The sequence below is a fragment of the Aquila chrysaetos genome, chromosome Z, assembly GCF_900496995.4.
Source record: "Aquila chrysaetos chrysaetos chromosome Z, bAquChr1.4, whole genome shotgun sequence".
In the NCBI taxonomy this organism is placed as follows: domain Eukaryota; kingdom Metazoa; phylum Chordata; class Aves; order Accipitriformes; family Accipitridae; genus Aquila; species Aquila chrysaetos.
The window spans coordinates 87,493,919-87,596,728 of NC_044030.1; the positions used below are offsets into that span (position 1 = coordinate 87,493,919).

Below are 102,810 nucleotides of genomic sequence, written 5' to 3' on the forward strand. Positions count from 1 at the left end.
GGCACATTCCTCTATGAACACAGCTCGTGTAACTAGCGCCAGATGCAGATTATAATGGAATAGGGACAAATCAGGGCAGGGAGAGAGGCAGCTTCATTATCCCGCAGATGATCTCTCAAGTGGAGCGTTTTGCAAACCTCCTCTCCCAGGTTTCCTCTCGCACAGACTTTCCAGTGCATTAACCTTTACTCCTCCTGCTTATCATGCGCGGTATGATGCATACACATTGACTTCACTGCCACTGCTCAGCGGTCTTTGCAAGGCCGGGACCTGGAGCTCTGGCGTGTGAGTATTTAAGGTCTTTTGTAAAGAAAAATCCTTTAATTATGCAGCCTGACTGAAAATGAAACAGAGCACTGCATTCGCATCTGATAACGCCGTAGCTTCTGGGCAGAGGGCGATGATACAGCTTTGCTCTAGAGGCTGAGAGCACGAGAAGAAAATGGGATGAGCGCTGCTGCCTGCTGAGCATCCTTCTTCCCCCGAAAGGGTCGTGGCCCCCCCGGGGCAGGGGGTGACAGCACCAGCAGCGCTTCGGAGGTGAGGCGACGGGAACATGGCCCATCGTTCCTCTGCTCTGCCGGTACCCGGGTGCGGGACCCACACGTTCCCACCGTTCTCCCCAGGCGTTTTAATCTCAGCACTGGTTTGGGGGGGGGGGGGGGCACTGGGTTTGGGTCTCACAGGTGGGACAAGCAGGTACGACTGCATTTATAAGCAGAGCTTCGTTACTTGTGTGCAAAATCCGGCCTCAGCCTGGCCAGGACACGTCAGGTCCTGTTCAAAGAGGGTGACTCCTCCGAGGAACCGCCCGTCCTTCGGCAGCAGTCACTGACATCGCTCCCGCAGGGCTCGGGCCCCCACCCAGGGCAAACCAGCCGAGGGAGGGACCAGCAAAGACACAGGTCATCAGCCTCAGCTTCTTTGTCCTTTTCCTTTTCCAGTGGCCTCTGGTTTTCCCAAGAAAATTCCAAAAATTGGTTCAGTTGGTGGTAGCTCGCTGCCTACGTTACAGCAGTGAAGACGTTTGTTAAAGGAGAAATCACTTTATATTTATGTAAATCATGGAATTACATGATACAATGTAATTACCATAAAATTAAGTAAATTACCACACTTTCATTCCCTGAAGCAGCACTACTGGAGGAGGCAGGAGGTTCCTCGAGCCGAAATTTCGTGGCAAGGAAAACGTAGCAGGTTTGCAGTCATTCATTCATTTTACTCCAGCTAGGGGCAAGGTTTTCTGTTTTTTCTCCTTGAGTAATCTCATCATAAGTAGATAAAACACGAAACTAAATGAACAAGGAAAAGCACTTTCCTACGTTTACCTCTTAAAAAAAAAAATCCCATAAAAACGGCCCTTTCCTTCCTTAACCTTTTGGCAGCGGTGGAAGATTCACTCCGGGTGCCATTCCTCTCTCTGCCCACCCCACGCCAGCGGCAGGGTCGGCCGCCTCGGCGCAGCCCTGGGGAGGGCACGGGCGGGCGGGCGGCTGTGGGAGGGACGCTGCAGCCCCCCCAGGAACCACCGTGTCCCGTCCCCGGGCGAGCACCGCGGACTGTGCACGGGCGGGCTGCAGCACCATCACCGGTAAAAAGGGCACTGTGGGTTTTATTATCTTGAATCTAACCTTAGCACCGATTTTTAACCTTGGGGTTAATAAAATCACAGAAGAATTTGTTTTCATGCTCATTCTGTTCATACCCCTCTCTCGACACTGAGCCAGATTCTGCCATTAATTAAATTTACGCTGCTTCATTTAACTTTGCTGAGTGGCTACCAGTGCAAATAAAAGCAGATCTGCCTCTTCAGCATTTTGTGTCAAAGCGCCCAGAACGCTGCTGTTCAAGTCTCCTTTCCACCTTCACCCTCTGGCTGGGGTGCGGTGGGGACCCCCGAGGAGGGGGAGGGAACCGAGCCCCCCCCCCGAGCCCCGTGCTCCCAGCAGCTCACGCGCTCCCTCCGGCCAGGCACGGGGCTGAGCATCTCTCCGAGCGCCCTGCTCCTGCCCCACGCTCCCCTCGCACAGCTACGACTGACCAGCTGCTCCGCGTACGGGGGCAATGGAAACGACAAGGCAGCCTCTCCCCAAAACCGCTGCCCCCGCGCACCGGGGATAGGAGCCCACCCGCGCAGACTGGGCTTTGACCCAAACCAGATCCCGGTGCTCGGGCTCTGCGGGGAGAGCAAGAAGGCACAAGCTGGGTCAGGGGTGTTTTCCCGAGCCCTCTCTCCATGCAGAGCTCCGGGCTCCTGCCGTGGGCAGCAAACCGCCCCAGCAGAGGGGTCCGCTCCGGGAGAAGGCAGCGGTGAAGACCACAGGAGCAAGTGCCTCCGGGATGGCTGCTGCTCACAGGGAAGGGCCGGGAGGGTAGCTGACCACTGGAAGGGTAAAAACACTTTTAACAGAAAAAAATAGAAGCGATGACACTGAGACTAATGCAGCCCGTGGTAGGTCATTTCCATTTCACTTGCGGGATCATTCCCCTGGGAATGCATTTTCTAGGCACTTAGCAATGGGCACATCTGGAAGAAGGATACGGGACCATTTCATTAAGCTGACGAAAAGCTGAAGGATGACCTGAGCATGTGGCAGGATTTTAGCCGGGCTGTATCTGTTCGGCTCCAGCTACAAATGCTTTAACTGCTGAAAATTCCTCAGGTAAAGGGACGCCTTCGGCTCTGCCAGTGCCCAGCTGCGCTGATGCTGAAGCCGCTGGCCTCGGTGGGCGCCCGGCAGACTTGCCGGAGCATCCTCAGCACAGCCCACGCGCAGCCGTGGCCAGGCCCCCTGCGCGCACGGCCACTCGCGCTTCCAGGGGACGGAGGAGCGGCCGCGCTTAGCCGAGGAACCCCACGAGGATTCAGTGCTCCAGGTCCTCCCGTTATCCTGGTGGAAGCTCCTGGCTGCGCACGGCAGCCGCAGCAGGGCACCCGTGGCACTGGCTGTGTCCTGCGTGGCACCGGGCGACCCACACCACCTACGTGAGGCTCTTCTTCGCCCACCTCGGTTTATTGGCTTACGTTTGAGACAAATGTGGGCCTGCAAAACACATCGGTATGAGCCCAGAAGGGCCTTCAACAGCCACAGCGTTTCTTCGCACACCCTCTGCTGACTCTTCCCTACAACCCGAGGGCAGGCAGCGCAGGAGCTGCGGCGGCCGGAGTGGTGTCCCCAGAGCAGAGCTGCTTCCCTCTCCCGACTACAGCCCCCCATTCCCCTCCGCCGGCTGGCAGCAGCTGGAAGCCTCCCGAGACAAGAATTGCTGCTCTCTCCTTTTGCGGCTTTTCCCAGCGCCAGGTCGTGACATCTGCGCTCAAGTCCAGGGCAGACTTGGCACCCCGTGGCAAGGGGATCGGCTTCCCTCTCCCTGTTGGAGCAGCTCACCCCTGTGAATTCCCCTCGACTCGCTGTTTCTTAACCCTGCTGGGGCTCGCACAATTATTCCAGGTTAAAACGCTTTAAAAAAAACCACCCCACCAAAACCCAGCACTTACATCGTGGGGATGCAATGGCACGCTGGGGCAGCCAGGCTGGCTGGTGTCCCTGCTCCCCGGCTGGGCTCCCCGGCACGTGGTGGGGGGTCCGGGCTGCTCCCCTGAACACTCACTCCCGCTTGCAGGTAGGGCAGAGCAGCCCGGCCTGAGGGAGCGGGCATCACGCTCCCCTCCTCCTCCTCCTCCTCCTCCTCCTCCTCTTGGGGGAAGCCGGCACGCAGCAGCACCGGGGACGGCAGTGCATCCGTCAGGCTGAACTTGACAGTAACGATCTGCCGTGTCGGACCCCGCGGTGGTCATGGCACGGGTCCCTCTTGACTGCAGATGAAGTGCTGGCAACGGGGTTTTTAACTTACCGTATTGCCATGGTTTTTGATCCAAACGCTCAGCCCCGGTTTGAAGCCTTGTAGGGAACCCCAGGGGAAAAGCCTGGAAGCCAGCATGCAGGGAAAGGCACACCATGTTACAGAGTGTCGTTGTAAGGCAACTGCCTTTCTTTTGGGGGAAAACAGCAGAAGCCTTTGCAATGCCGCTGATATGTATTTTTAGCACATGTGGCACAGAAGTGCTTAAGCAAAACAACCAGGAGGAAAAAACACTTGTGATACATAGCACGGCAGGGCACCGCAGCGGGATTGTCGATGTTCAGGTGGAAACAACCAGCATCAATGTGCACACACACACACACAGAGGAGAAAAACCTAAGATTAGTTCTGCCTACCATAAGATGTACCCATTGGAAAAATGCCTTTCAGCGTCTGCACATATAAAACGTCTGCGAGTGACTCCAGGGTCCATCTCAGAAAGGCATAATGGCAGGAAGCCATAATATATTAAAACAGTAGATTAAAACAAACAAGAACACTTTGGATCGTATTACACATCACTTTCCTCACGCCTGACAACAGAAGAAATCAAAGGCAGTAAAAGACAATCGTAGACCATAATGGCCTAATAACTCTGTGATAAAAGCGCTTGTGGGAGTTGGCTGCGAGGAGCCCAGCGCAGCCGCAGGATGCAGAGCCAGCCCTGGAACCCGCAGCGCTGCACTCAGGAGCATTACAGCTTAAGTGCTCGTTTAAGACTTCCTTGAAAATGCAACGTGCTCACTTGAGAAACGTAATTAGGCCTCGATTGCGGGTGATGTTCACACATTATGGATCATCCTTAAAAATGACAGGAAAAGAATGACCGAGGGCTCTGGGTTCTGCATGACAGCTCCCTCTCCGTCATCCCGGGAGAAAACCTTGGGCCGCACGGAGGGTCGGTCCCGTCCAGGGCTCCTGGGCGGCCGCGCTGGAGGGGCCGGGGCCGGTTCACGCAGCACGGGTCGCTCCGAAGGGCTTTGCTCCCTGGCGCTTTCAGGAGCGCGGACTGTGGGCGCACACTCTCTGACTCGCCGTGCACACAGGCAGCCAGGCGAAGCTGAAGTTTGTCCCTGGGCACCTTCGCACGTTCGCAGACCTTTGAAAAAGATTTAAAGTGCCAGTGGCCGCTAAGGTACTTCTTGCACCCTCCAGCACCTCATGCACACACAGCGACTTACACCAAAGCCAGAGGCCAAACCTCTAAGTCATCCTGTGGCAGCTGGCTGTTTTCTTGGTGCAGAATTCAAGGAGAAAGTCCTTTCTCCAGGGTCCTTCCTGCTGTTTCTCACTCTCTAGCACTGGGACGTTTGGGGTCTGTGCTGGGGCGTTGGGCAGAAGCCGCAGCTCTCCCACAGCGCTGCCAGGTGCCGTTTGAAGGAGCACAGATGTTTTGCACTGACTTGGCTGAGAAGCTGCAATCCCCCTTTGAAGCCATTTTGGGCTACTGGGTCCCCGATGAGCAGTAAATTATCCCCAGACTGTTCCGCTAACCAAAGGACAAACCGTCCTCGCCGTGAGAGCAGACGGTCGTAGCAACTTAACTATGAAATCACAAATCCTGCAATACTGACTCGGCTGATCGGTTGGATTTGGGGTGGTTTGCGACGGCTGCTAAGGCCATTCTGGTGCCCACCGCTCCTGTACGAGCTCCCAAAGCCTCCCCAGGGACCCTCTCATTCAGCTGTGCATACAGAAGTCTTCAACCCTCAGACCCAAATCTGCTTTGTCTTCTCAGCTCCACAGCACACGGTACATCCTGGAGCTGAACTGGGCTGACTGCAGCATTGCTCTCATGTCAGGTGGCATCCTGGATTTCTATTAAGCACTGAAGGTCTTTCCAGAGGGTACAGTTCACATCACCTTCCTGCCGTCTGCTCCTGGTTCCCACCGTTGGTGCCCATTTGTCTCTGGGCAGGGGCGATGCTCTCACCACGCCATCAGCAAAGCATCTCCCAGGCGAGACGCGGTGGATTAATGCCGACTTCATCCATCAGAGAAGATCTCCGTACCGCTAAGCAGGCTCACATCAAGATCCCCCTCAGTTTCCAATAATCTGCTGGCAGACCTCGATGTTCTGCAGACAAGCTTTTCATCTTCCACCAGTTACCAGGCAGGGAGGCACCCGTGCTGGGCGCACTGGGAAGGAGCTAGCCTGGAGCAGGGCATCTGCACAACACACTGCCTCTGTGCCGAATGTGGGGCATTTTCCTGAAGAAACATGGAATATGGAAAGCGTTCCTGTGCACAGCTGCCTTGGGCATCTTTTGAAGGGACCTGAACAGAACATGGATCCTGATGAAGTCAACAGAGCTGGCCAGAGAAGATGGATAAAAGCCTGGGGACATGCTGTCAGGCAGCAGCATCCTCCTTTTTTTCCTTTTTGTGAAAGCAGCATTTGTCTTCCATGTGAGCACCCATGTGAGAGGGAGGGTATACAAATACACTGACTCTAAACAATGACTGCTTGAAACTACAGAGCTTGTGGTTTATTAACTGCAATCCTGACTCCACGCTGACCATAAAGCCAAGGGAAGGAAAGAGCTCAACACCTGCAGCACCCCTTTGCCATCATCCGAAACTGTGTTCCTCGTCACCCCAGGGTCTGGCCATAGCCCACTGGCTTGGGAAGACCCCACTGGTTCAGCACACATCAACCTGGGTCTTAATTAAATTCCTGGTAGCTGCAATTAGCAAACACATTTGCAGGGGACATCAGGACATTATTTACTGCCCATTTAAGTCCCATCTGTCCCCACTGCATATGCTGAGCCCACCTTACGTAGCATGGGAGCATTTCCAGTGATTTTACAGAAACACACTTTTTGCCATATTTTCCCAAGTTTGAGCGCTTTATGCCCATCGTAGCAGTTGCAGTTCAGACCAATGCAACAAGGCAGTGCTGCACTGCTGGGAAACAGTACGTTGTTCGGCAGGATAATGTGAGATACCATTAGTCTAAATCATACACATAGGCTCAATAATCCCAACTCTCACTTAATATCTTCAGTTTAGCTTTGCTATGGAAGCAGAGTGCTGCAGTTTAATTTAACAGGCTGTCTTCTGATCGAAGTTATGCTGGCATAATTATTCAAGTAGGTGTGTTGACGTCAAGTTATTTACCCCAGCCAAAATTAACAGCAGCAAACTATCTCAAACCCCAATGTAAATTCTGAACACCTTGAGCAGAATCCTGTGCTCACGTGAAGCTCTGACATTACACCGACTCAGGCAGGCTCCCCTTTGCCAGAGGTGTATTTGCATGCTTGCGGTGCAAGTCCGGCGGTCCCCAGCCGGCTGCAGCAGCCCCAGCTGCAGCAGCCCCAGCCCCTGCTGCTTGGAGAACGATGTTTCAACCACCCCTGTGCCTCTCAGCTGCATCCATCAGCTCTGCGGTTTGAGATCTTTCAAAGCCTTTCAGGCACCGCATTATGTGCCCCAGCACCTTGGCCTGGGAGCACTGTTTGGGGAGAGGTTGCTATTTATAATGGCTTTTTCCAGGCGCTGCAGTGTAGGTGCAGCAGTTACGCTTTCAGCTCTGCCAGAGTATTTCTGCTCTCCGCCGCTGTGTCAGGTTTTCCTCGCCACTAGGGAGTGTAAATGTGTCTTCACATGCATTTCTGAGAGACCCTGGAAACCTCGCCATAAATCAGCAGGAGGTAATGTCGCTCTTTAGTACTTTGTGGATAACGTATTTTGACATCAAGGTAATGAGACAGAGGTTTGACTTCAAACTCCGCATCCTTCGCGCTGGGTCTGGTCCTGGGAGGGATGAGCCCTCGCAGCCGTCACCGCCAGGCATCAGCTCCGCCGTGCATTACAGAATGCAGCGGGGCGTCCCCGTCCCCATCCCCGTGACATTTGGCCCTTTCTCCTGCCCCGTGAGTGATGTGATCGCGGGCACGGTCCCCTCCTCCGAGGACAACAGCAGCGACACCTTTAGCGCTTTCTCCCCACGTTATGGCCTCGTGATCTCTTGGCCTTTGGAGTTCAGATGTCAGCGGGCAGCCGCTCCCGACGCAACCTCTGAGCCCGGGGGGATAAAAGGCCACGCATCTCAGAGGTGATCCATCTCCGGGCGGTCACGTAAAGGATGCCATTCAGCCAGGCCAACGGATGCAAATTAAATAACCTTTTCCTGGCACTTACTGACAAACGCAAATTTGGCAGGAAAACAAAAGGCAGATTTTAGACCCTCTGTGCTCCGTTGCAAGAGCAGAACTTGCCTGTGAGGGCTTCAAAGTTATGAATTATAAATAAATCACTTGCCCAGCGCACCACGGGTGGTATCAAAAGAAGAGTGCATTTCACAGAGGATGAAATACACAGCGCAGCCTATACGTGCTCTGATGGCAGCCTGACCCAGCTGGGAGGTACAAATTGGTTTGAGCCTTTGACCAGCCCGTGCTGAGCAGAAAGGTGAGAGTTGCCGCTTGGCAGCCACAGTTTCAGGGTCTGCCCTCCACAAGGAAAGTGGCGAAGCAGGAAAGCAGTTGGACACATTACATTTGCAGTTACCAACAAATATATGGGCCGTTTCCTTGGTCTCTGAAAACACACTTGCAGCGGGCATGCTGGTTTTGTTTCTAAGGGGTTGCTGTAGGGTAGCAGGGAGTTCAGCTTACCTGCTGTTAACAGGACATGAATATTCATCCTCCTGCAACCTAAAGCCCCATCTATCCAATATGAAGTCACCTTGTTGCCAAGACAATTCCGTAACTTGCCAGGATTAGTTTAGGGAAAACATGTGTCATGCAGCCACTGCGGGCCTGAGCTGCCTCTGCCTGCAGCATCACCGGTCGCTTGGTGACATCCCACGGACACCCTCGCCGCCGGTCCCAGCGGGGCACCGAGGGTGTGCACGGCTGCAGAGGGACGAGCGGCTTCCCCCCGAGGTCACGATTCCCACACAAACCTCCGCAGAAACCAGCAACAAGCTGATTTACCACAGGGTGAGAAGTTGCTGTAATCAGCTTCTCTGCTATGACAGCAGCAGAGGGACTGTCGCTCCTGCTGAATTCGGAGGAGCTTCTCTTCGCTACCGCATTTGGGAAATGAGAAGATAAAAGCCAGCAGGGAGGCGATCGCCACTAACTGACGCTTGGCACTTCTTTACCCTACTACAACTTTCTAAAGGGAGAGTGAGCCAATGCTTCCACAATGTTAAAGAGATTCTTTTGGATTCAAATAAATGTGACATTGCTTAAGTTCTGCCATGTTTACTCAGCCAAACCAAATCTCCATTCAAATGCAAAATGGCAAAGCTACTGACTGAAATACCAGAGGAAAAAAAAAGTAAAATCACCACTCTCCTTCACTCTTCCCATCTTTCATCCATTCAGCTCTCTCCCATCACAATCTAGTAATGAGAGCTCACTAATGGATCAGCTTAAGTATACAACAACTCTCATCACTGTTCTAGAAAATAATCAATCAAGCACTTAATTTTTAACATAAGAAATAAGCTGCCTAGAGACTGTTAATAGATAACTGAATAAATTAACAATCACAGGTGGAATTCAAAACTACTGCAAATCTTTTATTCACCATCTTCTTGAGCCTGTTTTTACAGAGAGCATGCAAACCCCGTTTTCACAGAAAGCAGACTGACACTCAATTCCACACCTCCTCCAAGCATGTAGCTGGGCCTCGGCATGAGGAAACCACACTGAGCGCATCTGTGTGTTTTATATCCCCTTCCACATCCCGAAGCGTCACTCGGCAGAGTCCCAGACAGTTAGCGAGACCGTGGCAAACAGAGCCGAAGAGGCAGGGCGAGGTGTAACTCACTCCAGCCTGACCATGCTCATCTACGCGGGAACAGACTGTGCCCTCAAAACAAAGGCTCAGGCTGAATTTGACCCCTTTTACAGGAAACTACAAACAAAGGCACTGCTCTCTGAGCCAGAGGTGGGCAGGTTCCTGTGGAAAGCCTCGCTGTGCGATTGTCACCTCCGCCAAGGGACCAGTTTAACTGATACTGGGGTTTGTTAACCCAGCTGGGAAGTCACGGAGGTGAGGGCTGCATGAAATTATCACATCCAACATTGTACTAACCGCTGAAAGGTTATCTATACAGACACTTCTGCGTGAGCAGAATAAGCAGCTTTGACTACTGGGGACATCCATTTTCAAAACCACACATAAATACCCAGATAAAGGCTGCTGGTCACAGAACTTCATTAGCGAGCTCTGCCCTCGCGTGTGCCCAACTTGACCCTGACTGCGAGCCCGGAGGGCTCAAGTGCCGTTATTTCCCTTGAAAACCTAAGGGATGGACCCACCATGGCTTGGCTGCTTCAGCAAGTAATTTGGCACATCGGGACCAGACCAGTGTATCTCAGTGGGTGCTGAGGGCCTACTCCAGGTAACATTAGTCTGGTTCCTTGCACCGAGCATTCAGACAGGATTTGGCCAAGACCCCCGCGCAGTGGGAGTGTTTGGTGCACATCTGGAGTGCTTCCTTCCAGAGGCACCCAGAGTTTGAACCCCTCGTGCACAAAGTGAATCAACTCTCTGTCGGGGGGAACCATGGCTTCGCAGTTCACTACAGATCCGAACTGAAATGCTGCCCAGGACACGCCCAAATGCTTTTGCTTTCTGGTGCAGAGAAAAGGGAAGGAACAGAGAGGACATCAAATACCATCATAAAGGGCTCTTACTAAAGACACACAGCTCAGTTATTTCTTCCAAAAAATTTAATTGAAATTCCATCTTTATGGCAAATGATACACAGGAAGATTACACAATTTTTTTGTGTTACATTAAATGGAAGTCCTTGTTCAATCTGAAATACGTATGTTGGACTAAAAGCAAGTATTTCAACACATCTGGCATTAAAAAAAAAAATGAAAGGAACTTCTCTCTCTCTTGCATCTTACACTTCATACTGATTTCCAACTCTCTCAGTGTGGTAGAAAGGGAAAATAAAGTGAGCTTTTAGATATTCCTAGGAAAATCCCAGCCCCACTGAACTCAACTGTAACATCCTCTTCTCCAGGGGGAGCAGGAGTTTAGCTCACAGACACTATCCACACACCTTTCAATATTACAGCACCACTTTTGGAAGCTATCACATTTTCTAAAATGCAGCCAGTAATAAGGGAGATTTTATAAACTCCAAAAGAGAAAAACTTCAACTAAACAAAAAAAGAAAAAAGCAAAGTTGCAGGGAGTTAATTCAGGAGCACAGCCTAATCATGAGCAAATTCTTCAAAACATTCCATTTGCAAACACCTTTACTTCCCACTTCTTTCCTTAGGACACCAAGGGCTCTGTTTCTGAACTCCTCTATTTTTCCATCAACAACCCCGAGCCAGAGCTCCACAGTGCTGTGGGAGCACTGCTCTGAAGATTCCACTCCCCAGCTCTCATTCCTACTTTCAGGTGCAGTCTCAGTTGTGCAGCTGTTTGTCAGCCTGCGCTGCAAACAGCACCGCCAGCATTAGCAGGAGTATGACCGAGCAGCTTGGGCACGGGGACAGCAACACCGTACTGTCCCTGAAGCCCCGCCACTGCTCAAGTCCAGCCTGAGGACTCGGCTCTTACTGACGAAATCTTGGGATACAACGCTGCCTCAACACATCACTTAAGCTCACTTCCAACTGGTTGCTTTTTGTCAGGGCATATGTAAATGATAAACACTTGCAAATGAAATAAAGTACTGAAAAAGAAGTGTAACTGATAACGAAAAAAATCAAACTGGATTATTGTCTGAGGACTAGAGTCTCCCAGATGCTGACACTTCCGTATGCTCAAACCAATCCAATCAGAGCAGAAAGTGCTCAGGATCTGACGAGGCTGGGTCCTGAGTTAGTAGCACCAAATGTTTAAAATCTGCCAGAGGGGCAAACTGAATGCATAATTGTAGGATTAAGACTGCAATCTCCCAAGTGCAGCAGCTACACACCACTGGCAGAGTGCTGAAGAAGAAGGCACATAAATGGATGGGATTTATCTCTCCTCACATTAGACACGTGCAATGTAGCTAACTACCTCTGAGTTAGTGCACCATGCTCCCTTCATGGTCAGAGGCAGCAACGGAGTGAAACTCATCCAACCTGCTGTGGACATCTGCTTTGAGAGATGAATAATTTCTCAGAAATGCATATTAAAACAATCTTTTGACTATAAATAGTACCTAGGACACCAGCTCAGATGTCAACATGTAGATCAGAAGCATCTAAAGTAAGGTCAAATTAATTCCATTGTTAGTTAGCATAGTTAGAAATGCTCCCAAACAGAAAGCCCAGGATTAGATTTCAATGGCAGCAGAATTGCCACTGTTAGTAGTCTCACTGTTATCTAGATTTCTATTAAAAATATTAAGCAGAGCTGCTAGCTAACTTGCTCAGGTAGTTTTTCAACAGGCTTTTGACGCTGCTCTAGGACAAAATAATGTGTGTTAAATAGCAGAACGGAGTAATATTACATGATCTGTTCAGCAAAATGAAGAACCCCACCAACACTATGAGACGAGATCTATCTGCTAAAAGCTAGAAAAATTAAGTGATTTCTACATTATGGTCTAATAGCAGCAATGGGCTTAGTAATTATCTCACTTGTGGTTAGCATACTAAAAAGTGAATTTTAAATACCTTTTATTACTGGGGACAAACATAATGCCTCATAATTAGTGCCAGCTAATATTTTCAGTACTCTCTCCAGTATGGAAATAAAAAGCCAATCTATATTTATAGTATTGCAATGTTCATAAGAAGTTAACCTTCACTTTCCAGCTTCAGCCACACTTCTAAATGCGCTGGTCACAACCTGGATTTGAAGGTCAATATACCCTTCAGCTGGTAGGAAAGAGGTGTAAGTAGGAAGATTTTACAAAACAGGTTGTTTTCCACTGACCCGTAAGTGTCAAGCAGAGAAATGGGAACAGAGAAAGTTCTTTGTCCAACAAGAGACGTAAGGCTAGTGTTCCCTTCCCAGACATATTGCAGACATTTTTATTCTTTTGACGTTGATTCAAAGCTTTGCCATGAAAATTTCGTCCTTCCACACACATGCGATAGTCCTACCTACTCCACCTGAGCAAGGGCAGGAATCAGCTTTGCACTCCTTTTTCCTGCCAAGGCAGCGAGCAGAGACCAAGAACGGAGCAAAAAGGGAGAACAGAAGCCCTGGCTTCTAGTTCCCTGCCACTGAAACAGGCACAGGTATGAAGGGTCAAGGAAGACTTCTTTCTGCTAAAGCAACGAGGGACAGCAGTAATGTAGGAGGTTCTGGCACTGAAGGAATTCAAGTCTGTCTCACCATAATCACACACGGAAGCTGCAGTATGGCAGTGGAGACATCAATCAACTCTCAAGACATATTAGGCCACAGGCCCTAGCGAGGCTGTACAGTAGGATTTACATTGCTCCGTGGCAGTACTTGGCCCACTGGCTGATTGACACAGCATCCATTCATTTCTTTAGTATCCCGTGTTTAATTCTTTCAACATAAAATAGAACAAGATAAACCCCTGTTATATCAACAGAGGCCTATTTTCTTTTTAAACTACCCTATCCTTGAAAGATCAGAGGTTCAAACTGTTCATGCCTCATAATTACATACGCAAATAAAACTGTCTGAGCAGCACGGCATCTGCTTCTCAAACATCATGATTAGCTGAATCATCCATTTACAGAAAACAACCTGTGTTGCCAAAGTACTGGCATTTCAGTGCTAATTACGTTAAAGTAAACATTTATACCCATGAAGCTGACAGCTAGACTAATACACATATGGCTCAGTCCCACCAAACACTGTCACAGCTTTGCTCCTCCTTTGTCCCTCCCAGGAGGAGAGGTCCCTGTGCGAGAGGACCACTGACTGAGGTGCTGCGGTACTTCTGCCCTGAACTACTTCAAGTGCCGAGCTCAGGCATGCTTTGGGGTGACCAGCCTTTCAGAAAAGCCCCCTCCCAAGACTAACCTGGACACCGGTCCCAGTGCCGACAGTGAGGGAATACTGCCCTAAAAAGGTTTTTCACTCTACAAAACCACTGCTGCTTAGGAGTGGATTCAGCAGTCCTGATGCACCCCAACGCCTGCCAAGACAAGCAAGAAGTTTAGCTGGGTTATGAGTGCATACTCCTGGCCCACCATCAGTGCCGGAAATCTAACAGACAAAATTCGGCTTTTGTCAAAAAGTATGCATAAGCACCCAGCTGTTAAGCTGCGGCGCTGCCTGCTCTTGGGCATCTGCAATGTAAATTATTCCTGACTTATCATCTCAGTTTTAAATAACAACATCAATTAAGCTAGATCAATTGTACCCGTGGAACTCCATAGGTATCCCACAAAAACCACAGCACTGTGGCACAGTAGATAGCACAGAGCAGATCTATAAACCTTCTGGAGAGCAACCCTGACTTCCTAAATTTATGTAGCCAAACAAGGAAAGCCCTTTTTAATAGTAATTTTAAAAAGCCATTTTGCTTCAAAGATAAACCAACATGTTTCCATACATGCTGCTGATAGCTGCTGGATTTGAAACATACAGTTTGTTTCAATTGAGCATGTTCTTCAGCATCACCCAGGCAGGCTTATTCCTTTCATTTTATGCTCTTCAAATGCTGAGGCTTTCCTGCAGATAACGAGAGTGTTTTTTCTAGAAAATGTAAACAAATCTTGTGCGTTCTACTATCCCAGCTAAGCTTTCACCAGAAGTTTCTGGCAGGAGAAAAAAAACAAACCAAAACAAAGCCTTATCTTTATGCTCTAAAAAAAAAAAAAAATACACATTTAAAAAGCATTAGAAGTCACTTGATCTTCAAACCCATCTGAAAAATATCACACTCAGAAGAGACAATTGTTGACTATGCTGGTTATACTGTACCTTAAGCATAATCAAAACAAGTAATTGTATGCTTGACTTGGAAAGCTTAAATTAATGCACTCATGACAAAACTGCATACAAATAAATCCCTGCATAGGAAATAGAAACTAATTTGTAGAAAAGTTTTTTAAGTTTTTCAGTGCATACTTATGGGCTCATGCTAAGTCCAATCAGAATCAGATGAAACGAGATCTTTTCACATCTCACAGGATAAACGCCCTTATTTCCCTGCTTTCTACAAACTCTTCTCAAACAAAGAAAAAATAAAACAAACAAAAAAAGTCAAGTTCTCCTCACTGTTACATGAGGTTAACACCACTGAGACTACCAGCCTGCAAGTATGTAACGGAGGAGAGTTTGGTCAAGTGGTTTCTTTCCTTTGCTCTGCTTCACCAGGGCAATTTTCCTGCATAATCCAGTGGTGCTCTCCTAGACACCCATCACAGCTGTTGATTAGTGAAGAAGGCTTTTGTCTCCCTGCAGATGGGATTTACACAGAGCGGACAGCAGAGAGTTAACTGCCTAGAGCAGACTTCATTCGACTGGATATGCGAACAGACCAAGTCTGCCAGAGCCTGAAAGACAGTTAATTAAAAATCAGAAGTGAGCAAACCTAGCTGCATAAAATAAAAAAATGCTTTAACATGTCACACTGACTAGTGAAATTGCCAAATTGTGTATCCATCAGACTACACTTTTTAAGCACCAGCCCCCTTTACTTCAGCAGAAAATCCTACTTTAAAACTGCATTGGCATAATATCTTAAGAAAAATATTTCATTAAAAGACTACTACAAATGAATACAAAACTGTTTTTCTTTTTTGTCAAACCAAACTTCTGAAATTCTTTAAAAAAATAAATTAAAAAAAAAAAGAGAGAACCCACAAACTGTGGTAAAAGAAAACACTTTGTGGTATACAGATTAAGTACAGGGGTTTCCATTTTCACTCTTAAATTCAGAATACTTTAAAACTACAAGAAGACATCCATAATCTAGTGGGAAACACACAACTGCAAACTTTTACAACTATTGCAACAAAGAAGATACCTTGGAGAACAGTGGATTTCCATTAAGAGACTCTGCTCTTCTGATATTTTCAACTCCACACTGAATCAAAAATAAGGAGAAAAGAAGTTAAGTCTGCTAGATCCTTCACTAGTTAAGCCTTCAAAATCTTCTTTTCTACTTCATTCAGAAGTTGCCCCAAAATGACAGAATTAAATGCAATACCATATTTTTCAATACAACAAAAATAACTATGATACAAAATTTCACTTTGCTGCCATAAATCAATGATCCTTTTTTAGTAAGGATATTAGTGGCTTAAAAAGTTAAATCTAGAAAGACAAATTCCCACCTGTTTTGTGTTGCTAAAAATTCATTTGAGTTATGCCAGTTCAGATTAATTTTCAATTTACAGAAAAATTAAATTTGCCCCAGATCATATTGCAAAAAGCAACTAAAAAGCAAATTTCAAAACAGGAAAAGTAATTTTGGGGCACCACTATCCAAACAGTTATAAGAACTATAAAACATTTACCTCATTCGCTAAAACTTGGGCATACTCAATATCCAGTTCATAAAGTGTTTCAATGTGGTCACTTGTAAATGCTATTGGGACCAACAACATGTTCTTCTTTCCTCTTTGGCACAGTCCTTTAATGGTCTCATCTGTCTGTGGACCAAGCCAAGGCATTGGTCCAACCTGTAAGAAAAGGGGGAGGGAAATAAAAAAAAAAAAAAAAGAAAAAGAAAAAAATCCCTCATTAAATCATGCTTACAAAGAACACCCATGTTTTCTTAAGCAGGACAACACAGACCAGATTATGTTTAAGATGGAGCCAGTTATTTCTATTTCCCTTTTGATATATTTCTATTTCCCTGCTTTTGATAGTACCTCTCACTTTCTCCATTAAATTTTTTATGAAGACATACTGTCCAACCATTTAAATCATAAAGAAACAGAACCTGGGCTGGCCTAAATGAGACTCTCATTAAAATAAATGAAAATTTAAATAAAGATCTACTGTTTTCTATTCACTAAAACCCTAACCACTACTGCACAGGGTTTATCTGCCTCTTAAAGTTAGCACTCTGTGGCAAATTGTCCTTACCTCTCTACTATCCATGAAGTATTTGGTGCTGATGTACCATAATATGCAACTTTAAGAACAAGACAACAATGGCAATAGGTATAATGCCCCTGAGACATAAGGTTACTTGTACTACGTAATTCTGATAAAACTTATGTTCCTTGCTATTTGCAGTAGTAATAATAAGTACAAAGTAATGCAAGCAGTCTTCGTCAAGAATAATTAAGCCTGTTTGGATTAGGCTCGTATCATTATTAAGAATGCCTGTATCACAGTGATGACTTTGGAAAAATTGCTCAGAGATCCTCAAAAGGCAACACCTTAAAAATCCAGAGAGTGCTCAATTCTTCCTTCTGACAGAGAATGATAAATGCCAAACTAGATGTTTTGAGATCATAGGTTTTCTAACAGACACATCAAAAATCTACGTTAAAAAGATGCAATACACAAAAAAAGGCAAGAAACTGTGGATAAAGAGTATCTGGAAAGACTGAATTTGAGTAATAGATGGGAATTCTGTTCAAGCAGAAATACTTGCTGAAAACAGGAAAAAGGCACTGAGGTGATGATCTTCTTAAGCTGGAAGATCATAAACTCCATCACCTGAAAAGCTTTACAGTGGCAGGTGGCTTTACAGCTTCCCTGAGCACATACCTTGGACTGCCACACAAGCCTGTAAGGGTTGGAGTAGTTCAGCTTCTCCATGACTCTCTGGACAGTAGCTCCCACTTCTTGAGGATATGGATCACCACGGTTCACCACCTTCAACACAGAAACACCAGACCTTTTTCTTCCAGTGAACATGTTTGGGCAAAGACCACCTAAATACTGGGGAAGGTGAGCATGCTGCCTGTGATGTGGCTGTGCCCAGGACGGTCTGTATCAAGTGCCTGGCTCATCCAAAACAGGGAAGAAAAACTGCATTCTTGCCCAGCAAAACCCATGATGAAGCTGCTTTACCAGAATATCTACTCCTCCTCCTTGCCATGATAAAAGATAAATTCTTCTATCATCACATGTAGATAAAGTTACATTTCAGTAACAGCACTGCATTTTTGAAAAATTATTTGAGAGCCATTTCACTGCAGTTGCTGGTTGCTGACAGAGGATCAAGTAATTTATTGCAACGTTGCAAAGATTTTACTTTCACTCCTTCAAGGGAAGTATTATTACTGCTTTCTAGAGGTGAGAAAATAACCAAATTTTCCCCCTCATTACCATCCAGGTTTGAGCTGGCACATTTGTGAGGCCATGAAAGCAGCCATACTGAGTCTGACCTAACCCAGCGCCCCATCTTCAAGGGTGGCCAACTGCACAGATCTGAGTAAGCATGCAGGAGAGTAACCACAGCTCATGTGCCTCACCTTCAGCCCCGCTTCAGGCTTCCACCTGCAACTCACTAACTCACCTTCCTATTTCTCTTTTATATTTGCCTGGCACTTCCACAACTGTGGCCCTACCGCACAGGTGTGTGAGCCCCATACCCTTCCATTCAGCCCAACCAGTGTGACTCTGGTCTAACAATGACAGAAACGATCTGACATAACTCACAGACATGGGCAGCGAGTGAGCCGAGAAGAGGATAACAACATCTTTCCTTTTGTCGGGTGGAAACAGGTTCAATTCCTTCTGTATGTGATCGGTGAAGCACTGTTCAGAAAAAAGCAAAGACCTGAATCAGAAACACTAAGAGGCATTATGTGATTTCACATGACCCAAGATGGGCAGCTTCAGTGTTCCAGGTTGCCTTAAGAACTTCAAAATTCCCCTTTCGGTATGCGTCGAGCAATAGTGAAAGGCAGCACATATTACATACTGTCAAGTATACAGCACCACACAGTGCCTGGTCCCAACACACCAATGGCCCCTGTGAACTTTTGATCATCCCAATAGTTTTAAGATACTGGTAACAACTCTCCTCTACCACCTCTAAAGAGTGGTTCCCGGGCTGGGGAGGGCACACGTGTGCAGCTGCTTGTGCAGGGGGAGAGAGAAACGGTGAATGGGCAGAGCACAACCATCCTCTCTTAGCAGCCCCATTACACTTAGACTGACTCAGTAGATACGGATGGCATCAGAGACGAGCCTGCTCTGAGAAAGGTGTCCCCTAATGGGCTGTTGAAGCAAGTTTGAGATAATTGTATTCGGAGACCTCCATCTTGAGTGCAGCTGACAGGAGAGAACATGGGAGAGACGGACACCTCTGTCCAACACCCAAAACGTTCTTAGTACTACACAAAAAATCAGGGAAACACCTCTGACCCTTCATTCCCACCATCGGCGTTTGAACTGAGAGCCGTAACACTGCATACCCACAGCTAGGCTGAGGGAGCGTACAGAGAGAAAAGCAGCTGCCATCACTGCCAGCATATGGTGCTGCAGGAGCATGAAACAATTCTGTCTGCCTGGTCTTCTCGCTTTGCTGTTTTTCACTGTAAAATATCTCAGAAATGTTAAAAAAATTCAGTCTCCATTTCAACTTTATAATCAGGGGCTGAGCCAGACCTTTCAATTACAGCCTCCCTGGACTTAAAGAAATGCACATTGGTGAGCTTATTTAAAAAAAAAAAAAAAAATGCACAAAAAACCCCCACGTTGCATGTACTCTGTCTAATGGAAACCATTTTGCAGCTTCCCTGAAGATATGAAAGGTTCCTAAATTCTGCTGAGGTGTTTCATTGAAGGCAAGGAGAATACATACTGAAGGCATGGAGAGTGCATAACAACGTCACATCCCAGGACAGCACCACACTCAGGCAACTTGTCAGGGGAACATCACACAGTGCAGGCAGTTCCACCTTGCCTTCCTTCAGTCATTTTTATCATCTGTTCAGCACACCACAAAAATTGCAAAACCCAAACTAGAAGAGAAGCTCCCCAACAAAGACAAAAATGCCATTTTCTCTGAAAAGGAAGGAGCAAGGTTTCCCTTTATTGCTCCTGCCACAGCCAGTGCTGTACCAAGAATTACCTCTTTGCTGCCAGATAAGAATCTGATGAACTGACATGATATGTACATGTGTCAACCATAGATCTGCTCTGAGCAGGAATTTGGACTAATGACCTCTAGAGGTTCCTTCCAGCCAACACTATTACAATAATATGACTATGCTTTTAAAACAAGACATGCATGATGGTCACTTTCACACATTATCATGCCAAAACATCTGGCATGAAATAATCATCCTTTTCCTGTAATTTCATACATAGTAGACATGACACATTTCATTACAGTAACTAAAATGTACCCTCAAATTGAAGCATTTCTGTCACTCTTCTCAAATATTTTTTCTTTTTTTTTAACAAAAATATATAAACACAGCCTAAATCAGCAAATAGGTTCATCTTCTTTCAGTACATTCTATAGCTAAAAATCTTGTAAGTTTTGTTAGAAGCTAAGACTTGATCAAAGTGAAGTGTTTCCTCAGAATGTTTCTGTTGCTTAATATTATGCTTTGTTTTTACTGGTAGTAAATATTTCTAAAAAGGAAACTCAATAAACATCTGTATTTACCTAGTTCCTTGTTGGTTTAAGGTCAGCTGGCAATGCAAAGATACCAAGTTTCTCCTACGTCAACCAATCTAAGAAAACCCCAGGGAATGCCAATTTGATAACATATCAGACCTGCTCAGTTCACGTCTCATTCTGACTGCTAACTTCAAAGGCTCTCATACAAATCCATACCTGAATAAGAAGGGGATGTGTGGGCCATCGGTCAATTATACTCCACTTCATCTTTGGCTTCTCCCCTTTTTTATTGTAGTAGCGATAAATGGCATTTAAACTGCTTCCTGAAATACAGAGAATTAAGAACATAAGTTCAGCCAAGGCATTAGCAACCTGTCAGATTAAAACAGTTTTGTAGCAAGGTATTATAATATTTAAAAATGCTACGTATTTAAAATGCAACAGTCAGTCAGAACTGAGAGCCTCAAATGGGAACAATCATATCAAAGTTCATACAATGTACAAGCCAGTAACAATTTGCTAAACCATTCTTTAACTAAGAACAATTATTGTTCTATTTTCCATGAAGAAAGCTTACTCAGTCGTGTTCCTGAGCCTTCAGTTTATGTTATCTCACAGTAACAATGGTAACATAAAGCTGCCCCGAGTTAAGAAGTTTCTACCCAAAACTCGGAATTCTAGTAAATACAGAAGACCTTGAGCTGGCAATGAAGCTAACAGGAAGGGGCACTTTGAGGAAGACAGGACAGCTTGCACTGACACTCTGCAGGCTCCCTCAGGCTCGCAGACACACACCCCCGTTCACCTCTGTCCATGCTCTGCTCCTGCACAGACGCTCACCTGTGGTAGAACAACTGTACTGTGGGTACTGGGTGAAAGCGATAGCCCTTTCAATGCCATCTTTCTCCATCTCTTCAATTGCTTCTTCTGTCAGAGGATGGACATACCGGAAGCCAATGTAGTATTTGTGAGGTGCTGCCAGCCAGAGCATGGGAAAAGGAATTGCAGGGAAAAAAAAAACCAAGAACTCTGAATAACACATCATTAATAAGTACAAAGTACAGAACTAGACAGACTGGAACTGTTGAAATAAACTTGTTGATAATTTTCTGGCTACTTTTCTAAACCACTGTCATACAAACACATCTTTCTTTGGCCAAGTATTTTTTCTGGTAACTGACTTTGCTGTTATTAGAATTTAAAAGTGAGTTACACTATTGTTTGCTTCTGCAGGAAGCATCACTCTTCTGCTTTTACTTAGTTAATCAGAGGTGTGGTTTCCAGACTGTACAGAGCTCTGACATTTTACTGGGCAAGTTCTGATTTAAAGGATGCATTGGTAAAAAAGTGTCACTCTGAGATGCTAAATGAACACTACTATGCCCTAACCCAGATCACAATTACAGACATGCTACAGGCTTCCTAACAGCACAGCTCAACTCGCGTACTGAAATCAGAAGTCGGATGTTTTAAATACACCAATGTAATTAAAATGCCAAAACCTTAGGAAAGACAAGGCTTTCTTCATTCTGCCATACAAAAGGAAACACATTGCTTAAGCAGTTTGCACATTTCAGGAAATCTGATTTACCTAAACTTTCAAACATAATTGGGCTGCAATTTTGTGTTGCCAGCACTGAGATATTCTGCTCTACAGGGATCAGTTTCAAACAGGAAAAGGCCCTGCACCTTATAGACATTAGCTGCTTATAAGGTGTTTCAAGAAAACCAGGTAATTTTATCCCTTTCATGCTCCAGGTGCTAATAGAGAAGTCCTCAAAACAGGATGCCTTCAGTTCACAAAGGATTCATTTGCCTGTGCTGGATCAGGCCCTCAGTCCCAGCACTGCAGGGGCATTCAGGCAGAATTCCCAGGTACCAACCGTTTGCTCCACATGCCCTCCCTTCCTTGCCCTCTAACTCCTTTTTCAGCTTCAGCAAACACCTGGCTCCCCTGCCTTTACCTCACCTACTCTCTTTTCCTTCATCATATTATGCAGATGTAATTCTATTTCACTTCTTTCCACTGCCTTGCCTCCAGTTAACCACATTAAAAAACAAAGCTAAAAACAAGACAAGGTGGAATCATTGTTTGATGCAACTTCTCTGGTCACCATCCTCGGGAGAGAAGATGCCTTCCCTCACCCTGGTAAGTCTGCTCCATTTGCATATAAACCCCCAAGGACTGGGACTGTTGTCTGGGGCAGGAGATCAGTGATACTGAATAAGGGATGCATGTTCTTTCATTCTGGTTTCTGGGTGTTTTTCACAGAAATCTTCATGACTTTAAACACTTTATTTTGGAGGCAATATCATTCTCTCCAAGGACAACATTTTAGGTTTTTCCATTTTCCACTTCTCATCTTTTGGGTGTCCGCTTCGAGGTTAGGGGAGTATGGTTTGATTAGGGGGAGGGAGGAAAGGGAGGTTTGCTGTTTTATTTTGGTTTTTTCAAGTAGAGGACAGAGGTTCTTAGAACAAAAGCAAAGTTTCTTCTTCAGGGTTTCCGGGTCACTAGCTCTGAAATAACATTTAAAAGGTTTCTGAAGGAAGCAGATGTCCCATGCTTGGTCTCCACTCCATACATTTATGCAGGATTCAGAAAACAGGTTTAGTCAGCCCCAGTTCTCTGCAGGAAGCAAGACAGCTCCCAGCTGGGAGCAGCAGCAAATAATGACTCAATGTCAGGAGCCCCGAGAGCCAGTAACCTCATTAACATTTTTAAATGGCATTAAAAACAAAAGTCTGACTAACCAGAGCAAAGACAGTAGGAGTTTAACCTGGGAAAGGACATACTGGGAAAAACATGGCCAACCTGGAAACTTCTTGCAATACTCTCACAGTATGACATTTTGTCCTGGGTCACAAGCAAAGGAGAGATTTTCATGTTCATTTTGTTGTTACAGTTATTCACAAGTACTGGGAAAAGAGTGCCATCTCCTTCCACGAAGAGCTGCCAATTTAAAGAAACAACATGGCCCCCTCATACCGTGACCTTGCATTCTGCTGACAAGGGAATCTCAGCTAAAATACAACTTGTAAGAAATAGTAAGAACTGTTATAATTAAAAACAGTAAAAAAAGATGTGCTTTCTTAAAATATAATTACCATTGCAAGACATTAGCCTATTTGATGCCAGCCCTAAAAAAAACAAACCCCAACAATAGAAATGGATTTTCCTATCACCATGTTTGTGTGATTTATTCTTACAGACTACCAAGCCTACCCAACCCCACTCATTCAGAAAGGAAGAGCTCTTGTTCATTTTCAGACAGCTGCCTGTAACAATAAAGCTTCATTTTAAAATTATATTGTTCCCAGACGACATGGGTGAGGCTGTTCATATACTACTTTACATTAGTCCCATTACCAAAGTGTAACATGCCAAATGTATAGTCCAAGTCAGTAAATCAGTAGATTGATTAATTTACACAGGAGGGAATTTTACAGGTGGTTATTGATACTGCCTAATATGAGCTCTTCACCAACTGCAAATACACAGCAACTATAAACTCCATGCCCCAAAAGTCCAGATCAAGGTAAAATGAGTATGCAAAGTATTTCTTCTTCGCCATGTGTTTCAAGTCTTATCACCACAACCCAAAAGTTACTCATTAACAGGGCTCAGCACTCCCAAAGAGCTACCTGTGAGCACACGATATTCCGAAATGCGTAGCTCAGTCTGGAAGCACATCCAACTGTTTCAAGCTATTCTGAAGCAACACAGTACTTGATAACGCTGCAAGTTACTTGAAATGCTTAAGGAAATGGTTAGCACTTAATTCAATTGTTAGCAATGGTTAGCACACTCAATTTTTAAGACTGCAGCTAGTGTTAGGTAAAAAAGGAGGTCTCTAAATGACTTATCAGCTGTAAGAACTGCACAGAGGTGGGTGTGACTTCACAGAAAGTGGTCACCAAACAAAAGCAAGTGGGAGTGGTACACTGAGAAAAGCAGATAAACTTTCTAAGCTTTATCTGCAGAACCTGTTGCAAACCTGACCCTTCAGGGGCTACTGCTGCTAAAAACACTACTGCCTTGGATGCCACAGCAGGGTGCGGTTTTGGCTTCACGCTTTGACTATACTTGCAGGGACCACAGCTGGAATTAAGCTAGAGAGTAGCACCTGTGGAAAAAAGGATCAAACATCACCCAAATGAAGGTATCAGTGATGCGTTACATGCTGAACAAATGAAATAAATTTGGTCCTAGCCTTTCAAGAGCATTACTTTTCACCTTCCAGACCCTTTTACCACTCTTCTACCTCTAGCCCTTTTCTACTGAAGCCTGAAGCAGGCGCCACAAAGAACTACAAAATAGCTACGAATCAAATAATATGTATTGTCAAACATGGAGGGGGATTCCCTGACACACCAGCACCACATCAGCAAAGGTCACAGAAACTGAAGGGAGAAGAAGGCTTGCAGCACCACGCATTGTAAAGCTGCTGAGCTGAAGAGAACTTTGAGCACTCCTCTTTGGCTGCTTCTACTCCAGCAATTCTTCTGTTAAAAATGTTTAGTGTTCCTATTGGAGTGGCAGGATGAGAAGTATTGTCTATAGCCAACACATCAGTGAAGAATTCAGAGGGGAGCTTAGTGATGTTGTTAATTCCTTCTACTCACAAAGGTAGTCTGCTGCTTCAAGAACAAAAAGCATAATGCAGAGAAATATCTTACTGGAACAAAGGTGATCCCAGACAGGTCATTTCAGACAGACCAACCATCACATTACTGTTTCTCCTGGCTTTTGTCAAAACAGTGGTGATTGACTGTCTTTTTCTGCCTGTCCCATGGGAGGCAAGACACAGAAGATGGCCATCACCCTTGAGCTGCTACGTGACTGTGGAAGTTTAATTTCTAGTGCTGCCACTCACATTTATTAACGCCATGGTTTTAATGTCACATAGCAAGAAACTGTAGCATAAAAGGTACCCTAAGCAAATGACCTATCACCTTCAGCGACCAGCAGAAGAGGAACAGGCTTCTAGTTCATCATAGCTGCTAACTGAGCAACAGTACAAGCTGAAGTCAAATTCAGCTAACAACCAATTTGAAAGCAGTAGCTAAACTGGCGCAAATTCCACCATGAATGCACTTAACCTGGGTGAAAAATGACTCATGTATCAATTTGGTTGGAGGTTTTAGGAGAGAGATCGAACATGGCTGAATCACAGCAAATCAACACTATGCACACAACCGCAGTTGTCTTGTGTTTGCATACCTAGCCCACTGCAACTGCACAGTAAAACTTGTTAGCTGAAGCCCTTAGTAAAAGGACATTCACAGAAGCGTCTGCATCCATTTCCCATTACACTAGTGCTACCAGGTAGCTTGGCACAGGGTAATCCATACAAGTCACAGCTCCTTGCTGTGAAGAAGCAAGGTTCAGAGAGATTCTGTGATCTGAGAGAGGGGAGGGAGGCTGTATTCACCTTTCAAGTTCTCTTGCCACCAAGGAAGAAATGGCAAAAACAGCGTCTACTTCCACCCAAGCCAAACCGTTAGGCCTTATCTCCTGCTCATGTCCTCGGGTGGGGCTCACTGCTGTCACTCAACCAAGGCCTGCCATGTTCATCTATGAAACCTTGTCTTTTCTTCCAACAAACCTCCTCTTCAGTCCTGAAATCAGGCCTAATTAGTGTGTGTTCTTTCATCCATTATTAAGAGTTAGATTCAGACAAAGCTTCAAAAGCTCTGGATACATCCAAGCAATAATTGCAGAGGGGCATTTCGGAGGAACGAAAGACACCTGCGACTTTGGAGAACAGTCAGACTCCTGACACCCTCCCATGCAGTCACCTATTCTTTAGGCTCAGGCTGGCAAAACAAAGGCAAATACAAAACACTTTATAGCGTTAAGTTCTGGCCTCAAAGCTGTTCTGCATCAGACAGTCCCTGCACAGCATTGTGGCCGAGCTGGTGCTGAACAGGGAAGGGCACTTGCAGGCAGGAGCAGGGAACGCTGCACTGTCCTCTCTCTGAGCCCTAACTGCTGGCTGCTATGAGTGTGCAGCAGCCATGAGAAGCTGGCCGTGCATTTTACAGCAGGAGATCCTACCCCCCTGTGAAACTCAATAGCACCAGTGTGCAGAACATGAACGACCAGGAAACCCTAGGTCGACAGGCGTTTCTTACTCTGTGTGTGCATGCACATGCGCAGCCTAAGAGGATCGTCATTCTCCCACTCTACCTCTTCATAAGAGAATTACATGAGATTATACTGCCACTGCCAATGGTCACAAATCTCCACCTCATTTACGCTAGCAAGAATGCCACTCTGAACACCCTTCTCCCATGCCTGCCTTATTTTTTCACAGGAAATACATTCCCCTTTCTTATCATCTAAGGCTTAACCACTTGTCTTCAGTGTAGACTTCTTCAAGCTCAAGCAGGGTTTACGGGGCAACGTATGACACCTTGCAGTCATACACACCAGCGGAGACTCCCATCACCTAGCTTCAGCCATCTGAAAATAAGATATTTGTCTCACAGTCATCTAGATTTCTTCCCATAATCAAGGAGAGAGGTAAGCGTACCTTTAGAGGGTAAGCCCGCCCTTTGATAATGACTAAGATGAATTGAATCACTTCCTCTCCAAGCCCTACTCTCTCTTGATGAAAGATGGAGCAGAGACCACCAGCTTAGGCCAGGTGCCCAACTTCCTGATGGCCGAAGTTACGTAAGATGAAACACACCAAAAGCATCCAAGGGTGGACTTACCCTGGGCAGCTTTTCAGCTAGTTACCTTGGGCACAGAGGCAGCAGCTGGACCACAGCACATACTGGATCCAGCCTGAGAAGGTGGGTAAATGTTTGGTTGTTGGCTTTTGGTGCTACACTGTGTTACTGCAGGTTGAATGAGTACGGACAGTACTCTCCAAAATCAAAGCCATTTTGCAATGCAGACCACAGCACAAAAATGTATTTGCATGTGTGGGAACCCCATGCTTTTGCATATGCTGAGGTTTTAATGAATAAGAACTTCTGCAATATCTTTGTCGTAATTTCCTAGCAGGACTGAAAACACTGTTTGCACTCACAATAGAAATCAAGAAGCAAAAGCTGCTTTACAAGCATATACTTTCAACACATGAAGCAAAAGAAACTTCTAACAAGCACAGTAAAGAAGTACCGGTGCGAGGAGACATGCTGTCCAGCAGTTTCACCATGCCTTCTCCCTGCACCGCCGTCCACTTCTTGATTGGCGATCCACCTCCAATCCTGCTGTACTGCTCCTGGATTTTTGGTGTGCGGCGTTTGGCAATTAATGGTGCTAATTTACTAAAGCATTCAAAAGGTACACATATTAATACCATAACCCAAATCACCACCCCTTTCCCCAAATCTCTCCACTGTAGTGGGTTTTCTGTGGCAATCTCCCCAAATTATAGCAAGCCAGCACTGCATGGTTTAATGTTATATTCCATCACCCTTCCCAAACTTACTAGATGACAGGAAACCACAACTTGCAATTAGAAGAGAATGATTTTGGCATGCCTATTTCCAGAGAATTATAACATCGTTTCTTGCACCGACTGGTCCCAAGATGAGACAGTCTTAAGAAATGCTGATATACACAGAAGTTACATGTTCAAGCCTACAGCTAAGACAGCAACACCCAACACTGACTGTAACACAGGAGTTCAGTGTTTCTCACTTTTGAGCTGGAAGCGTCATTAGATCTCTGTCCAGGAAAAGACGAAGTAAGAAATCATGCACATCATCCAGCCGTTCTGGACCTCCCATGTTTAACATCAAGATTCCTGTTTTAGGTTTCCTATGGAAGCAAGAGATATTTCAAATCCTAGTGACCTACTGCTTTTTTTTATTATTGTTACAAAACAATCAGCTTACCCTTCTGCATTTGTCTTTTGCAAAAGCAGCATCCTATTTAGAAGCATGAGCTGCTTATGTAAAAATATGAACTACAAGCATGAATAAGCCAGAGAACAAGTATTTACATGATCTTTACTTTTTTTAAAAAAGTAATCACTTTACAACACAGAGTTTAACTGGAAATATACTGAGAAAATTATCTTGCAGCTGAAGGCTATAAAGAAGGTTATAAAACAGGGTCCAAGGACTATCTCAGCTGAATGCCAGCTGTAGATGCCAACCAAACGAAGGAGCAGCTTCCACAGAAAACAGAAGAGCTACCCACACAGGTCTTTGTCTTCATTGCTTTGGAGACACATCTCATCTCCCAAAGCAGTGAAAGCAGCAAAGAGCCATTCTACACATAAAATAAGTGCAGGGTTGGTTCTGTTTGGGTGGTTTGTCCTCCCCCCCCCCCCCCCGCAATGGGTTTTCTATCCAGGTGCAGGCCCGGCACACTGTTCTATGGATAACGTCCCTCCCAGCACAGCAGAGTGGAGCAGATGGCGGTATCAGCTTTTACAGAAACGGCTGCTGATCACAGCTCCCACCCAAGGGGTGGATTTCCCCATCGAATCGTTTCCCCTGCCCGAGGGAGCCCAGTGGCCAGGATCTCTTTCCTCCCGAGTGGACAGAGCTGAGGCTGCACAGGGAGCTTTGCCCTCCTCTTGTTCAAGCCAAAGTCTTACAAAGGGGCACTGAGAGGAGCCTAGGCCTGCCCCGATGCGTCAGGACCTCAGTTTCCATTCCCTTCCTCCTGGAGTGTCTATCAGGAGGTTGCTAAATAAAACCCAGGAAGCAGGAACCAGAACCTCAAATAATAATATCCTACTGTTTGTTCTTCTATTGCTTCTGCACTGCCTCAGGCCTTACTGTGGGCCACTGCCTCACTGCACTCTGCAGAGAACAAGGCAGGCCATCCTTGCCCCACAGAACTGTGAAAACAAGAGGCTCGGTGGATGCAGCCAGCCAGATAAAAGCAATCACACACACACACAAAAAAACTAGATCAAGCCCTGTGACTGCCAAGTTTTACCACACAACCAGCTTTGCTATGCAAGTAAAGCAGCATACCATATCTGAGAGGGACAGAGGGCAACAAGAGCGCAACACACCCACCCAGACCTCACTGCAAACTTACCGCACTTCTGGCTGAATTTGAGGTTTTGTGCTTTCTGTCACTGCGGCTGCGGTTGCCTGACCTCTCCATCGTACCGGGACCCTCAGCTGACTGCTGCTTTTTACAACTGGAAGAAAGATAACAGCACATCGATAACCTTGCACCAGGCTGAGGGGCCTCTTCACCAGATAGGCACTAATCCCTCAACAGCTACATAAACACACTTGGCAGTATTGTGCTGCTTGGCATTTTCTCCCTTAAGCTCCAGGTCCTGGAATCAAAGAAAGTCAGGAAATTGCAAGCTTCTGCCTTTCTTTAAACGCTCTGTATACCAACAGCTTTTCAGATACCAGGCAGTAACCTAAAACCAAACAAAAGCCTCACTGATCTTTAAGCTCCAGTTGTAAGTCCAAAATAACAGGTGACAACACAAGAGAAACCACGCAGGGCTGACACACTAAGGAAGCAAGTATGTAAAGCTAGGTAACTCCTCATGGTACAGACACACCTGGGCTAACTCTAGACAAGCAAAGTATTTCTATACCACCTCTACCATGTAGGTTAGACATTTGCTAATTTAGGGTCCCCAGCAAACTTCAGCAATGTAGGTCAGTACCTGTTAGCCATGAGCACACAGCTCCTTAGTTTGACCATGTGTCATGTACACTGAGCAGCAATTTCAGAATCCATTTACCTGAGGACACAGGCAGCCTTCTTTCTCACTACCCAGCTAGGCGACTTCTATTATTTCTGGATTTCAGCATCAGCCAAAACCCAGTATATTTTACTTCCCACATGCTGGTTACAGTCTGCTTTTTCAAAAGCACGCTTTGTTTTCCCTAGGAGTTCATAGTCATTACATGATATTTTTTAGTGCAACAATAGTGTGAATTGCCCAAGATGAAAAAAATTGTTAAATTCTGCATCCCTGGCTCTCCAGCAATCGTTTGGTGCGACACTTCCCTTGTCAGACTGCAGGAGTTCAGCAGCAATTGAGCCCCAACAGCACAGACCTCCTCAACAGCCGATCCACCCGCTGAGAAGAGCATCTTATACTTCACAGGTCCCTAATAACATCCTGAACAGATGCTGAACGCCCTCAAAACCTGCTGAAATCAATGACAGTGAAAAGCATCTTGCAAATCCAGCTTCTTACTTGGGATTAAGAGTGTGTAGCTGTGCACGCCTGTGTCTGCAGTGATATAAAAGGCTGCAAACTAAAGAACTTCAATTCAAGCATTGATGATGCCTGACAGACTCTTGTCAAATATTTATATTCTTCTTCCAGTTCTTCAATTATTACTGTTTGAAGCACTGACACTATATGTTAATTACATAGGACAATAAAAAGAGAAGTTTCAATGGCTGTATCGATCCTTCTGCGCTGTAAATAAATACTGGAGAGCATTTGTTTTACTTAAGGCGAGGTCTGGGCACATTAATATCTGCACCATAAAGCACATGACACAGAACGCACAGGACGTGCGACGATGATAGTTCCAGCCTGATGGAACGTTGATAAAAGTGGTTTTTTGTAAGTTTTAGAAATGGCATTATCGTATTAGCCTCTGGAGCCAAGGCCCAATAAAACTGGTCCCTGGTGCATGCCCACACTTCCACTCGTCTCCGGGTCAGCACACCAGTGCCTCTCGGTAGGTACGTGAGGTTACTCTGCCATTACAGTGGTAACTGGGTAATGCGTTGCATCTACAAAGGTTAAGGAGAAGAGCTCCTGCTGAAGGAGCACACAAACCCGACTGCATGTTGTAAAAACTGCAATACACACGTGTATGTAGACGGTATCTGTAACGCACATTTGTAGCATTAGGATAGCTGTGAAACTGACTTGCAGCTGTATTTCTTATTCACACCTCCTCACCGCACCTGGCCTTATTTTGAAAACGCAACCTGTGAATGGTTAAACAAGGATGATTTTTCACACAAACGCTTTATAAAAAGGAAAGGGTCTCGTCTAAAATTAAACTCTTGGGAAGGAGAAAAAACCTAACCAAAACAAAACACCCAAACAACGAAAAACCGAGCCCGACACCAGCAAACGACAGATTTTTCCGAGACGAAAAAATCCCAAGCCTCACAGCGCTCCGCTCGTTTACAGGAAAGAAAAAAATCATCATTAGCCTGTCCAGCACTTCCCACACTTGAGCCAGACTCACGGCAAGGTCTCCGCACCCCACTCACCACAGCGCGGCGACGCGACCCCCCCCCGACCCGGCCAGGGGCAGCCCCCCACCGCCGCCGGAGCCCCCCGCACCGCTGCCCGGCCCCGCTGCCCGCAGATTCCAGCCCCGGGTCACGGCGCGGGGATGGGAGGCCGCCGCTCCGCCGGCAGCGTTACGCAAAGGCACCTCACGGGCGTTGTGTAACGCGGTCCCGCTGCCCTCACGGCCCCCGCGGCGAGGCCGGCATCCCCCAGCAGAGCCCCCTCCCCGCCTTCAGACACCCACACACACACACACACCCCCCCACCCCCTCCCCGTTCCCGCCGGCTGCGCACGGCGCCCACAGACTCACGATAACCCGCCGCCCGTCCGGTGGCGGCGGCGGCCATTTTGGCGGCGGCCGCCTGCATTCCCTCAGACGGCCCCGCCGCCTCCGCCGCCGTCCCCCCCGGCACCGCCCCCGCTGTAGCGGGGGCGGTGCCGGGGGGACGGCGGCGGAGGCGGCGGGGCCGGAGCGGGAGGCCCTCGGGTTGCTCTGCCCCGGCCGTCCGCCACGGTCCCTGCGTGACCGTTACCACAGGACGGGGGGCTCAGAAATGGGAGATCGAGCACCCCACGATGGAAACAAACAAAAGACCCCAACATCCCGTTTCTTGAAGATAAACTCGTAGCGGCGTTGCTTGCGTTGTGCTCGGGTTACGTTTTGAAGGTTTTCTTTGCAAATGTGCACGTGACATAAAATACATACTTGGGCATCTCTTAGGTCTGCACAGTTAGGCTCTAAAGAAGCCGCAGATCCTTTAAAGAAAAAATTTAAAATTGTTTTTTAAATCCAGGGGGCTGTATCAGCAGAGAAGCTCGTCCACTGCCTCAGATCTTGGTCAGCTCTTGCAGACAACCTAGGATCCTCACCTACAGCCATCCTTGTCTCTCCTTCCCTGCTTCATGAAGACCCCAGTGCGATCCCAGCCTGCCTCTTCCAGGGGACATTAACCGATGGCCTCTTCCACTATCTGACGGTGGCGGTGCATTTCTTTGCCCCTCTCCAGGCTGATTTACAAACTCGGGAAGGCTCGCTGGCCCTTCACGTGAGTGTACGGAGCCGGGCAGCGAAGCGACCCTTGGCTGTGCCAGGAACTCTTACCCAGCCGAGACAGGGAGATATGCTCTGCGGTCTCAAGGACTCCTGCTGCCCGGCGGAGGGAGGCGGGGGACGGGAGTAGAGATAGCCACTTCTCATAACAACCTGCAGCCAGTTCTCTCTCCTCACGACCTGGAGACCTTGTTATTACAGTCCTCCCTGACAGGCTGGGAGCAGCCCCTATCTGTGTTTGGAGTTCTTCTCGGTCTCGGAGTTTCCCTTATCTGCATGTGAAATGGTACCAGCGCAGCTGGCATCCCAGCAATTTGTTGATGGCAAAAGTCAATCAACTCCCAAACCTACAAGCAGCGGTACTACGGGAGGCCCTTGGAGCTCTCCTGGACCGCAGCGGGCTGGGACCAGCATCCCCCCCCCGAGCGGGACGCCTCTCGGAGCTCCCAAACTCTCCTGTTTGTTTGCCAAAATCGGAGGTCTGTCGCCAAAAGCCGACACGGCCGGGGCTGTTTCTCTCCACTCCTTGAGGCTCGACCCTTCGCCCGTTGAGAGAAACACTGAAGCATTTGATGTGAACCTTTTCACTGACCTCGAGGGGAATTTTTAACAGGCATACCTCTTTTTCTCTCTCTTTTACTCTCTTATATGTCTCTCTCTTAGTGTCTTTATGCACATGCATGTACTAACCTGAATAATCTATAGTAAGTAAGTTACAGCAAGTATATTATAAGATACAAGTTAATACTTTCAAATTTATACTTAAATTACTGTTGTGATTTTTATTCAACCATGAATGGATTTTAGGCTGCTACTATACTCATAATCCCTTTAGATATAAACCGTTGCCCAAGTCTGGGACTAGGAGTCGATCCAGCCGCACCTAGACTCCAACAGGAGTTTAGAAAGCACGGGGGTCTGCTCTGAACCTTGTGACTCAACGGGAGGGTCTCCCTTACCCTTTCCCACTGTCCTGGTTTCAGCTGGGATAGATCTAATTGTCTTCCTAGTAGCTGGTACAGTGCTGTGTTTTGGGTTCAGTATGAGAAGAATGTTGATAACACACTGATGTTTTCAGTTGTTGCTAAGTCATGTTTAGACTAAGTCAAGGATTTTTCAGCTTCTCATGCCCAGCCAGCGAGAAGGCTGGAGGGGCGCAACAAGTTGGGGGGGGACACAGCCAGGACAGTGACCCAAATTGGCCAAAGGGGTATTCCATACCATATGGCATCATGCCCAGTATATAAACTGGGGGCAGTGGGGTTGGGGGGATCGCTGCTTGGGAATGAAATGGGCATTGGTTGGCAGGTGGTGAGCAATCGCATTGTGCAGCACTTGTATATTCCAATCCTTTTATTATTATTAATATTATTATTATTGTCCTTTTATTATTGTTATTATTATGATTATTAATTTCTTCCTTTCTATTAAACTGTTCTTATCTCAACCCGTGAGTTTTAGGGGTTTTTCCCCCCTGATTCTCTCCCCCATCCCACTGGGTGGGAAGGAGTCAGTGAGCAGCTGCGTGGTGCTTAGTTGCTGGCTGGGGTTAAACCACGACACCCACATTCCCTTTTACCCTATTACATTTCAGTCCTTATATACATAAGTTTAGTTTGATTCTGACTTAATTTTCCTGTGTGCATTTCATCCGTGTACTAAGTAATAGAGTGAACCTTGCCATCAAATTCTGTGAAGTCACACTTTTATATAAATGTCTATTAAATAATTTTTCTATTGCTAATATAATTGGAGGTGATTCTTTAAGTGATCCGTACCTCCCTCCCTCTCATTCCCCCCCCCCCGCGCCATGACACCAACCCCTTATTTTGCCTCTAGTAGTTCTCTGCTCCTCCAACGCCTGTCCCCATGGCCCGTCACCCTCGTTAGTCCCCCTCTGTGGACAGTCCTGAAGCTTTAGGGCTGGAGATTACCCCATCTGGAAAGGGAAGGACACGGCCCTTGTTGGTAGCCCAGGACATGGATGTACAGTTCGAACGCAGCAATCCCACTCTGTAAGACCGCATCAACACCCAGATGCTGCGCACAGCGTACGACAACGGCCCGAAGTTCATCTGTGCGTGTGACTGGGGGGTGTTTTCACCTGGGGTTTCGCGGGAAGACACGTGTGAGGGCGGTCGGCGTGCCTGGCTAAAGCCAGGGCAGCACATCCCGTGGGGCCACACCAGCTCCGAACCTGCCCTGAGCGCTTGAACCGGTCCTGAGCGCTCGGCGGAGCAGCCGGTGCCGGCAGTGGGCAGCGCTGGCTGTGCCAGCACCCGGCATCGCTTCCTGCTGCGCTGGCACACCCTCAAAGCGACCACAGGAAAATTGTTACCCGAAAAAGCTGATAAAATTACAGCGACAAAACCGGCGCAGGGGAAGCGCAGTCCCTCGCCCTCGGAGGCTGCGGTGACTCCTGCGCGGTGAGCAGGGCTCATGGCCCGAGCCGGGAGCCGGCCTGGCAGAGCTGGGGTTGCGCGCTGGTGCTTCGCCTGTGCTCCCAAGTGAAATGCATGTGTCGGTCTTGGCCCAGCACATCAGGAGAAAAAAAAAAGCCTAAATCATTATTTACTGCGATGGGCATGTTTTTGCTCTGTAGACTGAAATCTTCTCTAAGAGATAGAAGAGGCTTTTCGAAGCTTAAATTCTGCCTCTGCCAGGGCACAGTGGGAAAGCTTTGCAACAGGGCTGCACCTCGCACACAGAGACACGCACCGCACCGTGTTTACGGCGTGCATTATTTATGAGATTTCCTTCGCGTGCTGGGAGGAACAGCATTTCTCGGCTGGAGGCAGATATCCGCAGACCTGGATTTACGACCAGCGGCACCTCTGCATATCGTTACAGTGCAAGCTGTGATTCTCCGTCCTGGTTTGCAGATGCTAGGAATCAAAGGCGGCGGTTTGGTGGGCAGGAGGGGTCTGACAGGGAGGTACTGCTGGCTCTGCTGCTGACTTGCTCCACGCACTCTGGGCCTCTCACTGCTGGCCCCAACGTTATGTTCCTTGCCCCTCTTTTCCACGTTATAAATCTAGACAGCAGCACTGCAGGACCTGCGCCTGAGGAGCAGGACAGCCGGGAAGAGCTCCAGCTCTGGTGGAACAAGGACTAAGGGCAGCACACAGAATGGATTGCTGTGGCACAGCCCCGCACCAGGGCAGGGCCTGATTTCTGCGTCAGGGCTCCTGGCGTGAGTGCAGACCTTGCCTGGCGTCACGGGGGGAATTTTAAAAATGAGAGAGAGATTCAGATCGCTTAAAGAATCACCTGCAATTGTATTACGGATAGAAAAATTATTTAATAGAAATTTGTATAAAAGTGTGACTTCACAGAATTCATTGGCAAGGTTCACTCTATTACTTAGTACATGGATAAAATGCACACAGGAAAATTAAGTCAGAATCAAAACAAACTTATGTATATAGGGACCGAAAACATAATACGGTAAAAGGGAATGTGGGAAAGGGTAAGGGAGACCCTCCCATTGAGTCACAAAGTTCAGAGAAGACCCCCTTGCTTTCTAAACTCCTGTCAGAGTCTAGGTGCGGCTGGATTGACTCCTAGTCCCAGACTCGGGCAACAGTTTATATCTAAAGGGATTATGAGTATAGTAGCAGCCTAAAATTCATTCACAGTTGAATAAAAATCACAACAGTAATTTAAGTATAAATTTGAAAGTAATCACTTATATCTTATAATGTACTTGCTATAACTTAATATCTTATAATATGCTTGCTATAACTTACTAATAACTTATAATGTACTTACTATAACTTACTTATTATAGACTATTCAGGTTAGTACATGCATGTGCATAAAGACACTGAGAGAGACATATAAGAGTAAAAGAGAGAGAAAAAGAGGTATGCCTGTTAAAAATTCCCCTCGAGGTCAGTGAAAAGGTTCACATCAAATGCTTCAGTGTTTCTCTCAACGGGCGAAGGGTCGAGCCTCAAGGAGTGGAGAGAAACAGCCCCGGCCGTGTCGGCTTTTGGCGACAGACCTCCGATTTTGGCAAACAAACAGGAGAGTTTGGGAGCTCCGAGAGGCGTCCCGCTCAGGGGGAGATGCTGGTCCCAGCCCGCTGCAGTCCGGGAGAGCTCAAAGGACCTCCTGTAGTACCGCTGCTTGTAGGTTTGGGAGTTGATTGACTTTTGCCATCAACAAATTGCTGGGATGCCAGCTGCGCTGGAAAATCCCCAGGCTCTCTGGGAAGAACTCAAAACATAGATAGGAGCTGCTCCCAGCCTGTCAGGGGAGGACTGTAATAACAAGGTCTCCAGGTCGTGAGGAGAGAGAACTGGCTGCAGGTTGTTATGAGAAGTGGCTATCTCTACTCCTGTCCCCCGCCTCCCTCCGCCGGGCAGCAGGAGTCCTTGAGACGCACAGCATATCTCCCTGTCTCGGCTGGGTAAGAGTTCCTGGCACAGCCAAGGGTCGCTTCGCTGCCCGGCTCTGTACACTTACGCGAAGGGCCAGCGAGCCTTCCCAAGTTTGTAAATCAGCCTGGAGAGGGGCAAAGAAATGCACCAGCACACCTGGTAACCTCCATTCCCAGTAGAAACACAGTGAAACAAAAACCAGAACAGTTACCCTGCACACGAACATTTGATTTGCATCCCATGTCTTCTCAGCAGCAGTTTCAGTCGCTCCATGGACAGCTTACGGAAGCCAGGAAGGGCCAAAGGCAGACCCCGCTCTCATCGCCCAAGGCCTGGCAGCACCCTGCTCCGCTTCTCACCCCTCCAGCAAGCAGTGGCTGTTTCGGTCCCGGCTGCCCGGTGGGAAAGTGAGCGAAAAGAAGAAACCCCACGTTTATGAGGGATGCTGGGGTCTCTGGGATAGTTAGTGCCACACCACTGGCAAGGAACTTGAAAGTATCCTTGCAAACGGTGATGAGTTTCAACACAGATAAATATAAAATAATGCATGTAAGGAGAGGTAATCTAAACAAAGCCACACAATAGTGATCTCAAAGCTGCCAGTTACAGGGCTGAAAGGGTCTTGGAGCCAGTGCTAGGAGTGTGGTTTAGCAAGTACCAATCCAATTACCAATCCAACTGTGTGGAGATACTTTGAGGGAAAGTGAAGGTGAGGATGAGGAGAAATCCAAGTTCTGATTGCACATTTTCTCCTCTTTTGCAGATTTCTCTACCCTTTCTAATAAAAATAACAGCAAGTATTCTTGTATTCCAAGCAGCTGCAATGCCTTTCTGAGAGCTATTATTAACGATCACAATTTGCAAGGGATGTAAGCTGCACAGGAATTTGTGATGGAGCCTGGAGGAAACTGCTGCTCCCTCTAGTCCCTGAGTCCTAACAGCCGGTGAGACCAACGAGCTGTTTCGCTTCCCCAGTATCTGACCAGTGTTGCCCACATGTACAAAGTACTTGCATTAGTAAGGAGGACTTAAACATCAAACTCGGATGGGAGGGACCTAGGAACACTGCTAGCCCAAAGAACATCTATAACAGCAAATGTGATTAAATCAGCCCTGAATAAGAACGTACAATCACAAAGCTTTACTGCTGGAGAGCTTGAAAACTAGCTTTCTGGAGAGCTGCCAGAAACACCCAGGATCCTCATCAGTTTTAAATCACTGGAGACATAATCAAACTCAGCAAATTTTGTAAGAACACAATAAAAAAAGAAATAGGACACCATGCAAAATTGCAACTGATAGGGCATAGAAATAAAGCCAAGACACATTTATCATTTTTCAATCTCTAAAAAGTAATTTTTTTTCTTAATGATCAAAAACCTGAATTGAGCCTCGATGATAAATCAGGAACTATGCCAATTCTATTTAACATAGCCAAGGTTTGTTTTGAAGCAGCATTTCAACATTACCACGTTCCTGTCGGCTAGGTTTCAGTGGCTGTCTAAGAATTACTCCTTATTACTCCACTGGTAGATTTGCACAGGCTTTTGCTTAATTCAGGGATCTTTCCCACACAGGTGGTTTGCCCTGCACCACCTCTGCTCTATGAGCAGATTATGGAACTGCGCAGCAGTCTCCATTCGACTCGACAGCATCTTTCATCCCAGTCACCTTTTAAGCTCCTTATCTGATCTGCCTCTTCCACGAGCTCCTCAAGTCCTCAGACCTTCCTCGAGTAGCTCCCCTGATACGGAGGCTTTTAACCTTTACAAAGCAGCTCAGCCCTGCTGGTTTTAAGGACAGAAAACCAATTGCCAACAAGTGATGTTTTTCTAGTAGTATCTTTTCCCAACCCTTGTCCTCCCTTCCCATCACTTCAGGCACTCGAAGAAAATTTTTTTATAAAAAGTCTTTATATGCTCATAAATTCCTAAATATTCTGAATTACAGAAGCCTCTTGAGCTCCCCTCCTGCACCTGCCCCCCCCATCCCCCCAAACACCACTAACAACAAAAATCCCACAAAAACAAAATCCCAAGGGGCACGATTACTGTTTGGTAGCACGTTCCAACTTTTGGACTGGGGTGACTTCCCATAGCTCGCTGCAAGTTGTCGCACAATAAAGAAATTGCTAGCATTTTGTTGCAGTCTAACTTGTTAATTTTTCTCCTCTTCCTCTAGCTTATGTACTTAACACATATGCAACAATCCCCCAAACCACAGAAATTTACGGCTGACTATACTTTTGCAGGTATTTAAAAGAATCTTTTAATTTCTACGTTCAGACAAAGAACAACCCATCAAGAACAGAGAAGGGCAAGTATGCGAGAGAGCTGAGGCAAAGAACAACCCATCAAGAACAGAGAAGGGCAAGTGTGAGAGAGAGCTGAGGCACGTTACTGTACACTATTTTCTTCTGTTGTGGCTACAAAAGGACTGGGAAACAGGTGAAAAGGGTGAATTCAAAGACAGGCGGATAAGAAAGAAAACCATCCTTGCAATGCTAATTTCTTAACACTTTCCATTCATCCTCATGCAGCCTCTGCTCACCTCCCCTGCACCCCTCAGGTCACACAGCAATGCCACCGTGGTCCCCAACAAACCCCAGGACATTAAATCCAGATGTTTAAGAGTTCTGGAAGTAACCTTGCTTCTTCCAACTTACCAGTTGGTGAGGCAGATGTTAACTCTGCTTACAAACCTGGCCTCACTTTGGGTAGCCACAGCTCCAAGCAGCCAGAAGTCACAGGCCTGCTCCCCCTGGAGCTGCTGCCTTGGCAACCAATTATTCAGCACCACATTTATTCTCATTTCTTCTCTCTAGGATGTTTCAACTGGGTAGCTGAGGCGGTCTATCCAAATTATAAAAATTCATGCCTTTAAGTTAATTAATGGGGATTTAGTTTAAAAAGAAAAAAGCTAGCTCCATTTTTTTGAGTATGTGTTTACTGCACTTGAAAATTTACTTTTCCTGTGCTTTTGCCCACATAAATACTGCCTATGCCAGGATAGGCCACACTAAGCAAGTAAGCTATAAAGGCTAAGGGAAAGGAAAGGAACAGACATTACAGGTCAAGAACTACTGTCTTGCACACCAACTCAAGTTGCCATAATTTATTGGTTGCTGATTTAGACCAGTTTATATATTTAACATGCAAGATGAAGAAACCAGTCATTTATTACAAAAATATGGGTATCGCACAGCTCAACAATTCTATGAATGGCAAATCCAGATCAAGTCTCAGTGCAGGTAGCAAATGATGCACCTACCAATTTTTTTTTTCTAATAAAAGGAATTACTTTATTTATGACTAAAAAGCATACAGATGACTCAACACATTAAATATTTAATTAATCCTATTTGATAACTTGATTACAGCCAGAGAATCTGCTCAGACACAGTAGCATAAGAAAACATGGAGCCAGCTAGGCAACATGGAACTGCTCTACTATGAAAACATACTTTAGCATGACGTGGGAGAGCACTGCTTGAACTACAACTCACCTAGAGAGCACAGCAATTCAGTCAGCACACAATGCTGAAATCCAATTGTATTTCAAAGGTACCAGTTGCTTTGGGTCTTCAATGAGTCATTTCTGGTTTGAAACAGATGGCAGAATCTTAATTTGGAAGACACCACAAACATCCCAGTGTCCACGAGCTAACAGACACTGCTCTGACAACATGTCCCTTCCTACTGTAATTCCGCATAGGCTGGGTGTGCATGGACCCACTATAGTGCTTCATCCACTGGTATCGGTAAAAAGTAGCAAAGCCACCCTGAGCCTCATAATTTCTAACCAATAAATAATCTGGGGGAAAAAAAAACCAAACCCAAAACAACCCACGTCTCTTGCAGTGGAATTCTGTGCTCAGTACTACATACCTTGCGACTTGAACTCAAACAGAACTTCCATTAAAAACAGTAGGAGCTAAAAAAGTGCAGCGCTTAACATAATTATTCCCATTTTTATACTTTGTTGAGCTCTTTAGATGATGTCTCTTCATACCATTCTCAGAGGTCAGTATTTGGGAATTTAAAGAGCTTGAACTCTTGATTTTTCCAACAAGAAACCACAAGAGAAAACAGATTAAAATTAAAGCAAATTAAAAAAAAAAACCCACAACATCAATGCCCAGCATATTTTAAGTCACAAAAATTAAAAGCAGAAGTGTGTCTTGTTTTTTAAATGGCAGCTTATCAGGATCTTTATTTTACGTTGACTTGAGAGCATAAATACACCTCACAATTTTTCCTCAGGCTTCTTCCAGTTAATTAGTAGCATTTTCCTTTAAAAAGGGGTTTTGTTTATTTTCCTTTTCATGCCCTAAATTAGTATTTGTATTAGCAACAGGTTGCAGTAAGTCTTGTTCTCAGAGGGGCTGTAGCACAGCAGAGTGTATTGGTTTTTTCCAAGCATCAGTTGCTCAGTTTTCTAAGGGTTTATCGCAAGGATGGCTAAGGTTTGCAGCGCTGGACAAAGCGTGGATAGAGGCAGACATCTCGGATATGGTGTCTATTCAGAATCCAGGTTAGGAACCGTTCTAATCCCAAACCATATCCACCATGAGGACACGTACCATATTTTCTCTGTGAAATTAAAATCAGAGTAGATATTAAACATTTTTGTGTTATTTATATTATAGTTGCAGTACTACCACCAGAAAAAAAAACACCCAACCCTTCCAAGATTACTTTCTGAATGATGAGGAAAATGGACTATAGTCTTTTCAGGCAAGATATGTGTGCTTAGCTGTCCTGAGTTTCCTGGGGCAGTGTAAGGACTAGAAGAGGAAAAAACGAAGGTGAAAAAGAAAGTCTTAATGATTCTTTTTCAACCACCTCCTTTTCTCCTCCCCTTATGCTAGTTAGAGCTTAGCCATTCAAGTCTGTGAAGGCCAACCTCTCTTTATCTAACAATAAACATTGCAGAAGACTTTACAAAAAAAATCAAAATATCATGTATGACAAGCAGCACATCTAATCTGTTTTACAAACCTGATCAGTATACCAGTAGTACGGTGTGGGATCAATGCCCTCTCTCTTATAGCCTTCGAGTAGCTCCTCACTGTCCCAGATACGCATAGAGCCTCCAACAATTTCACCAACATTAGGCATCAACACATCAACCTACAACATACAGCATAAGACCAAATTATTACAATTAAGCTGCCTGCATGAGGGGAAGGAAAAACAGCCCAAACTTAAAAGCATATTTCCAGAACACATTCTGCCATGTAATTTTAATGCTCCATGACAGACCCAATTTATAGATGGAATAAACTAACTGACTAGGTTCTCTAACTTAATCTCTAATACTCTTGGTTGCACTGAACTGTAAAAAAAAAAAAAAAAAAACAAAAAAAAAACAAAAAAAAAAAACAAAAAAAAACAAAACCACAAACCAAACCAAACCAACCACCACCACCACCACACCACAAACCCAGCCGCATTCCTAACAACCACCACTCTTCCCAGCTGCCAGACAGCTAGTGTTTAGAGAATACAGTCTCCAAGAAGCAACAGAAGTATTGTCATTAGACTAGCACTTACCTGAGGTCAGTGAAGAGCATGCTCACTATGATCTACTGACATTTTATTAGCACTTCAGAGTTGCTTCGTTTATTTCTATAGGATCAACAAGCCATGCCAAGAGACACCCAAAACAAAACCTGGTAAGAATTCTCCAAGATCCTCCTGTGGTACTTATTCATTTTAGGCTCACTCACAGGGACATTCCCCACACTATTTAGAAGCCTGCAACACTACATAAAATACCAACTTACAGATTCAGTAAGGCGGGAATCATCATGACAGCGTTGCATATAGAAAGACTTTATCTCTGCAGGAAATCGGCACAACAAGATCGGTTCGTTAATGGTGTCTGTCATCAGTCTCTCAGGAGCTTCAGGAATATCCTAATGTTAAAGACGGCTTTATTAATATTTAAAACCAAAACCACTCAAGTTATTGGAGTCCCACATGTATCAGGCATGAAACAAAGACAGTTTCAGACCACACGTATCCACACATTCATCCTAATATACCTGAATTTTTAAAACCAGCTTCTCTTAGAAGAAACTATATTTATATATAAAAGCATATATATCAGGGGGGAATCTGTTCAATTACAATTCAAGTCTTCCCAATGTTTCAGACAGAAAACTGAGGAAAACCTAAGCTGTAATGTAGACTTTCCAAAGAACCAGTTAACACTGAAGAGCCCAATCTCCTTCCTCCCCAATACATTTTGCAGAAACCTTAAGACCAAGAAGTTTAAGGGTTTCCTTGTTATGTATATGGACTATTTCTTTAAAAACCTCAACTGATCAGTTACATAGATTAGGTTATTTGGTTTTTATTGAACTTTTCTGACTGAAATTTGATAAACTGTGAAACACCTAGCAGAAGTTTCATTTTGATCAATCCAGCAGTTTTACTGTTTAAACCTGAGAAGTGAAGGATGACACCAGTTACACCACTGTTACACTGACCAACAGGGAACATCAGTGATGATGTAATCATAACTTGTTAAAGGAACAGACTTCGTTTAGTCAAAACACTCTAGGCTATCCCTAAAAGGTTTAATTTGAACTTTTATTCAGCCAATGGTATCACACTTCCCTTAGATTCTCAGTTAAAGTCAGAAGATTAGATTTTTCTTTAATAGGAGAAAACAGCCACACCTGTTACTTGTTTTAATCCAAGAGCACACTGCATTCCAGCACTGACTGCTGTGGAAGCAGGGCAGAAGGAGCCAACTATAGCATGCGCAGCAAGGAAAGCACAAAGAACATAAGCCTTGCACAAGGGCAGCTCACACAGCAAATGTCAGCCTGCAATGGGGAGAGGAGGCAGGAATCCTTATTTCCCTCTGGAACCTTAAGTTCAGTGCAACTTCAAGGCCTTTCTTTCCCTTCATCTCTATCATCTTTGATACAGATAGGAAAAACAGTAACAGCAAAAAACCCAACACATCTGATTTTGAGCTGCCAAGGTTCCCTCGGAATATGCTGTGTAGACTTTGAAGTTAAACAATTATATGATCTCCTCCTAAAAATCTCACTTCTCTTAAATTCTTTGATGACTATGGCTACACTGTCAAGTCCTCTTGAGCTCCTTCAAATAATTTTTTCTTACATGTTGGAGGAGAGGAAGACAGGGAACAGATGGATAGATGACAACACAGATTTTGATTCCAATGTTCAAAGACATTATGTGAAAACCCAACCCACACTTGCGTTCCCCATTATTACATTATTACACCTCCCAGTACAGTCCAGACAAAAACCAAGGCCTCACTGAAGTTTATAGCAGAACTCCCTTTAACTTAAATGCAACTAGAATTTCACTTCTCATCAATATAATCTGAAACAAAACACGACAGATTCACACAGCAATAGTAAGCCCAATAGCATCATGGTCCAAACACACTGTTTTTCAAGAGACTTAAACACCCTGAGTGCAGGGCAGTGGGATTTTGTTTGTTTTTCATTCCTGAAGAGCCTCAAAAAGACTTACTTCCCCAAACTCATAATAAGTGCCATCTTCCTTCTTCACATCATGTTCTTTTAACCACTCAATGGCTTCAGTATAGTTCATTCGTCGGAAAGGACGTTTAGGGGGCTTGAAGCCCTGCAAGTAAGGGCAGACATAAAGACAGTTGGAAGAGTACCATTTGTAACGAATACTTTTCTAGTTGATCAGCCAGTCCACCTCCAGACTTGAAGCATACACACTACTCTTTCCAGGTCATACATCAACAAATTATTACTTAATAAATAAACAAACAAAATCAAGCGCAGTACTGAAAAGCTATAACCAAACACAACCATCTTCCAAGCCCAGTGAAGCTCACAGAACAGATGCTGAAAAGTTGGCAGGAGAGAGAAGAGAGGAAGTATTTTCAAAGTTGTTTCCTTTTCTGTAGGAATTAATCTCACATGTAGGTGTTTTAAACTGAGCCATTAGCAGAGGTTCCATGGGCAAGGCCACAAAAGAACATTTTTGCTTCCCTATGCACAGAACAGCTTCAGAGCCCAGCTTCAGAGCCCGCCTCTCTGAGGTGGGTTGTGCTTCTGCTATTTCCTACCTCCTGACCCCTGTCTCAGCCCAAATTTATAACTGAACCTCCCAGTGTTTATCAGGAAAACAGGTCAAAATAACAGGGATGACTGAGTTTGTATGTGGTCTAAGAGAAAAGCTAGTGATGGAGATAAAGTTCACAGTCTCTTAAAGCCATCTTCTTTGCAAAGGCAACAGAAGACAAGAGTCTCTAACACATGAAAATAGCTTTAGAGCTCCATGTTCCAGTGTGGAAAGTAGAACACCAGTTGTTTCATTGCTCCCTTGTGCTCAATCTGCAAGTACCAGCCGATCAATATTACGAGCTCTGGGATAGAGGGTTTTATTCCACTGGTACAGTACACATTGCAATAAATCCCAGCACATTGCTGGCTCCTGGAACTTGCTAGCAGGGAACTTCTTCCCCCACAGTCCCCTGCTTCTGGAAAAGTCATTACCAGCCTTGCAGTATTTTCATTCTTGCAATGTTATTTAATATTCTTATTAATATTAGTAAGCAAGCAGAGCTCACTGCCATGCCCTGTCTTCCTCAAATGAACATGCTGATCAGGAAAGGCTAAAGATCATATTTTCTTGGCTATTCATGACTGTTCCACATAGCTGCCTACCGGGTTTAGGTCATAGAGTAAGCCTGATGCAGGTGATTTCAAGACTCTGTCTACTACATCACAAACCAAGCTCTCCAAACGGTCCAACAAATCCTCGAAACTTATAAAAGGACATTCAGCTTCAATGTGAGTGTATCTGAAACACAAAGTCACACCATTACAAAACCACACACAAGCAACAAATCTTTAGCTATGAAAAAAAAATCAACCCCACAACCCAAACCCACACACTTTTGTCCCCTTTTTCCTTTCTCCCACTTCTACACTGTAAAGGAAATAAAGCCACAAAAAAGGGGGCGGGGGGGACGGCAACAATATGAACTGCATTTTCTAAAAAGACAAAGCTTCCTCAAAATGTATCAACTCTGTTTTGCCTCAATCTTCCTTCACTAAATGTCAACATATTATGACCAGCTGGACATTCACCAAGACAAGGCATTACCCTCAAACACACTTTTGCTCAGTCCTTCCGCATTAGCATTATACTGTCTGCTCACTGTACATTATGTCATCCAACTGCCTGCTACTCCCCTGCTTTATAAATTCACTTATAAATAAACAGCAAAGAAGTATACTCTCTCCATACTCTGCCAGGTGTCTGCGGGTCCTGGATTGCTCAGCTCTGTATGACTGAGCAATACAGAAAACATCTCCTAACGCTGGAATACACGTCTCCAGATAGAGCTGGGATGATTGTGTTAAGTATGCCTCTTCACCAAAATAATCCAGTTTGAATAGGGTTGAGCCTCCTTCCACCTGTGTCTGGACTAAAGTTGGTGGTGTGACCTGTTAAAGAACAAGATTGTCATTACTTGAGTGAGGAATTAAGGACAAAGATGACAACACATAAGAGCAGTGATGCAAGGCACGCTTTTCCAGAACACCACCTACAAAGCTTTTGATTGCACACATACAAGTACTTCAGTCTGGTATCTTCCAGCACATTAAAAACAGGTATGCAGGCTGTTTGTGAACCACGTTGTAACACCTAGATGCCTCAGGAGTGTCTACACACCTTTGAGATCTATGTCTATGAAAGTGATCAAATAATAGTTTCCTAAGAAACAGCTTTTCTTTTGCCCCTTTCAGGTCAATTAGGAAGTCTACACAGTTTTTCCAGGAAAAAGAAAGTCTTGAAGTCAGGACATTACAGTAGTCACTTGCTGACAAGGGAAGAACATACTTACTTCATAATATCCATTGGCAAAGAAATGATCCCTGAAGGCCTGTACTACCATGGAGCGCACCTTGAAGATTTTGGACATATTCTCGCCTCGAATCATCATATGCCTGTTGTTAAGTTGCACATCAACCTCCGAATCCTCATTGAGTAGATTGTCAGCCCCTCCTGCTGGGGCCAGACCAATAAGCTCCCAGTAGTCACAGTTCAGCTCGTGGCCTCCTGGAGCCTGCCAATTTGAAGAGAAACAAAAATTTCAGAAGTCCATGTTTTGCCCCTTAGATGTCACCATCCAGCACTGTGGCAGAGATGTTAATCCAGTTTGAACAAAAGATGCTAAAATCCCAATTGCGGTATTTTCAAACTGACTGCTTTGTAACTCAGTTATACCACACTCGGAAGTGCCATTTGTAACCCACCTTGAGTCTGTCAGACTTAACGCGAATGGGATTGAGTACTCCAGTCAGATAAGTAGAAGCATCCAGATGCATTCAGTTTAAGTATATCACAGACAGCTGGGTTTATTCAGCTGGAAGAACAGAAAGCTAAGAAGGGGGGAAACTACTTACTACCTTCAAATATTTAACGGGTGGTTATAGAGAAGATGGAACCAGACTCTTTTTGGATGTGTTCAGCAAAAGGACAAATGTCTCAAGTTGCAGCAAGGGAGATTTCAATTGGCTATAAAGAAAAGAATTCTTCACAGGGTGGTGAAATGCTAGACCGTAGACCAAGCCAGACTGTAGTCTCCATTCTTGGAGACGTTCAGAAACACATTTGGACAAGACCCTTGGCAATCTGACCTCACATTAGATCTTCTTCAAGAAGAGGGTGGACCAGATGACCTTCAGAGGTTCCTCCCAACCAAACCAAACCATTCTGTGGTAACTTACACTGTGTACTAGTTTTGGTTGGGATAGAGTTAATTTTCTTCATAGTAATTTGTATGGTGCTACAACACAACACACTGGCATGAATTACCTTCTTGTATGCCTTAAGAACACTACATGCACACACAGAGCGAAAAGTCCTCTCATCTATTAGAAGAAAATGCAGACCCAAGACTGCAGTATGCCATTCAAGGTATTTTGTTCTTTATACTATTTGAGCCACATTCTCCTACTGGCAGACTTCAAAAAAGTTGAAAAAACTTGCTTAGATCACAACAGAGGAAGAACTAGCTCACTATGGGTACTTTTGAGTTCGTCTGTCGGAGACATCTGAGCAATCTTTCTGCACTAGGGAGCATCTCACCACAATGTGAAAACAGCAAGTTTCATGCTGGCTAATCTCCCCTGTCCTATTTGCTGCCATACGGCAAGCAGAGGACCCCGCACCAGGGCTCAGCCCTGTCCAGCTGCCCAGGCTACAGAACAGACCTCTTCATTTCTGGTCTCACCAGCTCCCCCGTGTGGGTCACAGAAAGCTTCCGTCCCCTAAAAACGTATTTTTTTCATTCACAGTGTTTTCAGGGTATAAATGCAGATTTTCAAAGTCTAATCAAGAGATTTTTACAAATCTGGTGGTTTTGTCCACTAAAAGCATTTCATCGTTGTGATGAGACATGAAAACATGAAGTGTTTTCAATGTCCGAAACATTATAAGCAGTAACATGCTATGAGTTACTTATGATTACCAAATTGCATAAAGTTGTTTAAAAAAAAGTGAACCCTGTTTGGCTGCATTTATTTTTAGAAGTCCCAGTAGTGTAAGCTACGAAGGAAAGGAAATCTTGCTAACTTCTGATTGGCAAACACCACAGGGAGTGGACTCACATTTAACTGAGCTTGGCTCTCTAACCTTAGGTCAATCTCTTGGGGATAGGACCTGAGTAGCAGGGACAACCAGAACAATTAAGTCTATCCAAATTTCATTTGAAAAACGTGCCAGTAATGGCCAACAGTACATGGCTTACAAGAAAACTGAATTATCTACAAAGTACCACAAAAGGTTAACACTTTGACCTTATTTTACACACTACAGGCAGCCACAGCGAGGGACTACTTAGCTCAAATACTGTCTAGTACATCTTGGAAACAGTTTGAAGCAATATAACACTCCAAAATATGATCCCCCCCCCCCCCCCCCCCCCCCCCCCGGACATGTTTCTTCTCTCTGTTATCTTACTAGAGTTAGTACACTTACTCAAGAGACCAGACAGGAGGATATAGATTGCCAATCCACACAAAAGAACAACTCTTATTGCAAGAGTTGATGACAATTTTGAATATAAATCTAAAGGAAGAGGTAAGCTTACAGACTAGCAAGATTAAACATACATCTGTCCTCTAAATCTCGACATTACTGCTTTGCTTTCTCCTTCAGAAAAAAAAAGTACATTACTATAAGCAGCTATCAGGAGCTCATATCTTAAAAAGGACTACTTACAATTCGAATAGAACAAATGGTGGCCTGAGCTTGCTTGGTTTCTGCATCACAAGTTTTGCAACACACCTCCTAATAACCAAGACTAAAGTCTTACAATAATTTTCAGTAAATATCCTGATATAGGCCTGCATATCCTGATGAGTGCACTGAGCTGCTGTCACAGATAATGGTTCCTAAAAGCTTCTCTCCTGCCTTCAGTCTGAATCCTTTTCATGGGCCATCGTTCATGCATACCTGCTTAAAACAGCTTTAGCCCTAACTCCAGATTCAAATAATTTTCCAAACAGTAACAGTGTGTAGATCTAGACCGGAATGAGAGAGGCACAAGGCATAAGCATCATCATATTCTGAGACCTAAAATCACACCTGCCCAGTCATTAATCTGAGACCACCATTATAAATAAAATTTTACAAAACAAGTTATAGTAAACTGCCTAGTTCATACACCTGCCAAGTGCTGGAGGACAAATACAGCACAGTGAAGAGCCTACAAACCCATCTCAGTAAAAGACGACAGCAAATCCCAAATTCTTAACCTCACAAAATAAAAACTGAATAAACCTCTTGTTAGGGAAAATAAAGCTATGTCATTTATTTAGCATAATTTTCCACCATTATATTCTAGGTAATATCTATGGGACCTATCAGTAGAGTATTGCTTCAGGCAAAAGCAGAACAGTCACATAGTTCACCTGTCACACACTGAACTGTGGCTGACAGCAGCAGCTTTGGGAGATTTGTTGTTCTCTTTAAACCAAAGTCCCACCAAAATCGTCTAATAATTATTTCCACCTCTGCTTCTCCTTCCATCTGGAAAACGACAAACTGTTGAAGAGGAGAACCCAAATACACTAACTCCCATACCTGCTTGCCTTCAGGAACAAGGTTCAGCGTACCATACACTGCAACACTGCTCTCCGTAGAGAGAATTAGCCCGTTGTAACACTGACACTACAAAGAGAAAAAGAGACAAAGGCACAGTTAAGGTTATTTTTTTATTTTTAGTTTTCCTACAACATCTATTGGAGTTACAGACAAGATTAACTCACAGTCACTTCTAAACAGTTCTTACATTGACAAAAAAACTGTAGTGGTAGGAGACACAATTTAACAGTAATACAACTTAATCAGTAGGTTTAGGAGAACTTCCAATCGTCTATATAAAAGAAAAAACACATGAGGTATGAACACTTATTTAATGACAGAACAGAATGAAATCACCACAGCTTACCAGTTCATCTGAAAGGACACACTGAAGAAAACCTGTGCCATCTCTCAAAACAACGAACATCAAATTTTTTCCTAGTTAAAAAGAGAAGAAAAAAAGTCAGAGCACCTCAGCTTTATTCACCAATCCATTCGAACAGACCCACTCCCAAGACATATTAATCACTGATGTGCAGATTATTACAGAAGGACTGTGATCCCATTCTTCCATTTTAACAAAGATGCTCCAGGTAAGCACTGAAGTATTAGCAGTTATAGAAGCCTGTCACAGAGCTGTATTTCGTATAACAAGTTAAAATAAGTTTCAGTAGACATCAAGAGCAAAGCCTGCTCCAACCTCAAGAGGGTTGGGATTGCACCGCCATGCCATGACCTCAGATGTCCCTCTGGTCCTGAGGGACTACAAGTCTGTTTGCAGAAATGCTGTATGCACAGGCCCAAGGCACACCTAACATGGATAAAGTGATGTCACCCTGGTCACCCACCTCTCCACAGAAGCATATAATTACAAAAATAATATGCTAGAAACAGTTGTTGATATCCAGATCCACAACCGCTTCATCAAGTCCTTCAGTGATAACTTGAACAAATACCTATGGAGTCAGAACCACCTCTGCCGTCCACTTCCATGCCCCAACCAAAGCCACCTTGCTAATCAGAATACCAATCATTTTGATAGCAAGTACTACTTACTAAACTTATCTTAAAAGACATTATGCTACTACATATAACTTTAAAGTTCTAATTTGCTGATTTCACTATGAGCAGATGCTAGTTAGCTCCTCAATTTGCAGGATTAGTTTAAAACACAAAACAAGTCTTTTGAAGAGATTCTGCAGGAGTGACCTCCAAACTGAAAATCCCGTAAGATTTAAACTAAGAAATGTCTATATACTCATTCATCACGCAGAATTTTCAGTGTTGTAGTGACCACTGTGATAAACCAAAGAAGACATCTAACTGATGGTTGAAAATTTAAGAATAGGTGCTGTCTGATTCATTGTAAGTGTCCGAATTTTGAAGGCTACTGCATTTGTTCCATCTCTCTGCACAGGTTCAATAACTTCTAAATGCTTGTGGTTTACCTTGCCTCCGTAATCTGTGAATCCAGCCAAAAATCTTCACTCTCTGGCCTCTGTAAGCCTCCAGAGCATCAATCTTTACCTGTAAAGCAGGGAATAAAAGCAATCAAGTAGAGAAATGATTCACCATTCAGATGGTGTTTTCCACATAATTACTTAGAATACAAATGTATATGATGCCTCCCTCCCAAAATGGCTCCTCCCAGCAGCACTTTGAAGTGAAGTTCCATCCAGGGCACAAGCACAGCTGTCAATATGAAACAGCTGTTTAGTAAAGAAAGAGTATTTTAGCCAGGACAGGTAGTACATTGGGACAGCGTTTCCGACTTTATATTGAGTCCTTTCTATTCAGCAGGCTTACTTTACCATGCAGAAACTAAGGACTGTAATAGTTTTTAAGGAAGCTGACTTTGCATTTGACCAAAAGGAGAAGTGAAAACACGTAATAGCTCACACTTTAAGACTAGAGGACTCGGGTACTACTGGAAATCCAAGGCACATTAAATCACCAAAAGACTTGGAAAGGATGCCGCAGACACATTTTCTGGTGCTCTGAATGCACTCTGGATTAATTTCTAAAGACATTCAGTGGATGAGTTCAGTTAGCAGTCAAAGAAGCAGAGGACCTCGATCTGACATAGGCACACCTAGACACGTAGCTGAGGTACTGACACTGCTATAGTCAGAACAATTAACCCAGCAGTCACCTTCAAAATGGATCACGCCTCAGGCAATTAAGGACTGCTACAGTGCACCAGTCTAGAAGAGACTGTGATTTCAGCACAGCTGTGCCCAGCTGACCCTTTCTCAAAGAGCAGCCAGGGGAGTGCAGGGCTCCAATCAAAACCATCTTCTACACATATATGTAGAAACCTCTTCTACACAGGGTCTATCCAAAAACCCATCACAGAGCAGCACACATAATACCTGCTTACGAAGCTAAGGACTGCACCAAATCACCAAATCCAGCAGAACTCTACAAACAGCTAAATAAGAACTGCATTCCATGTCTCAATAACTTAAATTACATCCTCTAACCAGCATATTTCTTCACTCTCCACCACTACAATAATCAAGGCAAATCAAAGCAAAACTAATTATTTTTTTCCAACAGAAATATGCTCTCTATCAGTAGAGAAACAGACACAGAGAAGCCTGATATGTGAGCTAAGAAGGATCAGGCACCCATCAAGTGTATGAGAAAGACCAAAGTCTATATACTAGAGGACACCGATAATCAAAAAAACAAAGTTACATTTATGGACAGTAACGAGACAGTGGCCTTCAACAGCTGCCAGAGCCACAAAGCAGAGACAGACTCAATCTTTGTGCAGACAAGACGCTGTAATACAGGCCATGTATCAAGCACACTGGATCTTACTCACACATTTTGGCTCTGGAAGACTAGGATCATTCTTGATAACAACCTTCTTAGCTTCCTCCAGGTTCTTCTCTCTTCTCAAGAGATCTTCTGCCTGGTTTAAAAAAAAAAAATTAAACAGCTGTAACCAGGCTTTGTAAGATTCCCACTCTTTACAATTACTGGGGACTATAATGTACACTTACAAAAACAGATGTCATAAAAAGCCTTGATGTTACCCTGCTGGGGCCTAAACTAGCCCTAATTCAACACCAGGATGAGAAACAATGCACATATGCATTTCACATTTTTTCTGGAAAGTCTAAAGGCAATAGATTGCAATTATTCAAAACTCACCCAGCTTCAACCATTTGCTTGTCCTAATCTAAGCAAAGGCAAGTTGCAAACAACATTGTGTAAAACAATGACAGACATGAAGAACAAACTGAAGCTTTTTCAAAGGGGCGGGAACGACAACAATGCTGTTCAATGTTTTTGGAAAAGAAAGGTGGCATGCTTCCTCCAACTTGCCATCATCTGCAACCTACCTCCTTCTTCTCCTTAGCTTCATTCTTCATTTGTTCCCTGTGCCACAGTTTTTTGACATTTTTCATCTGTGACTTTGAAATAATGGCCCACCTCTGAATCAATCCAAGGAGAGAGCAGAAGACAAAAGATTACATTTGTGTCCCTTCACACAAAGGGGCATTAAAATAATTTCTACTAGGAAGCTCTAATGCTACAGCACCTCATTTTCTTTTTGCGAATCCACATAAATAGTAGGAAACGGTTCCTTTCCTGCTGTCATCAAAGCCTAAAAAGGGGGAGAAAATAACAGAATCAATGGCACTGCAAGTGAACTAAAGTCATGCTTAAAGAGACTGAGCAGACATCCTACTTCTGATCCTTCTGGTCAGAGTTGCAAAAACAGGTATAAAATTTGAATTTAGAAATACAAGGCCAATCCCTTGACCTAACGCGCGGTTCACACTCTTCAAAATGAACAGCAGGTGTTTACCACAGTTACCTTTAAAACAGTCTTGAACGGTTTCTTTTGTGTCCCATCACCAGTGGAATCATTGCCCTCTCGTTCAGAAACATACAGCTCTTCTGCAATATGTGACAAATACAGGCAATTAGTCAAAAGAAAAAAACTATCAGCTATGGAAACAGTCAGAAGAAACTGGACACGTGCAAGGATATAAAACCTTCATGGTTATCAGCAGTGATAAACCTTCAAAAACAACAGTTGGTCAGACAGGCTAAGAATGATTTCATATTTTCCATTCTAAAAATCAACCCGTGCAGTAAACGTGTTTTGTTAAAGCCTTAAGGACTCCCAAAGTACTGAACTCTTGAATGTCACTGGCCACACATCAGGAGCCAAGAAGGAAGCAGCCCTTCACAGAAACAACTTTTTCTAGGCAAGCAGGGAGGCAGTAAGTTGAGAAAAGTCAGAAAGCTGAGGTCTCACAGCCAAGGAACGACTAATTAAAAGCACGGCAAACACCTCCTCCTTCCGCCAGCGCCTGGAGCAAAGCCAGTGCCCCAGGGCAGGACCCCCGTGCCCCGCAGCCCCCCCCAGCACCGCCGCCGCTCCCTGCCCCGGGGCTCCCGATCCCCCGACCGGCTGCTCAAACGCGAGCCTCTCCGCTCGGCTTCAGCTGCCAGGCGCGGAGCGGGTGCGGCCTGCGGCCGACCGCAAGGCCACCGCCAAACCCCCCTGCCCTCCCCTCACCGGCGCTCCCTCACAGCCGCCTGCATCGAGCCGTCCCCCGAGTCTCGCTATGGCTCCCGCGCCTCCAGCCCTCCCCTCCTTCCCAGGGCTTCTTTCCTTCCCGGCCTCGGGACGAGCACCCTCCCCGCCGGCCAGAGCAGCCGGCACCAGCAGCCGGCACCGGCAGCCGCCCGCCGCTGCCGCCATCTTCTCCCTCTGGCTGAGGGGCGCGGGCCGGGGCCGGCCCAACCGCACCGCGCCCCGCGGGGTCCACGGCCGGGCCCACGGCACCGCAGCGGCCGCCCGCCGGGCCTCACCCAGGACGAGGGCCGCCGTCCTCCCCAGAACCTCCGCCGCCATGGCCGCCGCCCAGCACTGCCGCTGCCGCAGCCGCCCGCCGGAAGCGCCCTCACCGCGCTTCCGCCGCCCTGAGCCAACCCGCCGCCGCCTTGCATCAGCCGCCCCGCCCCTGCCCGCGTCCGCAGGGAGCCCCGGGCTGCGGCCCGAACCTTACCGCGCCCGCGGCGGGAGCGAGCGGCGGCCGAAGTCCTTCTGCGGTAGGGCGGGGGCGAGGAAGGCCGCTGTGAGGAAGAGCGGTTGCACCTGGGAACTTGCAGCCTTCGACGCCGCCTGGTTCGAGACTCGGGGAAGCTTCAGCACGAAGGCGGCGGCGGCGGTCCCGGCGGGGATGGCCTGACGGCTTCTCCCAGCAGCCAGGCGACGCCGGTGAGACCACCGCGGGCACCACGGAGCCAACGCCGCCGTTGCCTGCCCTGGCAGGACCAGCAGGAACATCTCCTCGTGAGGGGAGGGACGCTTTCAACTCCCTTCTCAGCTGCTGCTTAACGCCTTGGTCACCCTTCAGACAATCAGACCTTAGCTAAAGCAGCTTCGCTTTTCGAGACCGGCCGAAGCCAAACAAAGGGTTGTCTTTAGTAAGTCTCGTCAGAAATAAGAGGACTATACCCACCTCAGTTTACGTATTTAGTATTACAGCCCATCTTAGAGTCCAACACGTGGTGGGGTTCAGGTTTTTTCTTTTTTTAAAGACCAACCTCCATCTATCTCAATGAGAGATTAGTTATCTCCGCTTCCACTTATACTCCTCTCCCACTTCTATTCTTACCCATATACTTACTAGACGAGAAGCTGTGAACTTTAGGATATTTATTTGCATTAAATTTTTTGAAATGTACATTCCATTATACAAGAGCTGCGTATCACAATTTTTACTATAAAACCATTTCAGTAATCAACGTTAGTCTGCGACTCAGTAGATAGAAGTGAAACATTCATACATCTCAACTTGAAGAGTGAAAGTATCTGCAAATGTAAAGAGACTCTCATAAAAACACTTTTACGCTCTTAAGAATTGACTCACTAGCAAGTGAAATATGTTCCATCTAAAAGCAACTGTTTTCTAGTTATCCATTATCGAGTGCTGTATCTAAAACTGAAATGAACAAACTTTCGCCACCTCAAAGGGCAGCTTTCCAGAGATTAGATATATCTGTTCATAAATACACTGTATAAATAGATACAAAGATATTCTAGAGTTGGAAAGAGAGACAGGCAGAGAAACAAAAAGCAAGTGAGGAAGAAACCCCCTCTCTTAATTATTGACTCAGATCTCTTTATTCCAGGGGAAATCGAGGAATTGGCTATGAAAGGAATACTGACATATCACTCTTACTAACAAGATGCAAAGAACTATCTATCTCCGTTTGGTGCAGCAAGCTGTAGTCAACATTGAAGAAAGAGAAAGGAACAGAAACCACACCTCTAAGTGTCAGATTTCCTAATAAGGACTGAAGTTTATCACCAGATATATCTTGATCTCAGCTGTACAAGCTCAGCTGAGAATACCTAAGGCCCTCTCAAAAGACTGATCATCTGATTTGCCATTATGACTGTGCAATTTCATGAAATGGTGCACACAGGGTAACTGCTACTTAGCAGTTTGCTTTCAAAGACAAAATATGAAATGTAGCTGCAGTTTTATACCAATGTATTATTAAAATGTGAAAAAAGTTTGCAATTCCACGCATTACTAAAAAAAAAAAAAAAAATTACAATGCTGGGTTTTCATAGCCTAGCACACATATCCTTCACTTTCACATTAAACAGAGATCAGTTGCACAAGGATTAGTAGCTCCGTAGAGAACTCTTGGCCTTTCTATGTTTCCAGTAGTCCAAAACCAGGGAGTTCTGTGATAAAACATAAAAATCTTCATATCCTTATGCCATTTGGTTAAAAAAAATATCCTGAGTTTGTTTAAAAAAAAAAATTTTTTTGTGCAATCCTTGGGATAAGAAGCTTCTCCCCAAAATGCAGTAAATCAGCTTGTTTCACGAGCATCTCTGACTTCTGTCACACCGTTGCCTAGGACTGCATCTAAAGGAGCCCGTTTTTTCCGTAGGCTGCGCCCAGAAGCAATAAGATCAGCATATCCCCGCTGATGGGAGAAAGCATAAGCAGAACGACGGCCAGATATCCCTCTGCGAAAAGCACTCTGCCTTCGCTTCCACTGTTGTTCTTCTGCCATGTATTTCTTACGGTTCTTCTGAATCTTCACACATGCAAAGACAGATTAGTTTACGGATTACAAGGGAAAACAGCTTGTTTGCATTTACTGTCATTTACCCGATACTTTTTTACATCCTTAAACTGCTTAACAGGAGGGTTCTCTTGTTTATATTTGATTTTGTTAGAAACACGAATATATGCAGTAACACATTGCCATTTCAGGAAGACTTACTGTATTATTTTGAACTTCATTATTTTCATTTATCTTTAATGTCTTTCACTGAAGTGGACTGAATATATGTAATGGAAAGCTATTCCTCCGTTCTCATACTGACACTTCTTTAATATCTTTTTAAACACTACCACCGCAATTTTAACTTCTCATACCCATACACTATTTCCCAGCTCAAGGCAGAACAGAAGCAAACAAAAACTGTCCACTATGCTCTGATGCATAACAACAGGCGCTCCAACACAGCCCAAATAAAAACAAAAAGTCAGGCCATCAGTAGCTTCAAAGTGGGTTTCCGTGGTTTTACAAAGTCAAGCGCTCAGCCAAGACAAATGATGAATGAGCCCATGCTGAACTGCATGCTGAGCTTGTACACGTACCTCTGCATCCCACAGAAGCACACAAGGAAGATACTGGGAAAGAACACATCAAAGTGACACTCTGCTTTGGATGGCAGAAGTCACAGCACCAGTTGTTGTCACCCAGCTAGAAGGCAGGCTCTGTCTGGCCTTTTGAAAGCCCTACTGCCACCCTCCCTGGCCACGGCACCTGAGCTCCAGTCTCATGTAGTTCTCCCTAGGGCACAGTCACTTATTTGTCTCTAATACTAGCACCCATACTGACTCCTGTAAGAAAATACAAGCCAAATTAACCAAAATAACCTAAGATTTTACTCACTCTATCACTTTCCGAAGGCCAAATTGTCATTGATAAGAAACGCTGTGCCACTACAGGAAGTAAGCAAATAGCAATTGATAAAATCATGGTCAGCCAGAGGTACGGCTGTCTTAGAGCATTTGGAGCAGTTCCTAGGAATAAAAAGAGCAAAAAATTAGTTTATGACATGATCAAGTAAGCTAGTTATAAAATACAAATAAGATACTAAAAGCCACAGCTTTTTTCCTTAGGACCTAACATTCAGGTATTCTGCTGTGTAACACAACATCAAGCATTTATTCAGAGACTCTACTATAAAGAGAGCATAATAGGAAAGAATTTTATAGAGCCTTTCTACTATAACATATCCATATTAATGTCAAGGCCCTTTTAAGAGTTACCGGAGGCTGCAAGACAAACACTTGGCTGAGATGCATGGCTTTTGTCCTGCTTTAAAACAGACAAAGTAAGAAAAAGTCCTCCCGGTATTGGTATGTATGTGGTCTAGAAAGCAAGTGATATTTAGTAGCCAAACACCCAATCTCATGGAACTTTCTATCAAACTAAGTAGCAGCCATATCTTTATAAACTTCTGAAATGCACAAAGTATTCAGGTAGAAGGAAGTTACAGAAGTATAAAACATTGGTTAAGGTCAAAGAAAAAACATTATATTACAGGCAACTACCTTTTTTCAGTTGGGCTCAGCTTAAAAATGAAAACATAAAAATGAGGGGGTTTGTTATTTGTGGGGGGTGGGGGGTTGGTATTTAGATCCAACGCGACATATGAAAGATTTGTCACTGGGAAAATTAGGAAGCGGAGTTTTCCTCAGAAAAAAATTTCCAACTGGCTGCTACTTACACCTCCCTGGACTTCCAGCAAAATCCCAAGTAGCTGCTAACAGCATTTGGCTCTGTCTTACTTTGGGGTTTTACCTTCCACTGATCAGTTAGAGCAACTTGGCAAATGCACACCCTGCCAGATCGTCACATTCCCTTTACTTTAAGCTGCCCCACCAACTTTAACTTAGTTTTCATTTGCAGACTCCTACTGCTGGGCAATGTCAAGTTCCAGCTGATTTTCACTGAAAGGAAAGAAATACTCCAATAAAGAAACCTGTCCCCAAACACAAACAAAACCCTTCCTTGGAAGTGAATTAGTATTTAACATAATTTCCTTTCACAGGCATCAGGTTCATGCCATGACGTTTTGGCCATAGTTCTGCTGAAGTTAAAGCTGTGCGAGACAGGAACAAGAAACATAAAACACAAGGACTGACCTGTGAACTGAAAGGCAGAAGGAAAGAGGACGTGAATTCCAGCACTGTGGAAGTCAAATGTGATACCAAAGTAAAGTGCAATACTCCCAAATACTGAAAAAGCATTAACAAAAGTCCAGTAAGATGTATCCAAGCCAATCTGAAAGCAAACAAAAGCTCTAAATGAGTTTATTAACTCAGAATAACGTCAACTACTCTGAAGACTTACAGCATTTTGGTTGAGTCATCTCTCATCCAGTTACACATCAGTCAGAGAGAGAGCATCAACAGAGAAGACAGAAGGCAAAAAAGGGAAGCTTTTTGTGTATTGTTACATTTTTAGTACACAGATTTAGGAACATGACCAGAAAGTGTATCAGAGCAACAGATATCAGGAAGCTAAGCTTACTTACCTGAAAATTGACAACAAATATAAGAGAAGATGCTGCTGTGACAGCAAATGACTGATAATCTGAAGGTGCTTCCCCATCTTGTCCCATAGTTTTAAGGTAAGCTCCATATGGTATGAAGAAGATTATCATTGAAGTTATAGCTCCATGAAGCAAACTTAAAAAGAATTTCTTGTAGTTAAAAAGTAAATCTTTCTGTCCCAAAATGTACAGTCTAGGGAACCGAAGACTCAATTTGTCGCTCACATCCTTAATAAAGGGGGAAAAGAAAAAAAAAAAAAAAGTTGCTGCAATTTCCTGTTCTCTGTGTGAGCTTTGAAGAGTAAGAAGCTGTCCTGGTTTCAGCTGGGATAGTGAACTGTCTTCATAGTAGCTGGTACAGTGCTGTGTTTTGGGTTCAGTATGAGAAGAATGTTGATAACACACTGATGTTTTCAGTTGTTGCTAAGTCATGTTTAGACTAAGTCAAGAATTTTTCAGCTTCTCATGCTCAGCCAGCAAGAAGGCTGGAGGGGCACAACAAGTTGGGAGGGGACACAGCCAGGGCAGTGACCCAAATTGGCCAAAGGGGTATTCCATACCATATGGCATCATGCCCAGTATATAAACTGGGGGCAGTGGGGTTGGGGGGATCGCTGCTTGGGAATGAAATGGGCATTGGTTGGCAGGTGGTGAGCAATCGCATTGTGCAGCACTTGTATATTCCAATCCTTTTATTATTATTATTATTGTCATTTTATTATTGTTACTATTATCATTATTCTTTTCTTCCTTTCTGTTCTCTTAAACTGTTCTTATCTCAACCCACGAGTTTTACTTTTTTTTTTTTCCTCCAATTCTCTCCCCCATCCCACTGGGTGGGTGGGAAGGAATGAGTGGCTGCGTGGTGCTTAGTTGCTGGCTGGGGTTAAACCTCAACAGAAGCTCAAGTATACAATGTCCCAAAGGAAATGGCAGATTTCTTTTCCTTTTCAAATAGCAGTGTGGGCAGCAGGACTTTGCACAGAGTAATGCATGCAACTAGGAAGAACCAAGTCTGGAGGACATCTTTCACAAAGCTATCACATTCTGTTTCCAGGCTTCTACATTTTTAGCCCATTATTTGCCAAGACAAGAATGTCCACAGTTGCGCAGCTCTTTACAGCTATATATTGTGTTGGAGTCCTTTCCCAACATGGTGAATAAGCAGAAGATGGGGTGCTATCATTACATGTCCTGACTTTAAGCCTCTAACAAATACTCAAGTGAGATATTAATTTGGTACTGAATTTATTTCTTAGCTTTTATCATAAAATAAAGCAGAAACATTGATTTGCCTAATCAACAAGTAAGCCTTGTATGGAAAAACAAGTGGAGAAGGCCAAAAGCACTTGTCCCACTGAATTGAAACAAATGCCACACACCAAGACTTCCTGTCAAGTACAGTAATTCAAAATTGTTCAGTCCCTACATCTTCAGCTCAGAAGGGTAAGCAAGGAATATCTTTTCCATTAACAAAGCCGCCCATTGCTGTGCTGTGTGAATGATGTCATGGAGTAGCAGGCACTTAGAAATATTTTAACAAATATCATTAGTGCTGAAGACCTCTGACCTGATTAACTTTGCTATTTCAGTAACCCTCTGCTTATTGTCCCTTGTTACCTCACACACTGGGAAGAGGAATGTATTTTTAAAATCCAAAAAACCAAACATAACCCCCAAAATTCCTTGTACATAAAACAAAGCAAACAGTTTCAGTGTAATTAAAGGCTTGATGTTAGATGCTTTTGGATTCATCTGTTGTTAACAACATGGAGAATACCTGGTCAAGCAAGCCAACTAGCAGAACCGGGAGACTAGAATATAATACGTTGTACAGCGTGATGAACCAGTCTTCATATGCTGTCTGCAACAAGAGGAGAAATTTCAGTAGTTAATGATTTCTTTTTGATTACACCTTTCCCTTCCAATTCCTGAGAAAATTCACACATGTTCTACTACAGCATTAAATCACCTGTCTCAGCGTTAACCCAAAAGGCAAGCAGCACCTTAGCTCAAAGCTCTGCTAAAAGTGATTTTAGCCTGTATTAAGCTGCCCCACTCCCTACAAACCATTGGTGTTACCTGACCTGGACACCTATCAAAACTGAACACCTCAAACTAAGTCTCAGTCTGGTTTATAGCTGCACTTGTGACTGTGATGAGCACTTGGCATCTCACATACAAGTCTGGGAACCCTGGTTTCTTTTTATGTTCTTTTTTTGCTCTGTCCTCGGCATCCACAGTTTCCATCACAGCAAACAGCATTAACCTCAGGCAGGGCTGCTTGTCTGTGACTGTGGCCCTGACCCTCCATGCTGGTCCATGCAATGACATCTGCCTGTCTTTTGGTTATGCCCATGGAGATGCATCTCAACTCTTAAAAGTCCTTTCAACACAACCTTTCAACACTATATGAACTTCAAACACTGCCAGTTACAACAAGCATATTCCAAGCCATTCTAGCCAGCAGTTCAAGACAAAAAAGTTCAGGTTTGGTTCACTACTGATATATACATGCACCATCTCACTTCACTTAGGAATATCTTAAGTAGCAGGGTTGAGAAAGGTTTCCCAAACTGCTATACAACAATCTCTTCCTCTCTTCCTCCCTGTACAATCATGATACTGACTTTAGTGTTCTGAAATCATAACCAACTGCTTAGCTTGTAATTAACCTGCTTACTAGTTATCACCTATTCTCCTGCAGAAATTACTGATGATAACTTCAGGTTCCCACCACTCCCCAGGTTAAGCCTTTGCTATTCTGCACCGACAAAAAAGATCTCTTTGTTAATATTACACATGAGCATGCCTTCTTACCTGGGCAGAAAAGCCATTAAAGAATGAATACCAGATGTGGACTAGTGTAAAAGCAAAGTTTTTGTAGAAAAAATATCTTAAAAACTTGCACATCCTAATGTAAGACCATCGTCCGTGGACCAGCAGCAGTCTTTGGAGGTAGCGGAATTGCCCAAAAGAGTAGTCACTTGACATGACGGCTTGCATCCCTTCTTGGCCACTGATTCCAACTCCAATGTGGGCAGCTAAGTTAATGAAACAAACACCACACACTATGTTGAACAAAGGGAGAGGAACAACATGACCGAGGGCAAACCTTCTACTGGTTCCTATTCTCTGCTTCAGGTTCTTCTGCCCCATTTTATTTCTGCATACAGCACAAAGGCTGCATTAAAGACTAACACAACAGTGCATAAGCCCTTCCTTGCCCTGTTACTTACAGCTCACGTCTCCATCATTGCTTGGATTCTCTTTCAGTCCTTGTTCCATCAGAATGGATGCTGGGAAATTTGACCAAGCGATGAGACAGAGCAAGCAAACCCCTGAATGAACTGGCCAGTCAGTTTACAAACACATTTGTAACAGAAACTTCTGGGATATGGTTTATTTCTCAGTGGGATTTCTCAGGAAGCAGGTCAAAGAGCACCAGTTGCAATTCAGGACAGCTAATGCCTCCAAGCAAGGGGCAGCTAAACTATTACCTTGTTCTTTATATTACACATTTGTAACCCAGTGTGGCGGTGCATTTCTTTGCCCCCCTCCAGGCTGATTTACAAACTCGGGAAGGCTCACTAGCCCTTCACATAAGTGTACGGAGCCGGGCAGCGAAGCGACCCTTGGCTGTGCCAGGAACTCTTACCCAGCCGAGACAGGGAGATATGCTGTGCGTCTCAAGGACTCCTGCTGCCCGGCGGAGGGAGGCGGGGGACGGGAGTAGAGATAGCCACTTCTCATAACAACCTGCAGCCAGTTCTCTCTCCTCACGACCTGGAGACCTTGTTATTACAGTCCCCCCCTGACAGGCTGGGAGCAGCTCCTATCTATGTTTTGAGTTCTTCCCAGACAGCCTGGGGATTTTCCAGCGCAGCTGGCATCCCAGCAATTTGTTGATGGCAAAAGTCAATCACCTCCCAAACCTACAAGCAGCGGTACTACATGAGGCCCTTTGAGCTCTCCTGGACTGCAGCGGGCTGGGACCAGCATCTCCCCCTGAGCGGGACACCTCTCGGAGCTCCCAAACTCTCCTGTTTGCGATAATCGGAGGTCTGTTGCCGAAAGCCGACGCGGCCAGGGCAGATTCTCTCCGCTCCTTGAGGCTCGACCCTTCGCCCGTTGAGAGAAATGCCGAAGCATTCAACATTAATATTTTCACTGACCTTGAGGGGAATTTTTAACAGGCATACCTCTTTTTCCTCTCTCTTTTACTCTCTTTTACCCTCTTATATGTATATCTCTTAGTGTCTTTATGCACACGCATGTACTAAGCATATTATAGCAAGTATATTATAAGTTATTTTCAAATTTATACTTAAATTACTGTTGTGAATTTCATTCAACTGTGAATGAATTTTAGGCTGCTACTATACTCATAATCCCTTTAGATATAAACTGTTGACCAAGTCTGGGACTAGGAGTCGATCCAGCTGCACCTAGATTCTGACAGGAGTTTAGAAAGCAAGGAGGTCTTCTCTGAACCTTGTGACTCAACAGGAGGGTCTTCCTTACCCTTTCCCACATTCCTGATCTTTGCAGAAATCACAAGAATTTAATTCGTTGTAACATTCCCTTTTACCCTATTACATTTTCGGTCCCTATATACACAAGCTCAGTTTGATCCTGATTTAGTTTTCCTGTGTGCGTTTCATCCACGTACTTAGTAATACAGTGAACCTTGCCATTGAGTTCTGTGAAGTGGCACTTTTATACAAATTTCTATTAAATCATTTTTCTATTGCTAATACAATGGGAGGTGATTCTTTAAGCAATCTGAATCCCCCTCTCTCTCTCTTTAAATCCCCCCCCGTGACACCCACAACATGGTAACAGATGCAATTCAAGTCCCTTCTCAGGGAATGTCTACAGAAAAAGCTAAAATATATCAGCAAAAACCACTAACCATTTCAGAAAGGGCTTCCTTAAAAAGGGAAAGCACAGGCATAGAAGCTAACAAAACCCAAGTGATGTTAACGTGGGTAATGAAATAGATGGTAGAGTCTTCTGAACAAAGAGTAATAGTGAAGAGACTGCAGAACACCCAGAAGAGATCTTTCCTACCAATCGAAGTTTTACAGCTGCCTTACTTTTAATCATGTTTACATCATTGGCACCATCCCCAATAGCCAGAGTAATAGCTTTCTTGTATTTCTTCACAAGCTCGACCACCATGGCTTTCTGTTTCGGAGTCACTCGACAGCAGATCACAGCCCTGCATTCACAGGCCAAATCCACAAAGTTCTTCTGCTGCTGTTCTTTGTAAGCTTCAGCCCTTCTTCTCTTCTCAGTTTGCTTTTTCTTCTCTTCTGCTGTTCTAGGGAATTTCAGTTTAAGCTTCTTTTTCTTCTTTTTCTTCTCTAGCAAGATTTCATTCTGTGTAACAAAAATACATTATGTTCCCTTCTACACTATTTCAAATCGCACTCCAAGTACTGCCTATACAACACTTAACTTCATTATGCTCCCATCACCCATTTATAGCATTTTAATAAAATGCTCGTGCAGAGGAGCGAACAAAGAGCTATGGAAACAATGAAAAGAATGTACTTGGTGGGATTAACAAAAGTAAAATGCTTGTATTTAGTGTCACAGCACTTATTGCAGAGTTCAAAGGAATATTTCTTCTGTTTTGAAAACATTCTGGTATGTAAACCTCCCTCTCTCCTACTTCCTCATCTCCTAAAGGAGGCATGACCATGCCCAACACATATGGAAGTCTCCTGTAAATACCCAGGTTAGCTCTGGGCCAGTTCAGCTGGTGTAGGGGGTAACAGAGACCTGCAATTTTATGTGACGCTCCTGCTAATTACCTTTAGACATCCCCAGCCTGCTTCCTATGTCTTATACACAGATGTACATTTCTTTATAAAAAATAAAGGTTTAGGGCTGGAATGCTGAAACATGGCAGACAATCCTTAGCTGCTCACTGGACTTTCTGCTTTACAGGTGTCTATAAGAGCAGCCTGCCAACAGGGTGGGTAATAGTCACTAAACTACTGCTAGTCACTTCTCTGCTAAAAGCTCTTTTCTGCTTTCTAAGCTCCTGTGAGAGCACTATATTGCAGGAAACTAATCTTTTATTTCTACCCTTTCACTCCCATCTCTCATTTCAAGCACGATTTCTGTGCCTATACTGAAGCCATGCATCCTGTAATGCTGGCAGTCATGTCTCTCTCTTTTTTTTTTTTTTTTCCATTAGACCAGAGTCCCCATGAAGAATAAATACTCTGAAAATCAGGCTGTGCTTTTGCAAGGGCTTGGCTTTACTTTGATGGCAGCTACCAGGGTGATTTGAAAGGCCCAAGACATTCCTTATTTTATGAAGCGCTATTTTCAACCTTCAAAACCAAAAGTATTTCTGAACATAAATATCAAACAGATGTGTTCAACTGGTGGCACAATGGCCAAAGAATTTTCATTGATTGATTTAGCAAGGCAGACAAATGAACAGAGTCCTCAGTGAAGGACACTGTGACTTGGTGGTACCCCCAAAATCTCAAATACACAGAACATCTTTTGTACATACCAACCAGGAGCCAGTGATTATTAAAGCACGATCTTTACTACCCTGGAAGAAGGGCTCGTTCATTCTTAGAGAGGAATGTGTACTTGATCCAGCTCTGTTCCTCTGGTTTTCCAGCCTAGTTTGAAGAAGAGCGCTGGAAAGAGAGGTGGATACTATTACAGAAAAATCAAGGATAAACTTTAAGCTAGATCAGTCCCAGGCTGAAGATCTGCAAGAAAGAAATGCAATATATACTGCTAGGACTTTTTTTGCCATATATTAGGTGATGTTCTAAGCAGTGCCAGAGCAACAGTGAAAAGAGGATCACGCAAATAAGCAAAAAATTGGAAAAATGAGTCAGGAAAAGCTGTAACACTGTTACAAGGCCCTAGTTCTCCTAGTCCCATGTTGTCTTCCCTTGGGTCTAACCACTTTGACAAATTCTTTATGACTAAGCACTGAATACCTTGCAATCCATTGTGGTTTTGTAGCATAGGGCTGTACTGTGTACAGGAGCATGGGATAGGGTGAAAGACCAGCTGGGGTAATACTAGAGTTCAGGGACAGGTAGCGAGAGCAAAACCTGGTAACTACTCAAGATTTGTACTAGGAGGAGACCTGCTTAGCCCACTCCAGGTGGGCTCCAGACTTCTCTGAACTACAGGACAAATTTGATGTCCACAGCTGTTGACCTAGAACATATAGCTTCCTGCAAACAGGATATCACCACCTTTACCCACAATTAAGAGGTCACCTTGTAAAATTACAATTCTGTAAAAAGCAAAGAAACAGACAATGTACAGCTGAACAACTGCCAGGAAATACTGTTTGGTCATTGAAGAGTTACTGTGGGATAAGCCAATGTTACTGCTGGGTTAATTGAAAAAATGGAACATTTTTAATTCCCACAAGAGAAATGCTTTGTGCTTTTCACTTGCCTGGTATCTTCTCCATAGCAGATTGTTGTTTCATCTGTTAAGAGTTCACAAGAAAATCCAATATTTTCAGCAGTTTCTACAATTTAAAAAAAAAAAAGGGGGGGGGGGGGGGGGGGGAAGAGAGAGAGAGAGAGAGAAGTATTTAGTTAAAGTTCTGTCATGAGTAACTGCTGGGAGCAGCCAGAAGTACCTGAAGTCCTCTTAAGTAATTTTTGAAGTTATGTTTCAGTGTGAGAAGTTCCCTTTCATTACCACAGTGTGGATGAACAGGAAAAAAAAAATTATACATAACTCAAAGAAGCTGGGGGAATGCTTGTTCATTATTTGTCATACAACAACTGTGTGGCAATGAAGGCACAGTGGGAGATGGATGTAAAGTCAACAACAGGGAATTATATTTCCTATGCAACATTTCCTGTGAAATGTACGTTACTGTGGTGGAATGCATTGTTACAAGACATTTTGAATGCAAAAACTGTTAGTGATCTGGAAAAGTCTTATCAGCCAATTTGCAGAAGAAAGATCTACCAGGGCCTATTTAACTTGATGCTGGAGATGTTGTCTCCATGTCAGAGAGCCATTACACCAAAGGCGTTGCAAGAATCAACCACAGTATATGCCAAACGATCTTGACTTGTCCTTACTCTGGATTCCTTGAACCAAGGCTTTTGCCAGAGTCAGAGATGCTGGTCTGGCTGCACCTCCATCCAGGCTGTAGTACAGCCATTCTTACTTACAAATTTAATGCTGTTTTTTGAACTGACTTAACAAAATATGTTGCTGGACTGCAGACTAGCAAATACAAAAAGAAAAGCAGATCAGTCTCTGTCAGCAGCACTTGTGATTATTTGAAAAGTAAGTTTTCATTGTAAAAAGACAAGTTTTGGTACCTGCCCTCAGAGCCAAGCAAGCCTGGTGTTAAAAGCAAGTTGTCCTGCATTTGCTTTGCATTGGGAAAAGCAGTAGCTGGATATTTCGCTATAGAAGACAGTCACGAAATCAGTCATCTAGGCTAATCTGTTGGAGGAACAGAAGTTACACAGAAGCCCATCCAGCAACTCTGGACTGGGAACAGCTGGGATGAAATTCTGCACATTGTAGAAATTCCTCCAGTTTTGATTTAAATGGACTTTCACACTAAGGTTTTCTAGAAACATATGCTTTATTTCTAGTCTGCCTTTGTTCCAGTTTATCTTCTAGCCCTTATCCTGTTTTTACTAGCTCTTCAGCTGTAAGTCAACCCACCTTTTTTGTCACCAGTAAGCACCCAGATTTTAATGTCTGCTTTTGAAAGTCTGGAAATAGTTTCTGGAACTCCATCCTGTAGTTTGTCTTCAATAGCTGTTGCACCAAGCAGCTGGAAGATATTGGAAATACAGGTATTTAGTAGGATGAACATGTATAGAAAACTGATTCATTTTCAGTAGAGAATGAAACTGTTATGGATATGTCTTCAAGCCAAGGTACAGCTCAAGCTAAGAATTCAGTAAAGACAAACTCTTGCATATAGAAGTGACCACACTGAAATACATGTACTAAAATACATTTCCCATCATTCTATTAAAGTCTAAAATTTGGCATGGCTCTAAAGCCAATAAAACACTGAAAAGACACAAATCAAAATGTCCTCGTAAACAAGAATAATTTATTTTCAAAGAGATCTGTTTCTTCTTATATAAGAATAAAAGTACACTAAAAATTTAAAGCTTGACTTACAATCAAGTTTTTTTCTATGTCCTCATACACTTTGTCCAGAGCTTCATCACGATTAGCTGTAGCTACACTGGCCTCCACAAACTTTTTATTCCATGCTTCAAATTCATCATGACTAATGTCTCTATAGCACAGGCAGAGTGTCCTAAGAGTTTCATTTGCAAAAATCTGAAAAATAATTAAAAAAACATGTCCACAAAACAAAACTCTTCATTCGCAGTCCAGACATAAGAGTTAAGATCATAAGCGTTTGGTAAGTCTGATAAATCTAACTGTGCAATTAGTCCTGGGTATTCCAGAAATGCCAAAAATTAAATCATAGGTGACAAGGCAGTCTGAACTGAAAGACTGAAGAGGTGACAAATAGAACAGAGTGTAGTGATCTAGAATAATGATAATTATGAAAAAAAAAAAAGCATGTACACAAAATTTAAGTTAACTTCTCATGAATGTATTTTTAAGAACATGCATGAAAACTTGTATCACTTTGATGATTTCTCAGGTTTGGGATGACTTGTAGAACCAGTTATAGGTCTGCATTTGGTTTAATAGCTTAGGAAAAGGAAATTAATAAAATCAGATTATAGTCAGAAATAAACAATTTTTAATTTAAAAAAGGCATATAAAATACAAACGTACATCTAGTGCTTCTTCTGTAGCTTCTCTCTTTAGATTCCTTGGGTGTAACCGTTCATAAATTACTGTATCAGCCCCTTTACAATATAGTCTGATACTTCCACCCGATTCTCTTACTGTGGAGTAAAATATGAGAGGTGAGACAAAATGTTAAGAGTATATTTAAATAAAGGAATAGTTTCAGATTAGATTTTCCAGTCTACTGCTGTTAAGTACCAAAACTACAAGATCATGTTTCTTCTTCATCATCTCTACTATTGTTCAGTTATGTAACTTGGTTGACAAGTGCATTTCCTCTTCTCTCTCATGACAGGAGAGGATATTTAAACTCCCAAGAATTATGTTTTTGATAATGGTTCATATAGTATTAACATCTCCCTTGCCCACAGCAGCTGGGCAGAGACATATGCTAGAGATACAATGCACCATAATTATAGCCTTAAAAACAACAGATCTCTAACTGATCCAAGACTGACGTCTTTAAAGATAGTTAAAACCAAAACTAAGGAGCTATTTATACCTCAAACTGCATAGCTAGTATTCCAATAGCTAAAGGAACATACAACTTGTTTGTTCTCTGGGGAAAAAGGGGAATAAATCATCTCTGCAGCATTTCTTCAAGCTTCTACTAAAGGGCCCTAAGATGGCCTTCAGCAGAGGCCACATCTGAACACCAGGACTGTCTAATGGTCACATTTGTACCTCATTAGAAAGCCTCTCTTTTGCTATCCAGAGCTATGTGGATTAAAATCTATCATAGGACCATGTGTTACACAGCTGTAATTCTTGACTTCAACTTCCTCTGCATGTACTTTTTCACCTATGAAATACAAGTGACCTCTTCTTTAAAGGTTAGTTGTAATCAGCTTACCAATAACAGACATCCGTTTTCTGTCACTGTTGAAATCCAAGATAGCAAGGACATCGTAAGTTCTTTCAATCCCCATTTCACTTATAGTGATAGTATTTTGTGTTCGTGAAAGGAAAACATAGCCAAAGTTTCTGGCTGCTGTAACAAGGGCCCCTTCATCTGGGGAAGCTGCTTGGTAATTGAGCTGACCTGTATCATTGAAACAGTGAAAAGAAGAGAACGTCAGGATATACCTGAGCATTACAGGGGCACTTGGACACCATAGCTAAAAAAATTCACATCCATTCTTTAGAGTGATTGAGAACTGGATGTGCAAAGTCCTTTCCTTTTCTGAAGTGGTCTCTAATACACTGCTGCAGCACCTGATAGCAGTGCACACACAGGGGAGGGACTAGGGACACCCCCCCCCCCCCCGCTTTTTATTACTTGTACTTTCCAAACAGGGTAGGTCATGGAACCCTCTTCCCTCCAGGTATAAAAGCAAAAACTGTAACTTCTCTGTCTCAAAACAAATATAACTTAAATATCTTAATTTCTCAATACATTCATTTAAGCATTTTGAAAAGAAGCTCCAAAAGACAAATCCTTGGCCACACACACCAACACAATGTAGCAGAAACAACCCCAAAACCATGAGTAGGAAGAGCAAGAAAAGACAGGAGACTGCCCGTTTCACGGATATCTCACAAAGATGGGAGTAAAGCAATACTATTCTTCAATGTTTTAATTGAATCTTCCAACCTTATTTTTCACATTCATGAATTCTTCAATAGCTGTTCACCTCTGAATTTAGTTTCTGTCACATTTTTGTTATTCATTTTGCTTATTTGCTGCCAATACTCTTAGGACAGACATACATGATTTGTATACGTCGATGGGGCTGTGGATCACGGAGTAAGAGCATAAAACCCTCATGCTGAAAACACTTGCTCTTCCACACTGAAAAGAAGTTTCCAAATGTGTTTGTACTTTCACATATCTATGTGGAACCAGAGACTATGCTAGTGTCATTATCATTTTATTTGAGGTTTATGCTTTTGAGATTTTAAACATGTATTTGAACAGATATAGACGACCCATAACATGAAAACACAAGACCTCTGTATAAGCTGTTCCCCTACCTTTCTAAATCGGCTGTTAAGATGCGCATTTGCCACAACTGTAACTATCATAAAGACAGTCCTCCTTCCATAAAGGGTCAGATAAATTCAGCACAGGGAATAGCATCGGCTCTTGCTTTTAATTTAAAGGGCAGCCTAACACTGCTTTTCACTTGTTTCCACTTACACAAGAAAAAAAAAAAAAACCAAACAAAAACCATACTTACCATCAGAAGTGTCAACCATGACTGTGTGACAAATGGCAAGCAGAAAAAAGAACTTTTGAATTTCTGGCTCCTTTCCAGATTTTATTTGCTCTATCAGATAGTGATCATAGAATGAAAACTTTCCATCTGCATACATGTTCCAGCTGAAATCCACTTGCTGCGTAGAAAACAGATGAAGAGAGAGTTTGAGTCATCTCATGTGCAATAGCTTTGTGCCTACCTGCATCTCTTCAGACTTTGGCAAGGGAATGTTCCCTGTTCTACAGACCATAGGGACTTCAGCGCCAGATCGGACCGACCTACCTCTGGGTGACTCTGAAGCTGCCCTGCTCCATCCCGGCAGTCTCCTGCAATGCAAGCACCATCAATCAGAAGGCACAGGACAGAACAACAAAGTTTTTACAACTCATTCACATAGTAAAAAAAAAAAAAAAAAAAAAAAAAAAAAAAAAAAAAAAAAATCTACCACACTAGAATAGCTCAGATTTTTAAAAAATCACTCATTTGCAGCCACAGTACCTTTATATACTAGTGACACCAAAGCAAATATAAGGAAAAAAAGCATGCAGTGGAATTGTCATAGACCATCTGTGTCGGCTTAACACAGCTTTCACTGTCAGAAATTCCTCATCTCTCTTCAGAGGTAGGATGTTCAAAAATCACATGGTGTTAGCACACTGCATTCTTTGTTATTTGAACCGACCAAACAATAGTTCTGGAGCACATATCCTGCATATTCTGAATATTGAAATCCAGACAAGATTGGAAAAGGAAGTAATTAACACTAAAGTGAAAAACCGCTGCTCTTACTAAATTTTTTAATTTGTTCCTAGATTAATTTTGTCCCTGAAGCATTTCTACCAGAAGTAAAGTATTCTGTAAATTACTCATTTCTGACTTTTCTGCTGGGAAGTTTCCACAGAAGTCTATCAGTTTCCACTTTTTAGAGGGGAAAACAGTGAGGAAACCCAAACAATTCAATTTTACTGGAGCTTTACTAAATGCTGGGGCTAAATTGTGGAAGTTCAGTTGAAACTAAAAAGACTTATATGCACCTGACTTCAAACAAGCATTCAAATTCCTACTCATTTGTATAGACTGGTCAGAGGCTGCCAGCTGTGCTACACAGGGACTCGCATGGTCTTCCCCCATGCTCCTGTCACAAAACAGAGTTCCTGTGCTAGCCACAGTTTTCGCTACAGGGCGCAGCAGCATGGCACAGACTTACCATATCTTTGGCCGTTTATGCAACATTTTTTAAAAGTCATGATGTTCTGTGTAAGTGTTCCTGTCTTGTCAGAGAAGATGTAGTGGATCTGCCCCAGCTGCTCATTCAGCGTGGTGGTTCTGGCCTTCGCAGCCGTGTCCTTCTCAGGGTAATACATTTGCAGGTCCCAGTTTATAAAATAGCTTTGGCCCAAACGAATCACTTCAACACTAAATGAAATAAAATTAATGTTCTCACTCCCAGCTGCATCTCGTATTTCAAAATAATGACATATTATCAGATTCAGGGGACTCTGACTATTTTCTGGGACTCAAATTGCTCGGACAGCCCAGGATCTTAAGACAAAACAATCACGCTTACCAGCACATTACAAAGCACCATCACCCCTACACAGGCCACTCAAACTGATGTTGGACCACACAGCTCAGCTTCAACAACACCACAGTAATTGGGGAAAAGCCTCTATGGCCTTATCAAGCCAGAAGTATCGATGGTGCTGCTCCCATAACAAACAGAAATCCCACTTGGGAATAGCATTTTAAATACAACTTGCAGAAGAGCTGGTAGGAGTCTGGATGAATTCAAATATATTACAGACAGGTTTGTCAAAGGCAAAATTATTCATACTTCATGGACTTGTAAGACCTCTCTTTTGAGAGTAAATCTAGAAAATATGATTTTTCCATTTTAAATTTTTTTTTTTCCCAAGTAGTTTTCTTCATGCACTGTGACTGCAGAATTAGACTGAGAAGTTAAGTACTAGCAGGATCAAGTCTGCAAATTTGTCAGAGATCATTGCTTGGGAGAATTTTCTCCTTCATCAAAGTATAGAGCAGATATACTTAATACTGTAAGAAAAGCTTGATATCTTTAAATTGAGTCAAAGGTCCTTGAGTGATGATTTTATAGGAAAGCAATACAGATCACTTTCTTGCAAAATCTCAGTGAAGAGGGAAAGACATCCAATGCCTTTTCAGTAAGACAGAGAATTAATATGCTTTTCCATGCAACGTGAAGCTGTATTTGTTACCACCAACGGGAAATTAAGTCCATTCACCATTAGTCTCTAAGTTAAGTAATCCAATCTTATCACCAATTCAGCTGTTAAAGGCCTAGGTACGTACTTACCTCACATAAAGGGAAATGGGAACCATGGTGTTCAGAACAATGATATATCCCCAAAAGTTAAGGAAGCCGCGATATGGAGGACTGAAGTCTTGTGCATCGTAGAGGTACCAAGACAAGTTACCAATCTGCTGCTCCCAGTAAGTGTGTCCAATGGCAAGGCCAGCTGACAGCAGGATGAGGACGACAAAAATCTACAGTGTACAGAGAGAGGCCTGTGACACTTCAGAAACATTTGCTCGACTTAAATCCCAAATCTCCATGTTCAAAATAGAACATTACACAAATTTGTAAGTAAGAAGGGGAGCAAAACTTTCCCACAAAATGGTCTCTTCAAATAATCTGGGTTCTAATTTTACTCTATTCCCCAAGCATCATTTTCATGTTTTATGTTCATTTAAGCAGGCAGCAAATAGAGTAAATGAACATGCTTGGAGCAGGGGCAGAACCGCAGTCGTGCTGAGATAAGTGCCTCTGCCTGCCAACAGGCCAGCTTCTCTCTCCTCTTTCCCCATCCCAGGGAATCACACTCAGTAGAGTGCAGGTTGTAGGACAGCAGGTATTCCTCATACACACATGCCACAGGTGCTGACCAAGGACAAAAACCAAGGGTGTTGAACTTCTCAGGCTGAACGGACATCTGGACCAGGACCTGGGTCCTCAGGTCTCTGTCCAACAGTTCAGTGCAGACAAGCAGAAGCACCTGCAACACTGGTTTTGAAGCACTTTTCTGCATCATGTAGGCTGCCCAACACCTGCAGTTTAGGGTCACAGATTCTGCCAACAGCAAGGCACCTTTTTAGATTTCATCCTAGTTCATCTCAACTCATCAGGCCAAACAAAGTGGAAACATACTTATTACACCAAAAGGGAAAAAAAAAAAAAAAGTTTCCTGAATTTGCATTCACTCTATTCACTTAAAAATGAACTCAAAACGTCTGAATTTTAAACAAAAAGGCTTACAGTATAAACCATGTAATTCATAAGGGAGTCAATTTTTGTCCTTTTAAATCTTGTCTTTCCACTATTTTTCATTATTTTTGTATCAGCACCTAAAAATAAAGAAAAAAAAAAAGGAAAGATACAATATGCAAACAAGTGCTATTATTACTATTTTACAAAACTGGGACACAAAAATACAGTCAATGTTTATAAGGTGAAGATGTTATTTCACATATAGGGCATGCTTTTAGTCAGTAAATATTACACATGTTCAATTCATAAATACCTGCAAATATGACCACTCCATGGCAGAAGTCTGTATTCCTGATTTTACATCCACGTAATAAAATCTTATCAGCATCCAGTGAATAACTCATGTTTCTCCAGAATAACGTTCCTGCAAACTTATCCAGTCGGTTATTAGGTTCTTCACATTCAATCAGTCCTAAAAAATTTGGTGGACAATGTTTAATATACAACAGTTAAATAAAAATGCATTAATTTGTACCCACCATAGAAGTAGTTTTACTTCATGAGGTTGTTTTTTTGAGAAAACCAGGTGTTCTGAATAAACTATTTATTTGAAATTCAGGGTGTACAAATATTCAGTGCTGTGTTGCTGATATTTTAAATATGGTATCTTCGGGTGGTATTTTACTTTACAGATTGCAATAGCAGAAAGAATTAATTTCTGCACCAAGACCGCTATGCACAGCATTTACTGCCAAATAGGGCACTTTTTGTTCACCTTCTCTTTTAATATTTCTCAAGTTTTAACAAACGCCTGCCTACAAGAGCCTATATCTCTCTGGATCTTACACTCTAGCATGAATGTAGTATTCAGTTCATTTTGCCATTGAAGACTTACTAGCAATGATCCCACAAGGGGAAGACAACCTTCATGCAATACATTGCTATAGATAAACATTGCCACTGTGCATTGCTACACCGCACAGATGCCTAAATATTACGGCTGAAAAAGTGACATTTTACTTTGACTCTTGGGACTTGCCCTATTCCCACTGCCTACTTTACGATTGGCACTTGATGCCATATATTTGCACTTCCATCCCCAAAACTGAGCTCATCCTAAAATTTTGGTTCATGCTGCAGTTACCGTTATCAAAACTGTGTTTCAGAAATAAACAAACTGATTGCTACAGAGAAGCACAGAGTGGCAATTTCAGGCCAAAACACTGCTGCCTCTAGCCCTGAACCCTGCCTCTCATCAAGACAGGTGGATGTGCAAGGAAGAGTCAAATTACAGGCGCAGGCCACTGAAATGCTTTCACAGTCTTGCAGGAAGTTGCAGCCAACAGATCTTCTGAACCAGAGCTGACACCTTTGTGGGCAGGCTCTCCTTCCACATAAATTTGCTCAAGAGATGTTCTTTGAAAGCACAAACTTTTTACATCCACAACATCCTTTGGCAAACTGTGAATTTTAGCTTAACTACGTATTGTGTGAAAAAGCATCTCCCTTCTGTTTATTTTTAATTTGTTAGATGCTCATTTCACTTCGTGTTCCTCAGTTCTCATACTGGAGGAAACCAGAAACAGTCCCTAGTTGCTTACTTCTCCATGTCACTCTATTGTAAGCCTTTTTTTTTTTTTTTTAAGCATTTGCAATTTTAGAATTGCTAAATATTCAGCTTGAGATAAAACCCTGTGTCAGATCTCAGTAAGAGAAGGGATTTCTGCCCTTCAAGCTTCCACAACATGCACAGAAAGCAGCTAGATCGTAATGATAAATATGAAAAGGACAATAGAAGGTATTTTCCAGATCCATTCCCAACAGCAAACATACTTTTTTCCAAAGAAAACAGGCAGGCAAACACTAATAAAGGGTTCCACCATCTCTGCTTAGTGTGCTGTAGCTCATTCATGGCAAAGGTCTCATCTTCAGACAGACTACATTTTGCTCAGCAGCAGTTTCCTTTGTGCAACTTGCTTACGCTGCCTCATGACGAAAGCCAAGATGCCACTAACTCCAGAATCACAGCATCATTGGCAACGCTTAGATCCCCAGTCACATTTTATTTACTTGTACTGTAAACTGCTTGAGCAACATTTGAATAGTTGTAAGAATATAACTGTACAAACCATTAAAGTCTGCCATCGCACTTTCTTCTTGAAGATATCTGTGTGTTACCTCAAGTGCCATTTTGAATTTTAAGTTAGTCTCACTAAGAAGAAAGGATAAAAAGGTCATTTTATTAAAAACATGGATACAAGAAAGAAGTTTGAACAAAATTAAGCAAATCAATATGCCATAGGTACCAACCTCCTACTTCGAAGCAATGGCAAAGCCATGCATTTGCACGGATATGAAGCATTCATGAACCACGTGACTAGTTCTTACACTGGTTAGTTTCTTCACAAGTGAAATCTTACCCCTTTTACCTCTGCTTGATGTACATGAGTGAAGCTTCTCACAATCATTGTTTTACTAATGCAGTAATTAAGTTTGAAGTAATGGTTATTTGAAAACAGTGTTTAGTAACTGATACTGTTAACAGCTTCAATAAAGAACTAACCTTTCCCAACACAAACAGATTCTTGTTTTGCATGATGTTGTAAGTTATCGTTTTTAAGATTACTAAAGGTTGAGTAAGGAATACACTACTCATTTGGAAAAACTAACATTTCATCTCATTAGGGGAAGTCCGTATCATTACAGACTTCTCTAAAAGAATTCAGCACTAGCTTTTCTGATAACATGAACTAAAACATTTACAAAGCAATGTGAGAGACACAGTAAGATTTATGCTATCTAAGCAGTTTCTATCAAAAACTTCCACAGAAAAAATTGTTTTCCCACTGACACAGCATAAGTAAAGTTTAAAATCATAAAAAAGTCCAGGTTGGAAAAAAAACTCTGGTAATCAACAGTCCAACCTCCTGTTGGAAGCAGGACGTTGGATGAGGTTATCCAGGGCCCTGTCAAGCCAAGCCTTGACTGTTTCCAGTGAGAGAAATTCCACTACTTCTCTGGGCAACCTATTCCAACGGTAAAAATTATCTACCATGAGAATAATTATTCTTGAATGCAGACAGAATTTCCTCTGGAGCTACTTGTAACCATTGCTTCTTGTCCTGTCAATGTGAAGAGAATAGCTTCTCTGTAACTATCTTTGAGATACTGGAAGACTGATTAAATCACCTGTCTCTTCTCCAGGCTGAATAAATCCAAGTCCTTCACCCTTTCTTCATATGTCATGTACTCCAACACTTCAGACATCTTTGTGGCACTCCAGTGGACCCTCACCAATTTTTAATGATACTTGAATTGTGGGAATCAAAAACTGGACACCGTTTCCAGGTGTGGCTTAACAAGTGACAAGTAGAGTCTGAAATACACACTTCTTGCTCTTTTACCAGTAAGCCAAAATTAAATCCAAGAAATCCTTAGATAGAGCCTTACCCATCTAGTTCAGCTGTCTCTACGTAGCAGAGACTATTTGGTTCTGAGCTGGATAGCAGCAAAATATCAGCCTAGAAAAACAAATAAATAAGCACCAAATAAATCCAAGTCAAGATTTGTACAGAACTCTCTAGAAACAAAACAAATATATCTAAAGCACTTACAGGAACGAAAGTATTTTTCTTCAGACGAATGATATCACCAACTTTAATATCTTTCCATTTTGTGTTTTTGAACCTAATATCAAGATAGTTCAATAATTATTACTATTTAATCTAGAACACTATGCACTCTATAAATCTTGAAATATTGAACTTTCCTTAGTAGAAAAACATTACACCTTGGCAATGTGTGTTTTTTCTTTTTGGAAACTGCAATTTAGTTGGGCATCTATAACTTAGAAGTCAACCTACCTCTTCTCTTCCCTCTTCACCTATATATGAATTTCTGCCCTTCTCTCCAAAGAAGCTGCTCTTAGCACAGATTTAGTGCCACAAAATTAAGTTAAATTACTCCTTTGGGCAATTCTCTTCCATTTTCGATTGGGTTTTCACACAGACATGTGGAACAGTAGAGAACAAAAAGCTGAACTTTCCCTATCATCTATGGTTTAAGATCTGTGATGAAACTTAGTAACGAGACAACAAACATCACTTACAAAGTTAAGGTAACAGTACAAACCTTCCATCCCTGATGACTTCACATGTCCTATTATTAACCTCGTTGTCCATCCTGTGACGAGCCTGAAAACCAGGAGTAGAGAATGTACTCCCTACCACATATCACAATTGAAGAAGTTAACAACACTGAGGTGTTTTGCTCTTAATATTAACAAAACATGTTTCTTACAATGTCATCCACTAGGTCTTTGACGGCAGTTATTCCCAGCACCAAGAGTAAGGGCACCAGTGTTGTATACCATGACAGGGTAGTTATTTGGGGAATCGACTATAAAAGACAAATAAAATCAGTTCAGTAGAGGACTACCAATCAAGCTCTATTCAGAGACATTTCAGAGTGATCTCACTGTAACATAAGAAGGAAAACCAACACATCAGAGAGAGAATTTTAAGTCAGGTTGTGAAGATGAACAAACTCTAGGGGGAGAGTTTGACTGTGCTGCCCTACCTCAGCGTTGGCTTCTCTTTAACAATTGTAGTTGCTTGTATTTTGTGTTGGAGCTTCTGATTCATGAGTGGAACTTAAGGCCATCATGTTTTACAGAGTAAAAGAAACATCTTTTCCCCATGAAATTCATGAACTCTGCAACTAGCTCATCCTAGCTAATACAACGCTAGGGTAGGCTGTTCCAGATTTCTATTGAGATGAGCTTAGTTTCTGTAGTAGTTCAGATACATTCCCTTACAGGATAGCACTGAATTGTGCTATCGGCTCAGTAGATTAGCACCTCAAATTCACTTTACAGTTAGTGTTCTCTCTGCCTTTCTTACCTGCAAAATGAGAAGAACGAGGAAATAGAAGTTGGCTGCTCTTTTAAACTGTTCAAACAGATTGAGTGGTAAAAAAGTGATAGGATTGTACTTGTATGTCTTAATTGCATTTGCCTGTTGAAGAAAACCAAACGTCATTCACAACAACAGATTCTTCTTACATTACAAATGTACAATGCCTATTTTTAAGTAAAGCATTTTCCTAGTGAAATCTTTCCTATGAACTTTGTTAGAATTGTACCTTTCCTCAACAGTTTAACATCTTAATGTTACCATCTTAATGAAATAAGGCAAAAAAGGTCTGTTTCACTGACATTAACATACCCCAAAAAGCATCTCAGACTGAAGCTTTAGCTACACCGAGGACTACAGGGCATTGCACAGTCACAGTGTAGAAAGGTTACAGCCTCTCCCCCAGTAAATGACACAGTGCACATGGCACTGCCAGATGAGGACAGAGAAGGGAAGGAAACTTCAGTGCTCTTCTCCTCCTAGGGAATCTTCTCTGTAATGTCTTTTGACATTATTTGCTCAATATACGACATCACTATTAGGGATATAATTGGTCTCAGGCATGAAACTACACATAATGAATCCAGATAAAAAGGACTGTTAATTAGACTTATTCAGGAGGGACAATGTCAGATCCAGCAAAGGTTAACTCTCACAAGTGCCAGTCCCTACCTAGTCCAAACGTGAAGGATTTCCATTTGAATACCTCCAGTTGTAGCAGTTTTACTATTAAAAGTTCATAACCATGCATGAGATAATCCAAACTGCCTCAAGTCTGCAAGGCAGGTATCTCAGCAGGTACAAGGGAACCAATGAGCCAATGCATCACAGATAAAGCTGGGCACTCCACATGTAGTAACCCCACAAGCCTCTGTCACTCACAACCAGCACCACATACAAGCACCACAGCTTTATTACTTTGAAAGGTTAAAAAATTAGGAACAGGAAAAAAAATTCAACCTTTTGTCTTGATAAATGAGATAAAAATGTCTCCTTTATCATAATTAGGTGTATCTAGAATTATACTGTTTAAATGACTAGACATTCCCAAATGTCTATTTTTAAGACTATCCCAGTCTAGCTTAGTCAGGATATTGCTTAATACTATACTGAGACTTCTTATACAAAAGATGACACCTATGTGGACGTTTGCAACAGCCAATAAAACTCGGAATTTGCACTGAGGACACCTGGCTTCTAATTCTCTATCTCATCTTAAACAAGTCTCTTGATACCTTGATTTTCCATTCACAAACCCAAAACCAGTTATACTTCCTCACCTTTGTTGGAAATCCTAAGAAGTGTTAATTGTGGTTTTTACACTAATCACCAGTGGTTCCAAAGATCTTACTGAGATTAAGAAAGTATTCACCCTGACAAGTACTGTTAGCACATAACTGAGATAAAGAAAACTTACTGCGTATCTGCTTTTTTTGAAGCACAGAAATACTGTTCTCTTAAACTGGGGCTGTTCATAGAAGCGTTGATCATTTGCTTTAACTTGCCAGCTGCAATCTGGAAGAGACAAGGCAAAATGGGTCAAGGTCTGATTGTTATAAACATGAAGGAACAAATCAGCCAGTTTCAGGTTTTCTCTGAAATGCCATATTTTAAAGGTACTTTCAGTTGAAACAAGACTGGTACCTGCTTTTTAGTACATAGTCTAAAAAAAGGTTTTCAGGAAGTCTCCAGGCTATTTGTCTTCATTAACAATTAAAATATAATTTGAGGTAGGAAGAAGTGGTGATTAGCAATTTGGAAGTTCTATGAGAAACTAAAAACCTATCGGAGTAACATTTATTCACACTAAATTCCCTTCTTTCCCCTCTTTTGGTTTCCTTTTCTTATACCTATGAAGCACTACGTACCCAAAACAGGGTTTCTCAGTCTTTCTAGAAATGAAAAGGTCCACTCAACTTTTGAAAACAATTATTTCATATAACCATACTGTGCAATGGTTTTCATTTACAACCATGAAAAAGGTAAAAATCTGAAGTGCTCATTTTATTTTTTCAGCCATCAATTTCGTTTGACTGCTTGAAAACTCAGGAACATAAATTGCATTTTGCAGTAAAATTTAACAAAACTAAACAAGCAATGTCTGCGACCACCTTCTGAAGTTTTGGACCATAAACTGATAAAATTGTTTACAAAGCAGCTGAGCAATATTGCCTCCTTCTGTCACCTTCAGTACTTAGCATTTAAAACCTGACTTGACATTACAGCCTCCCTAAGGAAAAACCCTCTAGAGGACTTGCTAACAAACCATCCATCTCCACCTTAAGGTCCCTGTTGTTAATCTAAGTCCTATGAAGTCCACCTTTAAATGGGGTTCATCTAGGACATAAGTAGCTTTTGGTCCACCACTATTTACTGCCAGAACGACTCCTGCTGTCAAGTTATTTTCCATGCCCCCCTCTTTCACAGGCTACCTCTTTCCCTTCAAGATCCTTCAGATCCCTTTCCTGCCCTCAAACCTGCATCACCAATAAACTATTAATCCTCCCACCCACACCCACAAATTCAGGCCCTGCCCACATCAAAGAAACTCCCCACTGAACTCATTCAGCAAGTTTTTGAGCTGACTCACAGGAGAACTTTGCCTGCCTGGGATGGATGAGGCAGACAGTATTTTGAAATTCAGCTTTCCTGACTCATCAGCCAAATATCTCCCCCTTTTCTCCAACCCACAGTAATTGTTCTTAATGGGTGTTCTTTTTGGTTTCATGGGATTCTCGTGACCTAAGCCCATCCAGCACTGCAGAGCATGGATGGGGTGAAACTCCCGGAGGCAGAGGTGTGGAATGGGGACTGGCACCCACTGCCAGGGACCTGCAGGGAAGCACGTGTGAAGGCACTCCTGGGCTGCTGTAAGGACCACTGTAAGGTAGTCAGGTCTGATAAGGCTGACTCAAACTTAAAAACTCAAATCCAGACACAAAGCCTTTTTTTTTCCCCCATCCAACACATAAAGCAAGTTCTCGTTTGATGTGTCCAGGATCTGTGACTATACAACTTTCTTTTCTGGAATATTGGTTGCAAGCTGAGAAGATAGTAGAGAAATATTTATCTTGCTCTAGCACTTGTATTTAAGATTGCATAAATGAAAACATACACCAGATGGTGAAGATACACTGTACATCCTGGTCAGGGCTTACACAGAAGTGCTGCGACTCACAGGGTCTTAACTGCCTTACATAAAATTTACCAAAAAAAAAAAAAGTTACTGGAGGATCAGGTTTTGGTTTAAAAGAAGATAAGCATTACTGAAGTGCATGAATTGAGAAAGTTATTGATGACAGGACTGAAGCAAATTGTAACCATGTCTACAAGAACATATCTTCACCACATTCACAGAAACATTGCAGTGCTGATAAAATCTTAGCAGCCCAGATGGAAGAGTGGCAAATTAGGTCTTAAATAAAACCTGCAGGAAGGAAGCTCCCTGAAATTACTTTAAACTGCTTAGAAGTGATATCAACACCTAATATTTGGGAAGCTGCATCAGTAGTTTATCACCTTTAAAAGAACATAACAGGAAAACCGTCTTGTTGAGGGGAAAAAAAATAAGCAGCAAAAAGGATGATGTTTTTGTAGCACTACTTGAATATAATTAGCTACTGAACCAGTCATCAGATTCTACCAATTCTGCAACTTATGCCAGAAAATTATCTATTAACCAGAAAATGTACGCAAAGATGATTTAAACAAACAAAACCCAAAGGATCTAAAGAGGAAGAAAAAATAAAAATCTGACAAAAGTTTGTCAACTGCTTAGAAGCTGTATGATTAGAGTACTGGCCTACCAAGCCTGCATGGTAACATCTCTTACCTCCTTAAAGCTTTTGCCCTAGCTTGTAGTTCAAAGGAACTCTGCCATATCCATAGCTCTAGTCCATATTTTGGATAATAATTTGGCTAACATTAACTGTATAGACAGCAGAGACTTGTGGTTACACTGAACTAGCGGGGGCTACGAGCCCCTTGGAGGGCAGAATCAAAACTCATCTCCCTGCTTTCAGATTCTGTCCAGTTCACCAGGATAAAGGAAAAGGCACAGTACACTTGAGAAAAGAAATTGAAGGTGTAGGAGGTCCTGTTTTAGTTTTGTTTCTCTCTTTTTTTTCTTTTTCTTGTGCTTATACTAGGCCACAAGGCAAAGTTGTGGTTGCTGGTGTACTGTGTCTATGAAATAAAGTATCTGGATAAAATAAGACAGGGGGATCTGGGGAGAGAGCAACAGTCATGATAAGAACTCAAGAAAATATGAAGGATGATGAGAGGCTAAGAAAACTCTGTTTATTCTATAGACTGCGTTACCTCAGTCGTCATAAAAAAACCCCCAAACCTAAACATGTAATAGGTGGTTATAAAATGAAAACATATAATAGGTGGTTATAAAATGAAAACATATAATAGGTGGTTATAAAATGAGAGTTGATCAACTGTTCCCTATTGCCACACAAGCAGGAAGAAACCTATATATATATATTAAACAGGCAGTGGTTAAATAAAAAGTACCTACATTGCAACACTGGGGGGGGGGGGGGAAAAAAGGTACTTAGGGGAGTTACACACTTGCCTTGGACAGAGGTTAAGAACAGGTATGTCTAAAACATGCCAGAGAGGCTCCTCCCATTTACGCTCCTATGCTGGTGGCAGCACACAGACTGCACTTTACGGGTTTTGTTGAACTCCTACTCACCTTACCTTTCTGTGATTCTGAAACTACTGCAAAGAAGATCATGAGGCTACAAAATTAGCATTGAAGCTGAAATCTCATCTGCACAAGACTTAGAAAGCAGAAATCCATGCAAACCAACTAACTAAACACAGCAAATTGGTTTATGCTGGTTCAAGTTTCCAAATGATGGGGAAGACACATATCTGAAGTTCTGTTCGAGCAGTTCTCAGACCACAGGCTATGTACATCTAGGGCCTGCCTTAATTAAGACAAGGTCACCATGCAGATCATTAGCTTTATGCAACAAGCAGTGGCACAGAACTCTGTCTGCAGATTGAAATGAAGCTGATTTTCACATTTGTTAAACTGAATTGCCATCAATTACTCCTCCACAGATTCAGATACACCATTCCAAATCCTACCTAATGAATACGCACAAAAATCGAATTGATCCATACATAGCTCAGCCTCTGTATTCAGGATCATTTGCTACACAATCAAGTTTCTGTCACAATATTACCTTTTTTCAATGGTTCTTGGTTCTCCTCAGCATCTCTGTTGATTTGGTTTTGTCCTGGTTCGACTGCAGGTTGCCGACTGTCCAACTCATCCTCCGTTTCATCGTCACTATATGGCATCACTTCATCATTAGGCTGGGAATCCTCATCGAAGGTGGTCTCCGAATCCCTTTCGGAGATCATGCTGCTAGCGCCCTGCGAGCATTTTATAAAAGTTGGGGAAAGGAGTTAACATAGCGAGTGCTGGAAACCACGTCTCTGTAATTATACTCTGTTGATGCTGGTCACCAAAAACGTTTGAAACCAGTTTCCCTGGAACTGCATAAAGCATAGGCTTGGTTTTCAAGCACAGACCAAAGTTATGAGGCAGTTATTTTCACAGCAAGTCCTTCATTACCATTCTGCTATATGTAATTACATGTGCTCACACAACAGTCTAAGGAACGCCCTGCGCTCATGACGCAGTACACCTTGAGTGGGACACAGGAATTAGGGAGCCCACAAACACCTGACTCCCAGCAGCCATTACATCATCCCCTGTGGAGCCACAGGAGCCAGAGCCCCACTTGGCCACGGTGGGGCCAGGCACCACGTGCTGGGTCAGCACGAGTCGTGCCATTGAGGGTTTGGGTCATGCAGCTGTTCCTCCATCCCAGTCTGCCCAGTCTCACTCAAACCAGTCCTCGCTTCCTCTCCCCACAGGCTGAACATCAGCATTTCTCATTGCAAGATCCCACATCTTGGTGTTCAAATACCTGAGGAAGTTTATAACTAATTTGTAGTTCAACACACAAGACCAGTCTGTTGAAGCTGTGATATGTGTGTGTGTACCTCTGCCCGAAGCTTTTCAGAAAGCACACGTGATCCCTAACCCTCGAGCGCTAGCACATTATCTCCCAAATTGGGATCTCCACTTTCCATCTTGAAAAACTCCCAACGCTGTTGTGACTTGGGCTGCTGCAGTTGACTGTGATCTCAGACAGGAGCAAAACATGCAATAGGGGATTTCAGCCTCCTCCAGCATTTTTAGATCACTGAGACAGTTTCTACAGCTTACCCTGTCTGCTGCAACAGACAGCGTTGGATTAACTGTTTGTAAACAAAATCCAGAAAGCATCTACTCATGGGTAACTCCCCTCCAACCAACACCTACAAATAACTCCCTACATGATTCCTAGGTGGTCTTCACCTACATTTGGCCAGTTAGTCGCCTTGCTGAGTGTCCTGGCATTTTAATAACTGATCTGGTGCAAGGGTTCAGACCATTCTGATGAGCGCATCCTGTTCATTTCTAACCATGCAATACCCAAATTTGTTGTGCTGAAGCTTAAATTGCACTTGTTTCTGCAGATCAACACTTCCAAACAGGTTCTGTCCTGTCTGTGCTAGGCACCACAACAACTGTTAAGAAAATTAAAAATCATGAGGAGGGGAGGGGGCTCCATCACCTCACCTATTTCTGCCAGGGCCCCAAGGGCACCAATAAGCCTCTCTGGCCCTGACCAGCCTCGCCCCAGCCCCCCCACACCCATGGGACCAGGAGCCACATTTTGGCTAAGCCCATAGAACCTGTCTGAGCTGCATGGGAGGAGGGCCGGTCTCCAGCTGAGCTGTGGCCACGTCCATGCCCCCTTCAGCTCTGCCGCAACACTGTGGACCTCTCGGGCCATCACTGGGCGTGATCCTAACCCTGAACTACACATCAACTTCCCAGCTTGACCTTGGACCTGCCTCATCACTGTGGCATTGCCTCATGGCCTGGACTCTGGTCGGACCTGGCCACCGTCTCAGGGTCTGTCCTGCTTGCCTTGTGAGCGCTGGGACCCCTGCCCGCTTGCTTTCCCATGGAGAGCAGCCCTCCTCTTGCTGCTCCCTGGCAACTTCAAAATGAAACCAAGTTAAAGGATCACTGAAACCAAGCAACATAACGTGCACAGCAGCTAGCTACCAAGTACCTGTCTGTTGGCCAATCTTGCAAAAAGAGCCTGGTGTTGTGAAGGAAGGCCAGTGCCACCCTATACCCCGCATGCTGTTGTTAATAAAACCAGCAATCATTGGGGCTGACACCAAACCCTATCAACATCCACCTTAGTTTCTATTTTTGCAAAGCTGAATTGTCTCCCCTCCTTAATATCTCTTATAAGAGAGATATAAATATTACATGAGCACTTAATATGCTACTCAAATGACACGACTGCTGGCTGGGAGCCCAAAGCATGCAACACTCATGAGCTGCAGCACTGCGGCGCTCGCCCAGCATACAGGCTAATGTTTCAAGACTGCCAGTTTACAAAATGAACCAAACCCACCAGTATTATATGAACACACAGTTTGATTTAATATGAATTAATACAACTTCTCCCAAGACCCACTCAAGATGTTAGAGACTGCTCACTGACGCTATTAGCCAGGAGTATGACAGCAGTCACTAACACTGTTGTGGAACCTGAAACTTTTGTGAAAAGATCATTTGTTTTCCTAAATAGCCTTGGAGTTAGGGAATTCACCTCAAGATGCAGGAGATTCAAGCTCAAACTCAGGCACCTGAATACCTCACTGTGATATTTTGGTTTATTTCTCATCTTTTTACCCCTTTTGTTCTTCCTCACCTACAACCCCATCCCCATAAAAATCTCTATTTCACCAGATACAGAAAGGAATAAAACTATTAACCAGAAACCTGAACCAAAAATTTATCTCCAGAGCAACCTATTCATTAACAACTTAATACACAGGGCCAGGACAACTTGCACAGACATCATTACATGAACCGGTCCGTGATGCAATCCACGCAGTTTCTCGTGCGCAGTGGTCAATGAGGAGCTGGTACAGCGCAGACGTGCTGTGGCGGCTGCAGGCAGGCAGTTGCCTGAACCATGTGAGGGCTCAGAGACTCCCAGGTTACATTGAGGTTTCATTCCCAGCCAAGGAAGACACTGCTGAATTGGGTATTAGTCTTGCCTCTTAACAATCCTACAAACTCTGACTTGCCAAGCAATACTTACAGCCAAACAACACTGATTTTTTTCCAATTTTTTTTTTTTTCTATCTGAACAGGGATACGGACAATCCTGCCCTTAGCCATCAAAGCTTTTGCTTTGCAAGCAAGCCTGGGTCAGACTCTTCACACGCACATCTACTTTGGGGTTTACAGACACTTGGATTTTCTTTGCACTGAATGTCTGTTCAGGCAGAAAAAAATTCCTTATGTTTCCAATCCCCAATTGTTTGAGTGTTAGACAAAGTCCTTTTCGAGCAGGACATAATGCTCAATTCCTCTTTGAAATATATATATAAAATATACATGACTGCAAGAAGCCTGCAATAGTCAAGGATTCTGCCCTGCTGATACCTCACATGGGGACTGCTGGAGGGGAAGAGCTGAAGATCCTTAAAACAAAAATTACCACCAGATCTTTGAATTGCTCTCACTCCAAGACAAACAAAACAAGCTCATACCCCAGCAAGCAGAGATTCAGCCTTTAGTCTATTAAACTTTACTCATTAACTGATTAATGAACTGATTAATCATGCAAAGGGTTAGATGAGATGTCAAAAAACCACTGCATTTGTTTTCTATTATAGATGCATAGCTAAATGGAAATACCTAAAATACAAACAGAAGTAGCCTGTGATGCTAGCTGGGAACGCCAGTGCAATGGTTTGTTGGGGGGAAGTTCAAATTAATTGTATTCACTTCACCTCCTCAAAGAGCTAAACTGCCGGCTGGAAAACGCAGCTAACAGAGGAGATCTCATTAACTGTTACCTTGCAGGCAGCACAACTCTGTCCACTGAGCTGCTCTGTGCTGCAGGCAGTGCCATTATCACTTCTGCAGAAGGCAACGAAATCGCACACACGTCAGTGATTTCAGGCAGCATTTACTAACCCTGATACCACGAAGCACAGAGGGCACCGCCTCTGCGCCCAAAGACCTCACTGCTAACATCCCCAGTGGCCGGCAGAGTCTCCTGGGAAGCATCGCTGCCTGCCTGCTCGGTACGTACCCTGACCTCGGGGACCAAGAGCAGCCGAGGGGACGGCAGCCTGACGGACGGGGAGCACAGGCAGGGCTGTCGGTGAGCGTGTGGCAGCGGAGGAGCCCGGGCTGGCTAGGAGACTGCAGCAAGGCACCCGCAGTGGGAAGAGAGTAGAGAGGTGTTGTGGGGCCGAGGGTGAAGGAGTCTTCCAGTGACAGGGTGACAAATGGTTTAGAGTTAAGTTTCTTGACACCTAGACTGCATGAAAAGGGCTAGTTGGGACATCAAAGCGATGTCAGAAGTTCAGAGGAAGGTGGAGAGCGATCACGAGGTGAAAGAGGAGACGAGACAAGAGGAACCGACAGCACAGAGCAGCAGAGATGCCAACTAATACTGAGCCAGGAGGGGACAGAAAGAGAGGAGAGCACACATCTACTGGCACCTGGATGCGGGATGGACACAATGGAAACCAAAGGTGAATTAAACAAGGCAGGAAGAGAGATGGCCGCTACTGATTTTTGCAGCAGTCAATATTCTGAGGAGAAAAAAGGCACCACAATTAAAAAAAAAATAAAAAAAAAAATCTAGAAAGGCTTATACCATGCAGGAGAAACAAACTATAAACAATGTTGAAATAATATAGAAGCAATGGTCCATTCTTAAAAGGATCTACTCTCAGAAGAGAGACAGACAATTTCTTACGTTTGTGTGCACTGCTTACGTTCAGACTTGAGCTGAAATAACCATCGCTTACAAAATGGTCGTTCAAGTAAGGCAAAAAAAGGGTTTGGTTTGCTGGGGCTGGGGGTAAAACGGTTTCAAGCAAGATCCCACCTGCTTTTCCCATTCACAATAATATAACTATAAATGAACACGGCTTTTACAGATCTTGCATTGAATGGACTAATAAAAAAGCTACAAATAAATAGGCTTTAGGAATTTCTCTGAAGGCATCATCTCTCACATCAAGCTTAGATTCAACCAATAATTAGTAATGTTTGAACATATGCAGTGGGAAAGAAATATAATTAGCAAAATAAAATTCCAACACAAGAAAAGCTGCACAGTTCCTCTCAGAGACAAGATGAGTCTTTCATAAAATGAGATCTACTTGACTAGATGTAATGCAAGCTATACATTTAAGCCCCAAAGGCTCCTGCTTCCCCGGGGACTGAGCTATGCAATTTTCAAGGGCAGCAAACTCCATCCCACCAGAAGCACTACACACAAGTACCTCTCCTAAAGTTTGAATTAACTTCTAATGCTGCCAAAATTTACAAAGAGAGCTTTTGGTGTCTATGGAAACAGTTCTTGGAGGGCCTGAGATGGAACAACACAGTTGTTACATGCTGCTTGATAAAATACTCAACACTTAAAGTTGGTTCTTGGTTGTATGGTCCTAATTTTCTAGTTCCTGACTTGAAGACAGGGGCTTTCACTCCATTTCAGATAAGTCACAAAAGCAGAAACCCTTACATTAAACAAAACTTCAGTCTAGAGAAAGCATTAGAAGAAATCAAGACGTTTCCCCAGCTGCTCAGTAGCCAGCAACCCTGCAACCATCCACCAGTATCAGCCAGCCTCTGGAGAGCAGGCATGCAGAGCACCAACAACTTGAACTGAGCTGCTTTAACCTTGCTTGCAGTGAGATGGCCAGTGCAGCAACAAAGACTGTCTCCCTTGGCGAGGCTGGGGTCAGCTCCGAGCCCAGGCGGGCACCGACTGGGGTGGCCATACTTCCCCAGGCCGGTGGGAAGCAATTGTCAGCTCCCAGTTCTGGCATAGCAGGCATAAACCAGGCTAACAGTCTCCTTATCTTAGAAAATTAAGCTGATCCAACAGCAGGGTTGATGTATGGGGAGGTAAAGGAGAGGAAAATAGTATTAAACACAAGTTTAATTATATCTGCCTGACTTTATTTACTAAAAGCACAGAAAACTCTGGTGTAAATTCCACAGTGCTTTGATCACTCAGGATTTGTGTCTGCTCATGCCTCGTGGCAAGTACCAGCTAACTGGGAATAACAGAAACCTTGTAAAAAAAAAAAAAAAACAACCTAACTAAAAAACCACATTTACTGCATTTATTGAAGGCGGTAAATGACAACAACAAAAAAAATCTTACTCTAAATTTTCCTCTGGAGAGTCACTGTGTATGACACTGTTGCAAGAACTTGGGGTCACAGAGAGCATAACTTTAATGCCGCAAATCAGATAGTCACTTAAAGTGGCCCTAAAACAAAGTTACAGATCCATCTAGAACAAGGCATATGTATAGTAAAAGAATTAAAATGCTACTAAATTTGTTATTTTTATTTATTGTGGATATAAAAACCTACGATGTGAAGCAGAACAAACCTAACAATTACATACCTGTCAGTCATCGGTCCCTTCACAACCTGTGTACAGCCTACAGACTGCCATGGTCTCCTTAGCATGTTGCTCTGCACAACAATCTCACACATTCATGCAGTACCCTAGTACAACAATTTCCCAAACCTTGCCACAGACTGTTGTTTTAGAACATAACATCATCAATATTTTAAGCAAGAATCATAAAACAAACTCAAATAGTACAAAAAGCAAGCTCAGAGACCTTTCTGAACTACTTCAGGTCTCTGGAATTAAAATAGGACAAAAAAGCTACATCAAGATGTTTCACTGATATTTAACTATGTATTAAAAAAAGTAAATAAATTAAAAGCCTGATCCTCAGATATTTCGGTTTTGTCCCATGTATCTTGACTCTAGAAAGATTACAAGAGCCATCACTACGTATTAAAAAACCCAAACAAACAAAAAACCCAAACCAAACCAAAGCAAAAAACAGGTGAATGCGAACAAGCTTCCTGCCTCAGTATGTCCCTGAACAAAGTATTTCCTGGGCATCTGTCAAGAGGATCCTTGGCAGGCAGAAGGCAAATACTGAAACTTCCATAGCTGCACCAACTCGGTATTTGTTGAATCGTGATCATCTGCCGAGCCCTTAACAATGTAATCCAACTATAAAGCTGTCAGGCTTCATATTGTTGTGAAACAAGGAAACGCATTTTGCCAAACCAATAGGGAAATAGTCTTCTCCAATAAACAGCAAAACCATAGTTATAAAACACGGTAACACCAATGTCCTGTTCAATAAAATGAGAACATATTTCAATCTCACTTGGGAAACTCCATTAAACGTTTTAAAGCCAGTACTCTACTTGGAGCTCCAACAATGAACTAGTCAAATGATACTTGTTTTGCTTGTCAGCAGGAATAGTGTTGCAATAGAGTAACAGTAAAAAAAAAAAAAAAATTTTTGAAATTTTTCCAGCCACGTACAATATCCATGTTCACCAACTTGCATGTTTTTAAAACCTTTCCTATACTTACTAGATTTATTTCTTCACTATGTGTTACTGGAGAAAGAAACATTGAAAAACACAACCTACTCGCAGGAGGACTGAATATGCATTTCCAAAACTGCAGCTAGAATACTATGCCTAACGTTAATCTCTGGGGTGGGGGTTTCCCCCCCAAGGACTTTCTAGCAGATGCATGATTACTCCAGTTAGATTTTCCCCCAAGAGACAGAAGTTATTATTCTGTCATCTTCAGCTGTAACACATTGCTCATCTTGCCAGTAACTGAGATTTTAAGCTAAAAAGGGAGCATGAAACCAAGACAGCCTGTTAGGTAAATAGAGCAACTGCACAGACATTTGTAGGACTGCAATCCAAACAACCAAAAAAGAAATCAGAGCCCACAGAGTACTTTGAAGGCTCTATCAAAGCAGACACCTGTATTTAAGAGACTCAAGTCTATACCCCAGTTTATACACTGATAGGTTTAAGAACAATTTTTCATCCATGGGCACACGTTTAAAGAACAGCTCTAACAATGTCTGAGAACTTAAGTTTGTAATTGAAAAGACAGCTCACGAGCTACTCTTGGGCAAGGTTGCAGTTTTGTTTCTTTTAAAATAACCTGGTCATCAATATCAAGTCCTGGGCGCACAAAACAAAACAACCACTTCCTAAGGATCGATTATCCATCCTTTCTGACAACGCAGATATAAAGCAAAGTATTTAATCCAGATGACCATTTTGTAAACCTGACTGTTAGAAACTGAAACTGAGCTCTGAAACAGCTAGGTAGGGCACACCGAGACATGACTGGGGTAATCCCCACCTCTTCACACTACTAGCAAAACCAGCAAATTCAACAGAACTTGGAGGAACAGAGTCCTTCAGAAAAAAGAGGCTCTGCTTTACACAGCAAAGCAGGAAGTACCCAGAGGTGCGTGCTTTTTGTCTTAGGACTAGCATTCTTGATCTAAAAAGACTGCAGTGGACTTCAAACGGAAAAAAATTGGCTTAAAACAGAACAGAGGCATTGAGCAGCACAATTCAAAGCATATGGATGGTTCATCCAGTCAACATGGAAAGATTTTTTTTTTTCAGCTGGTGGCAGCAATTGACATGGCTATTATTAGCTATTGCTATTTTTAGGGCATAAGATGAATACATCCAATGCAGTTGCTTAAACGCAAGATGTTTTTATACCATGAAAAACAGAGGAAGGGGTAGTAAACCACACCAGGAGCCCAGCTTCTCACCACGCAAATTCTCAGAGGAATCTGTAATATCAAGGAGAAAACAAAATACCATTTGTTTTATTTGTAAGGTGAAATTCCTACAGTTGCCACCTAATTTTCCACCAGCTGGTATAAACAACAAATGACATAATAGCTGTAGGTGAGCATTACAACATCTCCAAAAGAACTGTTACCTTGGGACACTGCATGGCAGTCCATCTCCCAGCCTGATAACCATCAAATTGGTAACACGGGTTCAGTTAATGCTTCTACAGTTCTTGCTCGCTATTTAATCCTCACAAAGCAGCAGTCAGAACTGAAGTCCTTCGATGGGAGGATATTGCATTTCTATTCTCACTTCAGTGATCCCAGCCAAAAGCTTTAATAGAGTATCGTCCTTCATTAAAAATGTATTAATCAACTAATCTACCTGTAACAAGAGCTTCTACAAGGGAATGGGCAAATAATAAAACTAGGTTTGCTTCCAAAGTATAAGAGACATATCACATATGACTCAAAACAGGTATGAAATTTTACTGGTAACAAGTGCTTGGACAGGCAGATAGAGGTATCTTCTAAACAACTCAAACCTTCTAGCTAATCTTTATGATGTTTTAAGAAAAATGAAGTAGTTACTCGAAATAGCATGAATCAGCACAAACAGGCCAAGGAAATAACCTTTGTTCCAAACACTACTAAGCTTCAATTAGATTGCCATGCAAATTACATGCTTTAAGGTCATCAATTTATACAGCTACTTCATACATAACAGTTATATTTACTTCATTGAATGACTACTTTAAAATAATTGAACACACCCAAAACTACATCTTCAAGGGGAACGATTTCTGTCAGTCATTTGTTCTGAAACACACTTGCCTCGGAGAAAGGCAACCACAAGAGTTTAGATACCTATTTTAAGTCACCTGTGACTGGCGGCATGCTCTTGCTCATCTGAGGCAGTCTCCATCAAGTACCATCAACGTAGTACATTAGAAGTGGGGCAAACTGAATCCCAAAGCTGAAGCCTCAACTCCTCTAGGCCAACCAAGTACACTTTGCATTAGGCAAAAAAACATAGCTTGTAATTCAGAACATATCATATGCCGTGTGTGCCCTTTAGTATCATCCGAAGTGCTCCCAATGACTATCAGAAATGGCATGGCTTGGTGCTTGGTACAACTGACAGGCAGACTCTGCCCAGACATTGCAGACAATTAGGTTCCTGGCAGCTGATGTAGAGGCACACCCCAGTTCCCAGTGTTGCTTCAGGAAAACAGAACTGCTGAACGCTTACACCATGCATTGCAAATGGGTCAGCTTACAGACAAACTGCTCCAGTGGAAATACATCAGAGCTGAGGAAATAAGCAGAGGTTTGCTCATCTGTCAGAGCTCCCACAGCTCAACTATTCCATGTACAGTAACAACATTCTGGGTCAGGCATGCTTTTCTAAAATAAGTATGCTCAAACCACACTTGAGAGCATAAGCTAATCAAAACCGAGATAGTACGAGAAACAAACTCCTAACCCTACCCACGTTCTTCATTGCACTGTGACCTTGGAGAAGGTTCACACCTTGAAACTGCCAACACATGCCTAACATGAGGTGACTCAGAACTCCCACCAAAAAAAGGTTAAAACTCGACCGATTAAAATATGGCTACAGATAAAATGCTCACGGTGAAGTAGTGCACCTACAAATCCCAGGACACCAGAACACATGTCATACCTGATGAGTCCGAGATCTTGACCACACAACAGAACCACAAGATTCAAACAGCGCTTTTGGAGACTCAGGCTATTATTGCAACATGAGAAACCCTTGGGGAACCTGTTTTGTAAGCAACAGGTCTCATATGAGTCACCTTGGTTGTATTGTTGTCTTGGCTGTAGACAGCATCTATTGCTGTCGTTCACCCATCCCCAAGTTTATACACATATGCACGTATAAATACACACACAATTTTTAAATATGAAGTATATATATTTTGATTCACAATAGTACCTCATCTCGCAGAAAACATTTATGAAAAAGGTCACCTCAAGCAATTTGTGACCACAAATTGTGCAGAGGTTACTTAGAATTTAGTCTGAATAGCAGAGGTTCATTTCACTTTCCACAAGCGTTAGCGTCATAAAGTTAACATCTTGTTGTATCTATTGATTAGAAATAACGCATCTTGCACAATCTGTACACTAACAGAGAATGCGCAATAACATCAGCATTAATATCCACCAGAGGAAGATGACATGAAGATGGTTAAATTCTAGTGAATAAATGATTTCTCCTTATCACCCCTTACCACCAATTTTGAAATTTTAGTGCCAGGATAAAAATGTGGGAATACCACAGTGCAGACTACTGATGGAGAGCTGCGTGTTAGCAGATATATGCTAAGGCGCCATAAGCCCACAGTGACTCACTCGAAACTTTATGTTTATCAACTTACCCATGCTTGAAGCGGGCAAAGAGAAGTGCCATAATTGTACCGATTAAGGATGCTGGAGAAATAAAGACATAAGCAAACCTGCACCGTTATTTCCCACTATATAAACAAACTGCTTTGGCAAAACATGGGTACTAGAATGAGGCTATTCTGCCACGAAGAAATGCCTTGGCACAGTACTGGGAGACAGCTATGGCGTCTCTTTCAGTTTGTACTGCAATAGGAAACATGCACACCCAGCCTCGTATAATGTGCTGAGGGCAACCACTCATTAAAAAAGGTGTTTCCAAAAAGGTGTTTCAGCTATAGCTTTTCAACTGCAAGGATCAAGGACTTACCAAACTGGACTACTTCCAGCTCAAAGAGGTTTTTTTATTGGCATCATACACAGCCAACCTTGTAATATCCACAGATCTTTCTTTTACAAGGAATCAACTCCAGTCCCTCCTTGGATGCCATAATGACCCTAATTACCTGCACCATCAGGAGGTAAACACCAGTGTAAAAATGTAACACTTTGGTACCACCAAGCTCTGTGAAATTTTACTTTCTCCAAGAGCTATTCTTTCCAAACTTGAAGGCAAGTGACAGTTTCTCCAATGAACATACTGAAGACCCAAACAAGCTGAGATACCAAAACCCTAAAACCCTCTGGAGAGGGGTGACCAGAAAGAGGGAGTACAGTTTTGTACTGTTGACGGATGTCCAAGACCAATCTTGGGGGGGGGGGGGGGGGGGGGGAATAAAAAGCACAGCATCAGCAGAAAAAAAGTGCTGAAAAAAAAGCACCAGCTTCCAAATGCCTTCACTCCTAATGCTTCCCATCTCAGTTCTGCATGATCACATCAACTGGAGAAAAGCACCTCATTTAAAAACCAAAACAACACACCTTCCTCATAGAGGAAGCACTAGAATTAAACTAGTAGCCATTGTGTACTCACCAATATAGCTACCTATTAAAATGTTAAGATTGCTATGTATGAAAATGAATATGAAGGACATTACAATATAAGTGAATTGATCACTATGAGCCAACAGGACTCTACACAAGGAAGAGATTAACTAGTCACCAACAATTTAACAGAAAATAGTAACAGCAAAGAGAGACCCATAGCCTACAGTCCAAGTTGCCTGAGGCTAAGCGAGGGTGGTTGAATATGGGCCACTTGCAGAAACAAAATAATAATTTTACCCGTTATCTGCACTAGGATTTCTCATTAACAGATATGCAGACTTTCCATCATTTAAAGTCCAAGTCAAGACAAGTTATCTTTGCAGAAGATAATAAAGTTGGTAACCTTTGTTCAAGCTGTAAATTCAAGTGTACTCTGAAGGGGTTTCAACCTGCCTTTTACAGAGATCATTACGTTGCCTCTCAAGGTTCATGTTATAAAACAGCATATCTTTGTTTTAATAAAGGAAAAAATAATTATTTTTCTGCACCCAAACTGCATTGTTTGGTGTGGAAAATTTTTGGAACTTCAGAGTTATTTTCCTAGATATTACCCTCCCCCATCAAAACCAGCAGGTATTTTAAACTGTAAAAAATAAAGGTTACTTCCTGCTAACAAGGTTGGAGATTACACAGCAATACACTTTTTCTCTCAGCATCTAAAACTGACACTAAAGATATTTTCCTAAACTGACCTTTATCCAACGCAGTTTGTGACTGAACCAAGAGACTGCATTACAGACGTAGCTTGAAACGCTCGTACCGTCAGCACACAGAGACCACCAGCTGCTCAGGAAGAATCCCCTGTTTTGGACTTTAAATTAGGCTCCATCTGTAACGAAACAATGTTAGAAAATGGTTTCTTGGCTGCCTTCCACCTCATGAGACTATGTGCATGCAATAACAAAAGAAAATTTCTTTTATGCAAATAGTGAAATTAACTTGTCTTGCAAAACTTTCTTAACAAAAACAGATTTCTGGTTAGTTCTCCAAACCCTTTCATGCTACCTCCTCTTCCTCCTCTCAGGCAGAAAGTCACTTTGGCAAATGACCTGGTTCTTTCCTTGATTTGTTTCCTGTTTTCTCTACACTGCTTATTCTTCCGCCCCTCCTTGTTTTTTCCTTTAGATGTTGCTTTTGTTTACATCTCCCTGTGCATAACTGTACACCATTTTGCAAACAAAAGCATCCAGGAACGTGCTGAAATTGTCTGTCTCTACTATCAAATTAAAAATATATTTCTAATTTATATATGAACACAGCACTAAACACAGCACTACACGTTACAGAATAATTTTGTAAGCTTGCCGAAAAGCAAAGGTGCAGCAGCAGTGCTCTGTCACAGAGCACAGTGTCTTCAAAGCAGGGTTGAGAGCACATGCACCATCACTCTCCTACGGATATAACGAGAATCATGTTCTTCACCCCTGACAAGTACAGAAACACAGAGAGGTTAAGTGATTTGCCCAAGGCCATACAGTAAGTCACAGACAAAGCCAGGGTTAGGTTTCAGAAGCTCCTGGCTAATATCCTGCATTCAATCACATCTACACAAAGTATCTCATTTAACAGAGGCCAGATAAAGGAAACAGCCAAGAGAGAACAAACCCCCTCATAATTTAAAAAAAAAAAAAAAAAAAAAAAAAAAAAAAAAAAAAAATCAATCAAACCCCTTCCCATATTTAAAAGCAGGTAATACCTTAGAGTCAGGCCCAATATGATTACCTATGCCATCAAAATAAAAGCCACAACAACAAGAGCACAGAAAATAAGTTCTAGGTGATTTAAATAGAGGGTTTTAATTCCAAGTGAGCAAGTGGCTTTCTGAATTCACCATCACAAACTGCAAAGCAAGGGACTTGAACATTCACAGGCTGTCTCACAAGGGAGAATTAAATGAATAGAACAGTTTAGAAGTTACCGAAAATAATCTTTATGATACCTACAAGTCAACAGAGAGACAAATACAGGTCCAAGACAGATACAAAAGCAACCACACTCTAATGTGAATGTCAGTAACAGCAATGCAGAAGCTGACAAGGAAAAACACAAAATGACCAAATACCACTTGACACCTGAACCAGACTTTGAAGAGAAAGACAAATAAAAAATCAGAACCAAACAGAAAATTGTGAGCAAATCTGAGCCAGTAGAGACATTTACTTATGCAGGAAGTTAAGCCCAAGGACTCTAGCAGCAGTTACAGAGGTAGGGACTGTACAAGGACCAGGTTAGCTGTACATCCCACTGACTGGCCCAGGGCACTCTTCAGCCATTTACATCCAGACCCCCCACCACACACACAAGATAAAAAGACACCGCACTGTTACTCATTACCAGAAACTATTTACTGCCAGAAGCACCCTGTACAGTATGCCTTCTTCAGTTTCAAAACGTTTCTGCTGACATTCAAGCCAGTGGTGAAATGCTTCATTAGCTGCTCCATTTAACACAGTTCCATTCAGACTCTTAAGAGAAGGGATGCTATTTAATCTATAGACACAAAGCAGTAGGAAACATGACCAAGATACTGATTTTTGGGGGGGGGGGGTCAAAAAAATGCTTTTCATCTCCCAAGTGAGTGACTGACCTCCCAAGTAACCTTTCCAGTGTTTTCTGTTGCAGAATTGTGACGGTACCTTAATATGGACACCTATTACTGTTCTAAAGGCTGTATAAACATCGCCTATTGAGTAATCACCCCGCAACCATGAAAACTATTTTCCTCATTTATATAAGGGGGGAGGGGGGGAAGCCAGAAGCAGAGCAACTAGCCCAAGGCCACAAAAGCCAGTCAGTAAAACGCCGGTATCTGCCAGAGCTCAGGGAGAAAAGCAGCATTTGTTCCCCTGTGCCTTACCTCCCAGCAAACATGTGTTCTTCCCTTAACCCAAAGCTTCAGACCGGGGAGACTCTGGGGTCAGGCTGATGATCAACTGACACGCATCTCTTTGGGTGGAAGCGAGAGAGAGACCCAAATCACCGAGAGGGTTTTTTAGATCGACGCCACCGAAACGTGCTGTCCCTCAGGGTGAGAAGGTGAGAAGAGCCCCTCACGACGGCAGACCAGTCGGTACCGGCCCCGCCGGCCAGGCAGGGCACGAGCAAAGGCCTCACCTGGCGGAAGGGCCCTCGCGGGTCCCCTGACGAAGCCGCTCCTCTCCAAATGAGTATTTAATTGTGTAAATATTCATTGCGCGACTGGACCTCCCCAGTCCAATGGAAAACGAGCTCCCTCAGGGTCCGGCCCCGCCCGGGCAAACAGCGTCCGCCCCGTGAGGCAGGGCCATCGCCGCCTTCACACCCTCAGCCCCAACCAGCAGATCCGAGGCCTTTCAGCTTCCAAACCTCCCAACAAAACCCCACCAGGCTCCAGATTAAGGAGGTGATAGTCCGAGAACCGTTTCGGGGCCGCGCTGGCGCCAGCTCTGACCTCTCCCGTGGCACGGGTGCGGGAGGAGGAGGCGGCGGGGGCGGTTTGTGACAGAGCTCTGCCCCGCCAGACCCCGGCCCCGACCCGCCACCGAGCGCTTCTCCGGGGCGGCCGGGCTGCCTCGACGGGGCCGACGTACCTGCCGGACGACGCCCCGCTGTGCGCCCCAGCCGGCGCAGCCGCTCCAGGGCTTCGCTCCCCCGGCCCCGCCGCGCCCGCGCTCCCCCGCACGGCGGCCCGCCTCGCCGGACTCTGCTGCCGGCGCGGCCGCAAACCCGCGCGGCGGCGGGAGATACCCGGGGCTTGCCCCGCGGGGGCGGCTGGGGACCGGCCCCGCTCCCCTGGCACGCAAGCGCCCCAGTTCCGGCAGGAGCCGCCGCTCCTCGGCGGGCGCAGCCGGCGGAGGCAGCGCCCGGTTCCCGGCAGCGGCGCGGACCCAGCCCGCCCGCCGGCAGCACCTGTGGGCGCGGGTCCCGGCGCCGCTCGCTCGCTCGCTCAGGGCTCTCTCATGCCTCCGACGGCCCCGCTCCCGCCCGGCCTCCCCGGCGGAACCGCCGTCAGACCGGACAAACGGGTTCCCCCAGTTCGCCGGGCCGGCCCCGCCGCGCAGGAGGAGGGGAGGGGCCGCCCCGGCCCTGTCCCTATACCTGTCCACGGCACGGCCGCCGCCCCCGGCCCACGAGAGGGGAGGCGGCGGTGGCGGTGACGGGACCCTCCGGCCCCCGGGGCCGCGGCTCCGGTTACACGGCGGCGCCGCCCCCGCCCGGCCGCGCAGCACGGCTGGTGCCGCCCCCGCCCCGGCAGGTGAGGGGTGGGAGTGCGCCGTCCGCGGGTAGCGGGGCCGGGCGGCCCGTGAGCAGGCCCGGCGCACACGCAGCGGCCCAGCCCCGGCCGAGGTCCTGCAAAAGCCCTTTCTCCTTTGCGAAGAGTTCCCCCCCCCCGCCTTTCCGGCGTCCGGGGAAGGCGGGGCGGGCGCCGGTTCACACAGAGGGGCTCGGAAAGGAGCAGGGTGGGCTCCCGGGCTTGAAGGGCAGAAAGCCGAATCGTGAGGGGAAAAATGTCGTCAGCGGTAATAAAGAGCAAACAGAAATCATTACCCTGGGGCAGAGAGACTTCGTCTCTCCCCTTTCTCGCGGCACAGCGTGTCGCAAGGCCACCCGCGGCTCTGCCTGCGTCCGCGCTGCCGTTACGAGGTGTCGGTGGTGGTTCCGGTGGTCGTTCCATCACCCAGGGGAGATGCCGCGAGTGCTTCAACAGCGGTGCGTTTCTTGTGGGCGATGCGGCACTTGAGGTGCGGGCTGGCTCGTGCGGTGTTTTGGGCCACGTCGCCCTGAAGGTCGTTGGGGAGCGGTGGCTGCCGAACCGTTGCGGGAGGACGAGGACGCAGCCGCAGGCCTCATCCCCGTCGGTCGACAAAGGCCAGGCGTGCGGAGCGCCCATTGTGTGTCGCTTCGGGCCTGCCCCGAGGCAGCCTGGCCCCAGCTCCATCATTCACCTCTCCGGTGATGGTGACGACTGTCAGAAACTAACGCTGTACCAATGGGGGCTGGGGCGACGGCTACGGCCGTCTGCTCGTCACCCCGCCGCATGCGGGAGAAGCGGTCTGTCTGGCACAAGGGCTCAGCGTTGAGCGTGTGCCGGGGTGCTCGGGAGGTCCCTGCTCCCAGCCCTGGCTGTGGCCTGGGAGAACGGATGCCGGCACTGAGGAGGCACAGCTCTTTCGATAGGTGGGACCTCCCTCCCGGTGTTACTTTAAGTGACAGTGTTACTTTAACCTGCCTTAATTAGTAGGGCTGTACAGTGTTACAGAGAAAGCTTTGTAAGAGGTGCGGTATTTTAACCTTTTGGCCTTTGTAAAAGGTCAGAAAGGACTCCTGGTTCCCAAGTCCTTTTAAGGAAGGATTGGAGAGTTGGAGGATGCTCAATCATTGTATTGTTAACACTTGAGACCGATAGTTTTGCTTATTAATTAACAAATAAAGCGGTTACGTTTAGGGTTGATAGTAGTGCAGTTCTGCTATATGCTGTATCTATTTGCAATCCTTTTCACTGTATTTTTCTTCTTTCAGGCTGCAGCAAAATACATGTAAACACCTCGGGAGCCTACTGGGAACTCGTCAAATGAATGTGACAAGCTCTGACTGTAAGTTTTAACTCGAGTTTTATGAGCTTTATGAGTTTTCATAAGCCTTAGTATATGATCGTGGATGCTGCTGTACTTGGCTACTAGTTCCCCTGACTTGAAATCTGGAGATTGAGAGGTTTTGCTAGTTTGTTTGTATCCTGGGTTTGTTGACTGGGTTTCACCACCCCCCCCACCCCCCCCCCCCCGCCCAGACACGCACCCGCCCCGTATCTGCA

General features: G+C 43.8%; 3 protein-coding genes and 1 long non-coding RNA gene across 15 annotated transcripts; 1 reads left to right on the top strand and 3 right to left on the bottom strand.

The window, feature by feature from the left end:
- Positions 1-10,544: 10,544 nt before the first annotated feature.
- On the bottom strand, positions 10,545-31,894 carry FECH (ferrochelatase). 2 transcript variants are annotated; one of them, XM_030004340.2, is made up of 11 exons: positions 31,791-31,894; positions 29,280-29,385; positions 27,921-28,040; positions 27,396-27,544; positions 21,101-21,235; positions 20,477-20,583; positions 18,343-18,441; positions 17,446-17,553; positions 16,239-16,403; positions 15,746-15,805; positions 10,545-15,272 (listed from the first exon to the last, which is right to left on the bottom strand). In XM_030004340.2, the coding sequence occupies exons 1-11, from the start codon at positions 31,846-31,848 to the stop codon at positions 15,138-15,140; spliced, it is 1,242 nt and encodes a 413-aa protein (XP_029860200.1). In that variant the 5' UTR covers positions 31,849-31,894; the 3' UTR covers positions 10,545-15,137. The 2 variants fall into 2 exon arrangements, with proteins under 2 accessions (XP_029860200.1, XP_040976996.1); XM_041121062.1 differs by lacking the exon at positions 31,791-31,894 and adding an exon at positions 30,415-30,433.
- Positions 31,895-40,015: 8,121 nt separating this feature from the next.
- On the bottom strand, positions 40,016-55,003 carry NARS1 (asparaginyl-tRNA synthetase 1). Its single transcript, XM_030004337.1, has 15 exons — positions 54,883-55,003; positions 53,876-53,958; positions 53,597-53,662; positions 53,397-53,489; positions 52,874-52,963; positions 51,492-51,570; positions 50,411-50,481; positions 50,044-50,130; positions 46,799-47,020; positions 46,198-46,397; positions 45,612-45,747; positions 44,440-44,553; positions 42,705-42,836; positions 41,917-42,048; positions 40,016-41,508 (listed from the first exon to the last, which is right to left on the bottom strand). Exons 1-15 carry the CDS (start codon positions 54,923-54,925, stop codon positions 41,377-41,379), a joined length of 1,680 nt encoding a protein of 559 aa, XP_029860197.1. The 5' UTR covers positions 54,926-55,003; the 3' UTR covers positions 40,016-41,376.
- Positions 55,004-55,028: 25 nt separating this feature from the next.
- LOC115336787 lies at positions 55,029-56,646 on the top strand. The gene is made up of 2 exons (XR_003921912.2): positions 55,029-55,500; positions 56,209-56,646. It is a non-coding gene; the product is annotated as an uncharacterized LOC115336787 (long non-coding RNA).
- ATP8B1 (ATPase phospholipid transporting 8B1) lies at positions 55,720-101,138 on the bottom strand. 11 transcript variants are annotated; one of them, XM_030004328.2, is made up of 32 exons: positions 100,908-101,137; positions 100,134-100,174; positions 99,877-99,965; positions 98,304-98,443; positions 97,712-97,848; positions 85,059-85,251; positions 81,272-81,369; positions 79,843-79,956; positions 79,241-79,339; positions 79,073-79,134; positions 78,556-78,628; positions 78,392-78,462; positions 77,071-77,153; positions 75,255-75,413; positions 74,990-75,078; positions 74,030-74,220; positions 72,902-73,110; positions 71,977-72,020; positions 71,674-71,830; positions 70,347-70,535; positions 69,479-69,591; positions 68,843-69,007; positions 68,372-68,483; positions 67,127-67,202; positions 66,210-66,342; positions 64,771-65,056; positions 62,492-62,715; positions 61,452-61,535; positions 59,654-59,899; positions 59,262-59,400; positions 58,003-58,133; positions 55,720-57,135 (listed from the first exon to the last, which is right to left on the bottom strand). In XM_030004328.2, the coding sequence occupies exons 6-32, from the start codon at positions 85,237-85,239 to the stop codon at positions 56,905-56,907; spliced, it is 3,759 nt and encodes a 1,252-aa protein (XP_029860188.1). In that variant the 5' UTR covers positions 85,240-85,251; positions 97,712-97,848; positions 98,304-98,443; positions 99,877-99,965; positions 100,134-100,174; positions 100,908-101,137; the 3' UTR covers positions 55,720-56,904. The 11 variants fall into 11 exon arrangements, with proteins under 11 accessions (XP_029860188.1, XP_029860189.1, XP_029860187.1 ...); XM_030004329.2 differs by lacking the exon at positions 100,134-100,174 and having other exon boundaries at positions 98,297-98,443; XM_030004327.2 differs by lacking the exon at positions 98,304-98,443.
- Positions 101,139-102,810: the final 1,672 nt, after the last annotated feature.

What these genes read in the sequence shown, in the direction of transcription:
- FECH (XM_030004340.2), bottom strand. Translation starts at nt 31,848, where the DNA reads ATGCAGGCGGCCGCCGCCAAAATGGCCGCCGCCGCCACCGGACGGGCG. An exon ending in CAAATTCAGCCAGAAGTGCG is followed by an intron (nt 28,041 to 29,279) that starts GTAAGTTTGCAG and finishes TTGCTTCCATAG; the next exon opens with GAAACCTAAAACAGGAATCT. An exon ending in GGCTTGTGTGGCAGTCCAAG is followed by an intron (nt 16,404 to 17,445) that starts GTATGTGCTCAG and finishes CTTTTCTTACAG; the next exon opens with GTTGGACCAATGCCTTGGCT.
- NARS1 (XM_030004337.1), bottom strand. Translation starts at nt 54,925, where the DNA reads ATGGCGGCGGAGGTTCTGGGGAGGACGGCGGCCCTCGTCCTGG. An exon ending in TACTCTATGACCTAAACCCG is followed by an intron (nt 44,554 to 45,611) that starts GTAGGCAGCTAT and finishes CCTTACTTGCAG; the next exon opens with GGCTTCAAGCCCCCTAAACG. An exon ending in ATTCCCGCCTTACTGAATCT is followed by an intron (nt 42,049 to 42,704) that starts GTAAGTTGGTAT and finishes TGTATGTTGTAG; the next exon opens with GTTGATGTGTTGATGCCTAA.
- ATP8B1 (XM_030004326.1), bottom strand. Translation starts at nt 89,038, where the DNA reads ATGCTTCCCAGGAGACTCTGCCGGCCACTGGGGATGTTAGCAGTGAGG. An exon ending in CCAAGAACCATTGAAAAAAG is followed by an intron (nt 81,370 to 85,058) that starts GTAATATTGTGA and finishes TGTCTCTTCCAG; the next exon opens with ATTGCAGCTGGCAAGTTAAA. An exon ending in CCCATTTCCCTTTATGTGAG is followed by an intron (nt 73,111 to 74,029) that starts GTAAGTACGTAC and finishes TATTTCATTTAG; the next exon opens with TGTTGAAGTGATTCGTTTGG.